The following is a 144,179-nucleotide window of genomic DNA, read 5'->3' as shown; positions in this document are numbered from 1 at the left end:
GTGTTTTTTAACTTTATATATGTTCTCATTTGCATTGTGATTCATGCCATGTGATTTATAGATTGTTGTTTTAAGTCTAGTTTGTTTAAACTACACTCTTTTAACGTACATATTAAATCTGTGAATATGATATTGTTCTTTTTAACTCTTAATAAATTGTTTTCTTTACAAACATTTTGTAGCTTAATTCCCTTCCATTTATTAAAACTTCTTTGATTGTCTCTTATGGTTGCCTAGATTGTTAAATATCAAACAATCCAAGGGTGTAACATGTTTTTCAACCATTGATTTAACCTTGGTCAATCATCAGGTTCAATTACATGCTAGCAATATGGACTTGATGGCATTCATTACCCCCTTTGGTTGTTACAGGTACGCTGGTATGTCTTTTGGCCTTGCATCTGATGCCGGCGTCTTTCAAAGGTTGATACATACATTATTTAAGAACATGAAAGGTGTCACTTCTTTCCAAGATGACATTCTGGTGATGGGCCGAGACAAATTTGAAAACTAAGAAAGTTTAAGAAAAGTCTTAAGTGAACTAGCAGAGAAGGGGTTATAGGCAGAATTTTAAAAAAGCAAGTTTGACATAAAATCAGTTACGTACTTAGGCCTTGAGATAGGAGCTGATGGTACTTCACCTGGGAAGGGTTTGACTAAGCCATGGGTAATGCGTCAGCTCTTAGAGCTGAACAAGTAAGGTCATTCTTGGGTCTAGCAGTATTTTACTCCAAATTTGTGCAGAATTCCGCTATGAAAACCAATGGTATGAGGCAGTTACTTAAAACTAAACAAGAGTTTATTTGGAATGATAACTTACAAAAAGATTTTAAAGGGATCAAGTTTGACTTCCCTTACAAGGTTTCGATATTCTTGCACACAGTATCATAACCACGGAGGCCAGTGGGAAGGTTCAGGAGTAGTTTTGACACAAGTACCTGATTCAGGTGAGGAGGTCACTGTTGCATTTGCTTATTGTTCCTTTTTCCCAGCAGAAGAAACATTTTCCATGATTGAGAAGGAAATGTTGGCAACAGTTTGGGTTCTGGAAAAATTCTGACAATTTGTATCGGGCTCCAAACTCACCTTGTGTACTGACCATAAACCTTTAGTTAAGGTTCTAATGTCGGAAGGGATAGTTAAAGCCATGCCCAGGATAGCTAAGATGACTTTAAGATTACTAGACTTTACGTATAAAGTGGAGCACTTACCTGGAAAGAGAAATCAAGTAGCGGATTACCTTAGCAGATCCCCCTTACCATGTGGTGAGATAATTAGAGATGATAATTTTAGTGTAGCTGTCATCAGTGATAAGAGTGACGCAATTTTGAAGGAAGAGTGGGATTTAGAATACACACAAGTCAACGTGCTGAGTAAAGTTTTTAATTTTATTGTTAAAGGATGGACAAGTAAAAATGAGCTGCAGGATGAGTTAAGAACTTTATGGGAGATCAAGGAAGAGTTGTCCGTCGACAATTCTAATTACGTCTTCAGGAGTGAAAGATCAGTGGTTCCCATGAATTTGCGAACAAAGGTATTAAAGATAAATCACAAAGGACATCTAGGCATTGTCAAATTATGAACAGGGTCAAGTCAGCATATTGGTGGCCAGGCATAGATAATGATGTGGCGAGGTTTGTTAAACTTGTGCTGAGTCTGATAAGAGGTGTTATAAAAACCTACATTAGGCTCAATTCCTGAATATCCTTGGGAAGAATTGAGCATAGACTTTTTGGGTCCCATTGAGGATGAGGATGGAATTTGCAAGCATGTTATTGTAGCCATAGACAATTTTTCTACAAGGCCCGAAATAGAAATCACAGACAATTGTGACAGCACATCTGTAGTGATTTGTTTGGAAAATGTATTTATTCCAGAAGTATTTCAAAAAAGTATCCTTAGCGATAATGGCCCTCAATATGTTTCAGAGAGATTTGAGATGTTTTTAAATAGGAATGGCATATGTGGAAAAAGAACACACATTTATCACCCTGCTGGCAGTGGAATTGTGCAACGCTTTAACAGAGTCATCATGGAGAGTGTTCAGGCATCCTTAAATGCCGGGAAGGATTGGGTAAGAGAACTACATAGCACCATTTGGGCATATAGTCCAGTCCAAAGTAGCTTAATTTGAGATATACTCATAAAAGCACAAAACAAACAACATTTAATTATACATACTTAAAAAAGTTCTTGGCTGGATTTTACATAGTCCAAATGATTAAAAGACTTAATTTAAAAACTAAGGTCTGAGCAAATGCAAGAGGTACAAATTTCATATCAACAATTTCCTTACATTAAAAAAGTTTATTATGGCTAAAAATAAGAACAATTTAATATTGAATCAGTCACATTCTATGATCAAACTGGGGAAACTAAAGATATTGCTCAACATAAAATTACCCAGATATTAGGTTCAGCCTTATTACCCAAACCCACCCTAGGTATCTAGCTACTGCTATTGAAATAAATGGCAAAGTACTGGTGCATATAAGCCTTTCAGCTTCATCACTCCTATTTGTTCCAAGTAGTTTGCACATGGGGTTCACCCAAATTCCTCTAGGGGTGGCATAGGCAGGGCAGGCAAAGAGCATATGAGCAACTGTTTCATGGTGACTCCCACAGGCAAGGAAGATGTTATCACTTGTGGGGGTCCACTTGGAGGTAAGAGATCTTAGGGGTACTGAACCCGCCCTAAGTTGGAAATACAGTTTCCTATCTCTCGGTTTAGTGTTGGTATCCCAGTAAGATTAAAATGTGGGGGTGAATTTTGTTTCTAAGAAAATTCCTGCCATTGAAGATGAATCAGTGTTACTCCACACATTATAGGTAGCCCATTCCCTGTACCTCTCTTTTAAGATCTTTTTAGAGAGGAAAGAGGCTTCTGTTGGGTTCTCCCATAACATTTTCATACCCAAGCCTACTAGGCTATTTCTAATACCCCTTAACCGCCCAATTTTGTGAAAGCCATCGGATTTTATTAATCAAGAAAACCCACAGCGTATGATGAGAGTTCAGGTGTTGTTCACAACCTGCACCAGTATAAAATAGGGTGCAGTTTGGCAACATCTGTAATGGCATTTCTACCCAGATCATACCTAAGTGGCTTTAGGGTAGTGCTTTGCGGGAGGTTAGTGATACTGCAGAGGAACTTATTTTAGGAAAGACTTGGGGAAACTGCTTTCTCAAACCCCCATAGTTCAGCGCCATATAGAGCAGAGCTGATGGCTTTTGATTCATAAACTTGGAGCACTGGTCTAATCTGTTTTGTTAATGACCTTTTGTGCTCCATGCTTAAGTCTCCCATGAGTTGTCTATGTTTTAGAGCAGCTATATCAGTATGACAATCCCACTTTAGATCCTTCTCCAGGTGGATAACCAAATAGGTGAAAGCCCTGACCAGTTCGAGTGGTTGATTATTCATACAAATAAAATTGTTTAAAATTTCGGTGCGGATTAAAGGCCATAAGTTTAGTTTTTGCCACATTAACTTCCAGGCCTCGAGCAACACAAAAATCTTCAAAAATTAGTAAAGCTTGCTGAAGGCCACTAGGAGTCTTAGAAATAATTAATGTGTCATCCGCAAACATTAAAATCAGAATTTTTACACCAGCTAAGGTAGGGGCATCTGTGTTCACTGGCAACAGACGGTCCACTATTCCATTAATGTACAGAGAAAATAAGGTTGGTGCCATGGCACAACCTTGCCGCACCCCTCGTTCAACCGGAAACTGGGTGGTGACCCTACACTGCTCCCCCCATCGAATTCTAGCATAGTTTGCCTCTTACAACCTCATTATCAAAGTTAAAATCTCATCAGAAAGACCTAGTTCACTCAACGTCACCCATAAACGGGAACGGGGAACAAGGTCAAAAGCTGCACGTAGGTCAACAAAAGTAGCATAAAGTCACTGTCTTCCAATATAAGAGAATAAAACGAAAGACTTCATCAATGTTGCTAGTATATTTGCGGAAACCTGCTTGGAACCTGCTAAACCTGCTAACATTTTATTCAGGATCATCCTCCCAACTACCTTTTGAATCGTGTTTATCAAACTGATAGGTCTGTAGTTCCCTGGCTGAGTTTTATCTCCTTTTTTGTATACTGGAATTATTTTGGGCCCTTTCCAGGAATCCGGGATCGGGGCAGCAAGATGTATCTACCTCATCTTGCTTTATCGTAGAGGAACACATCCGCGGGGACACCATCGGGTTGCTAATAAAACATCATTATTATTAAAAGCCTCATCTAAATAAAAAACATAAATAAGATCTTCCATTTGATTCTCTAAAGGGTTACGCGCATATTGGGATCTAAAATAATTAACCCATCCTTCTTGCGAGACATGATTTTGGGGCTGATCTCGTTGACCCCCTCTGCCCCATTTTTATGATACTCCAGAACAATTTAATATTATTCTGCGAGCTAGCTTCTTTGAGATCCTGCAATCTGAGCACATCCCATAGGCGCTTGGCTTTATGGATAACTTTTTTATATTCGTATCTGGCTGAACGGACAGTATCCAATTCCCCACCCCTGATGGTATTACCAAGGGCAATTCTAGCTTGCCTACATTCTTTGTCATACCACCGTAGGGGTTTAGAGTCAGCTAGTTTCTTGGTTCTAATGGGCTTTATAAAATGGGTACTCGTGCGCATTAAAAAGCTATAAGCCGACGTATATCGTTGGTAGGGACAGCATCCGGGGCACGACATTTAACCTCTCCTGCCTGTAGTTGTTCTGACATCCACCAACCATGAGTGACACACAAGGGGTTATGGTCACTTTCCAGGTGATCCTTAGCCACCATATCATTGATTGTGTGCCAGATTTTCATACTACAGAGAATATAATCAATCCTACTTTTGCTGTACCCATTGTTAAATGTATTGCCCCCAAACCTATCCTGCGGTGTCCTACCATTTAGGGCCCTAAGTCCCCTTTCGTAACAGATAGTGTTAATCTGGATGACGACTTCTGTCCATTTGTTTACGGGGTCAAGTTCCAATTTCGTTACTCCCCATTGGGCATTCTCATCATCAGTAAGGTGCCAACCGGGAGTAGCAAGTGGTTCGAAGGTTGAATTTAAATCACCCGTGACAATCACACTATTGTCTGTTGAGAAGAGCTCGAGGAGGCTGTCAAAAGCTGCTATAACTTGGGACTTTCCCCGCTGGATTCCCCTCACATAGACATTATAGATGTCCAGAAGTTCTAAGGGGCCCAGGTCCAGCCTTAGCACCTGAATATCACTACTCTTAGATGGCAATTTGTTAATTCTCAGGACCAGTGGTTGACAAACTCATATAGTAATGCCACCCGCTGGGCGACCTTTGGCACCTTTGGTAGCGTGAATGTAAACATTTAAATAACCTGCACAAAATTGCGGTTCGAGGAGCCAAGTCTCTTGAAAGGTACAAATATCAAACTCATTTACAAGGGTGAGCCAATCCGGTAATATTTTAGAACCCAAACCTGCAATGTTCCATGACATAAGTGAGCCCATAGTGGGGACATAACCAATGTACAGTGGATCATTGCCTTGCCTTGGGAAATTAACCATAGGCTGTCTCTGTGAACCAAAGCCAGAGGCATCCATGGATTGAATTATATTGGGAGATTTCACTTCAGGGATACACCTAGCAATATCAAAGTTATCGGACTGGGGCCTAACTATGGGCAGCCAGAACCTCATCACTGCAAGTACCTGGCCTTGTAGATATCTCATTTCGGGGATATAACTGGCAGTATCGCAACTATCAGCTAAGCCCTCTACACTACCAATACATAGCCCTTGTACATATTCATCAGGGAGTCAATCAATATTTTCCAGCCCAGAACTTTCCACACAACCCGTGGCCATTGCCCAGGGTAGAGGTTCACCTGAGAAACAGGTGGGGCCTTCCTTAATAGGCAGGGGGGCTAGTTCTAAACTCAAGGGCAAATAAGTTTTCAGCCAGCTCCTCTGTCCGAAGTGTCATTTCAATACAGTCAAATTGTTCGGTGGCCGAAGTAAGCCTACACACCTTAGAGATGTCATCCCTTATCACGGACCGACACCCTCTAACATGACGTATCCAATGGATAGCTTTATTAGTCAGGGAGTCAGCACTCTCATTACTTCTCACTCGTGCTAGCTTGGGGACATTGGTCATATAAATTTTATTAGTGCTTTGTGTTATACTTGGTTTCACACCGCCCCCTACTATCTTGAAATTTATATTGATAGTTAGCTGTTGGGCAAGTATTCCACCACACACTAAGTAACAAGTACTCCCTCTCCTTTTCCTTTGTACAATAGGTTAAGCTATTTTTAGTGAGGAGTGGGGCTCTATTTTTTGCATGTGGGGGGGGTAGGGTTTTTCCACATTTAGCCACCTCACTATAGGAAGTGGTAATTTTACGCTCACCACCCACTTTTTCATTTATCAAAGGATTTACCAGGGCACTACCAGCTTTTAATGGGAAAGAGTTGGTGTCACTCGGGGTAGAATTTATCAAGGAACGCGCCCCACCATAAGGCGCGGGCCCCACCATAGAAGTTAAATTTATCAAAACCCTCATAGACTCTATCTCATCCCGTAGTAAATGTACCAGCTTCACTAGGTCTTGAAGATCTAGTGTATTATTTCTGCCCTCATCAATGATTTAGGAATCTAGTGGATGGTTTGGGGCAACATCCGTGGCTATTCCTGGTGGTTGACAGGGTTGTTGCGTAGTAGTCTCGCTATGTATACTTGCCAAAATAGAGAACCTATTAGTGCAGGGGACAGAAGGTACAGATGTTAGGGATTCACTACCATCAACTAGTAAGGAGTTATCAGTATTACTAGTTATAGCGCTCTCCTTTATCGAAGCCCCCCCATTCTCAGCACCACCGCCCTTTGGGGCTTTCGGTTTTAAGAGAAACATGGCGGGGATAGCTGGAGAGGCAGGACCCTTACAGGAACCCTCCAGCCCCAACCCAACTATATTCTGATGAGCCAATTCCCCCTCAGATTGTGGGATAGGCTAAGAAGTTAGAATTGCCTCACATTCCCCCACAAGGCTATCAATTCGATAGAGAACACAATTACTAGCAGCATGCTTGGTCATCCTTCTAGCTTTTTCCCTTTACAGGGTCTGCTGGCATTACCAGTCTCAGTCCCCCCTCCTCCCCCTTCCATTGTCTTACGCTTGCCCATTCTGGTATGCCCCTCTCCGCTAAAAGGAAAATCTTAGTAGGCAACAGGCAACAATAATAGTCCACAGAAAGTATCAAAAGGTCCTTCAAGCTGGTATTTGCGACATGCACAACAGTAAACAGTACCTTCTGAGTTTTCCAGGATGGGGCCACACTTCTCCTTCAAGCCCAACAATAAGCTGGTAGACTGCAGATATAAGGGGGGTGGCCCTGCCCTGGCTCTTACTGGCGTGGGACAGGCCCGCGCGCGTCCCGCGGTGCAGAGAGGGCACGCTGATTATGAGGGCTTCAGGCGCCCTCTGGTGACGCCACTCTCGTGCACCGTGAAGGGCCTCCTGGGAGTTGTGGTCCTACCGCCTGGCCGTTCCCCTCACGGCGGAGCGGCAATGCGGCGTTACTGCTGCCCCCCGCAGAGCAGGATGTGGGTAAAGTGGTGGGTAAGTGCAGGCTGTTCCCCTGACGGCAGGTCTAGACAGATTCGGTGCGGAGGGGGTGCGCTGATCATGAGGGCTTCAGGCGCCCTCTGGTGGCGCCGGTCTTGTGCGCGGTGCAGGGCCTCCTGGCACTTGTGGTCCTACCGCCTGGCCATTCCCCTCACGGCGGAGCGGCAATGCGGCGTTACTGCTGGCACCCGCAGAGCAGGATATGGGTAGAGTGAAGGGTAAGTGCAGGCCGTTCCCCTCACGGCAGGTCTAGACAGAGATTCAGTGCGTCCCTGGGCATGTAGAATTACTCCCACTGGCACTGGTTATAGCCCATTTAGAATTCTGAGGGGAAGAGAACCTTTCACTAAAGACAATGTGGCATGGAATAAAAGAAGCGTATGTGGCAAATGGTCACCTGCTGTGGTGGGGTCAAACTTCAGGAAAATGCATGATTCATAGAAAACATATTTTGACTAGAAGCATAATACGAAAGATGCAAAATTGGAATCTGGAGATTGGGTTAAAGTAAAATTAGGTTCCAAAATGCGAAGGGGAAACACACATTTTCTGAACCTTTGCAAGTAATTGAAGCGTATTCCAGGTCAGCAACATTAAGTGAGAATAAGGTCATCACATTAGAATGGCAAAATGTAATACATTTGGTGATTGTAAGGTACTGAGAGCTAGATGTAGGTAATTCCCATTTACAGACTCTTAAATACCGAATTTTACCGAATAGGTATTTAAGAGTCTGTAAATGGGAAGGGGGCAGATTTAGGTAATTCCGAATTTAGGAATACCGAATCTGTAAGATTCGGTATTTACCGATTCTGTAAATACCGAATCGGTATTGCCCATTGATTCCTATGGGCCTTGAAGCCCATAGGAATCAATGGGAAATACCGATTCGGTATTTACCGAATCGGTTAATACCGAATCCTGCAAGAGTGCAGGGGGTGTCACTTTGACACCCTCCAGCACCCCAAGTACAGGCTTGTGTGGCATGTGGCACACATACATGCCCTAAGGGCATGTCTGTGTGTCACATGGCACAGGTGTGCATGCACACCAGAAGTCGGTATTTTACCACACATTAGGATTGTGTGGTAAAATACCGACTCTTAAGGGCCTGTGGCACTCTTAGGAGTGTCAGCTACATATGGATTTACCGATTCGGTAAATATACCGATTCGGTATTTTACCGAATCGGTATATTTACCGAATCGGTAAAATTACCGATTCGGTAGGCCCCCTACATCTGAAAAGCCTAATACCGACCGGTATTAGGGCTCCTACATCTGGCCCTAAATAGTAGTAAAGTTGACATGTCATCTGCTATGAAATGGATGTGGGATGAGGTGACAAATACTAATCTAAATGATGCTCCTATATCGGTTTCTGCTTCAAGTGGAAGAGTTACCAGAGATAGTCTGCCACATATCCTTGTCCAGCCATAGCAGGATGTGCAATCTCATGGTCATTCCAGAGATGTAACTAAAATAGGCGTAGGCAGACAGGTAATCTTACCTTTGAAATTTAGGAGTTTTGTTATGTGATTACTGTGAGGGAGAGGATAGGGCTGTACAACGGCATACTTCAGCTTTGTAAACATTAACTCTATTCTTTATATAAGTCTCAACATTGTACCTAAGTTATGGATTCTATTAAGGAACATTTTATTGTAGTTAAGCTCTAATTGCATGTGTAACTTTATTTATGTATGTTGCTGTGTAGTCCTGATCTATATGTCTACCAACTTTCTTCAGTTGCTGCACCCTACCTTGAGAGCTATGTGCTGAAGGAATTGGAATGATATTTAACATTCTTGTGTAAATAAGGGAGATATGGTAACTTGGTTACCGGTTTCTAGGTAACAGGATGCCACAGGCTCGCGGGGAGAATCTGGAATGTGGGGAGTGCAGGGCAGTTGGAAGCAGATACCGTGAAGGACAGTTGTACCTGCTTGCTCTGAATAAAGGATACTACTTACCTCTTCAGTCTGCTGGTGATCTTTACATATGCATCAAAGAAAGGCTCCTTGGATGAAAAGATTAACAAACTATTGTGCCATGGAGGAAGTAAATGTGTGCTGATCATTGGGATTAAAAACTATTCTTTTGTACATACAGACACACCTGTTTAAGTAATGATTTCATTTTGGCAAGTGTTTTTCAGGAACTGTGTTTGTGACTCACCCTTAATTTTCAAGTGGTGTGGCTCACTGGTTAGAGGCGGCAGACCCGTAAGCAGAGGACGGCCCGGGACCAGGGTTCAATTCCCGACGCGGCAGGGTCGTGGACCATGGTCAGCGGGCTCGATAATTCTCGCCTCGGTGCCTACTCCAGTCAGGGACCACACTCGGCAACTCTGGGCATTAGCTTGCCTCATCTTCACAACGGCCCCCCCAGACTGCCGGGGATGCTTGGTCGCACCTTAGAGATACCCATTAGGGACCATCTCTCAGGGTGAGCCAGGACGGGTTCCCCAGCGGTCGAAGCGCGGAGATACTCCTCCGGGAGTCGATTCCTAGCGCTATATAAACCCGCAATTAAATTTTAAATTAATCCCACAGCGCGTTATGGACTAACTAGTAGCTCAGTTCAAGGCACTGAAGCATTGCCAAGATGGCAATACGTTAATGCATCTGCTCTGCTAGGCTTTTTGTTTTTCAATAATGATGCTCCCGAACATTTTATAAAAACAAAAAAATTATTACTTTGACGTAGTATTCGGAGGGTGATTTCTCTTCTCCTTCTTCGGTCTTTCCCCGGCAGTTCCAAACAGGGAAAGTCTACGTTTCCCTGTTGGCCCTAGGATGGCCCATGTTCTGGTCTACATTGACTGGCTATTATTCTGCGATGTGTAGTAAGTCAACAGCAAAAAAAAAAATGTAATCCTGTGACATTAGCATTTCAGTCGCTCTGCAATGCCTTTCAATCTGTATTCAATGCTTTGTAAATACTTTGAAACTGCTTCACGCATCACCCCCAGAAGCTTGTTCAAAATTATGACTAATCCCCACATTTCTTGCACTCTACACAACTATGTGCTTTCATCTTACTTCATAGCATGAAACAAATGAAACCACGTTTCGCACAACGTTCAAGTTGTCTTTCTGGGCCTGCAACTTGGGGGTGTCGTAGCAGAATCAACCCCATTGGAGTTAAACATATATAATCTGCATCCAATATGATAACATTTTTGTAAATCAAATTTAGGACATAATATTTCTGTCACATGATGTCTGTATATCATATTCTGATTTACAACCATCCCCTGTCCTTCATCAGATAACATTATTGTGCATTTAGACCAGGAGTCTCCAACATTTTCTGTTACAAGAGCTATTTAATTTTAATTCAAATCATTCCAAGCTACTAATATTAATAGTATTGTAATAGTGACCACAACAGACAATATTAGTTTAGTGGCGAACCCATGCAAAGTTATCAAAAGTGATCACCTCACTACATCTGGCAGCGTTATCCTCACTTACGTAAAAAAAAAAAAGGCTTTTTCAATTTGGAATGCATTTAAATGGGTAATACATAACTGCCATAGCTGGTATGTCCCTGGAATTGAGGTCATAAGTCTACCTAAGGCTGCATCATTTATCACTCAACTATCAGCTTTATTATATAACATAACAGGTGTATTGGTAAAGTCGACGTACTCCACGCAGAGCATATTGGCAATGAAATGTTGAGTTTGTTGTTACCCAGCTCAATGGTTGGATTGGCTGAAATGGAAATTCAACGTGGAAATTAAATTGGAAATTCAAACATTTTTCTCCAAACATAAGATGATGGGTATTACAAATGCAAACATTTGAGGCTGGAATTCATGCTTTTCATTCTGGTGTACACAGATTAATTCAACCAAACAAAAGCTTCCAATTTAGTGGTCTGGACTGCACACAAGAGAGCTACTTACAGATAGCTGGGGAGCCACCAGTAGGTAGCTCATGACCACTCTTTGGGGAAGCCTGATCTAGACACTCAGTTCCTCTCTGTCTATCCATCAACTGTCCAAGACCTCACCCCTGTTTCTTCTTCTTGCAGAATTCACCCAATCACAACTGTTAGTTAACAGTTTTGCTTCCTTATTCTTTCCAAATTGTAAAACATCCACATATCCCTTCCTGCCCTTTTCAACCTTCTTTCCCACTGCAGTTACAGCTCCAGCCCAAGGTCAAACCCTGAAGTAGCCCCATCTTTAGAGGAGGAAACACATGAAACAGCCTACACCACTTTATCATTCAGCACATGTTCACGCTTCTCTACCTATTCTCGCTTGACAAGCACTGCATACCCATATTGCTTTATGATGGGAGTGTTTGTTCCACCTTTCTAGTGTCAGTCTTTTCCTCTCAGCTTCTGCCTGGTTACTTTCCTATCCTTCCAAATTCTAGAGAGGGTAGTCTTTAAAAGACTCACATTTACAGCATACCGAAAACTTCTAGAATCCCATACAGGTATAGCTTCGGCACACACATGCAGCCAAATGAAATCAGTATTCAGCAGTAGAATGATTGTCTATGTCCATGTCCTGCATGATCCACACACTCAACATCTGGCTCTAACAATAACTACTTATGACCAATCAATAGGAAAATGTGTTTAAGTTTCTACATCAAGACATTGAACTCGAAGTGCTTCTCTTTCTCATGTGAAACGTAGCATTGTAGAAAACAAAACAGTACTGTCCTCATCTCAACCAATGGGTGTCTTTTCCAGGCTATAACCCATATATTTTCCTTAATTCTCCTTTTTTTCTTTCTATAGAGACTAGAAAATAAATGTTCTCTCTAAACGTCATACCTTTCTATTGCCTCTGTGGGTATAATGTCTACCATTTTGACTTTGATTACAATTTGGGATCTTATAATCACACAATGTGTGATTTCCTATTCCAATACCTCCATACAGGAGTCAGTATTATTTTAGAGGCCTTCAGACCAAGAATTGCCTGCATCGTGCTCCTGTGCACTATCCACAAAATGTTGAGCCACACAATTAAAAGAAAACAGGGTTTGTCTTTATCACTCCCTTCATTTCTAGTCTTTTCCATACTGCTGGCACCCCACAGTGGGATCCAGATGTAGACCTCTATCAACGTTTTCTATTTGCCGGGACTTTCGAGTTGGTAGTCAAGGATTAATTTGGAATAAAAATATAACAGTAGTATAATGCATGCTCATAATTAATTAAAACATTGTAAGACTACGAATACTGATACATTAGCTGTGAAAGTAGCAAGAGAACATCAAGGGGTTTAGAAACCTCATCTCTAATGGGGTGACGATGAAGTTAAGATTTAGCATGACTATAAAAGTTGTAATGGGACTCCATAAAATAGAACGTTTAGGGGCCATATGTATCAAAAAGTCATTTTGCGATTCTCAAATAGCGATTTTTTGCGAATTGCTATTTGAGAATCGCAAAATGCTATGTATGTAGGATTTGCAATACATTTTGTGAATGCTACATTTTCGCAATTAAGGAATACCTCCCCATTCATACCTATGGGCCTGGAGGCCCATAGGAATAATTGGGAAGACATTCTCAATTTGCAATTAGAAATTAGCGAATCGCAAATTGAGAATGCAATTTCAAGAATGCAGGGGTGTCAAAAGGACACCCTGTTGCACCCCTGCCCTAAGGGCATGTATGTGCTTCACATTGCACTTTGAAAAACGCAAAAAAGTTAATTTTTTAAAGAAATGGCAAATTACCACCAACTTGAAGTTGGTGGTAATTTGCTATTCCTTAAGGCCAAATTGCACTTTTTTGGTGCTTCTTACATTGCATTTAAGGAATCGCAAAATTTGCGATTCCTTAAATGCAAACGCAAAATAAGGAATCGCAAATTTTGTGATTCCTTATTTTGCCTTAATACATACCATTTGGCAAAATTGCATTCGCAAACGCCGAAATTCGGCGTTTGCGAATGCAATTTTGCTTGATACATATGGCCCTTAATGTCACGGGAAATAGGGTGAATGTATGCTGTATCAAGTCTGTGGTTATAACGAACCACATACCACCAAGCTAGGAAAGATAATTTAGAAAAATGTTGAAAAATCTTTCAAATTTTTAACAAGATTAAGGTTTAACAAGTTGTTGATATGCAACTGCTAACAGAAGGTAAATGATTTTTATATGAGGTGAAACATGTTCCCAATTGGTAGATAAATGCAAAAACCACAGTTGATGGACAGAATGCAGAACAATGTCATACATTCACCCCAGTACAGAGATCTGGGCCTAAATCCATCGTTTTTTTGCACTCCAAACCACCCCAGTTCAGACATGGCCATGGCCATGGTCCTCGGAAACAAGCTTCCGAGGACCGGTTTCTGGCAAGATATGGCTTGGTAGTTCGGGCTGGACTGTTCCCATGAGGCACAGGGTCAAGGCTGATTTGCATATAGCCATTGTCTGACCTAGGGTGGTGTGGAGTGCAAAAAAACAATGGATTTAGGCCCAGATTCCTGTACTGGGGTGAATGTAAGACATTGTTCTGCATTCTGTCCATCAACTGTGTTTTTTTAAATTTTCACTCCGAGTGGGCTGGGTATGCTCAGACGTGAGTCCCAGGCTCTCCACATCACTGGAGTCAAGCTATGCAGGCTGAAGAAGGCTGATAGCCAGAAACCGGTCCTTGGATGCTTGATTCTGGTCTTGGAAAGACATGGCTTGGTAGTTTGGGCTGGACTGTTCCCATGAGACACAGGGTCAAGGCTGATTTGCACGTAGCCATTGTCTGACCTAGGGTGGTGTGGAGTGCAAAAAAACGATCGATTTAGGCCCAGATCCTTGTACTGGGGTGAATGTAAGACATTTGTTGTAATTTATTCCAATAATGGTATGTTCCATCCACCCCTTCCCCTTTCACCCTGTTGGTGTGGCCGGCCCCGGAGCTTGCCATGGAATGTTGGGACACTCTCCAGTGAGGAGAGTGGATGATTAATAAACAGACCTGTTTACACTTTATCCGGGTCTCTGGATATTTACATCTTTTAACACTGGCGACGGAACTGCGCAGGGGGCAGAAGTTAATCATCTCCCCTTTGAGTGCTCTCTCCACACAAACACACAGGAGGAAGAGGAAAAACTTGTGTGAGGAAGACAAAGGAAGATAAGAAATAAATGGTCGAGGTCAGCTGCTTATGGAAATTAAGAAGAAGCGACCATTGCGCTTATTCAAGGAAGTCGGCTTTTGCTGTTGCTGACTAGATTACTAGAAGAGGAGGTGAGAGCCTACTTTCCGAGTGGCTGTTGGGCATTTTTCAGCTGCCTTCCGTGCCCATTCAATGGCTGATTGAAGTTTGCGTTGCCGAGAAATTTAGCACTGTGACTGTTCAATTTAGACTTGCAGCGTGGAAGGAATTGGGCAAATGTAAAAAAAAAATCTGTGTTGCTTGAGGAAAGGAACGGAATCTTAAGCTAAAGGGAACAGGAATAATATAACCTACCTATCTCCTTGTTCGCATGTGGTGTCGTCCAGGCTGGGGTTTCCACTGAAGCCGCCGCGCAGTTCTTGTGGCCCCGTGTGCTGATGTCCAAAGTGCGTGTGAGGTCAGCATTGAGGCATCCGTCATTGGAGTCTGACAGAAGTTGTTCAGGCCGCCTTGAAGGTGCTCTGTGTCGAGTGCGACTATTCCCCAGAGACATTGGAAGCAGGAGAGCTGCGTGTTTGGAAGTCCTGTCAGCTCGTCAGGACTCCCTGGTAACCGGATAGCTGGGACGTTCCCCGGCGCGCTGGTAGCTAAGGGCCGGCATTTCTGTGAAAAAAGTTAACTCTTTGCCACCAACAAATCCTGCCTGCTTTCCTATTCGTTGTTTGGTGGGTTTTCCCAGTTAACTCTTTGCCACCTACAAATCATGATTGCTTTCCAATTTGCTGTTTGGTGGGTTTTCCTTCCAATTAACTTGCCGTTTCAATTGGCTGCCAACAGTTCGTGTGGAAGGTGGAACTTCACGCAGACCCTGGGGAATCCCGGCAGTTTACATTTTAATATATCTCCTGACGGTGACTATATTTTTGGAAGAGAGTTTTGAAATAGTGCTTGTAAAGTGTAATTTTTGAAAAGTGTTTTTTTTTTCTTTCCCCCCTGAAGATCTCATAACTCCATACTGTTGGTGTTAGCTGTGTAAGGGTTCAGCTATGGCAGCAGCAAGCATGAGCCAACCCCCGCCCTTCCTTAATGAGATAGGTGAACCTGAAATCAGTTGGAAGGAGTGGGTGAAACTTTTTGAGTCTTATTTAATAGCTGTTGGTGGGGAAAAATATAAGCCTGAAAGGAAAAAACACATTTTATTGCACAATTTGGGTAGGCAAGGGCACAAGGTATATGAGTGTCTACCAATGTTAGATCAGGAGGGACATGATGAAACAGGGGTGGACGAGTATGAGCAGACCATGAAGAAGTTAGAGAAACATTTTGGGGACAAGGTAAATGTGGTGTTGGAACGCCATAAGTTTTTCAAATGAAGTCAAGGGAAACAGGAGTCTGTACAGAATTTTATTGCTGCATTGTGGGGTTTAACACAGCTATGTGAGTTTGGTAGTCTAACAGATTCCCTTATAAGGGATCAACTTGTAAGATGTACCAATAATCCACGCATCCAGGAGAAGTTGCTAGCAAAAAACCCAGGCTTAAAAGAAGCCATTGAAATAGCTAAGTCTGTAGAACACACAGCTAGATGTATTAAGGAGATGAAAACCAATGGGGAGGAAGTGGCTACTGTAAAAGACGAAGAGGAGGGAAGTGAAGTATGTAAGATAAGGTCAAAAGATAATTACAGCGTCAGAGGTGAAACAAAAGAGAAGGGACCAAAGTGCTACAGGTGTGGGAGCAATAACCATTTTGCAACCTTTTACCAGTGCCCTGCCAGGTTTGTCACATGCAAGATGTAATAGGAGAGGGCATTTCGTGAGAGTATGTAGGGATGGTGAACAACATACAAGAAGTGAGAGTAGGAGTACAGAGAAGAGTACAGCCAGGGAAGTGAAGTGCATAGGACAAAGATGCGAGAAAATCATTTTGCAGGTAAAAGACATAGAAGGATCTGTAAATGCAATTTATCCAAATTGTGATGTCTTCCTCGATGGTCAATGTGTAGAAATGTATGCAGATTCTTGTTCTCCTTACACTTTACTTAACAGAGATTATTTTGTGTCCATGAAAAATTGCAATGTGAAACAATTGAAAATGCCTGACATTTCTCCCACAGGGTATAACAAGGGGAAAATACCTTTGGTGGGCATGAAAAATGTTCAACTACGCTTTAAGGATAGAGGAACTTTTGGTCCAGTGTATGTAGTGGAATCAGGATCCAATTTGCTGGGTTGGGTTCACCAAAAAGAGCTCGGTATCATCCTAGATCCAAATAGTGCGGAACAGGTTTTGCTCACTGACAAGTACCAGGGATGTGGAAACATTTGTGAGGAGTTTGGGCAACTATTCATGGACGAGTTAGGTTGCTTGCATATGTTCCAACACAGAATTAAGCTGAAGTATAACGTAAAACCAGTTGTACACAAACTACGCCCAGTACCCCTCAAGTTGAAAGCACCCCTAGAAGAAGAATTGCGCAAACTTTGTGAGTTAGATATAATACAACCTGTAACCTGCACAGAGTGGTTGGCTCTGATTGTTATCGCGGCCAAGGCCAATGGAGAGGGTATTCGTCTCTGTGTGGATTTGCGCAGCCTGAATGACAATATATGGGTGGAAAGATATCCTTTGCCCATAATTAATGAAATGCTGTGTACCATGGGTCCAGCTAAGTACTTCAGTGTAATCGACCTGTCCATGGCATATCACCAAATTGAACTTCATCCAGATTCTAGGCCCCCAGAAGGGGCATACATGTTCAAAAGGATGCCATTTGGCCTGGCGTCTGCAGCAGCTATATTCCAGAAGGCGATGCAGAAGATATTGGAAGGAGTGGGGAACACCATGTGTTTCCAAGATGACATCCTAGTATATGGCCAAACTGAGGAAGAACATGATGGAGTCGTGAGACAGGGGTTCAGCAGACTTATGGAGGCAGGCCTGGCCGTGAAGAAGGAAAAATGTAAAATAAAAGTGAAGGAAGTTGAGTATTTAGGCCACAAGATTACAGAAGATGGATTCAGGCCGAAGGGCAGATTAATCCAAGCGGTGAAGGAAGCTCCCAGCCCCAAGAACAAGGAAGAACTAAAGTCTTTCTTAGGGCTCTTAGAGTACATGTCAAAGTGAGTGGAAGATTTTTCTGCCAAATGTGAGCCCATGAGGGAGTTAATGAAGAAGAACAAGGATTTCCTCTGGAACAAAGAGCATGATGCTGTGGTAAAATTATTGAAAGAGAAAATATTAACCTCCCCAGCATTAGGAACTTTTGATGCCTCAAAGAAAACCATCCTAGCCACTGATGCTTCATACAAGAGCCTGGGTGCAACACTGATACAAAAGGATGGTAAAGATGAGAAAATCATCGCGTTTGCTTCCCGGAGCCTCACTAACCCAGAAAAGAACTACTCCGTAATTGGAAGGGAGGCCCTGGCCTGTTTCTGGGATGTTAGACATTTCAAGTTTTTCTTGTGGGGTTTAAGGTTCTCCATCCGGACTGATCATAAACCCCTCACCTTCATTTTTTCTGTGAAGGGACTAGAGAATTGCACACCTCTCATTAGCAGATGGATTTTGGGCCTGGAGCACTATAATTTCAATGTGGAGTATGTGCCAGGGAAGGAGAATAAAATCGCAAATTTCCTCTCAAGGTCACCGTTACCGGAAGTGGGGGAAAAGGAAGAAGCACTCGACAGTCCAGTACTAATGACGGAGACGCCTGCTATCACAGAAGAGGAGTGGGTAGCGGAGACCAAGGAAGACAAGGAAATAAATGTCCTGAAGGAATACATGGAGAAAGGATGGCCGAGCAAGAAGAATGATCTCGAAGATAACATTGAGAAGTATTGGGATGTGAGGAATGAACTAAGCCTCATTAACGGAAGAATCTATCGTAATCAGAGAGTGGTTCCACCTAAAGGCCTCAGGAAGAAGGTCAAAGACTTGGCGCACGAAGGCCACCTAGGGCGCAGCCTTACCAAAGCTAGAGTCAGATCCAGTTACTGGTTCCCTAGGATGGCTGCCATGGCCAAACTAGCTGTCAAGGATTGTGGAGCGTGCGCAAAAAGCGACAAGTCAAAGACAGTACAGAAAGCACCGTTATCTCCAGTAAAAGTGCCAATTAAATCATGGAGCAAGCTGGCCCTGGACATTATCGGGCCAATGCAAGAATTGGGAGAAAGGAGGAGATTCATGCTTGTTTTAATTGATTACACGACCCATTGGATCAAGCAAAAGTTTGTCCATTCTGTCACCACAAGGACAGTGGTAGAGTTCTTGAATGGAGTATTCATTGAGGAAGGCATTCCAGTGACTTTGGTCACAGATAACGGGGTGCAGTTTTGCTCTGAAGAAATGCGTACATTCCTCAAAGGTTTAGACATTAAACATGAAACCACCGCTTTATACTGCCCAAAAGCCAATGGGCTGGTTGAGCGGGCAAACAGAATCATCAAGGAACACATCCAATTAGCAGCAACCAATGGGCATGATGTGGAAGAGTCCCTTAGAAAGTGCCTGTGGGCTTACCACACCTCTCCTAATAATGTCACAGGCATCTCACCCTTTGTGGCACTGCGTGGTCGTGAACCTTGTACCAAGTTTAATCCTAGTTGGCTGAGTAGGGGTGAGCCCAGGGTAGTGGATCGAGAAGCAAGTGCAGAGAAGGTCCAACTCCACCAAAGCAGGTACAAGCTGTGGTATGACTCTAAGCATGGGGTGAAGGATCCCAAGTCAGGAAGAACGTCAAAGTGGGAGCCACCCAGAGTAAATACCACATGCCATGCAAAATTGCCAAAGTACTTAAGAATGTGGTTCAACTTGAGAATGGCCAATGGTGGAGTTTTGACAAGATTTGTAAATGTGAATAAGTATGTTCTGAATTCTTTCCTTCCTTCTTGGGATGCTATGGTAATACTTTACCCCACCGCGGTGGGCCTTGTTTTATTCTGTGTCACCCTATGGAAGGGAGATGTGTTCTAATTTATTCCTATAATGGTATGTTCCATCCACCCCTTCCCCTTTCATGCTGTTGGTGTTGGCGGCCCCGGAGCTTGCCATGGAATGTTGGGACACTCTCCAGTGAGGAGAGTGGATGATTAATAAACAGACCTGTTTACACTTTATCCTGGTCTCTGGATATTTACGTCTTTTAACAGCATTGTTCTGCATTCTGTCCATCAACTGTGTTTTTTGCAATTTTCACCCCGAGTGGGCTAGGTATGCTCAGACGTGAGTCCCAGGCTCTCCACATCACTGGAGTCAAGCTATCCAGGCTGAAGAAGGCTGATAGCCAGAAAACGGTCCTTGGATGCTTGATTCCGATCTAGGAAAGACATGGCTTGGTAGTTCGGGCTGGGCTGGACTGTTCCCATGAGGCACAGGGTCAAGGCTGATTTGCATATAGCCATTGTCTGGCCTAGGGTGGTGTGGAGTGCAAAAAAACAATGGATTTAGGCCCAGATCCTTGTACTGGGGTGAATGTAAGACATTGTTCTGCATTCTGTCCATCAACTGTGTTTTTGGCAATTTTCACCCCGAGTGGGCTGGGTATGCTCAGACGTGACTCCCAGGCTCTCCACATCACTGGAGTCAAGCTATGCAGGCTGAAAAAGGCTGATAGCCAGAAACCGGTCCTTGGATGCTTGATTCCGGTCTAGGAAAGACATGGCTTGGTAGTTCGGGCTGGACTGTTCCCATGAGGCACAGGGTCAAGGCTGATTTGCATATAGCCATTGTCAGACCTAGGGTGGTGTGGAGTGCAAATAAACTACGGATTTAGGTCCAGATCCTTTTACTGGGGTGAATGTAAGACATTGTTCTGCATTCTGTCCAAATACTGTGTTTTTTTTCCCAATCGGTAGATAATCTACCTTTGGAGATGTTAGTGAATGACAAGCGTACAGAGGTGTTAAAAAAGGCATTTCTTTGATTCCATACTTGTGTCCAAAAATAGTGTACAATTGAAAAGCATGTGTTTTAGATGGTATTATGATGCAATCACGAATGCGATTACCACACATGCTTACAACGCAGCAGTTATAACGTGGTACCGTTACCATGAGTTACCTTTACCATGAATGCCTTTACAATGAATTTCATTGTGTAGGCATGATTGGTAAAGACATATGCATGATAAAGGTTACTTATAGTAACAACACCAGCTTTGCAACTGCTGGGAGCTGCCACGGCCCCCCTCGAGGCCTATACACCATCCCGTACCCAGCTCTGAAAAACCTAAAACCAGTCTTACAGCCCTAAATCACCCCAGATCCCCGCCTTGTGCCCTAAAACCGGCCTCCCAGCCATAAAAACACCCCAGCCCCCCACCATGAGCCCTAAAACTTGGCCCCAGCCCTACAAACTACACTGCCCCAGCCCTGAGCCCTAAAGCAAACCCCAGACCCTGCACTAAGCACTAACGCCCAGTCCCCAGTCTGGAAAACTACTCGCCAAGCATCGTCCCGATCCCTTATATGTCCAGATGACTTTTTGTTTTTACTTCTAACACCTCCCACCCCACCTATTTGCTCTGTGTCTAGACCGCTGACTACCTTTACCACGCATATCCCTTTACCGCCTTTACAATTAAAAATGTTGTAAAGGCGTGCTTGGTAAAGGATTATCTATTGTAAAGGCATATGCTTGGTAAAGGCAAGCGTGGTAATGCTTGCGTTGTAATAGCATGCATGGTTCAGACCACATGGTAAATGTTGTTTTCCATTTCTGATCTGCTGTGAGTGATTGACTTGACCAGCAACTATCCGAGTAATCCGGGAAAAAGCAATACAATGAAACAGGACAAAAGAGAAACCTATTGTCAATATAGACTATCGTCTGAGTAGTGTTAGCGGCTCCGTGATAAGACAGTATTTTTTTCCAAATTCGTCTCCAAAAAGAAACAGTCCAAACTGTTTCCAAATCATTCTCCCATGCCAGCTAATATCTGGCTTACATCTATCAGTGGAAGGTTGGCATAAGACACAATAAGTGGCAGACGTTTTAGGACTATTTTGTAAAAGATTGCTCAGCGTAGAAGAGGGTGTGGTAGGTTGTGCTGGGATGGAGTTAAACTGAGTAAGAGTGTCTAAAATGAAGGACTGCATAAGGTGAAATGTGTGCTGAAAAGATGAAGGAAAATGAAAAAGAGATCGAGCCTGCGAAAAAGTAAGAAAAGAGTCATCAATGAAGAGTTTATTGACCCAGATTAGTCCATGTTTCCTCTAAGTTTTCTAATAAATTGATCTAATGTTGTGCATTTTATAGGTATTGTACCAAATAGGATAACTGAGAAAAGAGGGAACAGCTGTAGGGTCATACCGCTTCATAGGTTTTAATAGATAGCAAAGGTGTTTAAAAATGGGTGAGTAAACGTTTTGAGGCTTTTTAGAGAAGGCGAAATAGCCACGAAAAGAGTAGGGAGAGAGAAAAGATTTCTCCAATTGTACCCATATTTAGTAGACTCTTGGATCCAGTGAACACATTGTCTCAATAGGAAGGCTGAATGATATTTCTGGAAATCAGGGAAATTAACACCACCATCTTATTTAAGGTGTTTTTAATTTGGTCAGTGAGAGGTGAGATTTCTTATTCCATAAGAAAGATGAAAGTATGGGATTGATTTGCCTAAACAATTTTGAACAGGAACGAGGGAGATCATACCTATAAATATTTTCAAAGAAGACGTGGGGTGGTGAGACCACATGGAAGGATGACACATCCGAGCTCCAGGGAGATGACATAAGGGGAGAAGGTTGATGATGAAAGAGACATACAAGGGTAGTCACAAGATAATCTCAGGGAACAGAAATCTGTAAAGAGTAAAGTAAGGCAAGTATAATATAACAATTTATAAATAGATAATAAAGAAAGTGAGAAGGCCATTGTAACATCATCTGTATAATTATCACAAAGAAGTTTAAAAAAAGGATAATGGGCTACAACAATAATAAAACAGAATACATATCAAGTCTTGGTAGGGTTCGAAGTGACCACATATTCCATGCTATGCTCCTGAAAAAAAGCTCACCAATGGGCAGGGTCCTCATAGGTGTAGGTTTTGTTGTAGTAGGTGACCTTGAAAATGTATGGGTGAAACAAACCAAAATGGAATCCAAGGGAACCGAGTACAGGCCTCAAAGAGAGAAACTCCTTGCACCTACATGCTGTATTTTTAGTGTAATCCTGGGAGAAGTTCTAGTTATTGCCAGTCCATAAAATCTCTTTTCTAGAACAAGGAGCTGATAAAACTTTGATCAGATCTGTGTACTTAACAAAATAAAGTATAAAAACCTCAAGGCTTTTTGGAAGTGGATGCTGTGTGAGGCACATGACCAAGTCTGTGAGCATGTTGTATGTTCAGAGGAAAAGATTTTGACAGAATAAGTTGTTTAGGAAGAAAAGGTAGAAAAAATGAGATGGGGATAGAACACCCCATTCCTTTAGGTATACCATAACTACGTCAGTTATTTCAGTTATTTCTGTTTCCTAAATATTCAACCTGCTTTCAAAGAAAGGAGATCTGAGATTGAATATGTAGAATTGTATGAAGTGTGCTGGTGAGATCTGAAATGCGTTGTTTAGCTAATATCATCCTGTGACAGGGAGCTAGAGAAATAAGACGAAGAACCTATTCCCTGGCTTATTCTACGCTCACCAGTATGCTCTCCTTCTTCCCTGCAGCCCACCATCACAGAAGACGTTCCAAGCAAACAGGAAGTCCAAGCACAGTGGGACTCCGGCATCAGAAGCACGGACCCTCACGTGACACCGAGCAGCCAACTAGCAACAAGGGAGGGCTTTTTCGACCCACAGAGCCGGAAGAAGTGTTGTTGCTGGAGAAAACCCTGATCGGAGAATTTCTCTGAAGAGACGCAATGGAGATAGCCGACCTCTCGACCAAACGAGGAGTGCAGCCCAAACCAACGTACTTCCTCAGTGGTAGCTGGAAATTGAAAAATCCCCGTAGCTTTGATCATTCAGCGACGAGGAGCCTCGATCGACCTGGGGAAGGAAACCAAGATACAGAGAATTGGAGATCCCGGTAGGGACACAAGAGAAATGCAGCCACAGAACAGAGTCCCATGTCAGGCTCAACGCCCCACCACGTTTCTGGAGAAACGTGGCTAAGCCAGGTATGGGCCATATCTTTGGCCGAAGGGTTCTACTCTTTCTTCTTCAGGCACTTGATTCAACCTTTTCTTCATTCGTATCGGCTCATATTTCTGAACAGACTCACAGCCTTTATCTCGCCAATGTTTGGGGTCTGCAAGCAGTGTGAATTCTCCAACACCAAACAAAAACCTACTTTTTTTTCTCTTTCTTTTCCCTTCTCATCTTCGCACCTTACAATAAAGAGGGAGGGTGGTTACCCTGAGAAAGTATCAAAGATGGGAAGTGTAGTTTTCACTGGTCAGGTCTAAGTTTTGCTTTCTGCTTTACACGGGTACGAGTGATTTGGATCACAATAAAGCCTAAGATTTATGTTCTAAAAGAAAAGGGAGAAAACGAGTTTCCTCACCTAGCGTGTTCTGTGTTTTTCCGAGGGGAATTCCGGAAGACGTTGTGGGCTTCCTCACCGAACCTGAAAGATAAAAGAGAAAACGAAGAGTGTATTCAACAAGAGACTTTTTTTCTAATAGAGATTCTGTTATTCAATATAAAGCCAAGGCCCCCTTAATACCCAAAGAGAATATAGCAAGCATTGCTATCATAAGGACTTTTGTTGAGTCTGATTCAAGTTACAATCACGCAAATTTGACAAGTGGTGAAGAATGCGGGCACAGGAAGCCATTGATAAAAATGGAACCTGTAGTACAACAGTTGATCCATGGACAAAAGAAATTGGAATGGGCTTTGGAGAGGCAGATGAACTCAGCCAAAGCAGATAGGGAAACCTTTAAGGGCTCCATGAAAATACATGTTGCAAGTCTACATAAAGTGGCAGATGATCAATATAACCTCACTTCGCAATTGACCGCTCAACGCTCAAGCCTTTCGGGCTCCCACATTGCCTTACAAAAATTCACGCCGGGGGAAGACCCGGATGCTTTTCTCTTAAATTTTGAGAGAGGCGCTAGGGCCTTTGCTTGGCCCCCAGAGAAGTGTTTTTCTTGGCCCCTCTACTGGTAGGGGAACGTTAATCTGCATACCAAATAGCCAACCCGTATGGTACTACACCCTATGATGAAATCAAACAGGTTATTCTAGACCGTTTGGGGTTAGATGCGGAGGCTTATCACATACGTTTCTGCAAAAAACAACTGACCTCCGGGGACAACGCCAAAACTCTTTATTTTAAGTTAAAGTTGGCTGCCGACAAATGTCTTCACCCTTTGGAGAACTCTAAAGAGGATATTCTGAATCTCATTTATCTGGAGCAGTATCTAGATGCCTTACCCCTCACCACTCAAGGATGGTTAAAACAACATACTGGCTTGACCATCGACCAGGCTGTGGAGATGGCCACTACGTTTTCGCAAGCTGACGGCGACCCTTGGACATGCCTAAAGCAACATCCAACTCCTCAATAAAGAAACCCTCCAAGATGACAACCGAGCCCTTCAAGACAAGAATCTTCAGGACCATGACCAACTCTTTTAAGAACCCACAATGCTTTGAGTGTGGAGAGTAGGGACATATTTCCAGATATTGTCACAATAAGAAGTCGCTGGCAGTGGAGGAACCTATGGATGTTAGTTACATTCCTCAGACCGCATTATAAACTCAGGAACTGGGAAACTGTTTTTATTTAAGTCTACGAATAAAATGGTAGTTCATATAATGGGGTAACCCTGTGTCCCTCAGAACCTGGGTAATATAGACGTTTCAAGAAAAAGCGGTTCTGTCGGGTAGACCCATTATTACTTCAAAATACAATATATGAAATACTGAAAAATTATGATACTCTCAACACACAAGGAGAAAAAATAAAACTAGTACTCTGTAAATCTGTGTTCAATCTTTATCAGAATTACTTAATTCCGTTATGAGCTGTTTGTTTGTATCAAAAGAAAACAAGTCATGTACAAAATACTGTTTAGTGACATTGTGCATAGTGAAAAAGTGACTCAGTGCACAATATATACAATATTAACAGGACATTATATCTAAAATTATTTCTGTAGAAGAGGCCAGAGTTCTATTTCAAACCACAGTTTCATCCTTATTGTGGAAACCGGGTCATTCTGGACCTAAAGATTACGTCGACGTTTCGACCCTTCTGTGCCAATGTTGGTGGTCACGGCGGGTCTTTATCAAAACAGAGAAGCGGAAATTATAGGTGCACTGTCCTGCCAGGCAGGGGGATTCTATGCCTGAAGTGCAATGGCACAAAGGATTAATATGATTTAGTCCAATGCCGCAATCAATCTGGTAACAAAGCCACGAGGATGCCACATCGTTACCTAGCAACCCTGACGTTCCTTCACGTAGGGGCGTCCTCGAGGTTTGATTAAGCCGTTTCCCTTCGGGTCTGCAATCACGTTTGTAACTGCTGGCCGAGACTCTGTTCCGTGGCTTTGTTACCAGATTGATCGCGTCCCAGGAGATTTTATGAATTAATGGAACAGACACTTTTCTGTCTGTGGCTGATCGAAGTGTTTTATTAGGGGTGTACCAATCATTGAGTACTTGAATCTCTGATTCTGCATTTGACCAGATTAATTACAGTTGCACTTCAGTATTTGAGGCAGTGTGTGGGAATATCATGGGTGTGTCTTTGCAAATGGGTCTGTTTGCAGGTATTTATAACAATACCTGTGTATCAGAAACTAGGTCATTGGATATTCAAGTGAATAACTGGGCATATGAAGGTAATCTGAGACCTTTGAAGGGTGTACCTAGATATGCGAAGGAAGAACTTCAAGTTTCTTCCCTGCCATGATAACTCTATTCCTCCACATCATATACTGCTATATGATGAAGCATCCAAATAAATATGAGTGATAACTATGATATACTTTCACCTGCATCTGCTAATGTATTAATCTAGCCATTTTATGTCAATCATGTCACTTAAAAAAAAAACACAAACTCATGTCATGTCATGTCATGTCATGGAAGAATACAAAGATTTTGTGATGTCACTTTGAGACAAAGACTAGGTAACGTCAGTTCCATTACCTGTTGACTAGCATCTTGCTTCTAGGTTTATGTTCTGGAAATATAAAACATTCAGCTACTGAGCACCAGTTTATTTTTCTAATCCCACATCCCTACATTCATAAGTCATTCATTGTTACTGAATAGTTGCTATAAAGAAGCATCATTGTTCCATTTAATTTAGGAGGCAATTTTCAGTCTGGAACATTAAACTCTGTAGAAAAAAAATTATAAATGTATGCAAGTGCTAAAAGCATAAGCAGTTCCTGACACCATGGACAATCTGATGGGCTGAGGCTACCTCAAGCCATTATAGAACAACACCTAATGACAGTTAACTAGGCAGGGTGCATGTTCGCAGGAATTTACCCACTCTGGTAATTTTTTAAAAAAAGGGGTTAAATGTCATTAAAGAAATTGAAAAAAACCCAAAAAACTAAGCATGGCGCATTTTAAACATTTTAAATCACACTGACTCCCTTAGTAACCTCTGCATATAACCTTCTGCCATCATGATTTGAACAGAGGTGTGTGCTTAGTGAGTGAAATCCCTTTGTGTGATGCGCTCTAAGTGATGTGGTCTAGCAACTAGCACGGCAGACAAAGGGACACAGGTCCGAATCCCACTCCCGGCTCTACATACTGTGATTCTGGACCACTCACTTAATATCCACATACCTATGGTGCTCCCGTGAAACACTGTGAAGTCCCTGCGCTATATACAATGAAAACAAATTAGTATATATCTAGGGTAGCCGGTAATTGGTGCTCTTTTTATTTCCTGGATTTGGGCGATTAGATTCTGACTTACACTGGCTTCCTTCCAGGGACTTTCTGTTCACAGACAATGTGTGCTCCACCTAACGTGAACCTGTTGAAAAAGACCATGGGTGTTTCTAGCAAGGTAGCTCTCCTTGATTAAATTAACTGCATGATAGTTTTGTCAGTATAATTATACTTTATTGCATGACATGATTATTGCCTAGAAAACAAATAGGACTGAAGACCAAAGTTCCATAAAAAGTCAAACAAAGCCAGGTTGTCGGAAAATTCACAATAAGCGCGCATGAGAAGAATTTACACATAATGCATATCAGTGAAAATTATTTGCTAGACATTCTGAAAACTTGAATGGATGTTAGGATTAGATGGCTATATTTGTTATGTGTATTTGTAAAGCCCACTATCACCTATGAGGGTATCCTGGGGATGAGCATATGTGTGCCTAGCCCTGCCTATGGTAGGAGGTTAATTGAAAAGCCAGGTGTTTAGCTTCTAGCGTAATTTATGATGAGAGGAGGAGGCTCTAATGTGTAGCGGGAGGCCGTTCCACACTTTGGGAGCGATCTAAGAAAACGCCATCCTCCTGATTTGGTTCTGTATGCATGGGATTTGTGCAAGTAGGAGACTTTGGAGCGGAGATGCCACGTTGGTTGGTGGAAGGTGATGCTAGTAGGTGGGGCCTAAGTTTTGTGCCTTGAATATGCATGTGAGTAGTTTGAAACTAGGGCGTCTGAGTACCAGGAGCGAGAGGAGCTCCATGAGGAGTGGTGTGATACAAGTTAAGTGTGGGAGGTTGAGTATGAGACTGGCTGCTGAAATCTGGATGGTTTGGAGTCTTCTAGTGGATTGCTTGATGATCCTAGGATAGAGGATGTTCCTGTATTCCAACTTGCTGGTGATTAAGGCATGAGTGACACTTTTTGTAGTGTTGTTTGGGAGCAATTTGAAGATATACCTCAGCATCTTCAGGGTATGGAAGCAGGATGCAGTGAAGGTGTTGAGTTGTGCGGTCATGTCCACTTTGCTGTCGATTATTAGTACAACGTTTCTGAGGTGGTTGTGGGTTGAAGATGGAGTCCTATGGTGAGGTGTTCTTAACGAAAAGCACTACATCTGTCTTGTCAGCACTTAGTTTCAGACAGCTGGCTTTCATTTAGTTATCCACTGTGGTCATGCAGGTGGTAAACTTGTTTCTTGTTTGGTGATGTTGTCTGAGAGGGAAAGTATGAGTTGAATGTCATTGGTGTAGGAGAGGATGTTGATGTCCTGTACGTGGATGCCAGTGGCCACTGGGATCATGTGTGAGTTGAAGAGGGTGGGACTCACATATGAGCTTGAAATACTCCGCAGATGAGTTTGCAGGCTTCCAATGAGTAAGCTGTCAGGCTGACAGCTTGTGTTCTATCCATTAAAAAGGAGCAGATCCAGGGGAGAGCAGATCCTTGGATGACAATCCTCTATAGACGCCTGATGAGGATGGGGAGTGAGTCCATGTCAAATGCTGCAGAGAGGTTCAGGAGAATGAGAGCTGCTGCGTCTCCTCTGTCAAGGATCATGCAGATGTCATATGTGCAAGGCAATGAGTGCTGTTTCTGTACTAATATTCGGCCTGAACCCATACTGCACAGCGTTGAGGAGCTGGTGGTTGCTGAGATGGTCGATCATGTGTCAGTTGATTACTTTCACCAAGAACCTTACAGGTATGGTCGAGGAAGATGGACCTGGATTTGGAAAGCATGGCTGGGTCAGCGGATGGTTTCTTGAGCAGAGTTTGATGATGGCAGGTTTCTAGGTGTCCAGAAATGTGGCTGAGTGGTAAACATTGTTTACCACAAATCATTTTCCCCGCAGGGAATTACAACATGGTCGTTGCATATCATTACTCCACAAGTCGGAACACCGACTTGCGGAGGGGGCAGAAGGTGTTGGATTTAAAATCCAACATCTTCCCTACTGTTGCACATACTGGAGTTGGAATAGTAAATTATACTATTACAACAACGAGCACCCCCCCCAAAGCAAGTCATTGTTACGAGTTGTGGGGTAATGGTATTCGTTGTAACAACCACGTTGTAATTGCAAGCTGGGGAAAAAGCATGTGGAATAAAGTGGAATATTCTGGCTGAGTCCATGGACACATTGAGGATGGGTGTTAGTGCTCTGCTGATCAGTAAAAGTCCTTTGATAAAGGCATGGTGGAGGCAAACGTCTGATGGGCTCTGGGTGGATGGTATTTCTGGTAACTGAGATTTTGACAATGGTGATGATGGGCCACAATGTCCGAGTTTGTTTTTTGGTTGTGATGAGAAGTTAAGTTACAATGGTGCACAGGTTTGTTTGAGGGTCGAAGTTGCCATATATGGAGGTGACAATGTTTCAGAAGAATTCCGCGAGCTTGTTGCACAGCTCTTGTAATGGGGTGATGTCTCTAGATGCTGCAGGAGGCGCATTGAAATCTTTGATGATGGTGAAGATTTCCTTGCTGCTGTTAGTGCTCGCATCGTAGTGATTTGTAGGAGCTGTGCACTTAGTAATCCATAGCTGCTGCTGGTAGCAGCTTAGGGCTGATTTGAAGGGGTCTTATCTGTAGTGTCTTGATTTGTTGTCCATTTGTGCTCCAGTTGCGTGCAGTGTTATTTTATGAGCCTGAGTTCCTCTATGTTCCAGCACTCTTGTGGTCGGTCTCTTGCTATTGGGTTGCGCTTGAGGAGAGCCACAGTGTTGGAGCATGCAGTGATCTAGCTGTTGAGGTTCTTAAATGGATTTTGGCAAGTTGCTGGTGTGCCTGGGCCGGTGTGCGGAGAACTCCACTCCTGTTCTGTAGTGCTTTTCCAGCTGCGGCGGATAGCTCCGGTGGTGGTTGACCAATCTTATGTATGGAGATGATGTAGTGCTGCTCAGCCATACCTACGTTGGTCTCCAACATCTACTAACGAAAATGCAGAACTACGCCACAGAGAATAACTTAAAAATTAAACTGAGTAAGACAACAAATAACAAAAGAAATCACCAGAGGAGATCGTACTTTGGAGGTACACAGCTTGAACCATCATACAAATACACACAAATACAAGTACCTAGGAGTAATTATTGATAAAGAAGGGACCTTCGCTCACCAAAAAGAAGGAATAAGAACGAGAGGGTTGGTACCAGCAATTTCAAATAAAAAATTTGCAAATAAATCTACAGGCCACATTGAGCCCGTTCCTGAAGGTAGTTCAAGCTAAACTACTCCCTAGGATAACCTATGGCAGCCAAGCAATGCGGGGGAGAGATGCCAACTTACTGGACTGCACGTTGGTCAAAGTATACAGAACTATGTTTTGCCTTCTGCACTCCTCTCCTCGAGCCGAGTGGTCGCTCCCAGCGTCCCCTGCTGGTTCCCGGTATCGTAGCGCTGCTTTGCCTGTGCCTGTACCGGCTTCATTTGCCTGCTGCCTGCCTCTTTGCTTATTTGAATTGTTTTACACTGTTTGGTCCTTATAGAGCGCTTGGTGATTGTTTTGCGTGTATTACTGTAGCGCTGTGCTCCCCCCTCCGCCTCCATCTTGACTGTTGTTGTTGTTGCCCTCGTGTGCCCGCCCCGCCTCCCAGCTGAGACGCCCTCGCCCCTCCCCCTCCCACCATCCATTTATGGCCAATGCCCCCACGCGCAGCGTCCACGCGCTACGGCCACGCCGAAAGTGCACCAAAGGTAAGCCCGTCTACGCCCGTCCGCGCCTGGACCGCGCCCAGCGCCAGACCCCCTGCCCCTAGCGCTGCCCAGCCCTCCCGCATTATCTACGATGCCACCACCCTCCTAGCCCTTAACCCCAGCCGCGCCCCCAACTGCGTCCAAGCCGCCCCTGGACAAACCCATGGACCTTTCTCCTGCTACTCCTGCAAATTCTGCGGCAACGACAACATCTCCGCTACGACCACACCACTGACTCCCAACCCCAACCACCTACAATGCATTCTTCTCAATACCCGTTCAGTCCACAGGCACGCCATTGACCTTTGGAATCTACTAGACACCATTTCTCCAGACATCGCCTTCCTAACGGAAACATGGATGAATGCTTCCTCCGCACCAGACATCACCATTGCCATCCCTGAAGACTATAAGATCACTCGCAAAGACCGTACCAGCCACACACGAGGAGGAATCGCCATCGTGCATAAAAAATCAATCCGCATCTCAACCAGCTCTGACGCCAACCTCGCCAACTCCGAACACCTTCACTTCCAGATCCACATCGACCCCAAAACAACACTCAGAGGCACCCTCCTCTACAGACCACCTGGACCCCGCGCAAAATTCAGTGAAGACATCACGGACTTCATCACTCCACACGCACTCCCCTCCAAATAATACATCCTTCTAGGAGACCTCAACTTTCACCTTGAAAAGATCAACGACCGCAACACCACCACGCTCCTGGACAACCTCGCCAACCTCGGACTTAAACAACTGGTCACTTCCCCCACCCACATCGCAGGTCACACACTCGATCCCATCTTCACCTCCAGCAATCATGTCTCCTTCAGCCACACTACGGATCTGCTCTGGACTGACCACAGCTGCGTTCACTTCACCTACAACAAGCCCAAACCCACCAACCACCTCCAACCAACTCTACAAAGAAACTGGAACAAAATCACCACCGACCAGATCTCCTCATCGCTCCTTCTAAACACCCCAGCCCACTCCTCGGACCCAAACCTAGCCGCCACCAACTTCACCCTATGGTTATCCAACACCGCCGACACCTTAGCACCACTGAAAAAACGTCAAAGCAAACCTGGCAACAAGAAGGCCTCGTGGTTCAACGATGATCTTAAAAAGTCCAACAAACTCTGCCGCACCCTTGAAAAAGCGTGGAAAAAAGACCCAACCACCAGTACCAAGAACGCCTTCAAAACCGCCACCTGCACTCACCACCAACTAATCCGAAAGGCCAAGAAAACAGCATTCAAGGATTGACTCGACAACAACGCCCACAACAGCAAGGAACTTTTCAACATCGTCAAGGAGTTTTCCAATCCCTCGGCCAACTCCAACGACATCACCCCCTCTCAAGCCCTCTGCGACTCCCTAGCCTCATTCTTCCACACCAAGATTGCAGACATCCACAACAGCTTCGACAACCAACCTGGAGCCCAACTCACCCAACCAATTGCTGAACACTCTCCCCCCGCGAACACCCTTAACGACTGGAACCCAATCTCCACTGAGGACACCATCCGCCTAATGAACTCCATCCACTCAGGATCCCCCACAGACCCATGCCCTCACCACATCTTCAACAAAGCAGACTCCGCCATAGCACCGTACCTCCGAGACGTCATCAACTGCTCCTTCAACTCCGCCACCTTTCCGGAAAACTGGAAACACGCTGAACTCACCGCCCTTCTGAAAAAACCCACAGCGGACCCCACCGAACAAAAAAATTACCGCCTCATCTCGCTCCTTCCATTCCCGGCCAAAGTCATCGAGAAAGCGGTCAACAACCAGCTCGCCGCTTTTCTCGAAGCCAACAAATCCCTCGACTCCTCACAATCTGGCTTCCGAGCAAAACACAGCACTGAAACTGCCCTCATCGCAGCAACAGACGACATTCGAACTCTACTGGACAATGGAGACACAGTCGCCCTCATCCTCCTCGACCTCTCTGCAGCATTCGACACAGTCTGCCACAGCACCCTTTTAAAACGCCTCAGCAACATCGGAATACATGGAAAAGCACTTGAATGGATCACCTCGTTCCTCACCGGAAGAACCCAGAGAGTCCGCCTTCCACCATCGAAGTCCAAGGCCTCCGAAGTCATCTGTGGAGTACCACAAGGATCCTCTCTCAGCCCCACCCTCTTCAACGTATACATGAGCCCCCTCGCGACCATCGCCCGCCAACACAACCTCAACATCATCTCTTACGCGGATGACACCCAACTGATCCTTTCTCTCACCAAGGACCCCAACACCGCCAAAACCAACCTACACGAAGGAATGAAAGAAGTTGCTGAATGGATGAAACACAGCCGTCTGAAACTGAACTCAGATAAAACAGAAGTCCTCATCCTAGGTACATCCCCCTCTGCATGGGACGACTCTTGGTGGCCGGAAGCCCTTGGAAAAGCACCCATCCCGACAGACCACGCACGGAACCTAGGCGTTATCCTGGGCTCTACACTTTCAATGAACAGACAAGTCAGCGCCGTATCCTCATCCTGCTTCAACATTCTTCGCATGCTCAAAAAAACATTTCGCTGGATCCCCACCGAAACCAGGAAAACAGTCACCCATGCTCTGGTCACGAGCCGACTGGACAACGGGAACACCCTCTACGCAGGCACCACCGCTAAACTTCAAAAGAAACTCCAACGAATCCAAAACGCCTCAGCCAGAATCATATTAGACATCCCACGCAACGAACACATCTCTGGTCACCTGAAAGACCTCCACTGGCTACCCGTCAATAAGAGAATCACTTTCCGACTGCTAACCCACGCACACAAATCACTCTACGACATCGGACCAGAATGCCTCAATTCAAGACTGACCTTCTACACCCCCTCCCGCCAACTACGCTCCTCCAGCCAAGCCCTCGCCACTATACCTCGCATCAACAAATCCACTATGGGAGGCAGATCCTTCTCCTACCTGGCTGCTAAAACATGGAACTCACTCCCCACTCACCTTCGCCTTACCCAGAACCACCTAGCTTTCAGAAAGCAACTTAAAACGTGGATATTTGACAAGTAATCCGCCCCCCCCCTCCTCAGCGCCTTGAGGCCCTCTGGGTATGTAGTGCGCTATATAAATCCTCTGACTTGACTTGACTTGACAAGCTCAAATAAGGCTGGAATTCGGCTTATTATATTATCTGCTGGCACAAGATCAGAACTGCCACCTCAAACACCTTAAATCAACTGCTACGGTAAGAACTCCAGCACAGGAAAACTTCCCACGCAAGAAGTTACCTACAGACATCTCTGGAAACTACCAGGCTCACCGAACTCTGGAATACATGACTTCATCATTTAACTTTCAAAATATTGGTTTGGAAATGCGTGAAACAACTCTCACTGGTGGAGGACAAGGCAACATTCTCAGCCAGATCTCACGCCTGGATGACCCTAAATTCTGTTAAAACACGTGCACCGCAAAAATACAGGGCTATCCTAAATCAATAAAATTTAATTTACTAAGGCACAGAATGGGCATTCTTCTATGCACCCAGCAACTTCGCCCTTGGCTGAGGGCAACAATGCAAAGCACTTCCAGGCTGTGTGATACAGAACAAGGAGACATTCTGCATTTATTCTGCACATGCAAGGAACTGCAGCAAGAATGGTCACAGTTGCTAAAGACCACCTTCAAGGAGAAAGATATCCGCACCAGGAGGCAAGCGGTGCTGCATGCTTTGACCTGGGGGCCACACAAATTAACTGCAGGACGGTAAAATCTCTCACGCTGGCCCAACAATAAATGCCTAAAATAACACCACAACCTCGGCCACACAAGCAATAAGCTGCATGTTAAGCCATTGGCCCGCAAGCTGGTCGCTGCATTTCTTTGTCACAATAAGGAAAGAGCACCTTTTTAATGAATAAATTCTCAGAAGGCACCAACGCATTGGTTCTCACTACCAAAAAGTATGCACCATACGGCACTTTACTATGCGTATTTCGAGCTTCAGTAACGTACTAAGCAACCGCACTGCACTTTACTCTATGAACCACTGATTTTTGTTAACGCTCACACCTTCAATTTTAACCACTGTGCAGCATGTTTAGCATGTGTTTTATTGGTTTTTAATGGTGTATAATATCAGTTCTATAGCCTATTTTAAATGTTGCATTGGTTTTTAGTAACTATGCAAATAGAAAGAAACTTAAAACTTGAAACTAGCTCCTCTTCTGTAGTGCTTTTCCAGCTGATGCACATGGCTATGGTGGTGTTAGGTGTATGGTGGTGTGGATTGTTATGCTCAAACTAACGAGGGCATGGTGTGTCCATGTCATAGTTGCTGACTGTGATGTTGTTGCTTGAGGAGAAATCGGGTCTAATAGTTATCCGGTGGTGTGGGTGCATTTGGTAATGTGCTGGTTAAGGCTGAGGTTTCTGAGGTTTTCTAGAAGGGCTGTAGAATTTTTGTTGGTGTGGTCTTCTAGGTGAAAATTAAGGTCTCTGGGAAGGTTGAAGGTGTTGGTGTTGATGATGAGGGGTGCAACAAAGTCTGTGATGTAGGTAGCAAAATGTGTGCAGGGTCCTCATGGTCTGTATACAAGGGTTCCCCTCCATAAGAAGTTGGCTCTTATCAGTATCTTGAACGTGAGGTGTTCCATGTAGGTGATGGCGGTGTCCGTGTAGGTGGCACACCTGATGGTATCTTTGAATTGATGGTGAGTACAATTCTGGAATTATGCTGATGGTCCTGCTTTCTTGGCAATCTTGTAGCCAGAGGGGAAGGCTGTAGCACTGACTGGCACAGAGCTTGAGCATAGCCATGTTTCCATGAGGAAGAGCAACTTCATCAGTTCACTCATTATCAAAGGATTTTACCTCAGACGACCTCAAATTTCCTAATCTCACTTTGTTATTAGAAACAGGACCTTCGATAATAAAGGGAAATACGATAGGAGTTGTTAAAGCTATAGAGTGGTGATTTCTGCAAAGGATAACTGGAGCATTCTTCCCAGTAAGCCAGGAACTCTCTCCGTCCACACAATAAGTTTGGGAAGATCATATCAAATAACTCCACAGGATTATTCCAACTCATGCAATGTGGGTTTGTAATTTTTCTCAGACATATCCTGAATGAAGTAAAAGGATTAAAACTATCTTGCGAATTATTATATACATCTTTTGATCAGGGGAGCAAAGCCATAGATAAGAGATTCAAAATATTTTTTTGGGAATGGGTGAATTAGGACATCACATCTCTGACACCAAAGATCGTGACCTTGGTTCAAAAACACAAATATCCCAATTTGGCAAAGAAATTACCAATCTAAAATTGGAAAAGGAAGACCTCAAAAATCAATCCCATTGCTATAATCTCAGATTGATAAGTGTTCCATGAATGTGGGAATCCAGGGAAAAAGGATGTGAGGAGAGGTTTATGATACCTGTTCTGTTTCAAAATAACATTTTACCTGACTTTCAAGGGGAGTTATATATTATTTCCGCCATTTTCCTTTGCCCTTCCAAAACAAAATGTTCAACCAAGGAATATTCTCCTAAATGTCTATGACCTTTGCATTAAAGAGAAGATTTGGTCAAAAGTCATTGAACCGAAAAAGGTCAAAGTTGAGAATGAATTCAACATGAGTATATTTTTTACATGAGCTATTAAACAGCTGAATATCTTTAGGAACTAAACATTTTCTGCTGCAGCTTCGCCAACTTAGGGTACATGCAAAGACAAAGATCTTGCAACAGACAAAGTTGAATGTTCTGCAAAATGGGTGATTTCAGATATTGAATTTTTATGAAAGAATAGGGGTAGGCTTAACAAACTAATATGATTTACTTTGGGCGTCTTGACTCATAATTTAATGATTTTCTATGGCGTTTTTATATAAACTTGCTTCTACAGAGTTGATTGTTTTCTCTAATTCCTTTTCCTTGGTGGCTGAATTTTGGTAACATGCATATGGTTTATACTCAGCAAATACACGGTGTGGCCTTTCCAACCTCATGCTCTGGTGAAGCATACTCTATACCCTCCCATGGCAGATCATCAAGATAACAGTGGCAGGGATCCTGGGAGAGAAGGATATTAGCTACATGTGGTAGCTGGGCCCGTACAAAATTGGGGGTAGGGTCTTTAAAGGGTTAGGAGAGAATCTAGTAGGCAGGGATGGAACGTGGTGGGCCTTTGAGGGAATTTAGCAAATGTGAAAAGCCCTCCTTTAGATAGTTATATATGAAGGCTACTAAAAATGTAAGGCAAAAATAAAATTTGGTCCGCAGTTTAGAAACTGCAAACCAGACTTTGTGAAAAAGTAGCTAAATAGTTAGCCTGCAAGTACATGGCCTCAAAATCGATCCAATCTCAATTTATAGATGGTTTTATTACAACTGCAAAAACCCCAATAGACACACTGGCTAAAAGACAAAGAAGCTATCTATAAATGGAATTGGACTGGCAAACACAATTTTTCCTTATTCGCTGTTTTGCATAGAGGCATGGCAAATTTGTATCATTAAAGATTCCAAGCAAGATTACATCTAACCAGTCAGATTAGGATGGTCTGTGGTTAATAGTTAGATCTTAAGTAGATCCACAGTATTATCTAAAAACATATTATGGCTCTGTAATAGATGATTTGTAAGAATTGTATGGTCTAGTACGGGTCGGGTCCGGATTTCTGTAATGCTACCCCGGAGGGATATAGTGTCGTTAGACATGATAGGCCTGTAGGGAGAGGTGGCGGTCTTGCCATTATCTTTAAGGATAAATATCGTACCACACTTGATCCTATAAATTCGGCTAATTGTGAATCAGATGCCTTTGCTATTAGCATCTCCCCTAAGCAGGCACTAAAGGGTGTTATACTTTATCGTCCCCCTGGCCCCCGTAATTCCTTTCTTTCCTCCCTCTCTGACCTAAGTGACAATGTTATATGTTCTGATACATACACCATATTGGGAGACTTTAATTTCCATTTGGAAGAGCAGGACAACTCCGACACTGCCCAATTTATAGCTGACTTTTCTAATTTAGGGTTGTACCAACTAGTCAAGGGCATTACGCATCAAGCTGGACATTCCCTTGATGGTCTGTTCACAAACGATCCTGGCATATCTGTATCAGACATCATTCCAATCACTTGGTCTGACCATAGGGCTATCATCTTTCAAATAGATATACGATCCATTGCCCCCTCAGCTTCCAGGCCTCGAATCAGAATGGGCACACGTGCCTGGAAAACTGCAGATTTGCCTCAGATGCTACATTCCCTGGTTTCCTCCCGTCCTCAGGGTGAAAATACCTCGGCACTATCGGCCTCAGCTTTTCAGGACTGGATCCGAAGTGCCGCTGACCTTGTGGCCCCAGAGAAAATCACGAAGCCCAATAGAGTATCCCCCTTGGCCCCCTGGTACAATGAAGACCTTCGACTACATCGCCAACACTGTAGAAATCTAGAAAGGCGCTGGAGGAAGGTCTACTGCCCCATAGCCAGACAAACTTATAAGGATGCCCTTCAGATTTATAAAAAGGCAATCGTGGCCCGAAAAATTGATTTTTTCTCGGCACAAATCAAGACCGCTGCTAACTCGGCCAGAGAACTGTTCTCCGTTGTCAACACCTTGTCTTCCCCCCCTGTTGGGCCTGAAGTGGAGCCCTCACAGGTTTTTTGCAACGAATTAGCAGCCTTCTTCATCACAAAGGTTGCAGATATATATGCTTCTTTTGAAGACAATCCCAGAACTGAATGTAGAGGTGGTAGCGGGGGAGAACTATTGTCTCTCCACAACCATGACCATTTTTCCTGCTTTCTACCCGCCCCACATGAGGATGTGATCAAAATCATCTCTACTATTAAATCGGGCTCCCCACTGGATCCTTGTCCCCCATCTGTGATGTCAAAACTCACAGAAGGGATTTCTTGCCCTCTCATGGAGATCTGCAACATTGCATTTTCGACAGGTCAATTTCCAAGTATATGGAAGAACACTGTCATAAAACCCCTTCTGAAAAAACCTTCCTTAGATCCCTCAGCCGTTGCAAGCTACAGACCGATAGCGTGCCTGCCCTTTCCTGCCAAAGTATGCGAATACCTGATGAACCGACAGCTCTCAGAGTTCGTCGAGACTCACCATCTTCTCGACGATACGCAGTTTGGTTTTAGGAAAGGGCATGGAACAGAGACTGCCTTGTTAAAGGCCTCCGACGAGATCAGGGTGATCATGGACCAGGGAGGGGCGGATGTCCTTATCCTCTTGGATCTGTCAGCAGCTTTTGACACGGTCGACCATGCCATCTTAGTCGACCGTGTCACTGCTTTGGGGATTAACGGTCGTGCCAAGGATCTTATTTCATCTTTCCTGGCAAACCGTACCCAGACAGTAAAGTTGGGAGATTACTATTCCCCTATCTCTGCACTCCCTTGTGGAGTCCCACAAGGCTCCTCGCTAAGCCCTATGCTTTTTAATATCTATGTAGCGGACTTGGCGAGGATAATAAAGACCTATGGGATACAGCTTACATCGTATGCAGACGATACCCAGCTGGTGCTGGGTATCCACAAGGACGGCCATACTGTAGCAGCCAACTTCCAGAAAGCCATGCTTGAGGTCAGTAGCTGGATGGCCCTGAACTGCCTTCGCCTTAACTCGGATAAGACCGAGATTATGACCTTCGGAAGACTCTCCCCTGAATGGTCTTATGGTTGGTGGCCAGAAAAGCTTGGCCCCCCACCTGTTCCAGTGGAAAAAAACGGAAATTTGGGAGTGATTTTTGACACTAAGTTGGTTTTCGACCTCCATACCAACAAGGTTGTGTCATCTTCTTTTTTCATTCTGAAAAAAATTAAGAAGTTGTTGCCTTACCTCCCGCCGTCAGCTGGGAAGACTCTGGTCTCCACCCTAGTCTTCTCCAGGATAGACTATGGGAACGCACTCTTCCTTCATACCCAGAAGCGTGTCACAACGAAGCTGCAATCTATTCAGAATGCGGCTGCTAGGATTCTTCTTAACATCCCTCGTCGCAAATCCACCACTCTTGGTATCCGTCAGCTTCACTGTGGAGTTCTGGACTTTTTGGTTCCGCCCAGAGGTGTCAGGGAACAACACCCAAAGACCCCGGAGTTCCACCTGCCTTGGTGCGCAAATGAACAGAAACACGGGCTTCTCGATGGTGGCGTCAAAGACCAAAGGTTTATTACTGCAGGGACACAGAAGTCACAGAAACCACACATGGGCAGATTCTAGGAGCCTGTTCAAATTGTACAAAGAGGGTTGCTCCTTATATACTAAATTTTGGCCTTCAGGCGAATTCTTCACATGTTGGTACATTCCCAAAACCTTTGTACCCTAAACAATAAATATCTGGCGTTACACAGGAACCGTCGATAAAATCTGATACCAAACATCTATGAAGAGGGGTTCCCACTAGTTCATCACAATCCCTAGTCAATATTGCATTCAAGAGCCGGACCGCCTCATCATAAATTTCGTTACCTCCCCCTAATAAAGATTCAGAAAGAAAGAAACGGAGTCAGGTGTGGAAGATAGAAAAGCGGGATAAGAGATGTTTGTAGGTTGTAAATGGGCAAGGCTACCGGCTTCGGCCGCCTAATCATGATCAGGACAATGGACACGAAGACCGGTTTGGTGGGGCTGGCCTCGGGCAGAGGAGGCAGCCTTTGTCGAGTCATGCAGCTACAGCGTGATCTGGTTTAAGGTGCACGTGTCATGAAAGAGGTGAATCTCCGGCTAAGGCTACGTGTCCTTAATCGAAATGAAGTGATCAGAGGTTATTGCGTATGTGAGGGCAAGAAACACAAAATGGCTGCCATGATCTAAGATGGATGCCGTGGGTAGATCAGAAATGTGTTCATAACAGGAGCGCTCTTGCTCGTAGCGTAGCGAAAACACCAGGATATGCTAAATGGATCATTTGCGGTTCGCTGATACCAATATTATGTATTTCCGACAATATTGAAAACACGGGTTCAAATCGTCACGGAACCTCAGACCCTCCTTTTGCCCTTACATAGGCAATTACTCAGTCTATGTCAGAATCTAATTCTATGCTCATCAGGTCAGTGACATGCTGTTGTATCATCATCCTTTCTCGTGCCTTTTCTCCAAACGCAGGTGGTTTCCTAAAACAAGTTGCAGTACAGAGACTACACAAAGCAGGACCACACTGGATAATCAGGCAGCATGAGAAGAGGAATACTAAGATGACACCAATGACCATTAGAACCTTCCATCCCCACGCTGAGATCAGAGTCCAAAACCACTCCATGAAGGACCAGTTTCCCTTGTCTACATAAATAGAGTCGGAAATCTTGTGTAGCTTAGAGATCGCCTCGTATACTGTTGGAGCATTATTAGGAATAAAGACACAGCAGCTCGATTGGATCATTCTGCATACCCCACCTCGATCTGCAAGGATAACGTCTAGAACCATACGGTTCTGCAACGTCATGAGTCTATCCGCCTGAAGCTCAGCTGTCAAATTGCTAAGGGCACCAGCAGTTTCGGTAATAGTAGATTCAACTACTCGTGTTAGCTGACGTATGTTTCTACTATTGGCCATAGGCCCCCAGAACGGAAGGAAACCTTTGAAGAAGTCTCCTGCTTCCTGACCAGCAGTATCTTCCTTGCTGAAGACACCTCTCGCTACTCTGGTTCTGTGGTAATCAGATGAAGCAGTGTATGTTGGGGGCAACAATCGGGCAATATAGCATGATCCTGAAAAGTCGGCAGGCAACCATGTATAAGCTCTGTCTCGACAGATGAAGTAGGTACCCCTAGCAGTAAGAAAAGCAGGGGAAGAGTTAGCCGGAAACACGTAAGTCTCTACGCACTCACTCCTCCCTAGCTGAGCTCTCGGATTCCTCCCATTACCTTGCAAACAGACCTGACCTCGGTGAGGTACGACCCAGATTGGAGTTGAGCTTTTGCGCTTGCTTTCTCCCAAACTAAGGCGATACTCTGAAGAATTCCAACTTAAATATACTCGCAATTCGTCTCTAGGGTATGATGGAGTATTATTGACGTCCTTGATCATGTCAATAATTCCCTGGACTAAAGCTTTGTTGGCAGAGTTATATTTAGTGGAACGTGGTGGACGTGGAGGATAGGTTTCAAGGGCATAAGCAAAGATGGTTTGAAGGGCCTGAAATGATCCATTGTAGCTGAAAGGCAAAACCAGATAGGGAATACCTTTATCCATAGTGTGGGGTATCAAGCCACACACCCAGCAGTCTGTAGTGTTAACTACCAATTGGTGTTGGTGCAAGAGCTGTACAAAAGTGTTGTTAATGAATTCTGAGCGTCGAGCTTGCTCATGTTCAGGAAACGAATGAAAAGAGTGTATAGAGGAAACAGTAGAAGTAACAGGATCAAGGGGAGGTACTGTAGTAACTGGCACAAAAATCAAACTTATACCGAAAACGATTCCACCCACCAACGTTATCAAAACAATCAAAAATGTAATGGCACATTGTATCAAAAAGCATTTGCTGTGAAGGATTCTGTAAAGTCTGTTTCTGCGAACATAAATCACATTTTCTCGTTGCAGCGCAGGAAGCTCCATCTTCTACAATCCGCTCGCGACCACTGATGATGTGTACGTAGATGAAAATGCCTCTATCAGCCCTGGGAGTTCCCAGAACCAACAAAAAGATCGACCTTGTGTCAGACCCCCGCAGATTCAACTAGGCACACAGCCACGACCCTACGGCTACCCAGACGGCAAGGCAATTTTAAAAACAATAAAACAATAGCAAACTTCCTGGCTGAAGGCAAAAGTTCAAAATTTCAAAATATCACAATGGGCAGTTGCCTGCTTTATTTGTCCATATTACGAGGTCGTAGATAGTATCTTTGCTTTGCAGGAACTGTTTGATCAGAAAATAGTGTATCACTGGCAACTGTTGCAGTGTTCAAGTTCGCAGATGACAACGTTTTTTCTGATGCAGGGGACAAATGTTCAGAGTTCAAAGGAGTCTTTTCAGGAGTAGAGTCAGAGTTTGGAGTGTCAGTGATCAATTTGGCATCGCTGAAAGGGATGAACTTTGGCGTGCGTTCAAATTCGGAGGCACCAATTCCCTTCTTCACCCAGTCGTCGTAAGGAAGTGGCAAAGGTACACGCTTAACATGAGAGGCGTGCACCCAATGCTTGCGACCAGCTACACGAACTGCTGTTCTCGTCACAAGCAGGACCTGGAAGGGGCCGATGTATCTGGGCTGAAGGTTCTTTGTCCTCGCGAAATTCCTGATTACCACTTGATCTCCTGGTTTCAGCTGATGCCCTGGACTCTCCGGAGGCTTTGGCAATGCATCGAAAACCTGTTGGTGAATAAGACTCAATTTAGCAGTCAAGTCGTAAAGGTAGTCTATCAACATAGGATATTCTAGAGAACAAAACTCCTTAGGCCTCGGCACACCCCAAATATTTGCCGGGCGGCCAAAAACGATTTCGTAGGGGCTAAGCCCCACTCTAGAATGTACAGTTGCTCTCGTTGATAACAAAGCCAAAGGAAGTGCGTCTGGCCAGGGTAAACCTGTGGATGCTTGTATTTTAGCTAGTTTTAGTTTGAGGGTGCCATTGTAACCCTCCACTAAACCAGCAGACTGGGGATGGTTCGCACTGTGGAACTTCTGTTTCAGACCTAGGCCGGCACACACACTCTGCATAACTTTCCCTATAAACTCACTTCCGTTATCTGACCATACAATCCGTGGCATACCGAATCTAGGGAAATATTCTTTGAGAAGAATTTTGGCAGTTGATAGGGCAGTATTGTCCTTTAGTGGGTATGCTTCAATCCACCTGGAGAAAGCACAGACTACCACCAGGACGTATTTCAAATTATTACAGCGATCCATGTGAATGAAGTCTAACTGAATCACTTCAAAGGGGCAGGAAGGAGGAGCGAAGTGACCAGCAGGAGTTGGAGTTCCCTTGCCAGGATTATGCATCAGGCACACCATACAATTTCTCACCACTCTCTCTGCACACTTACTGATTCCATCATTCTTCCAGACTGGAGCCAACATCTTACAGATTCCTTTAGAACTTATATGCGCTACTCCATGCGCCATCGTCACCACTGCAAGCACATACGCATCAGGCAACATCCAACGCTGCTGTTCTGTCAAATCAATCCAACACCCATTCGAATCCAATTTGCCCGTACTTTCTCTCCATACACGTTTTTCCTCCTCAGTTGCCTCTTTCTGAATCTCTTTCACACTTTCCATTGTATCCTCACACATTCCAGATTCAGCAATCCATCTTGCAGACGTAGCAACATACATTCTGCTCATCATGTCTCTAGCTGTTTGTTTAGCGGTTTCATCAGCAAAAGCATTCCCACGACCAACATCATCCGTGATTGCTTTATGAGCACTGCACTTTACAATCGCAACTTCAGTCGGCAAGGTTAGAGATTCCAACAAGTCGTTAACTAGCTGACCATGTTGAATCTTAGTCCCATGGGACGTAATGAAACCTCTTTCTCTCCACAAACGGCCAAAACTATGGGCCACGCCGAACGCGTACTGACTATCTGTAAAAACATTCACTCTCTTTCCCTTAGCTAAAATACACGCTCTTGTTAGAGCTATTAATTCTGCAGCTTGGGCAGAATTCTGACTCACTCTTGCAGTTTCCACAATCGTCTTCAAAGTCGTTACTGCGTAAGCAGCAGTCACATCACCATTCTCCAGTTTAAAACATGACCCGTCCACATACAGCGTGCCATCTGGATCTGATAATGGAGTGTCCTTTAAGTCAATGCGTCCTTTTGTCTCTTCCTCCGTTCTAAAACAGCAATCATGTGGCTCGGAATCACTCGACTCTTGATTAGCCGGCAACAGTGTTGCTGGATTCAATACATTACATCTTTTGATCTGAATATGACTCGCTAATAATGTCAGCTCGTAACCAGATAGTCTCGCACTGGTAAGGTGTTGTGTCTTAGTTTGGTTCATGAGTGTATCCACTGCATGAGGAACCATGACCACTAGCATGTTGTTCATCACCAAACCAGCAGATTGTCGAATGGAAGCCGCAGCTGCCGCTGTAGCTCTCAAACAACTAGGTAACGCTCTAGCTACCGGATCTAATGTTGATGAAAAATACGCACAAGGGCGTTGTTTATCACCAAATGTCTGTGTCAGAACACTCAACGCGCAACCTTCTCTCTCGTGAACGTAGAGCGTGAATGGCTTACTGTAATCAGGTGTACCTAATACAGGAGCTGAACACAGTGTGTTTCGTAACTCAGAAAAACTCTCCTGACATTCATCAGACCATGGCACCGGACTCGGAACATTTTTCCCAGTCAAAGCTACCAATGGTTTTGCTAAAAGTGAAAAATTTGGGATCCACTGTCTACAGTAAGAGGTAATACCTAGAAAGGCACGTACTTCTCTCTGCGTGCGAGGAACACTCATCTGCATAATTGCTTTTATTCTCTCTGGGGTCAACTTTCTTCCCTCCTTTGACAAGAGATGACCTAGGTAGGTCACTTCTTGGCAGCAGTATTGCATTTTCGAAGGTGATACCTTGTGATTCAAATTAGACAAATGATGCAATAACGAAATTGTAGCTGCTTTGCAAGTTTCCTTGTCATCGGTAGCCACTAGAAGATCGTCTACATACTGTACTAGAGCAGAACTTGGAGGAAGGACAAAGGTATCTAACTGGCTTTTTAATGCTTGACTGTAAATAGATGGGCTCTCACAATAGCCTTGTGGAGCGCGTTTAAATCTGAAACTTCGACCTCCTAGACAGAAGCCAAAAATATCTCTACTTTCCTCGGCTATCGGAATGCTGAAAAAGGCATTCTTCAAGTCAATGACTGAAAACCAAGTAGCTGTAGCAGGAATCAGTGTTAACAAGGAAGTAATGTCTGGAACTACAGGAAACTGCGGAACTACAATCTTATTAACTTCTCTGAGGTCGATGACAAACCTATACACTGGAGGCTTTGTAGGATCAGTTCGTTTCAAGATCGGTAATACAGGACTGTTACAGACATTTCCTCTAGTTTCTTCAACCACACCTTTCTTAATCAAATCTTGAACAATCAATAAAAGTGCACGCTCACCTTCACTAGATATTTTGTATTGAGGAATTCTTGGAAATTTTACATTTGCTTTCAAAGTTACTACATATGGTGGTATTTCTAAGAGGCCTACATCATTAGGACCAGTCGCCCAAAGAGAATCAGGGAGTGAACGCAGCTCTGGCGGGAGTGCATCCATTGACAAATACATCGGAGAGGTGATTCTTTTACCCAATGTAAGCTGTACTCCTTCCGGAGAACAGTATAATGTCGCATATAGTTGTTTTAACAAATCTAAACCAAGCAGATTTTCATTACAACCTGTCGTCAAAATCAGGGGTGCTTTCAAGTGACACGGTCCAACAGAAATAGACAAAGGACCAGATATCGGGTTGTAAACAGGGGCGCCTGAAAAACCTACAGAAACATTTGTTGAGCCGGTCAAAGGTGCGCCAGGGAGTTTCGCATGAATGATAGAACTTTTTGCTGCACCAGTATCCAACAGAAACGGTTCGACTACACCTGATGTTGCTACTGCGACATAAGGCCCACTCTGATCCACTGGAACTGATACTACTCCCTCTCTCTGTCCATGGCTGTCCTAGTACACATTTTGCTGAAATCCCTCATCCACTTCACAATAGTCTTTAACAAGATATTGTTGAGATCTATTTTGCTGAGTCGACTGGCCATTTCGTTGATCAAAGTGATTGGAAGGTCGATCATTCGTTTGTGGAGGCATAGCACCTCGCCCTCGACCTCTAGAATTCTGCACAAAACCACCACGACCTCTCTGAGCTGCTGCTGCATTATTTTGCGCTAAGATCGGACATTCATTCTTGTAGTGACCCTCTTTCTTACAGTACGCACACTGGTTCCACTGATATTGAGGTCTCGGTGAACTATAATCTGTCCTTTGATACGAGCCCTGTTGCGTATTAGTCTGATTCGTACGAGGCGGATATGCCTGTTGCAAAAGAACTTTAGTTTTTAAATCTTTCGTTTTCTTGTCTGATTTCTCTTTTTCCTCTTTATCCCTGTTTTCATAATACTGTGCAGTTGCAAGTATTTGCGCAGTTGTAGAAACAGCCCACGCACTCTCTGAATCCTTTAATTTATTGCATAACTCAGGTAACAAATTATGCACAAATTTATCGACAAACAGTCTCTGTCCTCCTTCTGTGCTCATATCCTGACCACTGTGATCTACAAAAGTCTCTTCGAACCTGGTGAAAAAGTCGGAGACACTTTCGTCTTTCTTCTGCCTGCATGCTGATAACTTGTCCCAATTAACACGCAATGCGGGCATCAGAGTCTTCATTAAGTCGATTATTCTACCTGGAAGATTAGCAATTAGGGGTTCGGGTTTTGCACCACCTGTTTGCTGACCATCCGCTGCAGTGATGGCTGCCCAATCACCACCTAAGGCAACTTGATGATCCTCTCTACGAATTTTAGCCCAAATTGGTTGCGGAACTACATTGCCAAATAACATATCGATGTCCGCTAAATTCATTATACAAGCCTCAACTGTCTGTGTTAATTCCTTATAGTATCCAGCAGGATTCTTACGCGAATCTGGCAAGGCCTGCTTCACTGCTAGCACTTCGGCTCGCTTCCACGGAATGTGTATCCACACCCTTTGGAATTGCGCCGGAGCGGCTGCAATACCATGGGCCGCATTAGCTTGCACAGCTTCGCGCCAAATTGGAGGAACCTCCCTCATTGGATATTGGCGACTTAGCTTCGTTTTACTTTTCTCTAAATCTCTTGGTGAACGAAGTGATGGGTCATTTCTATAACTTAAAATCAGTTCCATCGCTTCCTCTATATTTTCACCTACTATCATTCCTGCAGCAAACTCTTTCTGAACCTTAATTAAGTCTTCTAGATTTGATTCAACATCATCTTCTTCTATTTCCTCACGTAACAGCGAGCACATCTCGTCAAAGACATACCGTTGCGTTGGTTCTTTCCACTGCATAAATGTATCTAGCACATCTCTCGTACTATATCTCCTACTCTTCGAAATCCATCTGAGAGCCGTAGAATCTAAAATTCCCCGTTCCTCAGTACTCGGAAGCTGACTACGTCTCTGAACAGAGTCAGAAGTAGGAGTCTTGATTAAAGTTTTATATAAAGGAGACAGAATGTTAGAAACAGAATCAGTGATTCTTCGACGAACAGAAAGTGGAGTCAACACACTAGCAGACGCAGAGAACACAGTAGAGGTAGGAACAGATAGCGGGACAGTAGAAGTATCGAAAAAGATAGTTTGTGGAACAGTAGGTGTAAGCGAGACAGATACAGGTATAGAAGTCGGCAACCCAGGAAGGGGAGGAGCCGTAGGAACATTCACATTTACCACAGGAGGTACAGGAACTTGATTCTGAGGGGCAGGAACACCAAGTTGTCCAGCAACCGGCAATAGAACATTCGGTACAAGTGGAGCCGTAGCACTTGTGCATACGGTGGAGGTGACCGTAACAGATAAGACAGCAGAGGATCGTTAGCTGTTTTCGATGGCAGGGCAGGGTAGCACTTGTCAATCGCTAAATTATGCTCTCTAATGGCCACCTCTATGGCCTTCTCTGACTCGTTAACTTGCAGCTGCTTAGCCGCTTGTTCTAGAGTCAACTCTTCTTGCTCTTTCTGTTCTTTCTTTAACCTTTTCATTTCTCTCTGTTTAGATTCTTTTCGCCAGTAACGGAAAGAATCAAACATTGCCGGCCGGGCTTTCTTCCTAAACAATTTCGCTTCTAAATTGTCAAGGATTTCGGGTTCAAAACTACCATGCAGTGGCCAACTAAGGACACCATCTTTCTCAGTGTATCGGACCCACACCTCATTATAAGATATAGGACCCACACCATGTTTACAATACAAGTCATATAGGGGAGTCCCAATCGGAGGAACCAGACATGAGTCCTCCAATCGTGAGTCACGGTTGCAACCAAAACAAGACAACATACAATTCTTCCGACTTACCATTTTTCAGACCGGAACACAGAACAAACAAAACAAGAAACAGATATGTGCTCCTGAACCAAGAACTTAGGCCTACCAAAACGAACTGATGTATCGATACCCAAACTAAACCAAATAGATTATCGTAACCAGAACAACCAGTGATAATCTTACGAAACCAAACCAAACCAAGAATCGAAAACAATTTAACAACCCTTACGAAGTGAGTAACCAGCTAGCTATCACTAAAATACTTAACTGAGGCACTGAAGACATCACCAAGGAGAAACCCGTCACGTTTCGCTGTACTAAGAACTGCACCTCGGGTCCAAGACAGGGCGACGGTCAAGGCAACGGCCCACTGCAGCCGTCCTGAACGGGAACCCTCGTGGAAGAGAACTTCGGGCCACTTTTGCGATATGCCGGGATCGATGAAGTGGGGCGCCTCCCTCAGGAATCTTCTCACGAAGCTTCTCGAACTCTTCAGGCTTTTGGACCGGTACCGAATGACGTCGCCCCACGTTGGGCGCCAATTGGAGTTCTGGACTTTTTGGTTCCGTCCAGAGGTGTCAGGGAACAACACCCAAAGACCCCGGAGTTCCACCTGCCTTGGTGCGCAAATGAACAGAAACACGGGCTTCTCGATGGTGGCGTCAAAGACCAAAGGTTTATTACTGCAGGGACACAGAAGTCACAGAAACCACACATGGGTAGATTCTAGGAGCCTGTTCAAATTGTACAAAGAGGGTTGCTCCTTATACACTAAATTTTGGCCTTCAGGCGAATTCTTCACATGTTGGTACATTCCCAAAACCTTTGTACCCTAAACAATAAATATCTGGCGTTACACAGGAACCGTCGATAAAATCTGATACCAAACATCTATGAAGAGGGGTTCCCACTAGTTCATCACAATCCCTTGTCAATATTGCATTCAAGAGCCGGACCGCCTCATCATAAATTTCGTTACCTCCCCCTAATAAAGATTCAGAAAGAAAGAAACGGAGTCAGGTGTGGAAGATAGAAAAGCAGGATAAGAGATGTTTGTAGGTTGTAAATGGGCAAGGCTACCGGCTTCGGCCTCCTAATCATGATCAGGACAATGGACACGAAGACCGGTTTGGTGGGGCTGGCCTCGGGCAGAGGAGGCAGCCTTTGTCGAGTCATGCAGCTACAGCGTGATCTGGTTTAAGGTGCACGTGTCATGAGGTGAATCTCCGGCTAAGGCTACGTGTCCTTAATCGAAATGAAGTGATCAGAGGTTATTGCGTATGTGAGGGCAAGAAACACAAAATGGCTGCCATGATCTAAGATGGATGCCGTGGGTAGATCAGAAATGTGTTCATAACAGGAGCGCTCTTGCTCGTAGCATAGCGAAAACACCAGGATATGCTAAATGGATCATTTGCGGTTCGCTGATACCAATATTATGTATTTCCGACAATATTGAAAACACGGGTTCAAATCGTCACGGAACCTCAACTGGCTGAGAGTCGAGAGCCGCGTCAAGTTTAAGGCCCTCTGCATTGCTTATAAGGCTGTACATGGCATGGGACCTAGGTTCTTGATTGAAGCCTTTCAACTGTATACTCCCAGCAGGCAGTTAAGATCGGCCAACATCAGTCTCCTCCCTGTGCCACGCACAAGATCGGTCACCTGACGAGACAGGCGCTTTCTTGTGGCCACTCCAAAACTTTGGAACCTCCTGCCACTAGCCATCAAAACCGCTCCGAATCTGATGAGCTTTCGCAGGCTCTTGAAAACATGGTTGTTCAATCAGTAAGAGGATGGTTTGATGATAGACTCCAGTTGCCCTACAGCGCCGAGACACCTTCGGGTATTTGTTGCGCTATAAAAGTTGCGTAAATAAAATAAATAAAATAAATAAATAAATACGGCATTTATCAGTTAATTCCGCCAAAATCAAGTTGGAGGTAATTTTGATTTTTTGCAGAAAGTCTTTTTAGACTGCTCAAATGTTAACAAAGTACAAAATCAACCTTGCACAGAATCATGGATGAAGCAAATCAGTATCTCGTCATGATCATATTTTGGGAAAACCTCTTCATTGTTAAACTGAGAATCTACCTTCCTGTATTCCTGCTAAAGCAGCGATAGCTTCATGGATCAATTCTTCACCAGTTAAAATTAACCATCCCCTTCATCAGATGGGTCATTAAATATGTTTATTGTTTTCAAAGGAATGTAGTGTCAACTGGGATTGCTCTTCTGTGGAAATCATTTATTGAACAATACGATAAGAATGCATTTGTTATTCATCCCACCTGAAAGAATGGAAAAAATCAGTGTAGACTCCGTTATCCCAAACATCTGCATGATTTTTATTTCTCTTGTCTTTAGAATCTTTCAAGCAACTCGAATCTGTGGTTCTGAAGACTGCAAATGTTCAGTCTCCGAATGAGGAGAACTTGTAATGATGGGTAAAAGTGAGAGTTAGTCAGAAGTTTCAGGAAAGAATAAAGGAGACATGATGGCGGAGTGGCCTTGTAAAAAGGCTTCTGAATCAGGACAAGTAGTTTGAAATTACATACAGGCATATGCATCAAAGTAAATACCGGTCGTAAATGGGCAGATTCTCAGAATCTGCCCCTTTGCTCCCGGTATTTTTGCATTTGGGATGCATTATCCCAAATGCAAAAATCGCAATTTAAAGAATCTCTAAATTGAGATTCCTTAAATTGCGATTGCATTTAAGGAATCCCAAATTGAGATTCCTTAAATGCAATGCATGAAAGTAAAAAAAAATAGCAAATTCGCTCATGGTAATTTGCTAAAAACTTTGAAAAAAGCACTTTTGTGCATTTTTCAAAGTTTCATGTTGCACACACACATGCCATTAGGGCATGTGTGTGCGCAACATATGTGCAGAGATCAATTTCAGGGGGTGCAACAGGGTGTCATTTTGACACCCTTACACCCTTGAAATTGCATGAGCAATTTGCGAGTACCTACTGGTACTCGCAAATTACTCATGCAATCTCCAATTCATTCCTATGGGCCTGTAGGCCCATAGGAATGAATGGGACACCATTCCTTAATTGCGACTAGCAATTTGCGCGTAGCAATTAAGGAATGTTTAGGAATCGCTATTTTAATAGCGATTCCTACATGCATAGGCTTTTGCTATTCCTAAATAGCGATTCCTTAAAAATCGCTATTTAGGAATAGCAAAAGGCTACGTTGATGCATCTGCCAGATAATTTCTTAACTGTGATCTGGTGGATTTCACGAGATTTATTCAATAATTTCATTTCAAAGAAAATACGTTTTTTGTGCAAAACATAATGCCTGCTGTAGCAGCAGTAGGCTGTGGTAAATGTATCATAAATATTTCAAAATCTGTGTTTTTAAAACTTTTTGCTTTGTGAATGTTCCTGTACAGGAGCAAGGTTGAACAAGGGTTGCTCAAATTTTAGAGACAGTGAGATGATATGATGGTTTGTTTTTCGTTTGTTTCATTAGACTCCAAGATTTCCAGGTGGCAAAATTAAAATTTTACCCAGGCCAATAAATATGTAATGAGAATGCAACATGAAAGGCTGCAGGGTAAAGAACAAAATAATTACAGAGCCTGTGTCAGTATACTTTGTAAAAACAAAAACCTTCTGTAAAAGAAGTTCAGGAAAGTACCTTGGGAGGTGATATTATCAAAATCACTGTGCAAAGGGTACAAGATGACGTGTTCCAGCAGTTCCGCGTGACATACATAAAAGAAAACAGAAGGAATATGTACCTGTGTTTTTTATTATTGTTCTCAGTGAACACAGGAAAGCACCTATTTTTTTATTGTGCATCTTAATAGCAACAAAACACCTCAAGAACAAATAAACTAATTATAGTACATAAATATGTCTCTGATGTGGCTAATAATGTGGACAGAATGGTAGATCTGAATATGATAAAACATATTCCGTCATGTTTGGAAGGTTTGGAGCGGTCTATTAAGGTGTTCATAGATCTTGCTGATACAAAGATAAATAGCAGCATAACTCAGCTCCAAAGTCCACTAGAAGCCATCACCCAGTCTCCAAGTGTGCCTTTGTAGTTTTCAGTGTAATTGAATACATGAGGCATAAATTGATGAGGTGGCTCTCTCCAAGGGTGCAGTAAGACAACCTATGCAGGCAGGGCTAACACACCAAAAATTGGGGCCAAGCTAGCCTTAGAGCCAACACAAGAAAACATAGTGGCAAATTGAGCATTTTAAGCAAAATGCTCAAACCCCATACAGGTATAAAAAAAATATGTTTGAGCGGATTTTATAATGTTTATAGGCTTTTGACAGAGCTTTTTAAAACGGGTAATGAGTAATTTGACAATTAGAAATTAGCTCCTACAAATTTCAATACAAAGCACTTTAGAACCACTTTTCACAAAGCTGTTTCTAGATGTCCCTTTTTGCGGATTCCTTCTGTGAAATGACAGTTAACTCATCCAATAGTTTTTATTCCATATTCAGAAAGATGCTCCTGCATGACTGTGAACCAAAAAGAAATTTTCAATCTGCTCATCCGGATTCGAGGCCACGCACATGTACCGGTCCCAGAATATTTAGCTTTGTGTGTTAATGCACTAGGTTTCAGGATGTGTGATTGGCTTATCATAGGGTTTGATTCCTAATGCATCTTCCTTCCATCCTGAAATTCAATATGAGAGTGCCACTCAGTTGGCAATTTTGCTGCCTGCTGATGACCTTGCCATGAAATGGCACTACCCTAAATCAAACTAAAATAGTTGTTGTTAGAACCCCATATTGAGCAGTTCTTGAATGCGAAGACCGAGTTACATCCACGCAAGCAAGCTACCAAGCTTAAACAACTGGCAAACTAAGAATTAGACTGAAATACATTTGCCACTAATGGTGTTCTAGCAAGCAAAGCATACAAATATTCCTTCAAGGTCCACAAGACATAGACGTTTTGGCTCACATGTAATGTGCTGGTAAGCGGTCACTCCAGCAGACACAACATTGTACCTAATAATAGCATATGTTATTAGAACAATAACCATGCTTTCATTTCTTTTCTAAAGCCTTCAGTACATAAAGTCTCAACTCCACTAATATATCAATGTTGTTTTTAAATCCTGTAGGGTCAATGTGCCTTAAAAACAGCAGTATTTGTTACAAATGTCGGTGTAATTCCTTGGAGAAGAATGGCCACATTCTCTATAATGGTTGTTCTTGAAGGTGTATACTAATTATTGCAATTGGCCTGGCCTGAGTAGAGAAAGGGACAACCTTGAATGGGACACAGGCGTGACACCTGGCAGACAACATTGCTACCAGTTTGCCATTGTAATACTGGAACAAGTGGTGCATAAAGTTGTATTTTTATTGTACAGTGCTTGTGCATTGGTAATATACTATAACCAATATCAAAGTTATGCTGCTTACAGGCACAGGCTTAGCTTTATAGCAGAATATTGTATCATAAGAATTCTGTAGCCAAACTACAAAAGTTTGAACGCAGCAGGACACAGCAAAGAAATGCCTACAAAAGGGAAGTGCTGGTGTAATTCCTTGGGCCAGACACCATCCCAGAGAAAAGCACACAAGCCATATGTTAAAGTAAATTCTACATCCGTCTTAAAATGCACTCTGATCATAGAGGAGTTTTCTTTAGGATGGAATAGGTAAGGCTTTGGTTAGACATAAATTATATATTTTGTCTTCAAATAGCTGAGCTATCTCTCAGTCTACCCCTAGGTCAGACGCCAGACACCTGAGCTATTCCTCAGGTGATAATGCTCCATCACCAAAGGACAAAAGCCACAACCTATCATTTCTGCTCTATTTAATCTAAAATTGCCACAGTCCTCTGTTTAGTGCCCCCACTAAATATACTTTAAACCAACAAAGGCTAGATATGAGTTGTTACTTATAATGTGCAATGAACACCCAAAGGCATTTTGGCTCTGAACTAACAACATTAAAAAGGAAATGAAGATAATCAATAAAATAGATGAATTTTAAGAGCATTCTTAAACATCGACTGATCCACTATATTGCACAGGCCCAGACGTGGAGCATTCCATATAGAGGTAGAAACAAAAGGGAAGGAATATAACAGAGCCATGGCATGGTGGATGCAGGCAGGGAAAATGTAGAATACCCACCCCCATCCCACACAAGGGGAAAGCTCCTATCTGTGTATTGTATTGATAAAACAAATACACTCTTTCAATATTTATTTTCTCAATACAAAATGGTTTGCCCAGTGGGGCTTTAAATAGTGGCTGCCCTCATAGCACACAAATCTGAGGCATGCATGTGGGGATCTCTAAATTGGGAGAACTGTCCTCTGTCTGATTGGTAGAGGCAATGGTCTTTTCCACCATGGCAGATCTGCCAACTGTCCACTAGATTCAAAATAGCCGCCTACGAATGGTCTACAAGGTTACAGTATGCAGAGCATTTGACATATCTGGCATGTTTGGTGGTCTTTGTGTGCCACCAATATCTATGCATGATCTTGAAAATGGACTTAATAGATGAGTACCAGCACTCTGAATATACACACACACCTCATTTTAAAAAAAATATGTAATAGTTAATTGTATTGTCAAAGCAAAGACAGAGGTGGAAATTAATTATGTACTATGGGTTTACAGCAGGTAGAAAATTGGGCAGACTAGATGACCCCAAACTTAGACTAATGCATTGTAAGCTATGCTCCCGACTTTATAAATATCAAGACAGAATTACAAAGGCAGCTTTGGGGTCTAACACCATGGTTCCAAGTTATGTAAAATTTGGTTAATAATTTGTGCACACAGTATTTCCCACTACTTTGGTGGGTGAGGAGGTATTTAATGGGTAACATAATTAACGTTTTCTGAGGTTCCCACCTCAGAATGAAACCTAAAATGTGGAATTTGTGTTAACCACACTGATTACTGAATGTTTTGCATTTATGTCTTAGAATGTTATTCTAATAGATTTCCTCAGGCTTTTTCTGGTGATATGTGTCAGGAGAAAGTTACAGAGTGTGGTAATTGGTGCACAACTCAGAATTCTGATCCGTGGGAGTGTGCTGCTTAAGCATTCAATTCTAATTGAAGGACAGAAGTATGTGAATGCAGTCTAGCCTATTTTTGAAGTGTATTGGATACGGCTACAACAGCTGAAAGTGTGTCAGAAACAAAACATTTATTTGCAATTACTCTTGGGTATAGGAGAGAAGTGTGGGGATGGATATGGCCACACAAGCTAATACTTAGGTAGTTGTCTGTGTACGTATAGTTTGAACCACATAGAATATGGGGCTAAGAAAGTGGAGACAGATGAAGGAAGCTACCCTTGGGAGATGCCAACTCATGGATTTAATCAGTTAGGAGAGTGCATTCAAACAATCCTAAAACACACTTTGGGGAAAAAACAACTTCACATTACAATGGGGAGTACAGCACCCACAATAAACTTTGCTTAAGGCAACAATTACCGAGGATCAGGAAATGGAACAGAATTTGGACAGCTAGGGCATACATTAAAATTATTGATAAAACCTGATGGCAGAATGTATAATTTTTTCATTCAGTCTCTATTTAGTGCTTGATGTCATGAATAGGTTCAGGGGATCAAGAAAATAAAACAAGACAGAATTTCTGTTATAAGTGTGCTTTGGGCTTCTCAAAGATTACGAAAGTGCTATACATGTGACACTACAATAAAATATCACTGCCTCTGTTGATTACATTCTAATGATGTCTAACATTTTCTGTCTTTTGTTGAAGTTGAAGTTAAAATGTGCTAACTTACCACTGCTGTGTGTTTCCAGATGAGGTGGGATCTGATAACTGGGTTTTTCATTTCTGTTTATCTGTCTCCAGGCACTTTAAGTAGCCCACAATAGTCTGATTACATGTCATAAATTCCTGATGAAGTGCAAACTGCTGATCTATTCTGCATCCTAGTTGTGATCAGAGTCCTCTCTATAAACCTAGGTAACGTCTGAGAGCCTAGCCTCTAATCTGTGATGCATGGAGTTAAGCCTAGTTTGTCCTGATTCACATCGAGACACACCACTGCAGACCAACAGTATGGAAGAGCTGGACTAATTGGGCTGCAGTACCCACCTCAGTCAACTATATCAGGCTGAAAGTTATATATCCCTTGATTCCACTTACGAAATCACCTCAGCTTCAGATGGAAAGACAGAGTGATATCAAGGAAAGCTGGCAAGAGAATTTCACGCTCTAACACTTTAAGAGTGATCCATCTTGTGGGTGCCAAAGGTGAGCTGATCCCACTTAGTGTGGAAGCAGTATTCGGAAACAATTGAATGGCCACTGATAGGCCAAACATGTAGGCCTTCCAGGTGTGAAAGGCCTACTGTGAAAGGATCACAAATAAAAACATGGGAAGGGCTTTGTGATGCTGCACCTCATGAAGTTACAAAAAAGATAGTGGTGAGATACACACCTCTGTATTCAAGTTTTACTTGTAATTCTTCTTTAGTGTACTCTCCAGTTTCAACTGTATAGGCGTGCTCGCTTGCTTTGTGCTCCACCCACTTGCGCAGCAATTTAGTAAGAACACGAGGGCACCACATTAAGATCCCAACCAAGCTGCACAGCCAATCTCAAGCGAGTCCAATGAATTAAATTCATGATAAACTCTTCCATTATTCCGCAATTTTATCCAATATTATTCATCCTTTTTCTCCCCTTTTTTTCAATTCATTTTACTCCTTTTCATTTAGGTTCATTGCTGTTCATGAAAACCCAGGAGAATGTCTGTTTCCACAAGCCAGGCTTTATTTAAAATCACCCAATACATTTAGGGAAAATCACTTCTTCAGGGGTGTCTACAATACAAAAAATTAAACATCAGTGCCATTATAATGTCTGTAATATAATAATCATGCTAAACAGGACCATGTATAAAATTATTCGAACATTACGATGGTGCTACTTGCAATTCCCATTACTCTTTTATTTCCACAATTGTAACTCTAAGCACTAGTCCATGTTAAATATCTCAACTAGCCACGTTCTTCGTGATATCTAAAATCAGGCATCCACAATACTAACTGGTTCTTGCCCCTCTGTTCCCCCCTGGGGCCTATGTTAAATCTCAACTGCAATGTTGCTATGCAACACACTTACCGTGACATGTGCTGTTCAACCTCCCTAAAAAAAAAGCTGTTCTGAATATCCTCTCATGTTTAACTTTGTTCAGTTGCATCTCATGATAAGTCCTGCCATTGCTCCTGCACATCTTGTTAACCAAAAAGCTGCATCTACCTGATGTAAATTAACACTCGCTTTTATCACCCCACCTACCCTCAACTAAACTGTCACGTCCCGTGAAATACGCTGTAAACCAAGGACTGGATTAAAAAAAAATGAGGCGCCAACTCACTGGGATCGTTCTAGTCAGTAAAACTCCATTACCCAGAATACCCCTATGCATGCATCACCAAAACTTAAACCAGTGACACATGGCAGCGGACCTCAATGACTGGTACACTGACTGCAACTGAGCCAGAATGACCTTTCTTTTAAGGGGACAGGAGTATGGGGAAGCTTTTTGGAGAGAAGTGAGAGGCTCTAAGTCTGAGGTGCGAGAGACACGTGGCTAGGAATTAGGAAAATGGAATGTAGTAGAGGTCTAATAAGCTGAGGGTTGATGGTTGCTTGGATTACAGGGGAGCAGCAGACATAGCAGTCTGGAGCATGTGGCCCTGAGTCGGTGGATGGACAAGTAAACACTCTGTTTTTAGTTAGTTGCAGCCGGCAGCCTGCTAGTTCCCCAAAAAGCTCACGCCAACCAGAAGACAAGTTGGGTGAACAGTGAGCTCTCTTTCTTTGCTAGGATGGTAAAAACCTTATAGTCAGGTGGCTGGTGATCAGGAACATTGGTGATCTTGTTGCACTTGGTAGGCTTGTTAATTCAGTGGCTAGCGTAAAATGGGGCAAGGGACGCCTCTTTTGGGGGATGGGAGGGGAACAATGGATGATCACATGGGGGCAAGTACTAAGTGCTACCAGAAGGAAAAGGACCCAGTCATTCTTCAGGCAACAGCAACCAATGAGTTGGAAGCATTCCCACCATTTGGTGAGTGAATGATGTCAATCCGTCATGCTATAACCCCTCCTGGCTCCATGATAATTAAGCAGCTGAGGGACACATTGTCCGGACACTGCCTTACAAAGCATCATACAAGGTAGGCTGAGGCTCAAAACTTTATGTGCTCAGCTACACCAGTTTTGTACAGTACCACACAATGTGTGAAAGTCTCCAGTCCCTCAACGATGGTGGGAAATTGTTGAAAATACATTAACCTTACTCAAAATGTGTGACACTTGACAGAGCTGAAATCTGGGAAGAGGATCTTCGCTAATTGTATATAGCGTAGCAGCATCTGTTGCCACAATCTGGTAAAAACCAAGAAACTTTTCGCCAGTTTCTGAGCCACTGTCCAAAAAGTACCATCATGAAAACCTTTATTGGCTCCATCCGAGACAGTCCTGTAGTTTTCTGCCTAAAAACAGCACAATACCTTGTATTTTTTTCTTATCTTCTACTGAATGTAATAGTGTCAATGCCATAATTTCAATTATCTCATTTACCACCGGATAAGAGAACAATTGAGCCACCAATTAACTACTCTGAATCTGCACAGAGTAGGCATAATAGCTGCATCACATTTGAATCAATATCAGAATGACCTCACAGTGCCAGCTTTCCTGACACAGGAACCGAATGGAACTAAATATTTTATACATTTATGCCAAGCTGCTTGATTTTTTATGAGTGGAGGGCAATAAAACAGAAGCAACCTGAGGATGGAGGTACTCATGTTGCATTAAAGCTTCTTTGGGCTGACAGCTGTTCATGCTTTGCAAACCTATGCATGGCATGGTTTTAAAGTTGCAATCCCAATGAAATTGTTGGATCGACTATTATGAAATATATTAAGGTTTCAGTTACTGTTTTCCAAACATTTAAAGATTGCACAATTGTCTCATGTTTTCTCCTCTTCGAAGGAAGAATCAAAATTCAGTCTGTGTTTGGCTGCAAACGACAATGGTCATGCCATGATGGCAGCAGACTATTCAGAAACTGAAGCACTACTGAAATGTTTGTTGCCCACCTTGCTCTTCCAATATCTTAAATAGATGTTGGTATAAGTACAACAATATACATATGTAAATACAGCATCTAATACCATTAGAGAAGTATAAATGTCAAGCAAACACCTAAATAGAATTCTATGTCCCCATACGTCTGACGAAATTGTATTGGACCAGCAGTCAGCCACATTGTACTGTGCTGCAATGCAAAAAGAGACTCATTTTGCCCTGCAACAAAGTTAACCTGTTTACGTTTGGTGTGTACTGTAAACAAGTGCTCTTTACCTGCAAGCGAACTTCTGCAAAGGAGCATTTGTAAATTGCAGATGTACTTGGTGATAGTGTGAAATGCACAATTGAAAAGAGCATCCTTGCTCCTCTGCAAAACGTACATTTATTTAGACCTAAGTCTACAGAGGTAACTAATTCATCTGTAGTTGAGCCAAAGTCAGGAGTGGAAGGTTGAGACAGAATAGAAGGGTGGTATACAGGGTATGATAGGCAACAGAGGTGAAACTGAGATCAGGGTGTGACAAGAGGAATAAATGTTGGGGGCTGATATTGCTTACAGCATATGGAACTTTCCTGGTTACCCACCAGATGGGAATGGAAACCAGTGTCTCGGGAATGATAAAGCTGTCACAGAGCATGCAGCATGACTGTGCCAATGCCCCCAAAGTTAAGCTATACATATTGCCAGCAGTGATCGGAGAAGAGTCTTCACCATTGATGATGATTCCTGCTTGGCACATCATACACACCAAGCTGTGACAGTCGATCAACAATAGGAGATGCAATGTGTGTGTGAGATACATAGAGGTCTGTAAAGGGGGTCTTGGATGCGATGCAGCAAGGAAGCACAGACAAGTGTCTTAAGCTGATTGAAGCTAACATAGTGACCGTGAGTGGGAAGCACGCAAGCACAAGAACAGTCTCCATGACAGCTTCTAACAAGTATAAACGAACTCCAGGTGCTGGAAACAGGTAACGCCCACTCCTCCCGATTACTGACAGGGGCAGGAAGCAGAGTTCTTGACAGTGTTTCCTAGTTCAGGAACTGGCTCGTGGATAGATTTCACCTCGTGCACTGGCAGTCAGCAAGGGCTATATCACTGAATGCAGGTGAACAAAAGTAGAGTCTTGTCTGAAAACACATTTGCGGATCCTAGGTGTAGGGATTGTGTTCTTCAGCTTACTGCAGACAAATACTCCTTGCCCACACTACTGGAAATCCTTCAGCCTGGCTAAGCGGGCGGTCCATTGTCGTGCCCGGTTCTGCAGCATAGTTGTGCATAACTCTGTGTGAAGAAGCGCCATGGCCAGAGGGCAACCAGGAGATGAACACTTGTCAATGGAGATTACAGCCAGTGATGCCCCGGTTACTAACCGGTAATCTTCATTACTCCGAGTATAGTCTTCCTCGCCACATGAGTTACATAGTGAGCTTCAGCTCCACCACAGAACCCTCCAAAGTAAAAAAAGCCTCCCATCCCCTCCCAACATGGCCGACCAGTCACCCCTGACCTCTATAAGAGGCGGGCCGGCCCAACCAACAGCCTGAACCACCAAGCAACAATGAAGCTGATAGCCATTCAGGGAGGGGGAGGGAACTCATGTGGCGAGGAAGACTATACTCGGAGTAATGAAGATTACCGGTAAGAAACCGGGGCATTACCTCCTCGTTAGTCTTCCTCCTCGCCACATGACTTACATAGTGAGCAAATACCCAAGCCAAAATGCTTCATTGACCACAAGAGAACAACACCATTCAGTGAAGCAAAAAACCAACACAAGGTTTAATCAGTACAAACGAAAAGAAAACAGGAATATCAGGAAACCTGAATCAAGACACAAAAAGGGCCATCAAGGAGCCACCGCACCAGCACTCAGCACGGCCCCAGCGAAGTCCCCAGGAACCGAGCCACCCAGGACAACACGAGAATGTACCATGAACATGAGGGGGGACGACCACGTCGTCGCCCAACAAATCTCCTCAGCGGAGACACCCCTGAAGGAGGCCCAGGACACGGCCACACTCCTATTGAAACGACCCTGGACCCCCCCCCGGAACAACCGAACCCAGTGAAGCATAGGAAAGGGGGATAGCCTGCCTAAGCCAGCGACTCAAGGTGTAACGAGAGGGCTGGTGGCCAGAACGAACTGGACCGAATGACACGAACAGGCCATCACACCGGGAAAGGGAAGACGTGCGCTCAAGGAAAACCCAAAACAGCACGCCGGACATCCAGCAAGGACAGGGAAGGATCCGTGTCGGGAGGGAAAGAAGGCAACGACCCCTCCCGAGACCGGCACACCAAGGAAGGAACCTAGGGAAGAAAACGGGGGCCATGACGGAGAACCAGCCAGTCAGGCAAACCCCGCCAGAAGGGAGGAGAGCGGAGGAACGAACCCAGCTCGCCCATCCGACCGGCAGACATAAAGGCCACCACGACAAAACACTTGAAACGTGAGAAACCCATAGCCCCCGAGGCCAGGGGTTCACAGGGCGGACCCCGAAGGGCCCGCAGAGCGCGGGGAAGATCCCAAGGGGGAGACAGGCAGAGCGACCGAGGGTGACGGAGAAACAACTCTGAAGCAAACGAGCCACCCGGGAAACCAGCCAGTCGAAAACCGGACTGCGGAAGGCACGCAAGGCTGTCCACCGAGCCCTCAGGGGAGAAGGGGCCAAACCCAAGGAAAAAAAAACCTCCGCCAGAAATCCAAGAACCGCAAGTGATCCACGGAGGCGGGCACAGCACCCTGCAGACCGCACCAACGTGAGAAGGAAGACCAGTGCCGGGCATAGGAGGACAAGGCGGAAGACCGGCGAGAGCCCTGCAGCAAATCCACCACCCCTGAAGAGCAACCACGGGAAACACCCGCACAAGAGCCAGGCCTGCAAATGGAGCCAGGGCAACACCGTACCCGGTAGCGGGGGGCCCCATAAAGGTAAAGGAAGAACCGGGATTGGCCAGCAGGCCTGAACCGCCAGCTCGCAAAGGAGAGTGTACCAGGGGTGGCGAACCCATAAATATGGAATGCCACACGAATTTTGCGTGTCATCCCTGCGCAGGGACCATGCCAATCTTCCCAGTATCATCCCAACTTTAGTATATGCGCTGCTGAAGCGAGCACTACAGGAGACCGGAGGGTAAAAAACAGGCTGTTGGTTGGGCCGGCCCACCTCTTATAGAGGTCAGGGGTGACTGGTCGGCCATGTTGGGAGGGGATGGGAGGCTTTTTTTTACTTTGAAGGGTTGTGTCATGGAGCTGAAGCTCACTATGTAAGTCATGTGGCGAGGAAGACTAACGAGGAGGTAATGCCTGCTACCCAGTCCCTTGGTTCTACTTGAGGCGGTTAGTGGTGCTCAACTGGATCCTGATGCTCTTCATTGACTTTGATGAGTTCTGGGATTCCTTCCCTAAAGAAAATACAGCACACTGTATGCTTGCCTTCACTGTGAGCCCAGATCACTAACACTGCAATGACCGCTGCTAGAGCACCTTGTTCCCAGTGAAGAGACAAAGCTGGGAGAGACTGGCACAGCCATAAGTGGACCTATGACACCTGACTGGGTTACTACAGAACTTCCTCATAAGGGAAGTACAATTGTACATTCATGGTATTTTGTGTCCCCAACAACACCACTCCATGCTTCCCAACAAGCCCTCCGATATCACTCCCATCAGAAAGCAAGCCAAGGCAGGATCTTCTGTTAAAGGTAATTAGCAAGCATGAAGTGTGTCAGTGCCTAGTGCTCACTATACCCCCAAAACCACACTTCCATGCCACACATAGATATATACAGAATGAAAGAAATGCTGGGACATGGGATGATACACTCTGTGATGTGCTCAAACTGTGATCAGTTAGTGACAGAATTTCAGAGCACGTCAATAACATGTGATTTATTTATTTCGTGTTTTATAGAGCGCAAACCAGACCCGTGAGGGTATCAGAGCGCTTTACAGTAGTATCAGGTGGGATACAGAACAATGGGGGGGGAGTCCAGGGAATGATCAAGCTCATACCATCACCTTTGCCCCAACTCTGTTTTCTTCATTAAGATTTTAAAGTCTGACTGTAGAGAATGAGGTGACAATGTCAGGCATGAACATTCCTCAAATACCAAGGATACTACACTCCTCTTCCACCATCAAGTTATGTATTTCAGGAGCACGTTTTACTAGTGAGTGTGAATTCATTAGGCTGATTGCCAGTAAGACAATTCCCTGCCATACAGTTGTCAACTGCAGAAATCCTTAGCAGGCCTCTAATTACTTCAACCAGCACTCGAAACCATCATATAGCCACTACAATATCCCCCTGCCTGTCTCTGGAGCCTTATCTACTGGTTTTTAAAGCATGATTGTTGACATTCATATATGTTAGTCGGCTCTCAGAAGCCTTTCGCTGGTCTTTGGAAGCCTTTAAGGCCTCTTTCACCAATTTTAAAAAGCCCCCAACTGCCCCCAGCCCACGCCCCAATTTATTGACCCTCAGAATCCATTGCCCAGTTCTCTGCAATGCAATATTCCCTACCTCTTATCAGAACCAAACTGCCTCCATAAAAGCCCCTCACCAGGTCCTCTTCGCTTTAAAGATTTTTAAGGTTTATCATCCACTCCTTACAAGCATGTCACTCTCTGTCAGTCCTGGAAATGCACAGAATATACTACATTAAATCACAAATTAGGAGGGTTGAATTGAATGGTGATGGAATCAGGAGTGGCGCCACGAGGGACAGAAACATAAAGACAGTCAGCTTAGAATCCGCTACTATCAAATGCATGATTTTTCCAGACTGAGGTTCCAAAGAAATTGTGGCTTACTTTATAGGTCACGTAGGCCACATTTTTAGTTTGCTGATGTTTGGCCATTACTAAAGAGACCTAGGCATACCCAGCAAGTCTCAGGAAATAATACTGTTAAGGTAGCTTAGGTGGTTACGTAATTAATGCAAAGCATTGCCTGTAACCTACAGATTACATTTCCCTATGCTGGCTCAGTAGTTACTTGGGTGTTGTCAAAATCCACAGTGACATGCATGTCATAGGTTCCAATCTATGCACACTCACTATAAACAGGTCCTTAAGACCTGCACAAACCTCCATCTTTGCACAGCTGATAAAATGAGTGTAAGTAAGCTGGGTAATAGGTAACTCCAACACTTAGGTACCCAAAACACTAATGACATTTGTGTTTACAATATGAGTGTTCGTTAATAGACAGAGACCTGCATACCTTCCATACAAACAACTTCAACGCTTTAAAACTACAGCTAAATAAAATCCTTAAAACATACAGAACCAGAAAGCAGAAGAAAAACTGGCCTGCTCTCTGTTATTTATGGATGAGACTGAATATTACACTATGTAATGTATTATGTATTGTATTTGCCATACCAGGCTGGCACGTTGTAACTGCAATACCTATGTATTTACCCAGGAAGTGATGAAATACTACACATTTAGTGTATTTACCTGGCCAAGTGCCCAGGACATATGTAGTACAGTTACTCACACTACTGTCCATATGATTAACTACTAATAAAAACATTATATTTTTTTTAATGAATCCTAAAACCGACTGGAATAAGTTCACCTCTGCACTGGATTCCCTTGAGGCCGAGAAATTTGGTCCAGTGGCTTCTCAACTCCATCGCCTCAAGGTTAATAACCAAGTTGGCGAATATTATCTCAAGGGACCAGGGCAATCAAGAATTTGGTTAAACAAAATAGAATCCACTCAGAGAAGTGGTCCCTAAAGTGATGGGGAACACACAGTGTTGTTTAAATGCCCCTCACACACCAACAGGCCCCTTGGTGTCATGCTTCATCATCGGGGCCTTCGCACCCCTCTACGGAATGCGGTGTGCTACGACTCGCGGCTACGCAAGAGCACTTGGTAGTGAACTATGTGAGGGTGTGTGTTTAAGGTGTGAGTTCGTGAGGTGAGGTGAAAAAAGTGGGGTTAAAAATACCTGGCTCGTAGGAAAAAGATACATTTATTATGTCCTCGGCTGGTATTATTAAAAAAGGTGCAAGGTGGGGTTGATTATATACGTGTTAGGGTATATCAACCGAAAAGTGTCAACATGTTTCGGAGTACCAAGACTCCTTCTTCAGGACAAGGATATGCATGTTATCCTCACCTTACTCACATGAGATGTCAAAGTGTATTCTACAAAAATAAATAGACTAGGTGAAATGTACCTATCAATGTTTTTTAATGAACATCCTCAGTTGCGCCCAATTGGCGTTTGAAGAGAACTGATAGTTCAAGGTTAGGAGACCTCATGAGCCTTAGCGTGGTTTTGGGGGGATCCCTTCCTCACTGCTCAGTTTAAGCAACGGTTACTGCCTGGCCAGATCGCCTGCCTTCCCCTCAACTCTGCTCATCGGAGCAGCGTTGAGGGGAAGGCAGGCGATCTGGCCAGGCAGTAACCGTTGCTTAAACTGAGCAGTGAGGAAGGGATCCCCCCAAAACCACGCTAAGGCTCATGAGGTCTCCTAACCTTGAACTATCAGTTCTCTTCAAACGCCAATTGGGCGCAACTGAGGATGTTCATTAAAAATCATTGATAGGTACATTTCACCTAGTCTATTTATTTTTGTAGAATACACTTTGACATCTCATGTGAGTAAGGTGAGGATAACGTGCATATCCTTGTCCTGAAGAAGGAGTCTTGGTACTCAGAAACATGTTGACACTTTTCGGTTGATATACCCTAACACGTATATAATCAACCCCACCTTGCACCTTTTTTAATAATACCAGCCGAGGACATAATAAATGTATCTTTTTCCTATGAGCCAGGTATTTTTTAACCCCACTTTTTTCACCTCACCTCACGAACTCACACCTTAAACACACACCCTCACATAGTTCACTACCAAGTGCTCCTGCGTAGCCGCGAGTCGTAGCACGCCGCATTCCGTAGAGGGGTGCGAAGGCCCCGAAGATGAAGCATGACACCAAGGGGCCTGTTGGTGTGTGAGGGGCATTTAAACAACACTGTGTGTTCCCCATCACTTTAGGGACCACAACCACTTCTCTGAGTGGATTCTATTTTGTTTAACCATATTGCTAAGGGAGACCGAATCCACTTGTTTCTCTCACTCCCCCCTCTTTGTTGCATTCAATCAAGAATTTGGCCTGTCGATTTTGATGAGCTTGACACGAGCACGTGCATGTATTCATTTAACTTCTTCAGTTTTACTGGAGATAGCTTTATTGTTTTCGTTATTCACGTCTTTACTGTGGGCACACTGAATTATATTATACCTTGTCTCTAACACACTGGCATACAGTTGGTGTTTCCTTCCCTTCACTATGGAGATCGGATAGAGCTTGGCCTTGACATTTATGACCATTAACTTTACATTTGTATTCTCACTTTCTACATTTCTTGATGTTTGAACATTTTCTTTGTTGCGGTTTCTGCACCTTTTGCATTATTGATTATTACTATATTTGACTGCTTTCCAAAACTATTCCCCTGATGAAGAGCATCGTCTCAAAATGCATTGGGATTCATAAAAAAGATGACAGATGTATTCTATGCATTCTAAAATATGATATATACGTGTGATATTGCAACACAAATTTCTAAATAAAATGAACTCAAGGATTTTATGGCAAGGCCCGGAGGCCAATATTATGTATATCACCTTTATTGCGTCTCAAACACAACAGCAACAAACATTAGAATTTAGAACACACAAAGCTCTAAAACATGCATATATTGAAAGGACAGTCAGCCATTTTCCTCTTGTTGCTGCTCAAGCACAAGAAAAGTACATTTAATCGTTTGATTTTGAATGAGATATATTTTAAGGAAATATAAGATAATTTAATAAAGTGGTAAGATTAGCATAGAAGATATCTTTAATATGTGAATTAAGTAATATGGAGTTGTGAAATATGATATTTTAATTTGTGGGAATATAAAAAATGTGTGGGTTTAAATTAGTAATGAGGAATGAATCGGGCGAAATATTAGTTCGTTCTGGCCGTGCGAAGCATGATTTTGATGTGATGAGTAGGTAGTAAAAGATAAGGAAAAGCTTTACCGTTGGTGCTTTTGTTTGAAAGCGTGCTGGAATTCCAAGCGCGTGTGAGTCTTGGGAGCGTGAGGCATCGGTACGCGTGTGGAGGATAGAAGCTTTCAGCATCATACACTGCGCTTGAGCTCGTCTGTTTCATCTTGAGCATGTTGTTATTTGGAGGCGCGAGAGGATAATGAATTTAATTTTGGCATATTAAGGGCTCCGTACTTACGTGACGTGCGGCAGCCATTTTATTTGTTTGAGAAGAGTGAATGTGTTGTATTGGATTTAGCAGCAGCATTTGAGTTGGTGGCATTGCAGAGACTAGAACAAGGCCTTCGCTTCATTCCCAAACCGCTATATAATTTAAATAGAAATGAACAGATGGCATTAAAATCTCTAGCTAGTAATAAGGCCCTAACGATAAAAAGTTGGGATAAGGGAGGAGGAATATGTGTAATTGACTCCAGTGATTATGAACAAAATATGCAAAGTATGCTTGACGATCCCTCTTTTTATATTAGTATTAAGGCCAACCCCTTGAACACTATTAGTAAAAAAATTCAACTTTTGATGCATCAAGCGCTCCAAGTAGGAGGCATTACTCTAAAGAAGTATGAGTACCTAAACCACAACTAAGGAAAAACATCATGTATTTACGGTTTACCAAAAATACATAAGGACATGACTAATCCGCCCTATATACCCATAGTGTCCACCATAGGTACCATCACTGAACCCCTACGTTGACTTTCAACTTCGTCTTTACATTCCGAATATAGTCTCCTATGTTAAGGACACGGGAGATATGATTAGGAAAGTTGAAAATTTGAATTTTAATCAATCATTCTAATGACCTACTTGTAACTCTTGATGTAGAATCACTGTATAGCAATATCCCCTTGATAGAAGCTATGGAGGCGACCGAATGGTTTATTGACGAACAGAAAATACCCTGCCCTAAAACATTTACTCTTGCTTGCCTCAAGATAGTTCTGACGGAAAACATCTTTGAATTTGGACAGCAATTATATCCCCAAGTGAAAGGCGTGAGCATGGGCGCATCTGTGGCTCCATCTGTGGCAAATATATATGGCTGCTTTTGAAAATAGATTTATATATAACAAGGTTGCCCCATTTTATGAGTCTGTCTCCCATTGGTCCAGATACATTGATTATATCTTTTTTGTCTGGACCAATGGGAGAGAGGCTTTATCGGAGTTTCTAAGTTGGCTGAATGTTACGGATCATAATCTTAAATTCACTGCTCACATTAGTGCTGAGAGGGTTGAATTTCTGGATATTCTGATTTTGAACAACCAGGGTAAACTGAAGGTAGACTTATATGTGAAGCCTACAGCAAGGAATACTCTGCTTCATTTTCACAGTTTCCACCCGCGGAATCAGAAGCTGAGTATTCCTTTCTCACAGTTCCTGAGAGTGAGGCGTGACTGTTTTGATCTTCGTGATTTTGACAAACAGGCAATAGAAATGAGAAAGAAATTCCTAGAGAGAGGATATCCCCACCGGCTGGTGAGGGACTCCTATAAAAGGGCCAGATGTTTTGACAGAGATTACCTTCTGCGATCTAAGACAATGAAAGAAAACAAGCAGTTAGTCTGCATTTCTAGACACTCCACTTTGGACTCTAAAGTAAAACAAATTGTCAACTCGAACTGGCACATTTTGAATAGTAACTGTACACAGGATCAGAAATTAGCTAAACCCTTGTTTGCCCATCGACGTAACAAGAACATTAACCTCTTGGCTGCTAATGACAAGGGTAACTCGTCATGGACTTTCCATTGATTTCAATGGAAATTAAAGGAGAATTCAAATAATGCCTTAGCAGTAAAGGGGTTAAAGACCAGATTGTCCATTCCCGTTTTAATGGATCACAAAATCAGGACATCTTTTTGCAAAAATCCATAGATACAAATCAACCGATCAAAGGAACAGTGAAGTGTTCGTCTTGCAAGTCATGCCACAATATTATAGATGGTGAAAGTTTCACTCACAATGGGTATACCACGGAGGCTACCCATATGTGGAATTGCAAGACACCTAACACTGTTTACTTTATCCAATGCCCTTGTGTACTTGGGTACGTCGGTGGAACCTCGAGGCCCATTCAGGTTCGACTAAAGGACCATCGTTCTGCCATAAGGACCAAAAAACTGTTATCCCCCATGGTTAAACATTTCGTAGATTGTAACCATGGACCTGATGATTTCAAATGACGAATTCTAGAGAAAATTAACACCCCAGACGCGAAAGGTGGCATGAGTATAAGAAAAAAATGTGAGGTGTTTTGGATATTTTCTTTAGACACTTTCAAAAACGGATTAAATAGCGAAATACCATGGGAAAATGCTATTTTTTAATATCATTGATAACTCCATTCCCAGGTATTCTGCTAATTATTTTTTACTGACAGGATCAACTGGGTGTTTTTTTTGCTAGCTCTTTATTCATGAAATTACTCCATCTCCATTTTCTTATTGGCTCTTATTCTGCCCGGTCCTCCCCTGCCTTTTCCGTGTTTTCTTTTAGTCATTTATCTATATTTCATTCCTTTACAAAAATCATTCGTACCTTTAATAATTATTTCTCTTGGAGGACGATTTTATTGCACCCAAGTAAACACTTCTTATGACACCTCTGGGGGTTATATCGACAATACCTAAATAGTTTAATTATATATTGAGATTCCGCTACATTTTTTGTAATTGCATTATATACAGATATGCTCCTTAATGCACTATGGGTAAGTCGTCTTTCTTTGTGAGCTATATGTTGATAGTAACTTGTTTACCTCTATGAGAGGTCAGTTGTCAGGTCACGTGATATATCTTTTTGTTGTCAACCTCTCACACGTGAGTATTTAAGGCCTTGCAATTCAGTGTCTCATTGATATCCATCCGTTTCCTGTGACGTAAGACGCCGGGACTCTCCGTTCGCCTTTGATCTTCCTTTGTGAAGTCTAATCCCAGGTGGGCCTTGTTGGAGCGAGCTTTTCTACCTTGTACTTGCAGTTGTTTGAATTTCTATCAAATGACTGCGCCTTATTTGTCAGTCTAGAATGACCGCTTCTCAATCTTTTTGTTTAAACAGTACTTTTATTGCTTTTCTACAGCTCCAAACATTATCAGTTACAATCGAAGGCTACACTCGTCGCCAAGCCCCGCTAGGTAATGAGACTTATATCAATGTGAGACATATTTTTTCCATCTTGTTTTCTAATTGTATTGCGCCTTTACGGTGCATTTTTAATTATACACCCTATTTTCTGTCTGTATCATATTTCCAGATTCTATTATCAGGATGCTTGTGTGAGAATCTATAATGAGGCATTCTTTATGCTCTATTTCAATGATTTTTTTGGACGATTGTGTCGCAATATTGAAACGTCTAAGGTACTTTTTCGACATAAAGTATCCATTTGTATTGTTTCTCGTTGTTGCATTCTAAACTACTTAGGCTTTTCATTTGGATTTAACAAGCCTTCAGTTCTTACCAAGAATCTGTATAGGTTAAGTACGCGATGTTATTGCTCTTTCAAAATAAAGTGCATTTATGATGTGGATATTTGACTTACAACAATTAATTAGAATGTTTCCAAATTTAACCTTTGAATTTTCGTTTCGAAAAATGTGACAACATATTTTTGAATTACCCATGACAAACAATAATTATTAAATTAATTTTTGACCAATATCTAATCCTTTTTAACGGATAAGGAGAACATGAATAATAATTCTATTTTTGAGCTACCCCTGTCATATTCGACATCACGAATTAGACAGCAACCCATAACGGAACATTAAAATTAGGACAAGAGTAAATATTAAAACTCCAGTAAGTAAATATCTCAATCAATAGATGGTTATCGAATACATCGTTCTTTTCCACCTATTTTATTCTGGTTTATATTGGTTTTTCCTTCCATTTCAGAAAGTTTATCACAAATGTGACCCGCAAATATTTACTGTGTTTGTTGTTGAATTATCGCTAATATCTTTTAAGTAAGTATCCTGTCAAATCGTGATTTGCCTCGATATTCTAAATAGGGACTCTATTTAGGTCAAAACTAGAAGCTATTTAGTCCCTCACCTATGTGAGCCCAATTAGTTACAGATCTAGATGAGCACCTTAGTAAACCATATGTATAGACTTCATTTGTTTATAAGTCTTTCTTGTCCATTTTTGGGAGAATATCTTTCAGGTCGGTTAATATATGAGCTTTGTCGATATGTTTTTTATAATTGAGGTAATAGAATATGTGTCTCTTAATAGAAAGTATTAATGTTAGATTTTGTGATATATTGAATGCAATGCTGATGTAATAAAGGTATTCATTATATACTTTCTTTCTCAGGTAATTAGTGGCTATTCCTGAAGAAGGCGCTGGTTCGCCGAAACGCGCGTCGATTACTATTGTGCCACATTTTCCCACTTCTGTTGGATATTTTATTTATGTTTTTGATTTTGTTTTTAATGAACTGTTTGTTATAATATTATGTTTGATTCGCTTCATATTGTATGTTGATACAATTTTTTAACCAATGTATACACAACAAAAAGTGTTTTTAAGAACTATTAAAAATCTTGAAAATAAAGACAGAACTCTATTTTGATGTGTTAATTCGCCCATTTATCATTGTGTAGACAAGAGGATACAATTGCCTAGGTGTGTTTTTCCTCATAAAAAATTGTATTTGATTTATGGCAGACATGTTTTGGGAATAAACAAAGTCTGAGAATGAACGAGAGTCAATATCTGACAGACTTTGGTCAGGAGTTCATGAGCAGGTTGATTTTAGGAATTGTAAGGCAGAGTTTGATTTTGAAGTGGATTGTAAAGCTTATTTGTGGGTATATTTAGATTGTGATACTTGAATAGGAGATTTTATTAGTGAGATACATGTTTTGATTCATATTGTGAAGTAATTTAGGAAATTTTGGAGTGTCAGTTTAATTATATTTGGCAAAATGGAGAGCTCAGAGGTTGGTTTCGAGGAAAGAATGAAGAGTTATATGGAAAAGATGTTTGGGGAGATGGAGACTCTTTAGATAAGAAAATCAACAGTTGTGTAGAAAAGTCTTTATTAAGAAAGGATTTGAGGCAAAGGTCCAGAGAAGACGAAAGCTTCTGGATCACGGAAGAGGTAGAGATGCTCACAGGAGTGTCTGGTCAGGGAAGGAAAAAGGCTCAGAAAAGAAAACATGTGTAAATGAAGAAGTGAAATGAACGTAAGGTTAAAAAAGAAGGCGCTATAAAGGCGAAAGGCAGCGCAATAAAGGCGCATAAAGGAAGGCACGCAGTGGCGGCTTGTGATTCTACCTCTATGAGTAGGGATGTGGAGTTAACTTGTAGTTCAAGTATAGATGATTCAGATGTAGAAGAGGTTCCTCTAAAGAAAAAAAGGGGCTTGAGAAAGAGATTAAATTAGAAATTGGAGATTTTGTTGATCCCCAGGGAGAGGAGGTGTTCGATCCTCTCCTAATACAATATCCCCTTTTACCACAGTGGACTCCTGTGGAACATGTGGCGAAGTACGTAAGGTACTGGATTCGGAGAGAGATGCCGAAAGATGTGGGAACAAGACTGAGGTCTGAATGTCCAAGACCGACTCTGGACAGTAAAGTAGCCTATACCCCTGAGTTGGATCGGAAGATGTTGGCATTCATTAACAAGACTGGTAAGGCTCCAAGAAGGGGTCTTGACAAAGGTCTAAAAGGTTGTCAGGACAGACTTTTAGATGTGCTGGGCCTCTCACAAATATATTTGATATGTGAGAGGAGGCACATTCTAATAATACTGGCATAGATTCGGCAGTGGATTCAAAGGGCGACTTGCCTTCTAGGTAACTCAAATGCTGCACTTTGTATTGAGAGAAGAAAAAGTATTCTTTTCAAGATTGATCCAAAGTTGGTGAAACTAGCACGTAAAGAGCTAGGAGAACTTAGTGAAGGATTATTGTTCGGTGATGATTTTGTAAAGGATATGGCCAAATATGTTGGTATGTTCAATTTTCTTCAGAAGGTGCAAAAAGATATTTGCGGAGTTTTTGGTGGGGCTGGGCGAATGCAAAACCGGTTCCCCAGCTGGGGACAAGGTGTGTCCAGGGAACCTTCGGACGAGGTTACAGACCCTATGAAACAATTTTTGGATAATGCTACAACTATTCAAGGTCGGAGAAGGGAAGTTTTTTCCCCGCAAAGGAAGAGGGGCAGATCGTGAGGCATGCGATCTGAGAGGCGAACAAGGGGTGCCTCAGGTAACATGTTCACTAGATCCTATTTCTATCCAGTTAAAATTGGCCGGCAGACTAGCCCAGTTTGTTACGAGATGGAGAGAAATAACACAAGATACGTGGGTTTTGGAAACTGTGTCAGGTTACAGAATAGATTTTTTACAAACTCCAGTGCAGGAGAGGCCTCCCAATATTTTGAGATTTTCAAAGGAGATGGAAGAACTTATGACGAAGGAGGTGGAGGCAAAAGGGGCGACAGAAGCAGCACAGATGGTGCGGGCGGTTTCATAAGCAATTTGTTTTTAGTGGAGAAGAAAGAAAAAGGAATAAGGCCAGTAATAAATCTAAGGGAGTTAAACGATTGGGTCTGTTACAATCACTTCAAGATGGAAGGTATTCACATGCTGAGGGATCTGTTAAGGAAAGGGGGTTGGTTGACCAGGTTGGATTTGAAAGAAGCTTACCTGACAATTCCAATGTGCGAATAGCAAATGGATTTCCTGCAGTTCAGGTGGAAAGGAAAACTTTGGAGATTCAGGACGATGTATTGATAATGGCAGAAGAAAGGAGTTTAGCGATGGAGCAAACGGAGTTGGCTGTGAGGGTTCTGGAGGATCTAGGATTTGTGGTGAACAAGGAGAAATCCTGTGTGGAACCGATGCACGTGAGGCAATTTTTAGGTTTTCAGATCCAGACCTGGGAATGTGTGTTGAGGTTACCTGTGGTAAAGGTGAGGAAGATCAGGACGGAGGTGAGAAGGTTGAAGAATGCAGATTGGATTACGTTGAGACAGTTAGAGCGGTTGCTGGGTCTGTTATCTGCGTTGATTCAAGTGATCTTTCCAGCTCCCCTTCAGTACAGAGCGTTGCGGAGGTTGAAAGTTTATTACTTGAGGAAAGGAGCAAAATACTCTCAGAAGGTGAGGTTGAATCAGGAGACAGTAGAAGAACAGAATTGGTGGTTGATGAGTCTTGAAGCTTGGAATGGGAAGGCAATTTTTGGAGAGGTACCAGAAATAGAAATTGAATCGGATGCAAGTTTGCATGGATGGGGAGCACGATGTGGCATGATGTCGACAAGGGGACAATGATCAGAAGAGGAGAGAGCCATGCACATAAATTGTTTGGAACTCCCGGCAGGTTCTTTTGCAATAAAGAGTTTTGTGAAAGATCAGGTGAATTGCTGTGTCCTCTTGAAGATGGACAACTTGTCAGCAGTGAGGTATTTGAACAAGTTGGGAGGTCGGAGATCGAAGGGTTTAGCAGATTCGTGATGGATTTTTTGAAGTTTTGTTTAGAGAAGGAGATTATGGTCCAGCCTCAGTATATTCCAGGGTTGACCAACGTAGAAGCGATTGGTATTCGAGATATCTCAAGGATGTGAGCAATTGGAGGTTGGACAGGGAAGTTTTTGAGAGAGTACAGCAGAGGTGGGGTCCTCTGAAGGTGGATTTGTTTGCAAACAGGCTGAATTGTCAGCTAAAGGATTTTTACAGCTGGAGACCAGATTCGGAAGCAAAGGGAATAGATGCCTTTCTTCAGGATTGGAGGATAGGGAGGAATTATGCCTTTCCTCCATTCTCAATGACCCAAAGGGTATTGACGAAAGTCAGAAGGGAGAAGGCAGAGTATTTGTGGTTCCTAGATGTGATGAGTCTTTTGCTGGAGTATCCGGTGTTGCTGCCGGATTTAAGAGAGATAATTCTGGATGTGCAGGGGAGTATTCACAAGTTGGTGGTGTCAGGTCAGTTAAGGTTGGTAGCATGGTTGATTTCAGGAGAGTTTGGCAAGTGCATGGCCTATCAAAGGAGGCTGCAGATCTTATCGCAGAGTCATGGTCAAAGGGGACCACAAAGGTCTATAGGTCAGCATGGAGAAGATGGCCTGGATGGTGTCTTGAGAGGGATTTGTATCCCCTATCAGCTCCTGTAGTGAGGTGGTTAATTTTTTATCTGATCAGTACAAAGGTGGTTTGGCTTACAATACATTAAATTTAAGCAGGTCAGCTATTTCAGCCGGGCATGTGTTGGTGGATGGTTTGCAAGTGGGGCAACATGCATTGGTTAGAAGATTGGTTAAAAGTGTAAGAGTGGGCTTGCCTCCTTGTGCTAGGTATGGAGTTCTTTGGAATGTTACGGTAGTTCTGAAAGAATTGGACAGTTGGGGTGCTAACACCTTGTTAGATCTTAAGTTATTTTCTCGGAAGCTGGCGATGCTTCTCTGTTTAGTTTAGTTTAGAAGGGTTTTGAATATTAGGGAACTAGAAGTAGATTCAAGGTTTTATCAGCCGGAAGGTGTGTGTTTTGAGTTAAGGAAGAGGACCAAGACTAAGTCTAGGGCAATTTTTTACCCTCTTTTGGAGGGGTACGATCGTTTGTGTGTGTTAGGTTGTCTTAGAGAGTATGAGAGGAGGACAGTAGGTTTGAGACAGGGTAAATGTTCTCAACTTTTGATTTCTTATAAGAAACCCTTAAAGCAGTTTCTTCACCTACTTTGGCAAGGTGTGTAAAAAGAGTTATGTCTAAGGCAGGTGTGCATTTGAGTGTTTTTGGAGCGCATTCTGTTAGGGGAGCAATGGCTAGCAAGGCTTTTATGAGGGGTTTAGCTTGAGTGGGATCATGAAAGCAGCTGATTGGTCTAATGATTCAACTTAAATAAAATTGTATTTTAAACCTTTGAAAATGTGTTGGATAGGGTTATTGATGAACTTTGAGCATGCATAATATTGACCTCCTGGCCTTGCCATAAAATGCAGATTTCCCACAGTTTTAATGGGTATAAAATCATGATTTTTTGAAAGGGAACGGAGGCAAATATTATCCCTCCTCTATTATCTCCCAGTTTATTAATGATCTCTTTGCTACGCAGGTTAAAGAAGAAGGTTTGGTCGTCTGTCGTCTGGATCGATTTTGGAAGTGTACAAGGAGTTGGGGATTCAAGTTAAGAAGATTGACAAATGTTGTTTCTGGACTTTGTTATTCTTTTCGCAGCACTTAAAGAGGAAAAAGGCTGACTGTTCTGGCAATATCTGCATATTCAGCGTTCTAGAGCATTGTGTGTTCTAAATTCTAATGTTTGTTGCTGCTGTGTTTAAGGAGCAATAAAGGTGATGTGCATAATATTAGCCTCCGTGACTTTAATAAAATCATGATTTTCTACCCATTAAAACTGTGGAAAATCTGCATTTAACCACTTGGCATTTGATGTTTGAATCTTAACGACTTGGATCAATTTGCCAGATGGTGGCTACACAACGGAGTGCTTAGTGGGGACGTTGCTCTACTCTAGACAACGCTGAACTTTGATTTATGCACAGATAACATACACTATTCATTGTTCTAAGGCATTTGCCCTAGTAATAGCATCTTGCAATTTAGGATTATCCATAAACCAAAGGTGTTCTTGGATTTTCTTGCTTTTGACTCGCAGATTAATTTAATCCCAGCCCATCTCATCAGTTATAGGCCCAAAGCTGTAAGACATAGGGCCTGATTACAAGTTTGGGGGTCCACAGGACCGTCGAACCCATGGTGGAGTGGTGGTGGCGGTCAGGGAGTGCCACATTATGAGTCTGGCAGTCCCCTGCGAGGGTACCACTGCAACCGACAGGGAACAGCATAATACAAGTATGCCCACCACCAGCTATTTTATGGCGGTCATGCCCCTGGGACTAGAGATGCATGCAGGGTGGCACATAGTGTGCCCCCCTTTCTGAAGGCACCCTAAGTTTGCAGTCCATGCCGTGCTGGAACTTCTATTGAGGTTCCCATGGCGGAGCCTATTTTATAGGCACCGCCATGAGAACGCCAATGAACCACCCGCCAAATACAATGTTACTTGGCGGTGTGGGAGAAGAGAGGCGGCCCACTCTTGCACTGCCAAACTCATAATCAGGGCCATAGAGAGACCTCTCAACACTGTAAGATCATTATCAAAGGATTCACCCTCCTTTTGAGCTCAAGTATAGAATTTAAATCTACTTAAAGCTATGCTAGAGGTTGATTTGAAGCGTTATTCCAGTCTTAATAAAGCTTCTTCAAAAGCATCAATGTCTCCATGTCCTTCTTCTGGTAAAACTTGTGGCGAAGTTCTGAAAAACGCCTATCCTTCAGATCCTAAGCAATGTAACAATGTCTGCAGACATTCTTACATCATCAATAGCGTTCAATAAGTAATTTATTTCTTCTTCCATCGTAGCCAAGGTATAAGAAGATCTCCCTTTCTTTGACGAAATGTTGCCGGCAGATCTAACTGCGTTTTGCACACATAAGAAACTCCATGGAATTTTCAATTAAATGTTTTCTGAGTGAAGCCTAAAGGCGGTTAAAATAAAGAATCTGCAATGTCACTAGATAGAGACAGTCTATATATTGCTTCTCAAGGTGTGTACATTTATTTAGTTATAAATCAATTGATACTGTTTAATATTATGAAAAAAGTAATAGGTAGAAGCAGAATGTTCCCCTCTTAGAATGAAGACTCACCAGCTGGTGTCCTCAGAAGAATAATCTTAACATACCATGTATTTGTAAAGCGCACGTTCATCTGGAGGTATCTTGGCGCTGAATAACAGATGTTTATTGTTACCCAACTCAATGGTACTCATTTTATCGACCTCAGATAGATGAAAGGCTGAGTGGACCTGCTGGGATTTGAAACCTGTGACCATGAGCTCGAACACAGACCCCTGTAGTGTACACATTAGTCAACTGAGTTGAACTCTCCCACCAGAACACTCAGATTCACAACGATGGGCCTTATCTAGTCAAGTCAAGTCATGAAATTTGTATAGCGCACTACATACCCAGAGGGTTTCAAGGCGCTTAGGGAGGGGAGGAGGATTATTTGTCAAATATCCATGTTTTAAGCTGCTTTCTGAACGCTAGGTGGTTCTTTCCAAAATCTGCACGGCAAGATGGGGAGGCCGTACTCTGTCTTTTTGTGCGGCTAATTTGTGGAGTCAGATGCCGCCCGCCCTACAATTCCAACCTAACCTTTAGATGTTATAAGGAGCTGAAAACCTGGTTGTTTTCCGCGATCAAATAGTTCTCATTCACAGCTCTCCTTTACCATGTACTGCAATCAGCGCCAGGACGCCACAGCATTTGTGCGCTTTACAAGTAACATATCAAAATCAACCTAGACCCGGCAGTATTATGCTGCAAACACTGCAGATTAAAATCATTTGTCTGAAGCACACACTCCTTAAAAGTGTTTTGGTAACATCATGCTTATACGTCACAGCCGTTGCACTCTGGCAAAACCTGTGGGCGGACGCCACGAGAGAGGAGTAATGCACAAAGTAATGCAGCCTGCAAGTGTTGCGTTCTGCACTCTGCAATTCATATCATGTGATGCTTGACGTAGATCATTTGATGATTGTGTTTCTACGGCTAGCATAAGCTGTCAAAGTGTGAGCAGCATGTTACTGAGCTACTACATAGACACTGTGTTCTCTGCCTTCTTACATTTAATTACTGGTGTATGTAGATTTCATGGCGTGTGGAGACTCGAGAGCACTGATGAAGGTTTCAAATCTTGCAGTAAGTGCTGTTATACAAATCCATCCAAGATCGTACAGCCAAGTCCTTAAGTTACGATTTTACCATTAAAGTGCAGTCCAGAAAATAGTTTTGTTTTGCAGTTTACCTTTAATGGAGGTGTGGCTAAAATCCAGTAAAAATAAACCCCTTAATAAAGATAAATCCACAGGGTTCCAGAGACGGCACCACACCTGTGCTGAAGACGGTAGCTAGTATCTCTCTGTTCAACTCTTCACTATTTGTCAGAAATCAAACCCAGGGAAATTGTAGAAAACTGGTTGTTTATTTGCGCAGCACAGTACCATGTGCCTGCATCCGTTAAGCCCAGCTGTAAAACTGAACACTCAGCGACTCTATATTCCAAATACAGACAGCATGGCACATGCTTGGAGTGTAATTTTTATATCAACAAATGAATGTGATTAGACATGTAATAATGATATAAGCGATAAGATTTGCCGGCTAGAATCTGCAGCAGCCTTACATAGTGACGCTAATTGTTCTCACTCAGAAGAGGTTTGGTTTTTCCTTGGGTAACTTACTGGAATGGGTTACTCTCATTGGTCTTATTTCTGAGAGAAAGTGTCTTACTATGAGAAACATGTTGAATAGATCGCCTCAGAAGACATGCAGTGCTGGGTCTCCAGTGCTGTCAGTCTTATTCCACCTGTACTAATTTCTAATACTCGCGGAATTGAGATGATGAAGACAAAATCCAAATTTAGCATTGATAAAATGCATAAGTAGCTCTCCGCCCTATGTGCCTCCTCTGGCTCCCATAACCAGTAGTGCAAGTCCAGAAACAGGGTATGGGGCCAGTCACCAAAGCTGAGCTCCGTCTGCCACGCAGCCACAAGCTGAGCCTCCAGGTGGCATTGCCTGCCCCTCTCCCCTTGCAGGATGAGAGAGGCGAGGAGATGCGCGCCGGGCAGCCTTCCTTCCGACTCTGCTGCCGGTCGGAGCCATGCCGCCATTTCCTGGGTGTGCGAATGCGGCCCCCGGGGAAAGCAGGTTGACAGACAGGTCTTTTCCCCGGGGTGTTCGCGCGATAGGACGGGCAGGCAGGAAGTTAGGTTAGGGGGTGGGATTAAGGGGTGGGGGGTTAGGAGGCTATTTAAGGGGACAGGAGTGGAAGGACTTCCTCTTCCTGTCCCCGGTGCCTCAGAGAATAGGTTTAGTTTGTTAGCAGTGTGTGTGTAGTTTAGAGAGGCGGGGTGTGATTTAGTGACAGAGCGTGTCGCCACTGGTGCCCCGGTGCGCGGCGCAGTCAGAAGGTTGCAGGGAGGAATTTATCGCACAGTGGTGAGAGGAGCGCTTTGGGAGTCGGCATGGCAACGCCCGATGCAGAAGTGGTGCGGGCGGCTTTACATGTGCTCGGCTGGGCAGGGAGGGCCGACCTCCTCCAGCCCGGCGTTTTGGACCAGGCGTGGGTCGGAATGACTCGAACGCCTAGGTTCGCTTCTGTGGGGGTTGGATTAGCCGTCGCTGCCTGCATGGACGAGCCCCTGGGGGCTCGAGGAGGTATGTCGGGGCGGGGGAGGGGTAAAAAGCAGCAGGATGCCCCCAAACGCGGAGGGAGGCGGCCGAGCCTCCCTGCTCGTGCAGAGGACGGGGGTGTGGTGTCGGTGGGGTGGGGTGGGGTGGATGGCCTTGGGAGGGGCTCAGGGCCCAGCAGCAGCTTACAGTGAATCCCAAGCTGGGTCTGGCTCCCTCGACACCCCTGGTTGGGGGGTCAGGAAGGGGGTTCAGTTGGTTGACTATAGGCAGAGTAGTGAGAGCAGTGGGGGGAGGACCTGGGTGATTGGGAGGCGGCGGCTGGGAAGGATTTCGCCCTCATGCTGTCGGACGGTGAGTCTGGGGGTGAGGAGGGGGGCCTCTCTAGTGGGCAGCCAGTGGACCTTTCAAAGGGCAGGAAGGGAGTGGTCAAGGCACAGGGATCCAAGGGCAAAGGCCCGCTGAAGGCGCAACAGCAGGGGTGGGTGGGGTCTGGGAAGGGGGCCCCTACGGCGCCCCCATCTGGGAAGGGTCCCTTGGGGGACCTGGAGAGGCAGGGCTCGTGGTACGCCAGATGGGAGCTTATGTCGGAGGAGGAGAGGGTTCGCGACCAGCGTCGCATTATTGAGGAGGCTGAGGGTGAGTGGCAGCGCCTATGTGCGGCCAGGGAGGCAAAGGCGGGTGGGGTGCCCGGGGGCAAAGGGGGCCGGCACCTGTGCGTGGGGGGAGGACTGATGTAGGCCGGGATGTAGGTGTTCCTGGGGCCCTCGGGGAGTGGGTCTGGATAGAGGAGGCAGGGACTGCCTTGGCGGCGCAAAAACCTGGTGGCACTGGGGCCTCCCCGGGCGCATACGGCTCGGGGGGGGTGGGTGCAGGCCAGCAGGGACAGCTGGCAAAGGCCGGGGTGGGCCGGGGGGGGCGCAAGATGGCCTCCAAACGCCGGGACGAAGCAGCAGGGGGGTCTGCGGCGGCCTGCCCTCCACCGAGGGAGCGGAACCGGCGATGTTGGGGTGCGAGTTTGTGCCTGGAGTGAAAGGGAAAGGTGCTAAGAGGGTGGTGACTGAGCTGCGTGAGATGGTGGTGCCTGAGGTGGAGGATGACATGTTGGATTACGAGTATGAGGATGATGAGTTGGAGGAGGGTGAGGTGCGTGAGGTTGAGAGCTGGGGGACGGGTAGAGGGGCAACGGGCAAGCCTGATGTTTTCCAGGAGGCACGGGGTGGTGCCGGTCGAGCCAGCAGAGGGACTTTGAAGCCGGCGGACACACGGAGGACAGAGCGGGACGTCCCTGCAACTTTATCAGGTGAGAGTGCCTGGTGGGACGCTTGGGAGGATGGGGCGAAAGGAGGGAGGAAGAAGACCTGCCGGTCGGTGGGTGTGGGGGATGGGTCTGTGCGGGAGTTGGGGTCCTCAGGTAGAGCGGGGCCGGTTCCGCTGGATGGTAAGAAGCAGGTCGCGATGGCCAGTGCGCAGACTGACAAGACTGAGGACCGTGGGGGAAAGGAGGACGGGGTTGAGAAAGTGCGGAAGAAGTTGCCGTACATGGGTCTGGCGATGCCTCTCGGGTCGCATTTGTCAGAGAAGACGAGGGCACGGATTTGGAAGCATGAATACGTCGATGTGTTTAAACTCTTGCACAGGGAGATTCAGGCAAAGGAGGGGTCGAGGGAGGAGGAGTGGGAGTTGACCAGGCGGCCGAGAGTGCCGGTGACGATGGAGAATTGGGCGTTGGCCTTTTTGATCTTTGCCAGTATCTATTGCAAGAAGCATACGGATCAGGCGATAGCGCTTTTTAAGTATATGAATGTGATCAAGAAGGCGCAGTTGCATTTCGGGGGTTTTGCTTGTTGAGCTATGACGAAGAGTTCAGGGCCAGGATTAGTGTTAACCCGGACAAGCCGTGGGGGGATGTTGACCAGGAACTCTGGGTCCAAAGGATGTCATTGACGCAGGCGGCGGCTTCTACACATACGGCCAGTGGTCTTCCGGTCACCTATCGGTCTTTTCAGTCGTGCCCTGCCCAGTCTGGGGCTGGTGGTCAGGGTGTTTCCGGAGGGCAGGGAGCTCAGGCGGTGTGGACAGGGGCAGCCGGTCAGCAGTACAAGCCTGGACCCACTGGGGCCTGCTGGGGTTTCAATAAGGGTTTCTGCAAAAGACCTTCCAGTAAATTCAAGCACGAGTGTTCCAAGTGCGGGGGACGTCACGTGGTCACGCAATGCCTCATGCTGGCTACGCCCTCAGAGCAGTGGAAGTTTGCCAAAGGCAGGGGACAGGCTGGGCCGAAGGGCCCATACTCCGGTTAGGGTTGAGGCCATGGGTCCATGGCTCTCTCAGTATCCTGATAGAGAGGCTGCGTTGAGACTGTACTGGGGCTTTGTGGATGGTTTTCGGATTGGTTATCAGGGGCAGAGGGTGAGGCGTTGGGCTGAGAACTTGCGGTCTGCCAAGGAATTGCCGGAGGTGGTTGCGCGCAAATTGAGGAAGGAGGTTTTGGAAGGCAGGATTGCGGGTCCGTTCGATGATTGGCCGATGTTGGATCTCATTGTCTCTCCTTTGGGGGTGGTGCCCAAGAAGGAGCCGGGGGAGTTCAGGTTGATTCATCATCTGTCTTGGCCGGAAGGAGGTTTGGTGAATGATTTTATCGCGGAGGAGGACTCCAGGGTCTTGTATGCATCGGTGGATGATGCCATCGGATTGGTGCGGGCCTGTGGGAGGGGGGTGGAGTTGGCTAAGTGTGATATCAAGTCGGCCTTTCGCCTCCTCCCCATTCATCCGGCGGATTTTTCCTTGTTGGGTATGCAGTTTGGTGGGGCCATTTTTGTCGACAGGGTGTTGCCAATGGGTTGTGCGGTTTCTTGCGCGCTCCTAGAGACCTTCAGTTCCTTTTTGCAGTGGGCCTTTGTGGACTGCAGTGGGCACCGGCTGGTGTCTCACTATTTGGATGATTTCCTGTTTGTTGGCGTGGGTTGGACGGGAGAATGTGGTGCGGCCTTGGACCAGTTTCAGCGGTTGGCACAGGAGTTTGGGGTGCCGTTGGCGCCGGAGAAGACGGAAGGGCCTAGTTGCTGTCTCACCTTTTTGGGAATCGAATTGGATTCAGTGGCTTGGCAGGCGCGCTTACCGATGCAGAAAGGGGCGGAGATGCAGGAGGTTTTGAGACAGGTGCTCGGTGTCCGCAAGATTGAGTTGAGGTCTGTGCAGCGCTTGCTGGGTTTGTTGAACTTTGCTTGCAGGGTGGTGAGGGCCGGAAGGACGTTTTGTAGGCGCCTCGGCATGGCCATGTCGGGAGCGGTTCTCCCTCACCACAGGGTCAGGGTCATGCTGGGAGTGCGGTCTGACTTGCGGGTCTGGTTGGTGTTTCTGGAAGAATTCAATGGCGTCTCCTTGGATTTTGCGCGGGACAGGATGGTGTGGCAGGTACAACTCTACTCCGATGCGGCGGGAGCGGCAGGTATCGGGGTTTTCTGGGACGGCCGTTAGTGTGCGGAACAGTGGCCGGCTCACTGGCTGCGCCAGGGCAGGAGCATTGCGTTTCTGGAATTCTTTACTCTGTTGGTGGCACTGTTGGTGTGGGGCCCGGAATTCCAGAACAGGTCGGTGTTGTTCCATGTTAACAACATGACAGTGGTGGACCTGGTGAACAATCAGAAAGCAAAGGATCTACGAGTGCTGCGCTTGCTGGGAAGTTTCATGCTGCTGTGTTTGCGTTTTAATGTGCTGTTCCGCGCGCAACATGTGCCTGGCGCGAGTAATGAAATTGCGGATGCATTATCTCGTTTGCAGTGGCAGCGCTTCAGGAAGCGGGCGCCGGGAGCGGAGGCTTGCAAGACCAAGGTGCCGGAGGGTATATGGGCTTGGGGGAGTGAGAGTGGCGGGTTTGGTGGAGAAGTCTATAGCTGAGTCCACTAGGCGGGCGTACAGGTTGGCGTGGTCTGAGATTGGAGCCTTTTTGGGTTGGAAGAAGGGTGCTTGGCAGATGCCCAGGGACACATGTGAGCAAGAGGTGGTGCGATTTGTGCTGGACTGCATGGACAGACGATTGTCTCAGGCGACGACTGCTGGCAAGTTGGCAGGCGTTTCATTTTACAGCATGGTCTATTTGAGTTTTGATCCGGCTAGGACGGATCTGCTGAGTCGTATGTTGAAAGGTTGTGGACGGGTGAGGGCGGAGGGGGGAGGGGGGGAGTTGCCTCGCTAGGCGATTACTTTTGATTTGTTGGAAAGGGTTTTGGGGGAGTTACCTTTTTGCTGTTACGATGAGGATGAGGTGGCATTGTTCAGTTTATGCATGGTATGGATGCTTTTGGGAGCGTTTCAGGTTTCGGAGCTGTTGGGGGCTCGTGGGGCGCCGGGGCGGATGTTTGCGGATGTGCAGTTGGATGGGGCCCGGCTGGGTATATGGTTGGGACATTCCAAGACGGACCAGGTTGGTCGTGGCAAATGGGTGTGGCTGACGAAGAGTGGTTGTACGGATGTGTACCCGGTACGTGAGTGGAAGGGGTTCTGTGGACGAGTGCGGAGGTTGGCTGGTGAGATTTTTGTGCACGCTTCCCTGAGGAGTTTGACGTCCTTTCAGTTGGTGGCGGTGTTACGGTTAGCTTTGCGGAGGCTTGGCAGGGATCCGGCTCGTTTTGGCACGCACTTGTTTTGGATTGGAGCAGCCACGGCAGCGGCGGGGTTAGGTTGGTCGTGGGAGGAGATTCGGCGGATTGGTCGTTGGCGGTCTCGATGCTGTGAACGCTATGTGCGCGAGTAAGGGAGGGGGGCACGGGCTAGCCTTGGCGGCTGCGGTTGTTATGGCACTCTTGTTTTGCTGTGGCACTAATCTATTTCTCTTCGTAGGTTGTGTTCAGGGGCCGGGGGCCAAGATGGTCACCTGGATTGTGGGACACTCTTTTGTGCACTGGGCCTCAAAGTATGGGGACAGGCAGGTATACGGTCGTAGCCTGGGCCTGAGGAGCAGTCATCATGAGGTCCAATGGTGGGGTAAGAGCGGAATGCGATGGGGCGAATTGTTGCCATGGCTCACGAAGAAGGTGTCACAGCTGGGCTGCCCGGACATGCTTGTTATACACATGGGGGAGAATGACTTGGTGAAACAGTCGGGGGTGTCCTTGTTACACCTGATGCAGTGGGACTTGGAGGCAATGAGGAGCAATCTGGCTGGCGCCTGTATTGTTTGGACTGAGTTCATACCACTACGGATCTGGAGGGGGGCTCTTAAGCCCGCGGCCATTGAAAGGGCCCGCAGGAAGTTGAACAGGGCAATGCAACTCTTTTGTGCTGATCATGGAGTTTAAGTGCTGGCTCATGCCGGGCTCAGGCTGGTGGAGCCCCTTCTGTTTCGCGATGATGGCGTGCACCTTTCGCACATGGGGAATGCGTACTATCTTATTTAGCTGCGGGATCTGATCAGTTTTTTGTGGAACAAACCGATTTGGTGTAGGCGTGACTAAGTGCGAAAGGTGAACGATTGGTGGGGTAGGTTCCCTGGGTGGCGGGACCTGGGAGGGGTGGGGAGTCCATGACGGGCAGAATCACCCTTCCGGGGAGGGGGTTACAGGTGCAGGATGGGGGTGTGGTAGACGGGAGTGCGATGGATGGAGATGATGGAGGAGTTTGGAAGTGAAAGGGGGAAGTGAATGGTATAGGTGAAGAGGTCAAGGTGTGAATTGGGAGTGGCTATTGGAGTACATGAGTGGATGATGGTTAATAGGCAGGATGGTTGGGGGGATTGTTAATTGTTAATGATGTTATGTTGATTTTGGCTGTCATGCCTGTCCTAATAAATGGTGTTTTACGCTAACTGATGCATGGAGTGGTTATTGCACGATGCGGCCCCCAGGGAAAGCAGGTCGACAGGCCAGTCTTTTCCCCGGGGTGTTCACGTGATAGGACAGGCAGGCAGGAAGTTAGGTGGGGGGTTAGGAGGCTATTTAAGGGGACAGGAGGGGAAGGACTTCCTCTTCCTGTCCCCAGTGCCTCAGGTTTAGTTTGTCCGCCCACCCATCCTACAGGGTTTCAAGAGTGGGAGTATTGGGCGTTTTTGGTTCGACAAGTTGTAAGGCATGCCAGTTTAGGACAGGATGACACGGGCTGTTTGCGGGACCTGGGAGTGGTGGGGAGTCCATGACGGGCAGAATCACCCTTCCGGGGAGGGGGTTACAGGTGCAGGATGGGGGTGTGTGGTAGACGGGAGTGCGATGGATGGAGATGATGGAGGAGTTTGGAAGTGAAAGGGGGAAGTGAATGGTATGCGTGAAGAGGTTGTGGTGTGAATTGGGAGTGGCTATTGGAGTACATGAGTGGATGATGGTTGAAAGGCAGGATGTTTGGGGGGATTGTTAATTGTTAATGATGTTATGTTGATTTTGGCTGTCATGCCTGTACGAATATATGGCCTTTTACGCTAACTGATGCGTGGAGTGGGTATTGCACGACTCCCCAGGGGCACTCTCACGGTGGCCGCCTCCGCTGACCGTAGCCCATGGTGCTGGGAGGAGAGGGAGGGCTCCTGCCACGTCAGATCTCCCCACCTCTAACACCGTGCACGAGACCCTTGGCCCCCCAAGCCCGCCAGGCAGCCAGGTCTGGGGCGCCTACACTGACCGGGGCACTACCCGGCATGAAAAACGGGCCCAACCAGGAGCCGCAGCCCGCCCTCCCCAGGGACAGGGTGGAGAGAAAGCAGCCATCCGCTGCAGGTAAGGCCCCCCACACTGCAAGGTCCCAGGTGCCCCGGCCCAGCCGGAGTGACCCCCAGACAAGACCACCGCATGCCACAGAACCCTTCCACCATGCCAGGCTACAGCGGCCCGGGCAGCGTCTCCCCAGGCACCACCGTCCCCTTGCTGCCCCCACCCCTGCAAAGTAATGAATCCACTGGAGGAAAGGAATCGGAACGGAGAAAGGTGCCGCCCGGCCCCCAAGAGGAGAAATCACCCTCCCCTTGCTGCCCCCACCCTAACAAAGAAATACATCCCACAGGAAAAAATGCATTAAAATGCGGGTGAAGGAGCCGCCCGGCCCCTGGGGAAGGAGCCCGGGGGGAGCACTCACTCGTAACTTTTGGACTGGAAACACGTGTGCGCCCCACCATTATGGAACCGTCTCCTGTTGTCACTCTTGCTCTTGGTCCACCGTCTTGCAAAACAGCAGACATTCTACTACCCTCCCTTGGTGCTGTGTCTGCGTCCCCCCTCCGACCCCACTTAGTGGAACTCTGCTCTCCTTGTTTTTTGGGTCCTGACCTGAGAAAATCTACTATTAGTATATATATGTATATAAAGAACTCTAACCACTAGTATATGTATTAGACCTTTATACTCTCTACCATTCCTATGTGACTCTTAGGGCCCCATTAGGATGGCGGGCGGATTGCCCCTGGCGGGGGCAATCCGCCTGCCATCTGTGTTGAAAAGACCCCCCCGCCATATCATTATGGCTGGGGGGTCTGCGGCGGGCGGAAAGACCGTCTGCCGCATTTCCGCCCCGGGCCAGCTTGCGACCGGGCAGAAAGGCTGCAATACGGTGGAAGTGTCTTTCAGACACCGCCAGCCATATTACAATGTGCGTGAATGGAAGCCTTTCCGTGGCATCAACGACGCCACGGAAAAGCATGTGGAGTCTGCTAGGGGGGCCCATTGCGGGCCCCCAAGGACTCCCGGGGGGGGGGGGTAGGGGGTGCACATGGGGTGGTACCCCCTGCAGTTTCATGCACAACATGGCAGGCACCACGCGGTGCCTGCCATGTTGTGTATGGAAGTGCACAACATGCCTCACTAACATTGTTGCATGGGGTGCTGAGTGCACCGCCTGCCGCAATGTTAGGGATGCAGGGTGTGCCCACCACTGTGGAGGGCACATCCTAATGGCAGGCCCAGGACCCCCGCTCTTATGGCGGGCGTCCCTCTGTCCGACAGAATGGCGGGCGGACAAAGTCCGTCCGCCATCCTAATGTGCCCCATAGAATTTATCCATTTGTATCTCTTCCTTGAGTGACTTTACAACTTGTACATTTGCAAATTTTTGTTTTTTTTCTGTTTGTATCTCCATCCTAATGTGCCCCATAGAGTTTACCCATTTGTATCTCTTCCTTGTGTGACTTTACAACTTGTACATTTGCAATTTTTTCCGTTTGTATCTTTTATGTAACTCATGTAATCCTAAATCCTTATGTATTGCAACTGGTTCTTATGTAAATCGCTTTGACACCTTCAGGTAATGTTCGTGCTATATAAAATCGCATTAAATAAAATAAAATCCTCCAAGCAAAATCAAAACCATCCATGAGAGGCAACTCCTAGCATCTGTTTCTTCTCTGTGAACTTCTAGTTTCTTCCACATACTCTCAGAGTATGGCTTCTGCATGCCACCCTCACCACAAGGTACCAAAGCAATGAGATAAAGGGTGGCTGCAATGAGGGGCACTCCTCAGTACAACTCGGTGGGCACTGTGATGCAACCTAACCAGCAAACACTCTAAAGGGAGCACTGTAGTTTCCACTGACTTTCACCCCAACTCTCACCCCTGAATCACGTCCAAAGATAAAGGAGGAGATTAGGAGACGTAGAATAGAGCTAACTGCAATGGAGCTCTTCAGACCCGTATCTATCTAATTTAAGCCGTAGAAAACCCCTCTAGGCCCAATTTGAAAAGCCATTTAAACACCTCACATTTAGGATTCACAAAAAGTGGGTTTGCAGTTGTAAAAAATGATTTACATGCACATATAGATGTGTAGGTCGAACATCTGCTCCCACAGCAGGGAAGTGACGTTCCTATGCAGAAATGCCATGGAAAGTTTGTAAACACCCACAAACAGGTTTTAGTGAGTATTCACAGATCTGGACACAAATGTACTTAGGTTAAAGAGCAGAGGCAGATCTTGTACACGAGGCAGGAATGGAAAGAGAAAAAACACTCTCCAAAGTTGTTGGGTGTGATTAATGGGTTGTTGGGTGTGATTAATGGGTATCGCCACTGGGGAAAATATTTTCACTGGTGAGAAATAAGGAAAATAAATGGTGTGAAGTTGCATCCAGTTAGCGGCATTCGCAGGAGTGAATCTAGCTGTGTACATTGCTAATGTTAAAATTGAATTCTAGAAAGAAATCCTGGAATACTACTAGAAAATCAGTCACAGCATCCCAGAAGTACTGCTGAAGACCTCTCTGAAATCCAGAAATCTCAGAAATGTACTCCAGTTGTCGAAATAATGAAGGCAGACACATCTGCACACCTGGCTAATTTTTTAGAATCTGTCCCACTGTGGCCAATTCATGAGCCATGTCAGATGGTAGTGCTACCTTAAGCAAAACTCTTGAGATGTTCCATGGCAGACATGGCTACTTCATCCAATCCTGTTTTACTTCATTCACTGTGATACTTCAAGTCGCATAACTGTCAACAAACTCTCATTTAGCGGCTGTCACCAACTTTTTAACTACATTCAACATCCTAAACAAAAACCAGCATGCCTTCAAAGACATCAGTAGGGTTACTCTCTGAGCAATCCTGCATCAAATGGGTTATCTTTCATTCACTTTAATTGGATTACCCTCTTAAATGTTGACTTTGCCATCATTCACAATCCAACAGGTTGGCAGGTATATTGTCCTAACAAATGTGAGTTTCAGAAAGAAAAAATCGAGACATAAAGAGCATTTGTACCAACACACCCAGTTAAGGTGAGAAATTTATGAATTTTAAGCTAAAAAGCCTAACTTTCGCTTTCCTCTGCCTAAAATTTACTTCACCTCAATTCAAATCAATGGGGAAAATATCCATCACATACTATTTTTGAAAATCTCACATTTTCATGTTTACAAATGTTGGCAGATAAGGAAGAACTATTCATGCCTGACGTGGCTCACCTTAAAACAGGGAGACAAAAAATCCTGGATTTGCGGGGACTGTGTAATTTTCTACAATTTACCCCAGCAAATTTCAGTAAATTTAGTGCACATCATGATTTTCAGGACATTCTGACTGAACAAAGCGAGACATGAGTGTTCATGTGTTTCATTGCAAGATTTGTAAGCAGCCCTTATTACAAAGCAATATATTTTGCACAGATGACACTGTGTGCAAAAGTTGCATTTAATTCTCTTTAGTGCCTCATAATTTGTGTTTCTTATGTTGGTTTTCAAAATCTGGTCGCCCTACCCGGACAGAATTGCTAACACACTCTTGCATACTGGACCATTTTTAGATCCTTGAAAAGATGTTATTTATCATAAATGCTTTGCTCAGCTTGTAATAATGTGCCAATTAAAATGTCACACATTGGTGACAGCCCCCCTCTGTAAATCACTGACATTTTCTAGTACTGGCCTTTCCATCTAAAACTCACTATTATCAGTTATTACAAAAGATTACAGAACCAAGAAGCCAAGAACCAGTGATGGTTATGGCATCCAGACCTGTCAATTCACCCTTATGTAGTAGGTGCCACCCTCTTATTAATTATATTCATATTTAAAATACTTACACAAACTTCCATAATGCCACCCTCTTTGAAAACCTCATTCACCCCCAAAACGCGTTTTTCTCCCTTCAGTCAAATGGGACCACCCTCTTAAACATTAGATATCTCCATGCATTCCAATAGGCCAGATTCAGGCGGGAAAAAGATAAGAAATGCAAAAATAGCTGTATCCTGCCTAAAATTCCCTCTTTTCAATGTTAGTCAATGAGGAAAACGAATTCCCCTGATTTGTTTTATATCCCTCTTTTTTGTTTCGAAATGGTGGCATGAATATATCACTCTTGGAAAGGTCAGGTTAAAAATGAATACAGAATATTCAATGTAAAGGATTACTTAAGAAGCATGTCTGGCCGGGGCTGCACAGAACATTAAAACATGAACAGATGGTCACTCTAATTGCAACTCTTCTTCAGACTGAAATAAGTGGAAAATACAACTTGCTAAACATGGGGCTCTCTGGTTTTCCAAGTTCCATCCGTGGATGTATAGCTAAAAAGAGCAGAAATAGAGAATTATAGTGCTAATCACAATCAGCGCCCAAAAGAACTCTAATCTACACACTGTCTAGAGCGCTGGCCAACTTGCGGGCATATGATTACTTCTGGAGCACTGGTGCAGTCTCTTCCGGTGCAGTAAGTAACAGTGGTGCTTTATCCAAGTCCAGTAAACCCTCTATGGGGTGTGCGGTTGTAATGTTATGGGAAAGTACCTTAATAAAGACCCTTCCAGCACCATCGGCCAATCAATGGGAATTAGTATGACTCACCTTCAACGGTAGACATTGCATAGAGTTAAACGCTCTTAAGAGGATCTTGTGTCCAGAGGGGGAAGTAAGGACTACTACGGTCAAGAAACCACCTCTGATTTAGAAATTCTGACAAATTGTGTTTGGCTATAGAACTTGAAACTCTACCACTTTGAACACTTATATGTTAAGAAAGAGTGATACTATCATGCAGATCCACGCTTTTACATAGCAGTTTGTTTTGTTTTTTAGAATTCAAAATTCAATCAATTGGTTTAAACTGGCAATACAATTTGAGTACAGTATACATTTTCAAATTTCAAAAGGCATTCGTATGTTTCTCCAGTTCAAACTATGTTTATTTACTTCAATTGTTGTAGAGTGTGTTGAACGTTTTACATACAAACATGGTTAATAAAACTATAGGGCGGTGCAGCAGGTTTGCCCCTTGCTGGGGAGATCGTTATTGCCTGTTATTGGAGCTGGAGTGAGATTCAAAGCCAAAATGCAACGACAAGCATTGACACAGCCATAGTCTGATTTGAATGTGCCTGTTTTCGCATGCATTGCCACATTTAATCCACACTTACTGGTTTTGCCACTGCTTATTTTGAAAGAAGCAGCTAGTTTGCGCGTTATAATGTATGTGTTTGTAAACATATGTGTGCAACTTGTACACTATTCCTCACTCAAACATTTAAAAAGTTGTTTTAGTGAAACTAAAGAGAATTTCCTTCTGTAAACAATCCATGAGTGAGATAATGTAATATTTGATGGTTGAGTGACATTTTCAGATTCCAAATACGCCCTCATTCTTTGCAATGCAAGCATACCATAAGAGATGAAATGATATATCAAACAGCCAATAGGTTTGTCAGGTCAGGTGAAAGGGTGAATCTTCTCTGGGTGGAGTCAAAGCTCATTTTATGCAGTTTCAGTTTATTAACAATTTGATGTCATACCTAAAAAGGCCATATAAACAGTTCCTACACACATAACTCAAATCATATTTAAAAATGTAAACGTTTACAAGTGAGAGAAATTTTTGGTACTAATATACAAACATACTTTTATCTGCCCACATAATACAAGCATTTGAAATCAACAAGTGCTTGTTTTAACCCTGACCCTTCCATATCTAAAATCCTTAACATGTCTCATTTTTCATAATAAGACAACTGAGCTTTACTCCCTAGCATGGGAAAATTTCTTCCATATTCTTTCCATACGGGGTTAACATTATCTCTGTGCAGAATACAATCCAGTTTGGTGAAAACAAATGCAATAATTTTACAGATGTGATCATTTTTATCTCTTGGGTGAATAATCAAAAGCTTTAAATAATTTTTTTTTGTATTAAAAAAATAATTACATGGTAATAGGAGAGACATTATAACTCAACACTCCTCTCTAAACCATATACCCTTAAATAAAACAGACCATAATTTTTTTAAACAAATAAAATCACTTATGAATGTATAGAAAGTGTTTTTTCCTTTGTGCAAGATTAGACAAAGTGCATGTTAAATTACTATTAAAAAAATTACCTTTCCTTGCATTATCCTAAGGATATAGCCTTAAGGCTAGAGCGGTCGACCTCGAAGCTGGGAAACGGGGTTCAAGTCTTGGCAACGACGCTCAACATCCTGTGATTCTGGGCAAATCACTTAATCTCCCCGTGCCTAACAAAAATGAGTGTGTCTTTGTGTAACGAAACTGGTGCTCATGTAAAGCGCTCTGATACCCAATATCTTCGGGTCTAGTTTGTGCTATATAAAATCTACAAAACAATATATATATATATATATATATATATATATTCAATCCAATATCGCTTGAAAGCATCACGTGCACTCAGTGGTAGAGATGCATAGTTTATTTCTCAAAAAACTTTACGCGTTTCGACACAGAGTGTGTTTTGCTCACACGTTACCCAACATAACAATATACTGGCTTTAAGTAAACACACAGTATGGAAAGTGTAGTTGAAAGTGAAAACGTCCCCTTCTAAGGTACCTAGTTTACCCTGGTAAAAGGTTCGGCCATTTTAGAACGCTTTTATGTCTGGTGTTTGTACATAGAGTCCGTATATTATTGAATAACTATCTATACATATACACAGTTGACCAAAATTACAGTGAGCCGGTTATCATTGCACTTGAGAATCAAAGTACGCTCGATACACAATTTAAGTATAAATGAATACTGTAGGTAGCTATATACCCCTGGGTTACAAGGGTATTATCCTAATCAGTGGTACACATTTCAGGAAGTACCTCCGGCCTCAGAAATGTTTACCAGGTCTAGTGCCTGTAATCCCTCTATTCACATTTTGGTCAATAATAGCGAGAACCGAATAATGTGTCTATTGTAGGCAATAGGTCTCAAATTGACATGTACACAAAAGTCCACAAATACCATTCTAGTCAGTTTGCACATTGCACATTGAAATCAGAGTACGCTCGATTCCCAGTTATAGTGTAGATGGACATGGTTAGTAGCTCTGTACCTCTGAATTAGATGATATCATAATTATCAGAGGCTATCTTTGGCAGTTACATGTTAATCAGGTCTATTGCCTGTAATCATTCTATTCACTCTGGCCGATGATAGTAAACTCAAGGAATGTGCCTATTATACACAATAGGTCCCGGGAAAACAGATGCCAAATGTACAAGTACATATATAATCTACTAGAACCAGGAAGGGTGCATATATCTTTTGACATATCAACATACTGCGGTAATATATAAAAGCCAAAGGACCTCAAATTGAATCCCGGAAGAACCCTACTGTCTGATATATATAGATATATATATATATATAGATATATATATATATTTATATATATAATTCACTGAAAAAACCATAGGTTATAGACCATATATAGTTAGGTATTCGCATTTACAAAACCTTATTTTACTCACACAAAACCATTGAAATTCCATATATAGTTAGTTGCACTAACTATATATCGCGCACCCGCAATCCACTGCTGATGATGTCACATATTACATCATTCATGACATGGTCAGTGACATCACTGATGACATCACTGATGACATCTCAAATGACATCACTGATGACATCTCAAATGACATCACTGATGACATCTCATTTGACATTACTGATCACATCACTGATGATATCATTCATGTGATAATACGATGAACCTCTTCAGACTCTAATATAACCTTAGATACAATCAGTGTAAACAGACACTCACAGACTGTCACTCATCCATGGAGTTACTCACACACCTAGTTAGTCATGCAAAGAATCAATCACACCTCCATTTCCTCAACTATACAGTTATACAAACTTTACTTATTCAAACATATACTAACACATATTTACTCTCTTATACAATCCCTGATACAAGTTCACAATGATCCATACAGCCACTCACACATTCACTGGCTCTTATGCACAGTTATTTATATATGTCAACTCTCACATGTACTGTGTTTTACATATGTACTTACTTTGACATGTAGCACTGAGATATCCATTCACTCACCAATACACTCATGCACACAGTCAACCGCCCATACAGCTGTTTCCACATGCACTTTTGAAACCATACATCTAGTGAATCAACTGCTCACACATCTATGCACAGAGTCATACACCTCCCAGCCACCCACACACACACTCAGTCTCCCATACAAATACTTGGGCAACCAATCAATAACCCATATAGTTACTCATATAGCTACTTATCAACACATGCAACAGTTTACAGAACAACAGACATAATGATGCACAAATTAAGACAGTTTAGTCACTAACCCATGCACTCAGTGAGACACATTTAATCACTCACTCATACAGTCAGTCATGCACCTACTAAATCCTTCATCCAGACACTTATACATCCACTCATATGGCTGAGATACCCGCCACCCCCTCTCATCACAATCCCCAAGGATGGGAAACCGGAAACAGTTCTGAAGTCTTTGGAAGACGGGAGGGAGTAACCCCCCCGGCCGTATTTATTAAAATATGAAACAAAATTAAAACATTAAATAAACAGTTTCATATTATGTACAATTTCATTACCACATTGCGATGTTTGGCTAACCTTAACAGAGTCTCTAATACAAAGGTTCTCCTAGCCGAACTAACATCCTGCAAAACATTTACTTGAAATTTTGAAATTGTACATCCTAACGTTTAAGGGCCAACGGCAAGGTCGTAACCGGTGTCAAGATCCCTAACCCAGAAATATCGCCCTCACTTGTGAGGGGCGGCCCAGAGGCGTACCTCAAGTGCAATTACCAATTTCCCTTGACTTGACGGGGGCCCCAATAAAACTCGTCGCCACTTAGAGGTCGTACGAGGACTCGTGTGAGGTATCTAGAAGGTAGCGTAGACCTCCCCCCAAACCCCACACAACTTACCATATCTGCCGTCGCAGACGTCCTGGCCCCGGGAAATTCCCCAGGAGGGGGCTGTAACCCCTCCTACCCAGGAAGGGGCCTTGACCGCCTTTCCTCTTCTTTTGGCGACCCATCCTTAGAAGGGACCGCCTCCCCGTTGAGGGGCCAATGGCCACCTCCCCCGAGCGCTCCCATCCGTGCTGGGTGACGCCCACTCATAGGGATCTTCCAATTAGTGCTCACCAATCATGACCTTACCGCCCGACCAAAATAAATACGACAAATGCTAACTAAATGATTAAACTAAAATACAGTAGCAACTATACTTTTATTAAAAGCATGCTTACCAATAAACACTAAAGCAGAATTTCTTTATTTGCAAAACACAAATCGACATTCTTTATTACATACTCAAAATCATCACGATAATACCACGACCTGTAAACGAAAATCAGAGTTGTCCATCAACTTTAATCAAAAACCACTTGCTGTCATCAGGGGCTGGTGGGTGGGTCAAAATTGGCTCTTCGTTCCGTCTCGAGCTCACGTGCAGCGAGGAGGTGCAGCTTCAGAGCACAGGAACAAGAGGATGCCTTCGGATCTTGCTTCTCCTTTTATCCGTCTTCAGGGCGGGCGTAAACCCGCCCCTGCCTGCCCCTAGGGCGTGGCCAGCCGCGTCAGTGTCTAGGCCAACCCACTCTAGGGCGGGAAAAGGCGCGCCCCGGCTACGCCGCTTCGGGCATACCAGCCGAGACTCGCCTCCCGCCCAAGATGGCTTCCCGGGGGGATCGTGGTACTCTGCCATACGTTCGGGGGGACCGAGTGGTCGCCCCTTTCCATATGGCTGAGATACCCGCCACCCCCTCTCAACACAATCCCCAAGGATGGGAAACCGGAAACAGTTCTGAAGTCTTTGGAAGACGGGAGGGAGTAACCCCCCCGGCCGTATTTATTAAAATATGAAACAAAATTAAAACATTAAATAAAGAGTTTCATATTATGTACAATTTCATTACCACATTGCGATGTTTGGCTAACCTTAACAGAGTCTCTAATACAAAGGTTCTCCTAGCCGAACTAACATCCTGCAAAACATTTACTTGAAATTTTGAAATTGTACATCCTAACGTTTAAGGGCCAACGGCAAGGTCGTAACCGGTGTCAAGATCCCTAACCCAGAAATATCGCCCTCACTTGTGAGGGGCGGCCCAGAGGCGTACCTCAAGTGCAATTACCAATTTCCCTTGACTTGACGGGGGCCCCAATAAAACTCGTCGCCACTTAGAGGTCGTACGAGGACTCGTGTGAGGTATCTAGAAGGTAGCGTAGACCTCCCCCCAAACCCCACACAACTTACCATATCTGCCGTCGCAGACGTCCTGGCCCCGGGAAATTCCCCAGGAGGGGGCTGTAACCCCTCCTACCCAGGAAGGGGCCTTGACCGCCTTTCCTCTTCTTTCGGCGACCCATCCTTAGAAGGGACCGCCTCCCCGTTGAGGGGCCAATGGCCACCTCCCCCGAGCGCTCCCATCCGTGCTGGGTGACGCCCACTCATAGGGATCTTCCAATTAGTGCTCACCGATCATGACCTTACCGCCACAGGCCGGATAGTTGACCGGCTATCCGGACCCCCCACAACACTCCTACCTAAAGGTCATGGTGTAACGTTTTTAGCCATGCTAAGAAGTCTCCTATGAGTAACTCATTCCCCACCCGAGACAAATGCACTCCATCCCCCAAATACATACTGTCATCATTAATACACCCATGGGAAATAGCATGCAGTGTCTTGGAACGGAACAACCTACTCACTTTGTTATTAAGCTTCCTAACAGAATGATTTAGAGCAGGAACCGAAATAGCACCCCGCCACACTTTTCGTGGGATCATATGGGACCATGCAATTGTGCACCCTGGAACTCTCCTCGCTAACCAACTTACAGTGGAAAGCATCGCCTCAAGAAGAAGTCGTCTACCAGTGGTGACCAAATCATTACCCCCAAGATGTACTATCACTACAGACGGCGGTGACCTCGTCCGCCCTAGCAAACCCTCAAAAAATGATTGAAACTGGTCAATACAGAGCCCGCCTCTTCCGTAGAAGGACACACTGTACCCGTATTCCCCAGCTACGTGAATCATATCACCTGCCTTGAATACGTCTGCGGCACGCCTCACGTATGAGTGGCCCACAACCCACACCTCCTTTTTCACAGCCGGTGATGTCTGACCGCTGGCCCGGTGTAGGGTCGACTGCAAAGTCCGCCCCGCCTCGTAGGCTTGCGCAACTGAAAACCAAACAAAAACAAGAAGCGTGAGTACATTGCTACAGCTTCACAACATGTGCAACCGCACATACCTCTTATAACAATTGGAGGACCAACGCTCCACCCGTTTAACTTGTTCAACATCCAGACCCCTGGCCGTTGCTTCTGTAGCAGCCCCTATCCGAAAGGAATGGGTCCCAAATTCGCCCGGGTTCAAGCCCGCAGCGGCAATCGACATCGCAAGCACCCGCTGAAACTGAAACTTTGTCAGTGGGGTGGCGTCAGCGTGTCTCAACAAGGTCCCCCCCCATGATGCCACCCTTCGTGCTAAATAATCCTCTAGACACCTTACCGGGCACATGGAGGACCCGGGAATCCTGCGTATGATTACGCAGTCACCCATCCCACTTTGATCGGTCTTTGACCTGACAAATGAGACCGTCATCGTCTCCCCTCTGATCTGGACGTGCTCCTGGCACAATCCTCCTGTCACATCCTGCTTGTTCCTCGCCACTAATTCGCTTACCCGCATAGCCCCATGGAATGCCAGCGTAAAAGCGGCTCGGAATAACACCATCTCAAACTGAGATGAACACGTAGCAGGGAGACTGGATAATAACTGGGCCAGCCTATCCAAACCTATCGGACGCCTCTCATCTACTCTGCGACCCTCAAGGCGTTGCCACCCCCGTAGCGCTTTCTGTACAACGAAAGACGCTGTCGGATCCTGGATCCCGTGAGCCCTGGCAACAAAGGAAATGGCAGCCCGATGTCTCTGAGCCGTGGCCACCGATTTCCCGACCCGATGTAAGGACATCAGAAAATCCACCACCCACTCTTCCTGGCCCCAAAGCTCCTCCCTATCAGTACCCAAAAAGGCCAAATAGGACCGGAACGCCCCTTCATATGCCTTCCTCGTCCTGGGTGCTAAACTCTCTCCCACGAGGTTACGAAGTTCGGGGCACCGAGAGACCAGAGAGCTTCGGGAAAGGGTGCCGGCTCCGGGTCCGCTGTGGGAAGGAAACCCCAGAAAGCCTGTATACGAAAACGAGACAGTGCATCAGCCGCCTGGTTCATTACCCCTGGGACATGTCTTGCTCTGAATAGCACATTCAATTGCATACAAAGTAAAACAATTTCTTTGAGCAGTCTCAAAATCCACTTGCATCGTGCTGCCTGACTATTGATACACTCGACCACGGTCATATTGTCAGACCAAAATACCAAAGAGTGATCTCTGAACCCTTCGGGCCAAGTTCTCAGGGCCACTAAAATGGGGAAAAGTTCCAGGAAAGCAATGTTACTTGTCAGTCCACTGTCATGCCACCATGTCGGCCACTTTTGTGCAGACCATCTCGTGCCGAATATGGCACCAAAACCTATGCTCCCTGCCGAATCTGTCCACAGCCCCAGCTCCTCAGAGGACACGGCTGGTTTGTTCCAGACGACTCGACCATTGAAATCCGCCAGAAATGCCAACCAAATGCGCATGTCCTGGCGGACCTCTGCCGAGAGCCTTGTGCGATGATGGCACTCCTTCAGGCCGACCATGGCTTGAGCGATCGAACGGGAAAAGGGGCGGGCCATTGGTATAACCCTCAGGGCAAAATTCAACTGGCCAACTAACTGCTGTAATTGATGCAGCTTAACCTTAGGTCCCCTTATACACATCTGCAGGGATGTCCTGAACTTTAACACTTTGTCAGCTGGTAAACGAAAACAACCTTCTGCGGAGTCTAACTCGATCCCCAGAAACTCGAGGCACGTGGAAGGCCCCACAGTCTTACCTGGTGCCAATGGCACGCCAAACTGATTCATCAAGTCACAAAACTGTGCCAAAGCCTGCCCACATTCCGGGTCCCCGGCTGCCCCCAGGAACAAAAAATCGTCCAGGTAATGCATCACATTTCGGAAACCTGTCTTCCTTGTGAAGACCCATTGTAGAAAACTACAGAATTTTTCGAAATAGGCACAAGATATAGAGCACCCCATCGGCATACACCTATCCATGTAATAATGACCCTGAAACATGAAACCTAAGAGACGCTGATCGTCTGGATGTACCGGGAGCAACCGGAACGCTGACTCGATATCAGATTTAGCCATCAGTGCCCCGGGCCCCAGGCGATTCAAAAATGGCTACGGCCTCATCGAATGATGCGTACCGCACCGAACACACTTCCGGGTCTATCGCTTCATTGACGGAGAGACCACGTGGGGCTGATAAATTATGTATCAGCCGAAACTCACCCGGGTCCTTCTTTGGGACCACACCTAACAGGGAACAAACAAAATTAGGAACTGGTGGTACACTAAACGGACCGGCGACTCGACCTCGAGCAACCTCCTTCCTGATCTTATCCTGTACCACAGTCGTATGCTGAAAGACCGATAGCTGATTTTTACATTTCGATGCACCCTGAAAGTCCCCCACTGGGATGCGGAAACCATAAGAAAACCCGTTCCGCAACACCCCAGCAGAAGCACGATCCGGGTATTCACTGAGCCAAGGAATCATTGCCAAGGTATCAATCGGGGTAGGTAAAGGCGCCCCTCGGACTATGTTAGACCTGTTTGGCGCCTCCTCTACCCCCGTTATCACCCGTTTTGGCTCTGCACGTGGACTCAGGATGGGATGATTGCCCACACCCACTACATTCATGTCTAAATTTGCATGATCCCTGGGGCCTAGTACATTTACCCCTGTTGAAGTTCCAACAAACCCCCCTTTTTCCTGTGTTACCGGCAGGCTTCGAGTAATTGTCTGTACCCGCACCTGACCGAAAGGGCGTCCCCGCATACTGGCGGGAAGATTCGCCGACGATACTCCCCACTAATGGCAATTTTAACATACCAGTCTCCTTCATTTTGGACCATGACACAGAATCATAACAATCCCATGTTAAGTTTTTATCGTGTTCTTTAGCTTTTCTAAACAGGTTATCATAGCAGAACCAATGATTACCCTCGTGTGATACCGAGTACCCCATGATTCGTGATTGATAAATCGGCAATTCGGGTAACAGATCGGGCCTTCGCTCCCCCAAGATCGATGTAAAAACCCCCCACGCTTGGCCCCAATTGCCAATGTTTTCATTTACCTTAAAGGCGGCCATTTTTGCGCGCCAAACACTCGGATGCATGAGCTCCTTCTGGCCCTTGACATGCTCCATCTCATAGTGATCAGTAAGCAACGAGAATATGTTTACATACTCCCCTGCCCATATCTTTTCCTTAATAGCCAAAGGAACATGCTGACCCAATTTTTCCCTACGAGAGGGTGCCGACTCATCCCTCGCAATCGGCAATGGCCGCTTACCTGCACCGGACGTTGTCTCTGCTACTGAACCCGTCCCCTGCGGCTTCTCTACTGCTGCAGCCGGCGTGGACACCTTCGCTGCTTCCCGTGACTCACGCAGTTGCTTCATTAGCTCCTGTGCGTCGACAGCCGTGGCGCCCTCTTTACCTTTTCCCAACCACGCTGCCAATTGTGCTGCCAGCTCGGGCGGCATATCTTCCTCGGACACGGGGGTGACCACAACGGGAATCGGATTCCCTTCCTTCGGCACGGGAGTTGGTGCCTCGAGCGGGGCACTGGGACCCGGGATGTCTTCTCCCGCTGCTCCCCTCCTGGGCCTCTTGTTTTTCCCTCCCGGGGCTGCTCCCGCCAAAGGACGTTTTGGTCCCCCTTCCTCGTTCTTATCCACTCGCCTCTTTAGTTCGGTCATCTCCTTCATGAGAACACGCAGCATCTGTTCGGTAGTCATGCGCTTTCCCGCCTTCTTCGGCATTCTCCAACAGAGTATCTGCAAAACAAACAAGAACGATTACAACGCTCAAAATTGGCTCTTCGTTCCGTCTCGAGCTCACGTGCAGCGAGGAGGTGCAGCTTCAGAGCACAGGAACAAGAGGATGCCTTCGGATCTTGCTTCTCCTTTTATCCGTCTTCAGGGCGGGCGTAAACCCGCCCCTGCCTGCCCCTAGGGCGTGGCCAGCCGCGTCAGTGTCTAGGCCAACCCACTCTAGGGCGGGAAAAGGCGCGCCCCGGCTACGCCGCTTCGGGCATACCAGCCGAGACTCGCCTCCCGCCCAAGATGGCTTCCCGGGGGGATCGTGGTACTCTGCCATACGTTCGGGGGGACCGAGTGGTCGCCCCTTTCCATTCTTCAATATGTAAGACATATTTTAACTTTACAGAAACATACAGTCACTGGATGTTGTCATCAGTGATGTCATTTGAGATGTCATCAGTGATGTCATCAGTGATGTCATTGACCATGTCATGAATGATGTAATATGTGACATCATCAGCAGTGGATTGCGGGTGCGCGATATATAGTTAGTGCAACTAACTATATATGGAATTTCAATGGTTTTGTGTGAGTAAAATAAGGTTTTGTAAATGCGAATTCCTAACTATATATGGTCTATAACCTATGGTTTTTTCAGTGAATTTTCAAGGTTTTGTAAATGCTAATTCCTAACTATATATGGTCTATAACCTATGGTTTTTTCAGTGAATTTTCAAGGTTTTGTAAATGCTAATTCCTAACTATATATGGTCTATAGCCTATGGTTTTTTCAGTGAATATATATATATATATACATACATATATAAACATATATCATCTGTATATCTATATAAATACAAACATAAATGCATGCATACATATACTTATATGCATACAGATGCATGTTATTTACATGAAAGTTGAAAAAACACTAATAAAAGCAAAGCTAAAAAGCCACCTCATTACAAACAGAATGGCTTTAACTTAAACGAGGGAGAGATCTATTGCATTTTCAATGCTTGTTTACTTTGGTTCCATCAAGAAGGCATTCAGATGTGTCACACATTTGCCATAAATTCTGAATGTTAGCACTCTAGTTGCACATTAGATCACTGTAGTAAAGCTACTGCTCACCAGGGACGTCTGCTGCTGGTATTCAAAGTGCATGTTTCAGTCTGCATGTCAGAATTTTTTAATGAAATAGAAGAGGATTTGAGAAGTCACTCAAAATGATCCCTAATTTTTCTTTCTGAAGCACTAATCATACTTTCTATGGCAAAATTAACCCACTCATGTTGTTCCTTTTTAAATTGAGTGTTTTCAGACTTACCACTTCATTCCAATCAAGATGGCTTCTGGTGTGCCATACTTTTGTCATAAGTAAGACTGTTAGCGCTCTAGTTGTTCTTTAGAACACTCTGGGACATTCTGTCATTGGGCTATACTTGGGGTACATCTGGGTGATATTTGGGCTACATTTAGGCTCTTTTGTCTCTGGTGGCCATCTTGGGAGACTGTATGTCAGAATTTTTTAATGAAATTGAAGAGGGTTTGAGAAGTCACTCAAAATGTGCCCTAATTTTTCCTTCTGCAGCACTAATCATAATTCATATGGCAAAATATACCCCCTCGTTTTGTTCCTTTTTAAATTAAATGTTTTAAGAGTTACCACTTTATTCCAATCAAGATGGCTTCAGGTGTGCCATACCTTTGTAATAAGTAGGACTGTTAGCGCTCTAGTTGTTCTTTAGAACACTCTGGGACATTCTGTCATTGGGCTATACTTAGGCTAGATCTGGGTGACATTTGGGCTACATTTGGGCTCTTTTGTCTCTGGTGGCCATTTTGGGAGACTGCATCTCAGAATTTTTTAATGAAATAGAAGAGGATTTGAAAAGTCACTCAAAATGTGCCCTAATTTTTCTTTCTGCAGCACTAATAATACCTTCTATTGCATAATATACCCCCTCATTTTGTTCCTTTTTAAATTAAATGTTTTAAGAGTTACCACTTTATTCCCATCACGATGGCTCCAGGTGTGCTATACCTTTGTAATAAGTAGGACTGTTAGCGCTCTAGTTGTTCTTTAGAACACTCTGGGACATTCTGTCATTGGGCTATACTTGGGCTACATCTGGGTGATATTTGGGCTACATTTGGGCTCTTTTGTCTCTGGTGGCCATTTTGGGAGACTGCATGTCAGAATGTTTTAATGAAATAGAAAAGGATTTGAGAAGTCACTCAAAATGTGCCCTAATTTTTCATTCTGCAGCACTAATCATACTTTCTATGGCAAAATATACCCCCTCATGTTGTTTCTTTTTAAATTAAATGTTTTAAGAGTTACCACTTTATTCCAATCAAGATGGCTTCAGGTGTGCCATACCTTTGTAATAAGTAGGACTGTTAGCGCTCTAGTTGTTCTTTTGATGTGATCAATACCCTGAAACCTTATGTTTTAAGTGTCTTGGTGATGTTCTCCCATATGGTACGCCATTGGGTATTTAAGGTCATATTTCTTCATTGCCCGTACATGTTCCTGAATTCTCAACTTTAGTGGTCGTACCGTGCTGCCCACATAGATTTTATCACATTCGCCCCCAATTACATAAACCACGTAGCTCGTGTTACAATTGACATTTCTTGGTTCTGTTTTTACCCAAAAGGCAAATGTTGCAGCCACCACATGTGAAAAAACCATTTGGCGTTGTGGGTAACCATGTCTTGGTTTTGGGTGTCAAGGGGTAACTGGGACATAGCATGTTACGTAGCGTTTTCCCTCTTCTAAATGTTACTCTTGGTGTGTTGCTAATGATATTTCTCAAGTTAGGTACTTCTTTGAGTAAACCCCAGTGTTGTCTCAAAACTTTGAAGATGTTAGTACTATTCTGTGTGTATTGTGTAATAAATGCAATTGTCGCTGTCTCCCGAGCTTTTTTTCGCTTTCCTTGTTTCTTGACTAGGTTGCTTCCTCGAATAACCTTTTGTATTCTTCTGTCTGCTTTATCCCAGCCCCTATTTCTGAACCTTTTCTAGACATCATCTATTTGTTCTCTGAATTTGTCATCTGTGCTGCATTTGCGTCGGACGCGCACCATCTCCCCAAAGAGAATGATATTGATGGTGGAGCTAGGGTGCGCGCTGGACGCATGCAGCGTACTGTTGCAAGATGTGGTCTTGCGATACAGACTACTTTGTATCCTGTTGTCTTTTACATAGAACAATATGTTGGGGAGATGGTGCGCGTCCGACGCAACTGCAGCACAGATGAAAAATTCAGAGAACAAATAGATGATGTCAAGAAAAGGTTCAGAAATAGGGGCTATAATGAAATTTTTTTGGGATAAAGCAGACAGAAGAATACAAAAGGTTACTCGAGGAAGCACCCTAGTCAAGAAACAAGGAAAGCGAAAAAAAGCTCAGGAGACAGCGACAATTGCATTTATTACACAATACACACAGAATAGTACTAACATCTTCAAAGTTTTGAGAAAACACTGTGGTTTACTCACAGAAGTACCTAACTTGAGAAATATCATTAGCAACACACCAAAAGTAACATTTAGAAGAGGGAAAACGCTACGTAATATGCTATGTCCCAGTTACCCCTTGACACCCAAAACCAAGACATGGTTACCCACAACGCCAAATGGTTTTTTCACATATGGTGGCTCCAACATTTGCCTTTTGGGTAAAAACAGAACCAAGAAATTTCAATATAACACTGACCGCGAGTATGAAATAAGACACTACATCAATTATAACACGAGCTACGTGGTTTATGTAATTGGGTGCGAATGTGATCAAATCTATGTGGGCAGCACGGTACGACCACTAAAGTTGAGAATTCAGGAACATGTACGGGCAATGAAGAATTATGACCTTAAATACCCAATCGCGTACCATATGCGAGAACATCACCAAGACACTAAAAACATATGGTTTCGGGGTATTGATCACATCCCCCACATCCTCGGGGGGGGGGTAACCGTGAACTCACTCTGCGAAAGAGGGAGGCGTCCTGGATATGCCGCTTGAGGTGCCTTGAAAAGGGGCATAACAAAGAAGATGAGATGCATTACCATCTACAGTAGTCAGTCATGTGTCCCCAAATAATGTTCACAGCATGATACCGAGAATATTAAACTATAATGAGACTTCTGTTACCCCAGAGTGAGTTTACCCTGAGTCCCTTTAAACTCACTCTCTCTTACCTGGCATTATGAGTCACCATACACCCTCGCGCTATGCCCACATATGATACGAACGAACACATCACAGCAACTTTAATGATTCTTACAACCTCCAATGGGACACTTATCTATGTCGATGTTTCAGCTTTAAATATTGTTTATTGCATATTACATTCTTAAAACCACTAATGGGACTCTTTCCTATGTCCTTGCTTTGGCTTTAAATATTGTTTATTGTATATTACTTTCTTTTTTCCTACACAATTCAGAGATTATCACATCTCAATTTTAAATTAACCATGCATATCGAACGAAATATTGCTGACACATTTGGGTTTTGCATGCAGGTTGTTGTATACAATCGGCCTGGTTGCTCAGGAAAGCTTTAATTATCAAGTATTGACCATGTGCGGGTGCAAAAGGTCATCTTTCCATATGGCCACGTTTGTATCGCGTTTGTAGAACATAGGAACTATGGAGTTTAGATTAAAATAAAAACCTTTATGAAAATGTGCAAAACGCTACTGCAACTCCAAGAGATTGTAGCTTAACCAATGTTTATTCAAATTCCGGGTAATCGGTGGTGACGCAATGCATTGACATAGAGATTCCCTAAATCGCTACAGAGTGGAATAACAGTGCTAAGATGGCTGCACTCTTATCCTAACATTTAGTTGTATAGTTCAAGCGGGATACTCATAAGAACACGTGACCTGCGGTGTCACTAGTTAAACTCCAATCATGGATGCGCCCTTTAGGTAGCGGAAATGGCGGAGTTTTGAAACGGCAGGACGCCGAGTTGTTGATGCATCGTGATCAATGTACGAGGTAATTTCGAACCCGAACATCGTTAACCGTAGCTAACTTGTGCTGCAGTACTATGTTTCTGCAATTACACCTTGGGTCCGGTAATATTAGAATGGACTCTTCTTAATGGCGCGGCACGGTTCGCACGGGTGTTTGCTGGTTTCAGTACTGTGGCCGACGTATCTATACTGCGGGGCCACTTCGACCGCATACACATTTTAAATGAACAATATCTCTGCAAACGAGTGTAGCCACGTACACATGGGTGTGTGTAGCGTCTCTATCTGGGGGCATGGTTTTGCACTCGAGGGTGCATGAAGGTTGCTATTAATATGGCTCGCTTAAATCTAGTGGGCTTACCTCGAGTGTTTTGTCACCTTGCAATAATTTAATGGAAGCTCAAATGTGTCAAACGGACGTCGGTTTTAAATACCTAAAAACTCTTAAATGTTGCAATTTTTTCAGGTAACTACCGCAAAGATACTTATTACCCCTGGATCAAATAAGACGTATATTCCCTATGACATATAAGACGGATCTTTCCCTCATAAGGTAGGCGTCCGTCTGTATGGCCCTAATTTTATGTACATATTGACATGACTCGATGAAGAGACGCCATTATTGTATGCTCTGAGTTAATTGTTTTAGAGTTATCACTTATGCACATTCGTGTACGCTTTGTTTATTATTGCAGATAAAGCCTCATCAAATATACATAAAATCTCCTGGAAATTTAAGAATTTCCGGTCTTCCCAATTATTTACACAAGGAAGAATACTAGAGTGGGATACTTATAATTATTGCAATTTGGAGTTCGCTTTTGGGGAAGTTACAATACAAAGAATAGAAAAGAAGCTTAAGGATAAAAAGCCTTCCCCCATTCCGCTACTTCTCGAGATTGGAAGCTAACTTGCCTCGGAAAAACTATTTCGGTAGGGAACATTTTATGTTTTGATTTATGAATTTTGTTAAGTTAATGTATTATTTATGTTGTTGGGACTGATAACTGGCCCTATTGGCTCGCGATGACTATATACACAAACTATAGTTGCGAGCATTCAGTTTATGAATGGCAGATATGTCTTGGGGATAAGGAATTGTGCAGCGAGGTGGAGACTAGGGTCGCTGTCATTGCACATTTGCGAAATTGGCCTATATGTGGTTGAAAATGGTAACAATCAAATGTTCATTAATCGCTGTGTCTGAAAGTCTCCGCTGACTAAAGGGGTAGGAAGTGTAAAAAATGTAGAGCAGGAGGTTGAAATTTGGTGACTCTACTGTCATGAGACAGATAAATATATCTTGTGGTTTGACTTTACAATCAAGAGTAGCAATAGTATCAATGATGACAGATGATATATTCGATGTTTCCTACAGCCTTCACCAAATTTTCTGCCTTTGCGCGGACGCAAATGAGTCTGATCTAAAACTAGTAGAAGCGAATAACTGTGGCTACTATTCAATAGCCTATGTAAATAACAATGTATAGCACTTAAATGTTTTCATCAAATTCTGTATAAATATTGTATATATGTACCTTTTTATCCATGTGATGAAATGTTACGCCTTTTTTTCCATATGTCGTGTTTTTTATGTGGGCGCTGTAATGTCATTTTTTAGGTCTCGCCTGGAATTAGCATCCGAAGGATGCGCCCAGGTGGAGACTTATAGCTAGCTGACTCGGGGGAATGAAGGACAAGAGAGTGCCTCGCGCTTCTCTTCGGCTGGATTTCACTGCGTGCACGCGCTTTCTCCTTCAGCATGTTTCTTTGTCTGTGTGAGCGTGCTTTTGGTTTCGTTTCTTAGAGCGCGATCGCTTTAGTTTATTGCTTTCGCTTTTTAGGCTTTAATGAAGTACTCATTTTATTATATGGGCATTTTTATATAGCACAGACTTTGCACGAATGCGTCATTAGGCATTTTTATATAACGCAGACTTTACTTAAAGGCGTTAAAGAGTTTTGTTCATTTTTTCAGTGCGCGATTGAAAGGGTTTTGTTCTTATTTTTAGAGCGCGATTGAAGGCGTCATTTGTAGCAAAGGCATTTTTATATAGTGCACAGTTTACTTGAAGGCGCCAAACAAAGAGTTTTGTTTCTTCTTTTCGGAGCGCAATTGAAGGCGTCATTCGTGCAAAAGGCGTTTTCAGATAGCACGGACTTTACTTGAAGGTGTTAAAGCATTTTACGAAATGAACAAAAGTAATACATGCTAAAAGCATTACACGATAACAAATGGCAACAGCATTTTTATATAGCGCGGACTTTACCCGACTGCGTCAAAGCACTTCACAGTGCGGACTTTACTTGAAGGTGTCAGCATTTTTACATAGCGCGGACTTTACCTGACTACGTCAAATCACTTCACAGCGCGGACTTTACTTAAAGGTGTCAAAGCACTTCACGAAATAAACAAAAGTAACACATGCTAAAAGCATTGCACGATAACAAATGGCAACAGCATTTTTATATAGCGTGGACTTTACTCGACTGCGTCAAAGCACTTCATAGCGTGGACTTTACTTGAAGGTGTCAAAGCACTTCACGAAATGAACAAAAGTAATACATGCTATAAGCATTGCACGATAACAAATGGCAACAGCATTTTTATATAGCACGGACTTTACTTGAATGCGTCAAAGCACTTCACGAGATGAACAAATTTAATACATGCTAAAAGCATTACACTAGAACAAATGCCAACAGCAAACGTTAAGTTAAATGAAGTAAAAATGCCAAATGTTTGAAAATAATACATGAGATTGTAATAATTCACTATTTGATGTACTGCTATACCATTCTACATTTGCATTCGTTTGATTTGTTTGCCCCTGAGCAGTTTTCTACAGCCTTCCTCCAGCATACAGCAATTCACTTGCATGTATCCGTTTAACACATTCTTTTCTCCACCCTACAGTTATCGACACGGTGTTTTTCATTAGATACAAACAGTCGGAAATCATAAGAGCACTTCAAAAGATGCTTAGCAGGCGTCGCCATGTCTGCTTGTAGTTAATGACAGTTGGCAAATGTTTGGCTTTTGCTTTATATTCAAAGCAAAACATTACATTATTTTAAACTGCTTCATTGTACATTTAAAGTATACCACCGTCATACATGATGCATAACAAAATCGGCCGTTTTAAAGAGCTCGGCGGCACCCCCCTCGGAGGCCTCGGCTCAGATGTCAAGGCAAATGCATGCGGCACTGGCGGCCCATGGTGAGCAGCTTTACTGCCGTTCTGTACTTTAGAAACATAAAATCCGGCATGCAAGGCACACGTTCACTTTACAAAAAGAGGACGACTCCATTTCAACATGCTGACTTCTGTCAACTTTTCGGATTTCTACTTCATAAATATAATTATTTTCAAAATCAAGATGCCATGTTCCCACTTTCTGCCACACAATTTTCCTCGTATGTGTTCCCAAATGTTGGCATGCATGCCTGTTCCGTTATAATTAGCAGCGCTGCGTTTGTCAAGGTATACATAAAAGTGCAGTGTTAATTTAGATAGTCATGCATTGATGCTGTCTGAAACGGTCTTTGTATAAAACCATACGTCTCTTACACTATATTTGTACTCCAGGGACCTCCTGTGCTGCAGCCACCATTGCTTTACACATTTACTTACACATATAACACTTACAAATGCACACACTTTTCTTCTTGCTCATTGTCTAGGTATGCACCCTCCACTTGCATACATAATAAGGTGGAGCTATGCTACATAACTCCAATCCGTTTTGTGGTGTGCTCACAGCAGCTTCATTGCATAGTAAACCCTTTGTGCGATGAAGCTGATTAACGCTGATGTGGAGTACTTTGCATCACGTAACCAGCAGAGCAAAATAAGAGTTAATTTCAGCCTTGTTGGGCGAGGTGAAGTGGGATTCTAAACCACATTGACAACTTGTACAGTCCATAACCTAAATACTGCATGTAGTAAGAGTCATGTGCTAGCAACTGTTTGTTTTCATTTATGTGTGCACATGCAGTATTTTAAAAATATTTTAATTTACTGAAAGAATTGTAATACTTTTAGTAAAACACTAAAACACATTCATTTAGCTACATATTAGAAATGAACAACTGAAACTTACGGCACGCATTACAAAAAACGAAACTGCTTAAAACTAACAGTCACCTTTGCCCTTTTCCTTTGCATTGAAAAAAGCCAGACATGCTTTTTCACACTTAGCCGATTTTCTCACCATCCAGATGTATTTCTTAGTCCTGTGAGCCTTGCATTTTATTGCCTTTAACCTTTGCTATCTGATCACAGCCGATACTTAGGTTGGGAAGTTTACCAGTTGCTACACAGACCATTGCTTGCTGAGAACAACAACGAACGTTCGGATTTACTATTTGTTCATTTGTCGACTTTGCTACAGAAGTGCCAATTATTTACAAGAAAAGGTAAGCTTGCTTTTTGTTTCTATTTCATTTCATATCAATATGCTGCCATTAATTTACAACTCTTAGAATATATATTTTTATATATACTTTAGTTTTGACAGCATTTTTTACTTAAATTATTTAGTTACTGCAAATACAAATACATTTGCGTTAATACGCTTTTGGGCAGCTTAAGCCACTTGCAGCTATTCTTTTATAGGAAAATTACTCCGAACTAACACTCACACTGTCCGCACTTGCTGGTCCAGCAATGGTGGAGGGGGAAAGGAGGTGTTCTATTGCACGGCATACAGCAGCGTACTGAAGACTTGACTCTATTTAGTCTCCCGCCGTTTAGTTTCTGATATAACTCATTTCCCGATGTCTTGCCTGCAGGTCTCATTCACGGGGAGGGGGTAGCAGTGGATTCTGAAGGACGGGTGCAAGGAGTGAGCTTGGTGCTGTTTACTAATGCATGTGCGCTCGCTGTGTACAAAACGCAATGGTGTTTCATATTTTAATGTTATTTGGACAGTTCTGTGTTTTTATCGTATATCATATGAGGCAAGCGGCTGTTATTTAGCTATCGGGTTATAAGCGCTTATAAATAATAATAATAATAATAATAATACGCATTTCTAAGGCGCAAAGTCCCTGTAACTGTCTCTAGGCACTACGGGTCGTTGGGAAGATTAAGCAAGCTATTGCCCTAGTTACATGATGCTGGGTCAATCTGCCGCCATTGATCAAACTGTGATTCCCCGATTTACAGTCAGTCGCATTCGTATAAGGTCTGTTATGCGGGTTTTTAAGCTCTTGTCACTCTTATGCGTTCTCTAAAGGCCAATTGAACAATCAGAGCGCGTCTAAAAAACTTTCTAATATGCCTTTAATTTTACGTCTTCCAATTCGATGGAGCTGCACTTGCTGCGTTACTGAGCATTTGTATGATCTCTGTTGTGCGGGTTGCTAGTCTGCAGTTATTTCCATGTCCTGTTCTAAAGCTATAAAAACATTCGGAGCGTGCGAAGCCAAATGCTGCAGAATATAAACAAAAAGCAAATTGAGGCTAGAGAGAAAGGAAGGCCTTGATAGCCGTCCATAGCTGTGATCGAGGCGGTGATTATTTTTCTTTTTTACAAAAATTACTCTGGACTAACACTCACACTGTCCGCACTTGCTGGTCCAGCAATGGTGGAGGGGGAAAGGAGGTGTTCTATTGCACGGCATACAGCAGCGTACTGAAGACTTGACTCTATTTAGTCTCCCGCCGTTTAGTTTCTGACCTACCTCATTTCCCGATGTCTTGGCTGCAGGTCTCATTCACAAGGAGGGGGTAGCGGTGGATTTTGAAGGACGGGTGCAAGGAGTGTGCTTGGTGTTGTTTACTTATGCATGTGCGGTCGCTGTGTACAAAACGCAATGGTGTTTCATATTCTGATGTTATTTGTACAGTTCTGTGTTTTTTTCGTATACCATATGAGGCAAGCGGCTGGTATTTAGATATCAGGTTTATAAGCCCTTATGAATAATAATAATAATACGCATTTGTAAGGCGCAAAGTCCCTGTAAGTGTTTCTAGGCGATACAGGTCGTTGGGAAGATTAAGCAAGCTATTGCCCCGAATCTCATGGTGCTGGGTCAATCTGCCGCCAGTGATCAAACTGTGATTACTCGATTTACAAATTGAGGCTAGAGAGAAAGGGAGGCCCTGATAGCCGTCCATAGATCTAATGCGTAGCGGCCATTAATGTGTCTTTTTTAGAAAAATTACTCCATCACTAACACATCAAGGAGTGTGCCTATTGCTGTTTGCATGTACATGTGCGCTCGCTGGGTACAAAAGGCAATGTTGCTTCGTATTTTGATGTTATTTGTAGAGTTTTGTGTTTTATTGTACATCATATTAGGCAAGCGGCTATTATTTTGAAATCAGGTTTCTAAGCGCTTATAGATAATAATAATAATAATCCGCATTTGTAAAGCGCAAAGTCATCTGTAACAGTCTCTAGGCGCTACGGGTTGTTAGGTAGATTAAGCAAGCTATTGCCCCAAGTTACATTGTGCTAGGCTGATCTGCCGCCGGTGATCGCACAGTGATTCCACGATTTAAAGTTAGTCGCTCTGACTGCTGCGCTACACCTCTTCCATATTCCTGATTACTCCTGAGGCGGAAGCCGGGAGTCCACCTTTTAAAAATATTGCATTTTCTGTGTCACCTTTCGCTGAAATAATTGTTTTTAAAGCCTCACTCACCTGCCTGGCTTCTCCAGAAACGAGCGACAGAAACCCCCTAAACAGCGCATCTCGCTGCAACAAATACTTGGCAGAATCACTTGCCTGCCGCCATTGACGGCGAGGACACGAGGCCACTCCTACCCTAGGCCACGCCCACCGCCCAACTAGTATAAAACACCGCTCGCAGCGCCACGGAAACAGAACCTGATTACTCCTGAGGCGGAAGCCGGGAGTCCACCTTTTAAAAATATTGTATTTTCTGTGTCACCTTTCGCTGAAATAATTGTTTTTAAAGCCTCACTCACCTGCCTGGCTTCTCCAGAAACGAGCGACAGAAACCCCCTAAACAGCGCATCTCGCTGCAACAAATACTTGGCAGAATCACTTGCCTGCCGCCATTGACGGCGAGGACACGAGGCCACGCCTACCCTAGGCCACGCCCACCGCCCAACTAGTATAAAACACCGCTCGCAGCGCCACGGAAACAGAACCTGATTACTCCTGAGGCGGAAGCCGGGAGTCCACCTTTTAAAAATATTGCATTTTCTGTGTCACCTTTCGCTGAAATAATTGTTTTTAAAGCCTCACTCACCTGCCTGGCTTCTCCAGAAACGAGCGACAGAAACCCCCTAAACAGCGCATCTCGCTGCAACAAATACTTGGCAGAATCACTTGCCTGCCGCCATTGACGGCGAGGACACGAGGCCACGCCTACCCTAGGCCACGCCCACCGCCCAACTAGTATAAAACACCGCTCGCAGCGCCACGGAAACAGAACCTGATTACTCCTGAGGCGGAAGCCGGGAGTCCACCTTTTAAAAATATTGTATTTTCTGTGTCACCTTTCGCTGAAATAATTGTTTTTAAAGCCTCACTCACCTGCCTGGCTTCTCCAGAAACGAGCGACAGAAACCCCCTAAACAGCGCATCTCGCTGCAACAAATACTTGGCAGAATCACTTGCCTGCCGCCATTGACGGCGAGGACACGAGGCCACGCCTACCCTAGGCCACGCCCACCGCCCAACTAGTATAAAACACCGCTCGCAGCGCCACGGAAACAGAACCTGATTACTCCTGAGGCGGAAGCCGGGAGTCCACCTTTTAAAAATATTGTATTTTCTGTGTCACCTTTCGCTGAAATAATTGTTTTTAAAGCCTCACTCACCTGCCTGGCTTCTCCAGAAACGAGCGACAGAAACCCCCTAAACAGCGCATCTCGCTGCAACAAATACTTGGCAGAATCACTTGCCTGCCGCCATTGACGGCGAGGACACAAGGCCACGCCTACCCTAGGCCACGCCCACCGCCCCTTTCCTCCCCCTTAAAAGATGTGCAACCACCGGACGCGCAGCGGACGGGCGCAGCGGGCGCGCCGTCAGCGCGCCGAAGGCGCGCCAAAGGCAAGCCCGTCTGCGCCCGTCATCGCCAAGTCATCGCCTCTCGCCAGACCCCCTGGCCTTATTCCGTCACCGCCCCTTGCCTACGACAGTGAGACACTCCATAGCTGGAACCCCGGAAGAACTTGCGCTAACATTACAGGTAAGCCCGGCTTCACCTGCCTACAATGCCAAACCTGCAATTTCTCCACTACTAAACCCCACGCCATTCGACAGCTTCTAGGTCCGGGCAAAACCACCTCCATCACGATACTTCACCTCAATGTAAGATCATTAGCCAAACATCACCTTGAGGTTAATACCCTAATCCTGGATGAAAGTCCAGATATCCTCTTCCTCTGTGAAACATGGCTTCGCGACGGCACCTCCACCATTCCCAACCTTATGCTACCAGACGACTACTTGATGTCGGCCATCAACAGAGAGGGAAGAGGAGGCGGTCTCGCTATAATCTACAAAAAAACGCTCTCCTGTTCTTTTGTCAAGGAAGATCTGTCAGACTCCGAAAGCGCCCTCTTCAAAATCACCATAAATCCTAACTTCACCGTGTCGGGTCTCTACATCTACCGCCCACCTGGCCCCTCTTCAAAATTCATTGAGGCCCTCCTTGAATCAACAACTTCTCTAATAACCAAAAGCCCCAATTTTACCATTCTGGGAGACCTTAATCTTCATTTTGATCTTCTTAATGACCCTACGATCAAAACACTCCTTGCAGACCTCTCCGCACTGCAACTCAACCCCCTCATCTCCACTCCAACTCACCTAGCTGGCCACATCCTAGACCCAGTTTTTTCAAACTTAGAAGAACTCATCTCAGAGCCACCCCTTCCTATGGGATGGACAGATCACTCCCTTATTAAAATGACCATTCCGGTCAATAAAAGCAGGCTCAATACGGCATCGACCAGCCGCCTAAAAAGACCATGGCATAAACTGTCTCAAGAGGACTTTCACAAGACCCTAGGGGATTTCTACCTTGACAACAACTCTGACATCAACGCCAACTACAGCACGTTTCATGAGTGGATTACGGGCGGACTAGACAGTCTCATCCCAGCAAAATGGACAAAAGGTCGTAACTCTCCATCCAACCCCTGGTACAACGACACACTCAAAAATCTACGGAAAGAGTGCAAAAAGGCAGAACGCCTCTGGCGTAGGGAATATAACAAAGAAGACAAAGCTAAATACCTTCTGTTACAGAAAAATTATCACAAAGCCATCCGTGCTGCAAGGACCGCTTTCTACGCCGACAAAATCGAATCTAGTCCCACTCCCGCTAAAGAAATCTTCAAACTGGTACAAGAACTGCAGAGCAGCAAAACACCCCTCCCTACTATTTCCTCAGAGCAACAATGTGAAGAACTTGCCAGGTTCTTCGTTGACAAGGTACGGAAAATCTACACCTCCTTCCCCCAGCACGCCCCTAGTACCATCAGCAACCCTTCTGTTTCTCCTAGCTACTCGACCTTGACCTACATCCCAGAAATCTCCAAAGACATCCTCATCAGACTATGTAATAAAGTCAAATCTGGCTCCCCCGCAGACCCCATGCGCCCGGCTCAATTCCTGGAGTCACTCAACTTCTTCTTACCAGCGCTAACCACCATCCTGAACCTCTCCTTCACTTCAGCGTGTGTACCATCTGCCTGGAAGCAAGCGTGGGTTTCGCCTATCATCAAGAAACCCACCCTAGATCCATCTAAACCGGAGAATTTTCGTCCAATCTCCCTGCTCCCATGGCTATCCAAACTCGCTGAAGCGCATGTTAACAGCACTCTATCCCAGCATATGGTCAAAAACAACATTCTGGACCCATCACAAAATGGGTTCAGACCAGGCCATAGCACTGAGTCTGCTCTCTTAGCCACCACAGAGCACCTCCGAACGATCTTAGATGCCGGTCAAAGTGCTGCGCTGATCCTTCTGGATCTCAGCGCGGCATTTGACACGGTATCCCATGTCATCCTCCTTAAACGTCTGGAGACCTTTGGAGTAACTGGTCATGCCTTGGAGTGGCTCAGATCCTTCCTCGAGAACAGGTCTTTTCGAGTTTCTGCCCCCCCCTTTCTATCTAAGCCCTACCCTATTGAACAGGGAGTCCCGCAGGGCTCTGCGTTAAGCCCCTCTCTTTTTAATCTTTATGTTCAGCCTCTGGCGGCAGTGGCCAAAGAATGGGGCTTGACATTAGTATCGTACGCTGACGATACACAACTGGCCATCGCTCTCTCAGATGGTCCTTCCAACTTTTCCTCTAATTTCAAAAACGGACTCTCTGCGGTCGCCCAATGGATGACAACGAACTGTTTACAACTTAATGGCGGAAAAACAGAGGTGCTTCTCCTTGGCAAAAACACCAGCCTTTGGAATGAGCACTGGTGGCCGTCCTCCCTTGGGTCCATCCCTCCCCCCAAGACTCTAGTGAAAAACTTAGGTGTCTGGATGGACGACTCACTCAACTTTCGAGCCCACACCAAAAAAGTTGCCGGCACCTGCATTGGCCTACTGAGAAGCCTCAGCCACATACTAGGCTTCTTCGACGCAAAGACCCGCCAACTCATCATCCAAGCCACCATCCTCTCGCGTCTAGACTATGCCAATGTGCTCCTTCTTGGTGCCAACAAATGTGAGTTAGCACGGCTCCAACGCGTGCAGAACTCTGCGGCTAGAACTCTGGTCGGCCTTCCCCGCAGATGTTCAGCCAGAGCGACCATCAGAAAACTGCACTGGCTCCCTGTAGACTCCAGAATCAAGTTCAAGACCCTCATCATGACCTTCAAAATCCTCAAACTCAACACCCCCCCTCTGCTTCAACCCCTTCTTACTCCCTACGCGCCGTCACGGAACCTAAGATCGTCCAACCAAAACCTTCTATGCGTCCCACGCATAAAACTCTGCCGCATGGGCGGCCGCTCCTTTAGGTTCCTGGGAGCCAAGATGTGGAATGAACTACCACATCACATTCGCTCGATAGACAACTTATCAGCTTTCCGGAAAGCAGTGAAAACTTTTCTATTCCCTTGCCTGTAATCCTTCCTCTGTCCATGGACTCTCCACGCTTAGGATCTGATCCGGGTTCCAGCGCCGGGACGCCTCATTGCCGGGGCAGCTGTAGCGCTTTACCAAAACAATAAGATAAGATAAGATAAGATATGGCTAATAAATCATTATGCAGGAATTAAGCACTGTAAACAAAGCACATAAGAACATCCCTATTAAAAATTGCATTAGATAAATCTCCCTAACAGGAGGTGTGCTTAAAGCAAAGCAAAAAATTAACATGTATTTTGTCTCTGCAAACTGTCCTCTCGGGGGCATAAGATATGCACGTGGCTATGCATGCTTCCTACTCGGCATGTGGATGGATAGCTGTGCACTCGAATAAAACGTCCAGTGATGCCCCCCCCTCACTAGGATGAAACTTCAAGAAGCTTGCAAACATTCTCGCCATAAAACATAAGTGGACGCGCGTACTGTACTGCTTAACATGTGCATGAAATAACATGCATTGCGTCCATAGCTGTAATGCGCGGCGGCCATTACTGTCTCTTTTCCTAAAAATTACTTTGTCAACAACACTCATACTGGTCGCCCTCGCTGGTCCAGCAATGGGAAGTGAAGAGGGTGGTGTTCTATTATGCAGCAACAGCAGCGCACTGAGGACTTTACTCTATCAAGTCCCCCGATGTTTGGGTTCTCACCTACCTCACTTCCCGATGCCTTCCTTCAAGACGTGAGAATGCCCTTTGACGATCACGTACAAATTTTACCCCGGTCCCACTCGTCTGCCAGAACGATTAGCAACCAGTGCTGAGGGCAGGGCCCCGGGGGTCTTGGTAATTGCTGGAGCACAGTCAGTGAGTCATGACTGTCTCAGTATGGCGAGCGTCTGAAAGCCGCGCGGCGCCGTGGGGCTGGCGCCCGGGCAGATTTGTTACAATGTAGCACCTCAGCCACTCTAGAGCTGATCGCAAACATTTAACTATTAAGTTACTGAGCCCCGCTGCTACTGCCGCCTGGCCTGCCTCGCCCCCAACCCCTACTGCCTTCCACCCCCCCCCCCCCCCCTTCCCCCTTCGGAAATGTTCATAATCAAAGTATACACCAAACATGCAAATACTAGTCGAAGGCTGCAGAACATGAAAGAAAAGCAAATTGAAGCTAGAGTAAAAGAGAGCCCTGAAAGCCGGCCATGCCTCTGATGCACGACGGCCATTAGTGTATTTGTATTTAGCAAATTAGTCCGTCACTAACACTCATACTGGTTGCCCTCGCTGGTCCAGCAATAAGAGGGGGGAGGGAGCAGGGAGGTGTTCTATTGCACGGCAGACAACCTCATTTCCCTATCCCTAGCCTTCAGGTCTCATTTACGGAGGAGGGTGTATCGGTGCATATTGAAGGACGTGTGCAAGGAGTCTACCTGGTTCTGTCTACTTTCGCGTGTACGCTCGCTGGGTACAAAACGCAATGCAAGAACATCCTGAATAAAATTGCATTAGATAAATCTCCCTGGGAGAAGGTGTGCATAAAACAAAGCAAAAAAATAACATGTACTCTGTGTCTGCAAACTGTCCTCTCGTGGGCATGAGATATGCACGTGGCTATGTATGCTTCCTGCTCGGCATGTGGATAGAATGAGCTGTGCACTCGAATAAAACGCCCAGTGATGCCCCCCCTCCCCCCTCTCACTAGATGAAACTTCATGAAGCATGCATACACTTTCGGCATAACACATAACTGGACGCGCGTGCTCTGCTGCTTAACATATGGCAATATAACGTGCATTGCGTCCATAGCTGTAATGCACGGCAGCCATTAGTGTGTCTTTTTACCAAAAATTACTCCGTCAACAACACTCACACTGGTCACCCTCGCTAGTCCAGCAATGGGGGGGGAGAGGAGGGTGTTCTATTATGCGGCAGACTGCAGCGCACTGAGGACTTTACTGTATGAAGTCCCCCGCCGTTTCGGTTCTCACCTACCTCACTTCCCGATCACTTCCTTGAGGACGTGAGAATGCCCTTTAACGATCCTCTCCAGATTTTATCCCGGGCTCACTCGTCTGCCCTTCATGAAGCATGCATACACTTTCGGCATAACACATAACTGGATGCGCGTGCTCTGCTGCTTAACATATGGCAATATAACGTGCATTGCGTCCATAGCTGTAATGCACGGCGGCCATTAGTGTGTCTTTTTACCAAAAATTACTCCGTCAACAACACTCACACTGGTCGCCCTCGCTAGTCCAGCAATGGGGGGGAGAGGAGGGTGTTCTATTATGCGGCAGACAGCAGCGCACTGAGGACGTTACTCTATGAAGTCCCCCGCCGTTTCTGTTCTCACCTACCTCACTTCCTGATCCCTTCCTTGAAGACGTGAGAATGCCCTTTAACGATCATCTCCAGATTTTATCCCGGGCTCACTCGTCTGCCAGAGCTATTAGCAACCAGTGCTAAGCGCAGGCTAGCGTTGATCGCTAACATTTAACTATCAAGTTACTGTGCCTCACTGCTACTGCCGCCTGGCCTTGCCTCGCCCCCCCCCCTCTCTTCCCCCCACCCCCTTTCCTTCCCCTCTGGAAATGTTCACCATCAAAGTGCACACCAAATATGGAAATACTAAAAATAAAACATGGAAAGCCGAAGTCTGCAAAACATGAAAAAAAAGCAAATTGGAGCTAGGGAAGAGGAGAGCCCTGAAAACCGCCCATGCCCCTGATGCACAGCGGCCATTAGTATATTTGTATTTAACAAATTAATCGTCGCTAACACTCATACTGGTTGCCCTCGCTGGTCCAGCAATAAGGGTGGGGGGAGGGGGTAGTAAGCAGGGAGGTGTTCTATTGCACGGCAGACAACCTCATTCCCCGATCCCTTGCCTGCGGGTCTCATTCACGGAGGAGGGGGTGGAGGTGGATAGTGAAGGACGGGTGCAAGGAGTGTGCCTAATTTTGTTTACTTGTGCATGTGTGCTAGCTGGTGCAAAACGCAATGTTGTTTCGTATACTGATGTTATGTGTACAGTCCTGTATTTTTATCGTATATCAAAATGAGGCAAGCAGCTTTTATTTTGAGATCAGATTTCTAAGGGCTTGTGGATAATAATAATAATCCGCATTTATAAAGCGCAAAGTCACCTGTAAGGGTGTCTAGGTGCTATGGATCATCGAAAAGATTAAGCAAGCTATTGCCATAAGTCACATTTTGCTGGTATAATCTGACGCCAATTGAAACCGTGATTCCCCAATTTAAAGTCAGTCGCCCTGACTGCTGCACTACACCTCTTCCATATGGCTAATAGATCATTGTGCAGGAAATAAGGACTGTCCAACAAAGCATGTAACTGAACATTCCCATTAAAATTGCATTAGCTAAATTTCCCTGGCAAAAGGTGTGCATGAGACATAAAGCAAAAAAAAACATGTACTCTCTCCCTGCAGGAGATGTGCATGGTACACTATAGCAGTGCCTGCTCTTTTATTGTAAAGATGTGCATAGTACAGTTAGAATTCACCTACATGCATGGTATTGTAAAGCAGGAACATATACAGTATAACAGTAACCCACTTCTACTTGCAGATAAGGTGCATAATACAATATGCAACGACCCAAGCTGTCCATGCAGGAAGTATGCATAGTACAATATAACAGTTATCACTCTCTTTCCATGCAGGTGGAAAGTTATGCGTAGTACAGTATAGCAGCACTCACTCTATCCATGTAGGAGGTATGCATGGTACGATAAAGCAACACCTGCTTTCTCCATGCAGGAAGTATGCATGATACAGTAAAACACACATGTTCTCTCCCTGTAGAAGGTATGCATGATACAGTAAAGCATCACCCGTCTTATAACTTGCATCAGGTGTATGTAGTATAGTAAAGCAGGAACGTCTACCAGCAATCTGCAGAAGGTGTGCATGAAGCCATAAAGCAGAGCACCCCCTCCCCCACCCCCATTACTCTACCTGCATGGAGTTTACCTTACACTGTAAGGCAGTTGCATTGCTCTACTCTTACATAAGCAATGAATAGATCTGTTAAACAGAACATGTGTCCTATCACTGCAGGTGTGCACTGCATGATAAAGCTGCAACAAGCCCCCTTTTCCTGCAGGAGGTGTGCACAAACTGTAAAGCAAAAACATACATCTCTTCCTGCAGGATGCATGCACCGTTCCATAAAGCAAATGCCACATGGTCTTTCTGCAGGACGTGTGCATGGTTCCATAAAGCAGAAACCTGCACTTTCTATCTGTAGAATGTGTGCATGGTACAATGAAGTAGAACGTCGCATACACTTCCTGCATAAGGTGGCCAGGCAGGAGTTGTGAATAACAAGGCCAATGATTCACTCTTTTTATGGGGGCAGAAGATGTGCACGTTATAAGTGACCTGTACCATCCTCAATAGCAGTGCTTTGCATGCAGATTGTACCAACCTGCATCCACTCCTTAGGAGGCAACAAAGTATATTAAGCTGCAAAGAGTATGTCTGACACTAGATGCAGTCTCATGCCCTCAAGTCATGGTGTCTATTAATTAAGCACACAGAGAAGCTGCACTCAGCATTCTACTGTAAGCAATAAGTGCTGATGTATCTTGGAAGCGGTCCCAGGTGCTATGCTTGTTTGACGGCGGCCTTAAGTTCTAGATATCTTATTATGATGTATATGTGTCGCTTGCCCACTTCTAACTCTGCACCCGTGGTGTGCCTAAATGAATAAATGGTTGATGGATGAATGCTGTGTAATAGAGTTTGTGCAGTCTGTAAACACCAGCATTCTCCAAGTACACACTATACCCAGTATTTCAAACTATTGTCTCATAAGAGGTATTTAAAGTCTTGCAGTTTGCATGCACTTTGACTGCGCACCCTGACACTTGCTACCAATAGTAATTTTCTAAAGTTGTGCATAGTGTGTAGTATTATGTTATGTTATGTATTTTAATGTTATGTAATGTATTTTAATTTGTATAGCGCATAGGTCACCCTTAGGTCTCATAGCGCTGTGACAGATTACCCTATTTGTGAAAGAACTTTTTAGATAGAGATAATTAAAATAACCAAGTTTTCAAATTTCTTCTGAATGATTTGTGATTATTGTTGCTTCATAAAGTAAGAGGGAGAGAGTTCCAGTTAACCGGGCCGATTTTTGAGAAACTTCTGTCACCATTTCTAACCGTACGCACTTTCGGGATCTTTAAGAGGCGTTTGTTAGAGGATCTCAAGGTTCTTGTGGGACAGTATTCTGTAAGTTTTTCCATCAAGTACTTTGGTCCTTGGCCCTGTAAGGATTTGTGCACAAGACAGCAAACTTTAAATTTTATACGCTGTCTAACTGGCAGCCAGTGGAGTTTTTTCAAGCAAGGAACAGAGGGGGTACGGGGAGGTAGATCCAGGATCATCCTGGCTGCCGTATTTTGCAGGGTCTGGAGTTTTGTCAGGCATCCTTCGTTAATATCTGCCAGTAGTGAATTGCCATAATCTATGCGGCTGATTATGAGCCCCTGGACTAGCGGTTTGCGCGAAGCGAGGGGTATCCATTTGAATACCTTTTTCAGGCTGCGCATTAGGCCTATACTGGTTTGCACGGTTTTATTGACATGGGGGATCATTGACAGGTTGTCATCAAGAGTTATACCCAAGTTTTTTACCACACTCTTTTTGTTTTTTGGACAAGGCCCTAAAGTAGTTGGCCACCATTCCTCTGTCCATGTCTTCTTAGCTGAGCCGAATAAAATAATTCAACATGAGGTAGTTATTTGACATCCATTCTTTAACCGATATCATACACTGCTGGAACCTGTGTCTTGTGTCAGTGATATCTGGGCCCATGGTGACTAGGATTTGGGTGTCATCAGCATAAGATACCGTATCAAATCCATAGTCCGTAATTATTTTGGCAAGGGGCGACAGATATATATTGAATAGCGTTGGACTTAATATAGATCCCTGAGGGACACCTTTGTCATTGTTAGTTAATCCAGATGAAAAGGGTCAAATTTTAACTCTGGATTTCCTCCCCGAAAGATAGCTTTGAATCCATCTAAGGGCCGTGCCCTCGACACCAATCCCACGCAGTCGTTCCAGTAGGATACTGTGTGAGATGGTGTCGAAGGCCGCCGACAAGTCCAGTAAAATCAGAATTGCTGATTTCTTGGAGTCAAGTGCAGAGCGGATGTTGTCAACTACCTCCAAGACGGCAGTCTCCGTGCTATGACGGGCTCTGAACCCAGACTGTGATGGATCCAGCAATTTGTGCTTTTCCAGATGGTTAGTCAGCTGTTTATTTATACTAGACTCCAATAGTTTGCCGAACAAAGGTAAGAGGGATATAGGGCGGTAATTGATTGGTAATTTTGTGTCTGCGTTGCTTTTCTTCAGTATGGGTCTAACGGTAGCTTCCTTCCAGAGTTCCGGTAATATTGCTTGGGACAGTGAAATATTGAAGATGGTACACAATTGGGGTACTAAAGCCGAGGTTATTTTGGTTAGGATTTGGGCTGAAGCTGCATCACTGGGAGATCCAGATTTGGCTTTCTTCATTGTGTTTCCGATCTCTGCCTCCGATATTTTATTGAATTTACTTAGAGTAGAGTGAAGTGGTGGAGGCTCAGAATTTTTAAGACTATCGTTGTTTACAGGGTTTGGAACCAGATTAGGTTTTGGAAAAGAATCGTGGATGATGTTAATTTTGTCACAGAAATATGATGAAAGAGTATCTACCCATTCCTGGGACTCCACTGCGGGGAGCTGGCATGCCGCGGGGTTTGTAAAATCTTTTACTATATTATATAGTTCCTTGTGGGAATTACCAGCTTGAGTGATCTTTAGGCCTAGGTAGGCCTTTTTCGCTGTAGTTATCTGGCTCATGTATTCTTTGTGAAGGGTCTTGTATAAGATTCTGTCTTCTATTCTTTTTGTTTTCTGCCACTTACGTTCAGCGACTCTTGAAGCCAGCTTGGCCGGTTTTAGCTCTGTGGTGAACCAGGGGGATCTTTTATTTGGACACTTCCTAGCTTGCTTGGGTGCTATAGTATCCAAGGAGGCCATTATGGCTGAGTCGAGGCCAATTACTACTTGATTCAGGTCTGAATCGGGATTGATGGTAGGGGGTGTAAAGAAAAGCATAAAGGAGTCTACATTTATTTTGTTCCAAGCACGTGTCATTTTTATCTCCTTCTGCTGGGCCAATTTAGGGGAGGTTAGATTGATATTAAATTTAATGATTGAATGGTCGGACCATAGAACTGGGAAGAGTTCTGTGATGTGGACTTTGTTAGAGTTTGTACACACTAAGTCGAGAGTGTGGCCCGCCAAATGGGTAGCCTCTGTTTCTAATAATTGTAAGTCCAAAGTCTGTAAACAGTTGATTAATTCAATTGTGTTGGGATCCTGTCGAAGCTCTGCATGGTAATTAAAATCACCCAGTAGAAGAAAGTTCTTGCTTGCTAATACGTGAGGAGCTAATACTTCCAGCAGATGTGCGGGGAAGTTAGTCTTGCTTTCTGGTGGTCTGTAGACAAGGGATCCTTTCCAAGTTTCTTTATCACTTAAAGCCAGGGAGAAAGATAGAATTTCTCCCCAACTGGCCAGGTTGGAATCAATTAATCTGACTTGTATATGGGGTTTGTATACAATGGCTGTTCCCCCCCCTCGCTTTGAAACTCTGTCCAATCTTAAGATGTTATACCCTGCAGGTATGGCCACGGCAATATCAGGTGTGGAAGTTTCCTGCAGCCAGGTCTCCGTTATAAAAAAGAGATCAGGCGCGATCTGATCTAGTATATCCCATATTTCCAGGGCGTGCATTGGAAGCGAGCTGGCGTTAGAGTATAAGCATGACACACTTGGGGGCTTTGGGTGAGGTGCTGTGGAAATAGTTTTATTACCACTTCCCATAGACGATGAATCTAAGGCAAGTAGGTAATTTCTCGAGTATTTTATGATGGGCATATTCCTCTGGAGATGGACAACGCAAGGGGTATGGCGGGTGGCGCTGGTCTGGCGCGGACGGGCGCAGACGGGCAGGACTTGACTCAGGCGCGACTCCGGCGAGTCGCCGGCGCGCCGCTGCGCGTGTCAGCTGTGTGCACTCTCTTTTATGTGGAGAGTGTGCGGGACAACAGGTGGCGTGTAGCGCTGTGGGTAGGACAGCAAACCCGGAAAGAGCACCAAGACGATAGAATGGGCTGAAGTAAGTTACTCTAGTTATAAGCGATACTATGCAATTATAAATGAGTTACACACTAGCAATTTAAAACAGGGAGTGTCAGTGTCTCCTGTGAGATTTTCAAAGAGGTCACAAAATTTTCTATCTTTCGCTAAAAACACAATGATAAAATAGCAATCAATAAGCAGATAACTCTAGGTAAGCAGAGCGTTAGCTTTCTGTTCTGTTTCTGTTCAGCAAACGCTGTAATCTATCTATTTAGCTGTATTAAAGGTTAATCTGTCCTTAACGCGCTTTCCTGTGTGACAGGTTCAATAAATTACATTCAGGTTTGCACAGGATCACAACTGCAAACATCAAATTTAAACATCAAAGATTGAAACTTGTTTTTTGGTTACACAATGACCACTATTACAACATTGCTTAAGAAAGAGTAAAATTAAGGTGTAACATTGTAGCACTAACATAGTTACATGTTCAATTATAGGTGCTCGATATGTCATTATTTTAAAAATTGTAGAAACCGTTTACTATGCCATCTTGTTAGCATCCCCCTGGATGTGTTTCTTGAAATATTTGTTCTCTTTTCGGCTTTCATCTCTCTGCATACCCTTGTATCTCTCCCACCTTCACTTTGTAATGTTACTGCATCTACACTTATGTAACTCTGCCTTTTGGCATATAATATAATTCTAACTACTGGTATTTGCAGTACACCTTGTACCATCTACCTTTTTATGCAAGCCTTTATACTCTCTATTATTCCTATATGACCCTTAGAGTATATCCAGTCTTATCCTTACAAGTCACCTATATGTATTAGAGTATATCCATGTGTATCCCTTCCCTATGTATATAAAGATAACTCTTAACAACTAGTCTCCTATGTCACTTTTAAAGTATATCCATCTGCATGCCTTCCCTTTGTATATAAATATAACTCTAATCACTAAAATATGCAGTAATTTGCTGGCTCTTTACTATTCTTATATAACTCTTAGAGTATATTCATGTGTCTCCCTTCCTTATGTACATAAATATATTACTAGTATATGCCTAGAATATATTCATTAGTCTCCTTGTTGAATGACTTTATATCTTGTACATTTGCAACATTTTCTGTTTGTACTTTTTTTTGTAATACATGTAATCCTAAATGTGTAAGTTTTTAACTGGTTCTTATGTAAAGCAAAAAATTGCAATTTTTTCATGTAACCGTTAGTCCTTATGTTTTTAACTAGTTCTTATGTAAAATGCTATGACACCTTCAAGTAAAGTGCATGCTAATATAAAATAGCAATAAATAAATACTTAAGGACATAGGGAGGCACTATTACAGTCACCTCCAGATTTTATACCAAGCCCCCTTGTATGCCAAAAACAATAGCAACCATTGCTGAGTACAAGGACCCAGGGTTTTAGTAATTGTTGGAGCACAGTTAGTGGTTCATGACTGTCTCAGTATGTATGCATCTAAAAGCAGCATAGTGCCATGGGGCTGGCATCCAGGCAAAATGTTAATGTAGCACCTCAGTCACTCTACAGCTGATTGCACACATTCAACTATTAAATTACTGAGCCCCGCTGCTGCAACACGTCTTTAATTAGCAACAAAGCCTGTGTCATGCGCTAGCACCTTGAGTAGCATACAGAGGCAGAGTAGCATTAAATGCATAACAATGCATTTTAGTGCAGTGATGTGGAACACCACAGTAAAATGCATAATTTTCACAATGACAATAGAACATCTAGAGCACATCTAAAGAACTTCATAACCTGTTCCCACCTTCACGAAAGTAATTCTTTAAACCACAATAACTGCTGTACTAAAATACTTTCACCACCCTAACAGCTACTACTCCAAATACAGTAAAATAAAAGCCCTCATCTGCATATTCTCAACTATCTACTTTATTTATGTACTTTTTAAATTATGTAGACGTTTTTATATAGTGCGTACTTTAACTGAAGGCGTCCAAAGGCATGTTTAGTAATAATTCATACAACTGCTTTGTAAACAACAAATATATTTGCATTAATAAGATTGTTGCATCCTATCATTACGCTTAATAATACAGTATTATTTGTAAAAATGAACATATGTATATTAGCCACAAATAATCCTTTTTGCTATTTCTTTACAGCATTTATTACAACTACGCTGCACTGTTTATTGTAGCAGTCGCCAAAAGAAGACCGTCTAAATAAACTTCATCAACAACTACAACGTAAGTGCATTTAAATGTGTTTTAATGTTTGCCGCTTTACAAATAGTTGTCATTGTAATGTACACACTGACTGCATTAGCATGTTACTACAAATTCTGGTGCAAATCTGCCTGGTCACTATGCACAACTGCTTTGTTAAAAGTGAATTGTTTACTATGGTTGCACACACAGACACTATTGAATACAAACACTGTCACACACAAACACTGCTAGTATATAGACATATTATGCATACACACACAACTTGCATACATATACAATGTTACATATATAGACACTGTCCCTACACAAAAGCACTGTTAATACACATAGACAATACATAATGTTCAAGTTCAAGTTCAAGGATTTATATAGCGCACTACTCACCCAGAGGGTCTCAAGGCGCTTGGGGAGGAGGTTCATTATTTATCGAATAGCCAGGCTTTAAGTTCTTTTCTGAAGGAGATGTGGTTCTGTGTAAGGCGAGGTGAGTGCGGAGTGAGTTCCAGGTTTTGTCCGCCAAGTAGGAGAAGGATCTACCTCCCATGGTGGATCTTTGGATATGCGGAATTGCAGCGAGGCCTTGATTGGAGGATCTTAGTTGGCGGGAGGGTGTGTAGAAGGAAAGTCGAGTGTTGAGGCATTCGGGCCCTAGTCCGTAGAGGGCCTTGTGCGCGTGGGTGAGGAGACGGAATGTTATTCTCTTGTTGACGGGAAGCCAGTGGAGCTCTTTCAGGTGGCTGGTAATGTGATCTTGGTGAGGGACGTCCAAAATAAGTCTCGCCGATGCGTTTTGGATGCGTTGGAGTTTTTTCTGTAATTTGGCTGTGATTCCAGCATAGAGGGTGTTTCCGTAGTCTAGTCGACTCGTAACCAGTGCGTGGGTGACGGTCTTTCTTCTCTCGGTGGGGATCCAACTGAAGATTTTTTTGAGCATGCGTAGGATGTTAAAGCATGAAGATGAGACGGCGTTGACTTGTCTGGTCATCGAGAGTGAGGAGTCTAGGATGAAGCCATGGTTACGTGCGTGGTCTGTGGGAATGGGTGCAGAACCCAGATCCGAAGGCCACCATGAGTCGTCCCAGGCAGATGAGGATGATCCTAGGATAAGCACTTCCGTTTTGTCGGAGTTAAGTTTTAGGCGGCTGTTTTTCATCCATGTGGCTACTTCTTTCATGCCTTTGTGAAGGTTGGTTTTGGCGGTGTTGGGGTCTTTGGTGAGGGAAAGGATCAGCTGAGTGTCGTCAGCGTAGGAGATGATGTTGAGGTTGTGTTGTCGCGCGATGGATGCGAGGGGACTCATGTAAACGCTGAAGAGGGTGGGACTGAGTGATGATCCTCGTGGTACACCGCAGATAACTTCGGTGGCCTCTGATTTGAATGGGGGAAGTCGGACTCTCTGGGTTCTCCCAGCAAGGAACGAGATGATCCAGTCCAAGGCTTTTCCTTTTATGCCGATGTTGTTGAGGCGTTGTATGAGGGTGCTGTGACAGACAGTGTCGAAGGCGGCGGAGAGGTCGAGTAGTATGAGGGCCACTGTTTCTTTGTTGTCCAGTAGTGTTCGGATGTCGTCTGTTGCTGCGATGAGGGCGGTTTTCGGTGCTGTGTTTGGCTCGAAAGCCGTTCTGTGAGGGATCGAGGGAGATGTTGGATTCGAGGAAGGCGGCGAGTTGGCTATTGACGGCTTTCTCGATGACTTTGGCCGGGAATGGGAGGAGGGAGATGGGGCGGTAGTTTTTAAGTTCAGAGGGGTCTGCTGTGGGTTTCTTCAGGAGGGCGCTGACGTCGGCATGTTTCCAGCTTTCTGGGAAGGTAGCAGAAATGAAGGAGCAGTTGATGACATCACGGAGATGGGGCGCGATGATGGAGTCTGCTTTGTTGAAGATGTGGTGGGGACATGGGTCGGTTGGCGAGCCAGAGTGGATGGAATTCATATGTCGGATGGTGCCTTCAGTGGTGATTGGGTTGCAGGTGTTGAGGTTGTTGGGGGCGGTTTAGGTTCTGAGGGGGGTGGAGAGGATTGTTTGTTGGAGTTGTTTTCGAAGCTGTTATGTATGTCGGCAATTTTGTTGTAGAAGGAGGATAACGAATCGCAGAGGTCTTGGGAGGGAGTGATGTCGTTTGAGGCTGCGGTGGGGTTGGTGAACTCTTTGACGATGTTGAATAGTTCCTTGCTGTTGTAGGCGTTGTTGTCGAGACGATTCTTGAATGCTGATTTCTTGGTGGAACGAATCAGCTGGTGGTGTTTGCGGGTGGCTGCTTTGAAGGTGGTCATGTTGTCGGTGGTTGGGTTTTTTTCTCCATGTTTTCTCGAAAGTGCGGCATAGCTTCTTGGATTTCTTAAGGTCATTGTTGAACCAGGGGGCCTTTTTGCTGTCTCGTGTGGTGTGATGGTTTTTCAAGGGTGCTAATTCGTCAGCGCTGTGAGTGATCCATTGTTTGAATTTGACTTGGTTTGGGTCCGATGAGGGGGCGGGTGGGTTAAGGTTGAGCGATGTGAGGAGTTGTTCGGTGGTTATTTTGTTCCATTTTCTACGGGGAATAGGTTGTTGGGGGTTGTGGGTTGAGGTGGTATGGGTAGGGGTGTCAACAAGTTGACATACAAGCACTGTTAACATATACAGACAAAATACACACACACAAACAATGCTTGTACACACAAACACTGTTCACATATACACGCATTATGCACACATACAGATGCTACATACACACACAGATTTTTCATACACACCATCACTGCTTGCACATACAAATATTGCTTACACACACAAACACTGCACAGCAAATGCATGTAAGATACGTCAGTCCAACAAATGTGCACACTGACTGCATTAACATGTTACTACAAATACTGGTGCAAAGCTGCTTGGTTACTTGTACAAAACTGCTTTATTAGGGGAATTGTTTAGTATGATTCCATACACAAATAATTTGAAACATAGGCACTGTCATACACTAACACTGCTTGCATATAGACATATTTTGCATACAAACACCGCTCACATACATAGACAACAATTATATATAAGGACACTATTCCCACACAAAAGCACTGTTAACACACATAAACAGTACCGATACACACAGTCTGTTCATACACACCAACACTAATTGCACACATATACACTGCTCACATACACAGGCACTTTTCACACACAGACACTATGCACACACAAGTAGCCATAACACTTTTTACACACAGACACTATGCACACACACAAGCAGCCATACACACAAGCACTTTTACATACAAGCACTATTTAACACGAACACTAATTGCATACATACATTGTTCACACATATAAGCACTTTATACACACACAGGCATTTCTCACATTAACAGCCAATTTTTACATACACAAGCACTCATACTCACAAGCACTCTTACATACAAGCAGTTTTTACACATGAACACTACTTGCATACAAACACTGCTCACACAGATAAACAATACCAATACACACAAAAAACTGTTCATACATAAGAACATTGTTTACACACACAAGCACTACATATGCACACAAACTACTATTACATACGTACACTGCTTGCACACATAAACACTGCTAACATACACAAACAATATTTACACACAGACAGTACTCACATATACAAGCACTTATGACACACAGAAGCAGTTCTCACACATACAAGCATTCACACACAGAAACAGTATCACATACAAGCACTAACACACACAAATACTGCTTAAACACAAACACTGCTCACACACACAAACAATGCTCACAAACAAAGAATTTTCACAAACAAGTGGTGTATATACACAAACACTGTTTACACACAGGCACTGTTCACACACAAGCCATTTTAACACACAAGCACTGTTCACACACAAGCACTGTTAAAATACAAGTACTGTGCAAACACATGTACTGTTCACACATAAGCACTGCTTACACATAGACACTGTTCATACACAAGCACCATTTACACACAAACAGTGTTTACACACAGGCATTCTTCACATGCAGTAGCAATCATTTGTGTATGCTTCATTTTAGCATGTATTCACAACTATTAGTATGTATTAACACTGATTTTAATATGTATGTGATACCTATATACTAGTGTATATCTCAAATATATATTTCCACAGTATAAATGTATGCTGTACATATTAAATGCACACACTGCTCACACACAAACAATGCTCACATACACAGACAATGCTTATATACAAGCACTTTTTACATATACAGACACTATATACATACACAAACAATGCTTGCATACATAGACACTGTTCACACATACAGGCACTATTCATACATACATGCATTACATACTCACACAGATTGCTAATACACACTATCACTGCTTGCATATCAATATTGCTCACACACACAGCCACTTCTCATATACAAACACAGCTTGCACACACACACTGCACACACACACAAACACTGCACATCAAATGCATTAGAAATTAAAGTCAGTAAAACACATATACACAATGACTGCATTAGCATATAACTAGAAATTGTGGTGCAAACTTGCCTAGTCACTAATGCAAAAATGCTTTGTTAAAAGTATTTTGTTTAATATAATTCCACACACACTATTACATACAAGCACTGTTTAAACATGTACACTACTTGCATACATACATTGTTAACACATATAAGCACTTTTTACACACACAGCCAATTTTTACAAACACAAGCACTCAAACTCACAAGCACTCTTACACACAAGCACTATTTACATACAAGCACTATTTACATACAAACACTACTTGCATGCAAACATTACTCACACACATAAACAATACCCACACACTAAACTGTTCATACATAAAAGCATTGTTTACATACACAAGCACTACATATGCACAAACTACTCTTACATACTGACACTGCTTGCACACATAAACATTGCTACCATACATAAAAATGCTTACACAAACAAACAAACACTACTTACATATACAAGCATTTCTTACACACACAAGCATTTCATAGACATGCAAGCATTCACACACACAAACATTCTTACACAAAAGCACTAGCACATACAAATACTGCTTGAACAAAAAACACTGCTCACACACATAAAAAATGCTCACATTTACAGACAATGTTCACATACAAGTGCTGTTTTACAGAAACATTGGTTACACACATGTACTGTTCACACATAAGCACTTTTAACACACAAGCATTGTTCACATACAAGCACTGTTCAAATACAAGTATTGTGCATACACAGGTACTATTCACCTACAAGCACTGCTTACACATAAACACTGTTCATACACAAGCACTGTTTACATACAGGCACACTTAACACACAAGCATTGTTCACACACAGGCACTGTTTAGAAAAAAGTACTGTACATACAGAAGCATTATACACACACATGCACTGTTTAAACACACCAATAATGTGCATATACATAAGCATTGTTTACACATACAAGCACTAAATATGCATGCAAACATTATGCACACAGACCAGCACTATGCACACATACAGTTGCACATACCATACACAAGCACTGTTTCATAGAAGTACTGTTTACACATAGGCATTCTTCACATGCAGTAGTAGTCAATTTAGTATGCTTAATAATAGCATGTATTGACAACTATTACTATGTATTGACACTTGCTAAAATATGTATGTCTTTAATAATAACAACCTACAACATTCAATATTGTATGCATTGCAAATTTGCAAGACTGCTAAATAGTATATTTGTGTTTAAAGATAACATTTATTAATAAGTACTACTAGTTGTGCGTAATGGCAGCATGCAATAACACATGGTAGTGTGTTATTGGATGTGTTTTTTTATGCATACTAAACGCTATGTGATAATAATATACTAGTCTATATCTCTAATGGAAAGGGGCGACCATTCGGTCCCCCCGAACGTATGGCGGAGTACCACGATCCCCCCGGGAAGCCATCTTGGGCGGGGGGCGAGTCTCGGCTGGTATGCCCGAAGCGGCGTAGCCGGGGCGCGCCTTTTCCCGCCCTGGAGTGGGCTGGCCTAGACACTGACGCGGCCGGGCCACGCCCACGGGGCAGGCCGGGGCGGGTTTACGCCCGCCCTGAAGACGGATAAAAGGAGCAACAAGCCAAGGAAGCATCCTCTTGTTCCTGTGCTCTGAAGCTGCACCACCTCGCTGCACGTGAGCTCGAGACGGAACGAAGAGCCAATTTTGAGCGTAGTAATCTTTCTTGTTTGTTTTACAGATACTCTGTCGGAGAATGCCTAAGAAGGCGGGAAAGCGAATGACTACCGACCAGATGCTGCGTGTTCTCATGAAGGAGGTGACCGACCTAAAGAAGCGAATGGCGGAGAAAGACGAGGAAGGGGGGCCGAAACGTCCTCTGGTAGGAGCAGCTCCAGGAGGAAAAGGCAAGAGGCCCAGAAGGGGAGCAGCTGGGGGAGATGTCCCAGTTCCCTGTACCCCACTCGAAGCACCCACTCCTGTGCCGGAGGAAGGGAATCCGATTCCCGTGGTGGTCACCCCCGTGTCCGGGGAGGATATGCCGCCCGAGCTGGCAGCACAATTAGCAGCATGGTTGGGTAAAGGTAGCAAGGGCGCCACGGCTGACGACGCGCAGGTGTTGATGAAGCAGCTGCGGGAAACAAGGGAAGCGACGAAGGCACCATCGCCGGCTGCGGCAGTGGAGACGCCACCTGGCTCAGGTCCAGTCGCAGATACAGCTTCCGGTTCAGGTAAGCGACCATTGCCAATTGCAAGGGATGAGTCGGCACCCTCTCGAAGGGAAAAGTTGGGTCAACATGTCCCTCTGGCTATCAAAGAGAAGATATGGGCAGGGGAGTATATAAACATCTTCTCGTTGCTTACTGATCATTATGAGATGGAGCACGTTAAGAGCCAGAAGGAGCTCATGCATCCGAGTGTTTGGCGCGCAAAGATGGCCGCCTTTAAGGTAAATGAAAACATTGGTAATTGGGGCAAAGCATGGGGGGTTTTTACATCCATCTTGGGTGAACGTAGGCCCGAATTGCTGCCCGAATTGCCGATTTATCAGTCACGGATCATGGGGTATTCAGTATCTCACGAGGGCAATCATTGGTTTTGTTACGACAATATTTTCAGAAAGGCGAAAGAGCATGATAAAAACTTAACTTGGGATTGTTATGATTCTGTCTCCTGGTCCAAAATGGAGGATTCTGGTATGTTGAAGGTGCCTTTGGTAGGGAGTAACATTGGTGAATCTTCCCGCCAATATGCGGGGACGCCCTTTCGATCAGGTTCGAGTAACGACAATCACTCGAGGCCAATCGGCAATGCAGGTAAAAGGGGGATTTGTTGGAACTTTAACAGGGGGAAATGTACGAGGCCCCAGGGGTCATGCAAATTTAGGCACGAATGTGGGGGGTGTGGGCAATCATCCCATCCTGAGTCCATGTGCAGAGCCAAAACGGGTGATAACGGGGGTAGAGGAGGCGCCAAACAGGTCTGACATAGTCCGAGGGGCGCCTTTACCTACTCCGATTGATACCTTGGCAATGATTCCCTGGCTCTGCGAATACCCGGATCACGCTTCCGCTGGGGTGTTGCGGAACGGATTTTCATATGGTTTCCGCATCCCAGTGGGGTAGTTTCGGGGTATAGCAAAATGTAAAAACCAGATATCAGTCTTACAGCATACGACCGTGGTACAGGAAAAGATCGGGAAGGAGGTGGCTCGAGGTCGAGTCACCGGTCCATTTAATGTGCCACCAGTTGCTGACTTTGTTTGTTCCCCTTTGGGGGTGGTCCCCAAGAAGGACCCGGGTGAGTTTCGGCTGATACATAATTTATCAGCCCCACGTGGTCTTTCCGTAAACGATGCGATAGACCCGGAAGTGTGTTCGGTGCGGTACGCATCCTTCGATGAGGCCGTAGCCATATTGAATCGCCTGGGGCCCGGTGCGCTGATGGCAAAATCGGATATCGAGTCAGCGTTCCGGTTGCTCCCGGTACATCCAGACGATCAGCGTCTCCTTGGTTTCATGTTTCAGGGTCAATATTACATGGATAGGTGTATGCCGATGGGGTGCTCTATATCGTGTGCATATTTCGAAAAGTTCAGTTCCTTCCTGCAATGGGTCTTCACAAAGAAGACGGGGTTTCAACATGTGATGCATTATCTCGATGACTTTTTGTTTCTGGGGGCAGCCGGGGATCCTGAATGTGGACAGGCTTTGACTGCATTTTGTGTCTTGATGAATCAGTTTGGCGTGCCATTGGCACCAGGTAAGACTGTGGGTCCCTCGACTTGCCTCGAGTTTCTGAGGATCGAGCTCGATTCCGAAGAAGGTTGTTTTCGTTTACCAGGTGACAAAGTGTTAAGATTCAGGGCATCCCTGCAAATGTGTATAAGTGAGTCTAAGGTTAAGCTACATCAATTACAGCAATTGGTGGGACAGTTGAATTTTGCCCTAAGAGTTATACCGATGGCCCGCCCCTTTTCTCGCTCGATCGCTCAAGCCATGGTCGGCCTGAAGGAGGGTCATCATCGCACAAGGCTCTCGGCCGAGGTTCGCCAGGACATGCGCATTTGGTTGGCATTTCTGGCGGATTTCAATGGTCGAATTGTCTGGAACAAACCGGCCGTGTCCTCTGAGGAGCTGGGGCTGTGGACAGATTCGGCAGGGAGCATTGGTTTTGGTGCCATATTCGGCACTCAGTGGTCGGCACAAAAATGGCCTCAATGGTGGCATGATAATGGTCTGACAAGTAACATTGCTTTCCTAGAACTTTTTCCCATTCTGGTGGCCCTGAGAACTTGGCCCGAGGGGTTCAGAGATCACTCTGTGGTATTCTGGTCTGATAACATGACCGTGGTTGAGTGTATCAATAGCCAGGCAGCACGATGCAAATGGATTCTGAGATTGCTCAAGGAGATGGTGTTATTGTGTATGCAATTGAATGTCCTATTTAAGGCAAGACATGTCCCGGGGGTGATGAAACAGGCGGCTGATGCGCTTTCTCGTTTTCGTATGCAGGCCTTCTGGGGTTTTCTGCCCACAGCGGACCCGGTGGCAGCACCCTTTCCCGGAGCTCTCTGGTCTCTCGGTGCCCCGAACTACAGAACCTCGTGGGAGAGAGTTTAGCACCCAGGACGAGGAAGGCATATGAAGGGGCGTTCCGTTCCTATTGGGCCTTTTTGGGGGCGGCTAGAGGGGAGCTTTGGGGCCAGGAGGAGTTGGTAGTGAAATTCCTGCTGTCTTTACGTCAGGCAGGCAAATCAGTGGCTACGGCCCAGAGGCATCCGGCCGCCATTTCCTTTGTGGCTAGGGCTCATGGGATCCAGGACCCGACAGCGTCTTTCGTTGTGCAAAAAGCGCTACGTGGGTGGCAACGCCTTGAGGGTCGCAGAGTAGATGAAAGGCGCCCGATAGGTTTGGATAGGTTGGCCCTGTTATTATCTAGACTCCCTGCAACATGTTCATCCCAGTATGAGACAGTGTTATTCCGAGCCGCTTTTACGCTGGCATTCCATGGGGCTATGCGGGTAAGCGAACTAGTGGCGAGGAACAAGCAGGATGTGATGGGGGGACTGTGCCAAGAGCACGTTCAGATCAGAGGGGAGACAATGACTGTCTCGTTCGTCAGGTCCAAGACCGACCAGGGTGCGATGGGTGATTGCATAATCATACAAAGGATCCCCGGGTCCTCCATGTGCCCGGTAAGTTGTGTAGAGGAATATTTAGCACAAAGGGTGGCATCATGGGGGGGGACCTTGTTGAGACACGCTGACGCCACCCCACTGACGAGGTTTCAGTTTCAGCGGGTGCTTGCGATGTCGATTACGGCTGCGGGCTTGAACCCGGGCGAGTTTGGGACCCATTCCTTTCGGATAGGGGCAGCTACAGAGGCTACAGCCAGGGGTCTGAATGTTGAACAAGTTAAACGTGTGGGGCGTTGGTCCTCCAATTGTTATAAGAGGTATGTGCGGTTGCACATGTTGTGAAGCTGTAATGATGTACTCACGCTTCTTGTTTTTGTTTGGTTTCAGTTGCGCAAGCCTACGAGGCGGGGCGGACTATGCAGTCGACCCAACACCGGGCCAGCGGTCAGACTTCACCGGCTGTGAAAAAGGAGGTGTGGGTCGTGGGCCACTCATACGTGAGGCGTGCCGCGGACGTATTCAAAGCAGGTGACATAATTCACGTGGCTGGGGAATACGGGTACAGTATGTCCTTCTACGGAAAGGGCGGACTCTGTATTGACCAGTTTCAATCATTTTTTGAGGGTTTGCTAGGGCGGACAAGGTCACCGCCGTCTATAGTCATAGTACATCTTGGGGGCAATGATTTGGTCACCACTGGTAGACGACTTCTTCTTGAGGCGATGCTTTCCACTGTAAGTTGGTTGGCGAGGAGAGTTCCAGGGTGCACGATTGCATGGTCACATATGATCCCACGAAAAGTATGGCGGGGTGCTATTTCTGTTTCTGCTCTGAATCATTCGGTAAGAAAAATTAATAACAAAGTGAGTAGATTGTTCCGTTCCAATACACTGCATTCTATTTCGCATGGTTGTATTACTGGTGACAGTATGTATTTGGGGGATGGTGTTCATTTGTCCCGGGTGGGGAACGAGTTACTCATAGGGGACTGTATAGCTTGGCTAAAGACTTTAAGACATGACCTTTAGGTAGGAGTGTTGTGGGGGGTCCGGATAGCCGGTCAACTATCCGGCCTGTGGCGGTAAGGTCATGATCGGTGAGCACTAATTGGTAGATCCCTATGAGTGGGCGTCACCCATTACGGATGGGAGCGCTCGAGGGAGGTGGCCATTGGCCCCTCCAAGGGGAAGGCGGTCCCTTCTAAGGATGGGCCGCCGAAAGGAAAGGAAAGGCGGTCAAGGCCCCTTCCTGGGTAGGAGGGGCTACAGCCCCCTCCTGGAGAATTTCCCGGGGCCAGGACATCTGCGACGGCAGATGCGGTAAGTTGTGTGGGGTTTGGGGGGGGGGTCTACGCTACCTTCTAGATTCCTCACACGAGTCCTCGAACGACCTTTAAGTGGCGTCGAGTTTATTGGGGCCCCCGTCAAGTCAAGGGAAATTGGTAGTTGCACTCGAGGTACACCTCTGTGCGGTCGCCCCTCACAAGTGAGGGGGATATTTCTGGTTAGGGATCTTGACACCGGTTACGACCTTGCCGTTGGCCCTTAAACGTTAGGATGTACAATTTCAAAATTTCAAGTTAGATGTTTTGTAGGATGTTAGTTCGGCTAGGAGAACCTTTGTATTAGAGAATATGTTAAGGTTAGCCAAACATCGCAATGTGGTAATGAAATTGTACATAATATGAAACTGTTATTTTAATGTTTTAATTTTGTTTCATATTTTAATAAATACGGCCGGGAGGGTCACTCCCTCCCGTCTTCCAAAAGTTCAGAACTGTTTCCGGTTTCCCATCCTTGGGGATTGTGTTGAGAGGGGGTGGCGGGTATCTCAGCCATATATATATTTGAATAGTATATATGTATGCTGTATATTTATCAAGCATATCTCACACATACAGGCATTCATAAACACAAGCACTCTCATTCGCAAGTACTATTAGCACATAAACACTATTTACACAAACTGCTAACACATAAACAATGGTCACTTAGACAGAAAATGTATACACACAAGAAAACACTGCTTGCACACACACACTGCTCACACACACAAACAATTGTCATATATACAAACAATGATCACAAACATACACTGTTCACATACACATATACTACATACACACGCAAACAATGCTTGCACACATAGACACTGTTGATATATACAGGCAATATCTCAAACATACACTACATACCCATACAGTTTGCTAATACACACTGAAACTGCTTGCACACACATACATTTTTCATACACAAGCACTTCTCATAGACAAGTACAACTTACACAAAGACACTGCACACACACAAACACTGTTTACACACAAGTACTTTTATACATAGAATCTACTCACACACAGGCAGTGTTTACACACAAGCACTGTTCACACCATACACTGTTTACACACAAGCACTGTTCACATACAGGTATTCTACACACACAAGTATTGTTCACACACAAGTATTGTTCACACACAAGAACTATTCACACACAGGCAGTGTTGACACACAAATGTTGTTGACATACACTGAATGCTAAGTAACAGTGAAAGCAAACTAAATACAAAGAAAGTGAATGCATATTGACAATAAGTGCAGAAAAAATGCAAAGTAACCGTAAATGCAAAGTAAATGCTGAGATAGTGACTGCAAAGTGAATTTAAACTTAGTGACAGTATGTGTAAAGTAAGTACATTGTTACTGTGATTGCAAACTGCAACTACTACAATATGTAATAATAAATGCATTCACAATTAATATGTACATTTAGCAGTACTTAATGTATACTTAAATATATGATTAGTATTTTACAAAATATATATTTGCAGGTATTGTCTTTAGTATTACAAAACATTGTTGTACTATAGTTTTCTACATACATGTTCTATTATATGCTATTGTATAACAATAAATTAATAAATGCACATATAGACTGAAACATTTATGACACATTACTTTGTCTTACAGGTCCTTCAAAAGAAGAAGAAATCAATAAGGTAAAGAACTTCTAATTAAATACAAAATTATCATTTAAAAGCCTATCTACATCTCTGTACTTGCACTGTTATTATTCGTACAAAATTGTAAATATACAATACACTTAGTGAGTACACAAACATAATTAAATACTAACATTTAAATAGTCTTTTGTAAACATATAAAAATGCATAATATTATACAAGCTCAATACCATCAAGGCCATGAAAAGTTTTCAATACATTCAAGAGGTAAACAATGCCTTCCAAATAGTGTCTTTGCTATTATTCACAACCAAAATAAAATAGCATATATATGGGATGCAGAAGATTTACATTATATAATGGATCTTGGAAATGCATTATATTTAGAAATGCATTCTATCAATAAACAAGATTATATGCATCCTGATGATCTGCCCATATATATCACAGATGGAAACAATATTTATTCAATTAAATTTGGACAAGTTTATTATGGTAATATATTTACACGTTTTGATTTAATATATCCAGACATACAAGAAGCATTACATTTATCAATAACAGCTTCTGGAGTATTGCTTTGTATGGATGTTTATGTTATATCTATCATTAAAAATGAAGATAGCTATTTTGTATTTGATTCACATAGTCCAGATAACACTGGAATGCCACATCATAATGGCACATGTGTACTACTAAAAAAAAAAACTTTTCAAGAAGTGAGACATTATATAAAAAATATAGCAAATAGCATAAAAGCATTTAATGCAGTAGATGTCCAATTTGAATTAACGCCAATAAATGTTCAAAAAATACAGAAAACATCATTTGCAAGAGCTTTAAAAATAGAGCAGAAAAAATTACAAAAAACAACAAAACATTTTGTACATACAGCAGACATTTGTGTACAAGCAAATAGCAATAGTAACATAAATGTTGAAGCATCAACATCTATGTTACAAGGAAAACAGACGCACAATAGTACACATACAGAAGTAGCAAGTTCATCCTTAAATACATTATCTGAAACTGCTACTTTAATAAAAACACCAACAAAAAGGCATTACACAAAAAATCAAAATTGTAAGCCTTGTAAGAAACAGAAAATTACCACAATTGTTACCCAAGATGTAGTGCTTACTGAACACTTGCAGAATATTAAAAAAGATAAAAAGAAAATAGCAAAAAAGAAAAGTAGTAAACAAGAGTTAATTATAAAAGAAAGATTGCTATCAAATACATCAACAACTATTAGCAATAGCAAGAAAGAAAATGTTACTGAAGAAATTTCTAAAAATACTCAAATACAGCAATTCTCTAACCATGCATTAAATGTTGATGAAATGAGCCTTCTCAATAATGAGCATACAGATAGTAGCAAATTAATAAAACTACATCATAGCATTTTAAATACAGAATTTCAAGAAAAAGAAATAAATAGCATATATATTTGCAATCTTGTATTTGTTCTTCTTTACAATAAATTTACATTTATCAAAGAATGGACTATACAAGACATATATAATGTAATGCAACTTGGAAAAACAATGTATATAGACATGCTAACGTTTTATCCTAAAAAAAATATAGACATTAAAGACATACCTAATTACATTAAATACAATAATACAACATATTCAATTCGGCTTAAAAAACAACAAATAATAGAATGTTACACAATGATAGTTTAGAAAAAAGCCTAACATTAGCTTTAAAAAATGCATTAACTATACATG

At 44.1% G+C, this 144,179-nt stretch overlaps 1 non-coding gene across 1 annotated transcript; it reads right to left on the bottom strand.

Annotated features, from left to right (window-relative positions):
• Positions 1-63,449: 63,449 nt before the first annotated feature.
• Positions 63,450-63,557, bottom strand: LOC147688529 (U6 spliceosomal RNA). The gene has a single exon (XR_015300793.1). It is a non-coding gene; the product is annotated as a U6 spliceosomal RNA (small nuclear RNA).
• Between the last annotated feature and the right edge of the window lie 80,622 nt (positions 63,558-144,179).

Source organism: Lissotriton vulgaris, chromosome 10 (assembly GCF_964263255.1).
Source record: "Lissotriton vulgaris chromosome 10, aLisVul1.2, whole genome shotgun sequence".
NCBI classification, from domain to species: domain Eukaryota; kingdom Metazoa; phylum Chordata; class Amphibia; order Caudata; family Salamandridae; genus Lissotriton; species Lissotriton vulgaris.
Note: the sequence above shows the minus strand (reverse complement) of the source record. Positions and strands in the feature narration are given on the sequence as shown.